The 142315-nt window shown below is 47.9% G+C and overlaps 4 protein-coding genes across 5 annotated transcripts; 3 read left to right on the top strand and 1 right to left on the bottom strand.

The window, feature by feature from the left end:
- Nucleotides 1-14796: 14796 nt before the first annotated feature.
- Nucleotides 14797-52938, bottom strand: UBASH3A (ubiquitin associated and SH3 domain containing A). 2 transcript variants are annotated; one of them, XM_061167528.1, is made up of 14 exons: nucleotides 52781-52938; nucleotides 50558-50611; nucleotides 46012-46198; nucleotides 43361-43559; nucleotides 38686-38855; nucleotides 37176-37384; nucleotides 30500-30626; nucleotides 26048-26147; nucleotides 24379-24501; nucleotides 23291-23383; nucleotides 20832-20976; nucleotides 20107-20213; nucleotides 17832-17938; nucleotides 14797-16390 (listed from the first exon to the last, which is right to left on the bottom strand). In XM_061167528.1, exons 1-14 carry the CDS (start codon nucleotides 52891-52893, stop codon nucleotides 16253-16255), a joined length of 1872 nt encoding a protein of 623 aa, XP_061023511.1. In that variant the 5' UTR covers nucleotides 52894-52938; the 3' UTR covers nucleotides 14797-16252. The 2 variants fall into 2 exon arrangements, with proteins under 2 accessions (XP_061023511.1, XP_061023512.1); XM_061167529.1 differs by lacking the exons at nucleotides 17832-17938; nucleotides 20107-20213.
- Nucleotides 52939-65681: 12743 nt separating this feature from the next.
- TMPRSS3 (transmembrane serine protease 3) lies at nucleotides 65682-88720 on the top strand. The gene is made up of 13 exons (XM_061167989.1): nucleotides 65682-65772; nucleotides 66225-66369; nucleotides 71520-71630; nucleotides 72475-72591; nucleotides 72970-73093; nucleotides 75811-75936; nucleotides 77303-77346; nucleotides 77924-78089; nucleotides 78791-78960; nucleotides 80869-80964; nucleotides 82042-82184; nucleotides 82824-82976; nucleotides 86054-88720. Exons 2-13 carry the CDS (start codon nucleotides 66276-66278, stop codon nucleotides 86069-86071), a joined length of 1362 nt encoding a protein of 453 aa, XP_061023972.1. The 5' UTR covers nucleotides 65682-65772; nucleotides 66225-66275; the 3' UTR covers nucleotides 86072-88720.
- A 23531-nt stretch (nucleotides 88721-112251) lies between these two features.
- TFF1 (trefoil factor 1) lies at nucleotides 112252-116717 on the top strand. The gene is made up of 3 exons (XM_061167990.1): nucleotides 112252-112368; nucleotides 115947-116090; nucleotides 116527-116717. The coding sequence occupies exons 1-3, from the start codon at nucleotides 112293-112295 to the stop codon at nucleotides 116538-116540; spliced, it is 234 nt and encodes a 77-aa protein (XP_061023973.1). The 5' UTR covers nucleotides 112252-112292; the 3' UTR covers nucleotides 116541-116717.
- Nucleotides 116718-130252: 13535 nt separating this feature from the next.
- On the top strand, nucleotides 130253-133550 carry TFF2 (trefoil factor 2). Its single transcript, XM_061167991.1, has 4 exons — nucleotides 130253-130407; nucleotides 131062-131211; nucleotides 132339-132485; nucleotides 133351-133550. Exons 1-4 carry the CDS (start codon nucleotides 130329-130331, stop codon nucleotides 133362-133364), a joined length of 390 nt encoding a protein of 129 aa, XP_061023974.1. The 5' UTR covers nucleotides 130253-130328; the 3' UTR covers nucleotides 133365-133550.
- Nucleotides 133551-142315: the final 8765 nt, after the last annotated feature.

The raw sequence follows: 142315 nt of genomic DNA on the forward strand, positions 1-142315 counted from the left end.
ACCAGAGATCAAGTTGCCAACATCCGATGTATCATTGAAAAAGCAAGAGAGTTCCAGAAAAACATCTATTTCTGCTTTATTGACTATGCCAAAGCCTTTGACTGTGTGGATCACAATAAACTGTGGAAAATTCTTCAAGAGATGGGAATACCAGACCACCTGACCTGCCTCTTGAGAATCCTGGATGCAGGTCAGGAAGCAACAGTTAGAACTTGACATGGAACAACAGACTGGTTCCAAATAGGAAAAGGAGTATGTCAAGGCTGTATATTGTCACCCTGCTTATTTAACTTATATGCAGAAAACATCGTGAGAAACGCTGGGCTGGAGAAAGCACAAGCTGGAATCAAGATTGCTGGAAGAAATACCAATAACCTCAGTTAGGCAGATGACACCACCCTTATGGCAGAAAGTGAAGAGGAGCTAAAGAGCTTCTTGATGAAAGTGAAAGAGGAGAGTGAAAAAGTTGGCTTAAAGCTCAATATTCAGAAAACTAAGATAATGGCATCCGGTCCTATCACTTCATGACAGATAGATGGGGAAACAGTGGAAACAGTGGCTGACTTTATTTTTCTGGACTCCAAAATCACTGCAGATGGTGATTGCAGCCATGAAATTAAAAGATGCTGACTCCTTGGAAGGAAAGTTATGACCAACCTAGACAGCATATTTAAAAGCAGAGATATTACTTTGTCAACAAAGGTCCCTCTAGTCAAGGCTATGGTTTTTTCCAGTGGTCATGTATGGATGTGAGAGTTGGACTATAAAGAAAGCTGAGCGCAGAAGAATTGATGCTTTTGAACTGTGGTGTTGGAGAAGACTCTTGAAAGTCCCTTGGACTGCAAAGAGATCCAACCAGTCCATCCTAAAGGAGATCAATCCTGGGTGTTCATTGGAAGGACTGATGTTGAAGCTGAAACTCCAATACTTTGGCCCCCTGATGTGAAGAGCTGACTCATTTGAAAAGACCCTGATGCTGGGAAAGATTGAGGGCAGGAGAAGAAGGGGACGACGGATGATGAGATGGTTGGATGGCATCATCGACTTGATGGACATGGGTTTGTTTGGACTCCGGGAGTTGGTGATGGACAGGGAGGCCTGGCATGCTTCGGTTCATGGGGGCTCAAAGAGTTGGACACAACTGAGCGACTGAACTGACTAAACATGGCTCAGAGTCATGGTGGTCAGGACAAAAGCAGATGTATCCCAAGCACCAGAATTCAGACACCAGCCTTGCAGCCAGCTGGCATCATTATCCCTGCATGTTACTTATTTTTTTTCACTGTATATCTCAAAGAGTTGCCTTGAGGATTGAATGAGATAGTGTAGGTAATATGGTTATGTACCATGATGAACAGTGATTACTGTAGACGTGTGATTAAGTCCACTTACATTCCTTTTATACACCAGTGATCCAGAACACATCTGCTGAATAAAATAAATTTATTTGAAAACAATATTCTAGAATTTAGATTATTTAAAGTATGTGAAACAGATTACACTAAATGACTGGATTGCATTGCCTTTTTCAAGTTTAATATAAATATATTTTTCGTGTCACAAAATTATGAACTTTGACAAATCACAAGCTATATTAAAGTCATAAAATGTATTATAAGTGGGCTATTTTAGGTTTATCACCACAATAAAACCAACTACTGAAATAAAATTATAAGCCATTTTACTCCAGGGATTCTTTTATTTGCTTTTCCCATGATAACTATTTGCAGAACAGGGACTGGGATCAAAATATTGCTGGGAGTATGACGCCAGCAGGAGTGGGGGATGGGTGGTGGACACAGCACAGGATGGGTAGTTCGTGTCTCATTCATATCCCATCACAGTGAGGAATACATGTGTCTGAGTAACTAAAGTGCAGACTATAGGGAGGTGTGTGCAAGTGGGGCTGGGGAGTAAGGGGTGGGTGGCGGCCAAGGGGTTATTGCTCTTGTATCAGACTCTTTGTGACCCCAGGGACTGTAGCCCGCCAGGCTCCTGTGTCCATGGGATTTCCCACACAAGAAGACAGGAGTGGGTTGCCATTTCCTTCTCCAGGGGGTCTTCCCAATCCAGGGATTGAACCCTAGGGTTCTGCTAGTAACTCTACTGTTCTGAAATGTTTAATATTAAAGTAGCCATTCCAGCTTTATTCTGAATAGGGCAAGCCTGGTATTTCTTTCTCTATTCCTCTACTTAGAATAAGTTTAAAAATACATACAAAAGATATTTCATGTATGTAGCATATAGTTAGGTCTTGAGTATCTATCTTGTTTATCTATGCTTTTTAATTGATGTGTGCAAGCATGCTAAGTCACTTCAATCGTGTCCAACTCATGGCGATCCCATGGACTGTAGCCCTCGAGGCCCCTCTCCTCATGGAATTCTCCAGGCAGGAATACTGGAGTGGGTTGCCATGCCCTCCTCCAGGGGATCTTCCTGGATCCCAGGAGGATTGAACTTGGTTTGCCTGCATCACAGGGAGATTCTTTACCATCTGAGCTACCAGGGAAGCCCCTTTAATTGGTATGTCTTTTTTTTTAAATATAATTTTATTTATTTATGACTGTCCTGGTCTTCATTGCTATGTGGGCCTTCTCTAGTTGCAGAGAGTGGGGCCTACTCTTTAGTTGCAGCTCAAGGGCTTCTCACTGTGGTGACTTCTCTTGTTGCAGAAATGGGCTCTAGGGCATGAGGGCTTCAACAGTTGCAGTTCCCAGGCTCTAAAGCACCGAGTTGTGGTGAAAGGACTTAGTTGCTCTGCAGCATGGGATCTTCCCAGACCAGGGATTGAACCTGTGTCTCCTGTATTGTCAGGCAGATTATTTACCACTGAGTCACCGAGGAAGCCCTGGTATGTTTGTTTTTTATTTTATTTATTTCTTTTGACCATGCCTTGTGGCTTGGGGGAATCTTAGTTCTCCAACCAGAGAATGAACCCAGACAACTTCAGTGAAAGTGCCCAGTGCTAACCACTGGACCACCAGGGAACTACATTAATTGGTATGTTTAGACTACTGATATTTATTGGTATTATTTATTGATATTTATTGGCATTATTGATATGGTTAGGTTTAAAGCCAACTTTTACTGCCTTCTCCCTCCTTTTTTGTCTTCTTTTGGATTATTTCTATGGTTCCTTTATCTCTTAAATTATTAGATATGAATTTTTCTCTTGTTTTTTAGCAATTGTTTTAGAGTCTATAGTACACATATTTAAATACTCACAGTCTGCCTTCAAGTGATAGTATACTAGTTCCTATGTTGTATAAGAATCCTACAATATAATCCTTCTATTCGTGTTTCCAGACTATTGGTGCCCTGTATTTTAATTCACCAGATATTACAAACCCTATCCTACATTGTTATTATTTTTGTCTCTCTATCCCATGGTCTCAAAAATAACAATAAGAATAAATATTATGTACTTATTCATCCAATTACCATGATAGATATTCTTTACTTTTTTTATATACATTCAGATTTCCATCTGGCATCATTTCCTTCTGATAAAGAATTTTCTTTATATTTTTTATTATGTGGTTTTGCTGGTGATAAATTTCTTTAGCTTTTTATATTTGAAAAAGTTTTTATTTCACTTTTTTTTTGATGCATGTTTTCAGTTGGTATAGAACTTTATGTTGACAGGTTTTTCCTTCAATACTTGTAGATGCTTGTCCACATTCCTCTTACTTGTATTATTTCAGACACAAAGTCTACAGTCATTCTTAAATTTGTGCCAGTGTATGTTTTGTATGATTTTACTGTTTCTGCTTTTAAGATTTCTATTTATTCCTGGTTCTGAACAATTTGATTATAATTTTTTTCATGTAATTTTTATTATATTTCTGTGTCTGGAGTTTGTTGAGATTCTGGGCTGTGGGTTTATATTTTTCACCAGACTTAGAAACGTTTCAGCCATTGCTTTTCAAAAATATTTTTTCCCCTTTCCCTTTCAAGGACTCCAGTTCTTCATGCACTAGCCCACTCAAGATTTTCTTATAATTTGCCAAAGTTCTATTTTGTTGTCAGTCATTTTTCTCCGTTTTTATTTGGCTGGTTTTTATTGTTATGTGGTCATATTTACCAATCTTTTCTTCTGCAATGTCTAATTGACCATAAATTCTACCCAGTGTGTTTTTAAGCCTCAGTTTTAAAATTGTGGTTTTCCTCTCAAGAAACTTGATTTAAGTAAGGGTGTCAGGGACTTCCCTGGTAGTCCAGTGGTTAAGAATCCGCCTTCTAGTGCAGTGGACATGGATCCTATCCTTGGTCAGGGTACTGGGATCCCACGTGCTGCAGAGGAACTAAGCCTGTGTGCCACAACTAGAGAGCCTGTGCCCCACAACTCCTGAGATCGTGTGCCACAACGAAGTCTCCCCTGATGCAATAATGAGCCCATGTGCCGCAACTTAAGACCTGAAACAGCCAAAGAAGTAAATGAGTGCACCGCTGAATGATTGAAGTGTGCCCTCCGCATATCCCTGTAGTTCTCTCTGTGCAACGTTCTTGTCTGGTACTGGTGAATTCCTGCTGCTTTGTCGCTACAAACCCTCACCCCATCTCATCTACTCAGGCAGCCTGCTGGGCTTACCTAGGCTCTCCCTCTGTGTACTGTGATCTGACCCTCTCTCCCCAGGCAGTAAGACAGGCAATTGTATGGCCTACCTTGTTTGTCTCTCTCTCCCAGAGTTCATTGTCCTCTGTTGCCTGGCATAAAAGATCTCAATAACCATTATGTTTTATATATATATGTATATATATATATATATATTTCCATTTCTGGCAGGAAGGAAAGCCAATCCCTCTAATTCCATCTTGACCAAAGGTTGAATTCCTGTCTAGTAGTTTTCGATTATATGTCTGACATTGTCAATTTGATACTGACCTCTAATTCCATCTTGACCAAAGGGTGAATTCCTGTCTAGTAGTTTTCGATTATATGTCTGGCATTGTCAATTTGATACTGAGCTCTGGGTTGTATTGTACTTCATTAAAGACTGTTGGAGTTTTTTTCTGTCTCACAGTTAAGATATTTGAAGACTGGCTTGATGTTTTTGTTTTATATTTGCTTGGAGCAGGTCTAAAGTGTCCTTTTACTCTGTTTTTGTCCCACTGCTAAGATGTGACTCATGCCATTTATCAGTTGTTTGCCTCTCAGCTCCTGCTCTACCAGGGGTTCTCCTTTGCTGCAGTAATGAAGCTTTAAGCCTGTCTCCTCTTCAGTGGGACTTCCCACGTGACTCAGATGGTAAAGAATCCACCTGCAATGCAAGACACCTGAGTTTGATCCCTGGGTTGGGAAGATCCCCTGGAGAAGGGAGTGGCTAACCACTCCAGTAGTCTTGCCTGGGGAAAAAAAAAAAAAAAAAAAAGGAGCCTGGCAGTCTTCAGTTCATGGGGTTGCAAAGAGTAGAACATGACTGAGTGACTAACACTTCTCTTCTTCCTCTTCAAAAAGCACAGTATTAAGTTTTGTCAGCAGAGGGTGCTGGAGGGAAATTTCAGGAGCAAAGAGCTTCTATTTCTGGTTCTGGCATGTTGTCTTTTTTTTTTTTTTTTTTAATGCTGAACAGAGTCGGATCACCACCTGGATATGGCCGTCCAGACATGGACACCAGGCTTCACACCACCCTGCTGGCAAGTGGACTTCCAATGTCCCATCCCTCTCTGCACACTGGCTCACCAGCTTTGGTCCATTTGCAACTGCAGAGTGTTTCCTGTTTCCATGGTTGCCGTGAACCAACTCTGGATTGCACAATCTAGCAAAGTTCTTTGCACCCAGTGACTTGCAAATACTGTCTCCAATGAGGTCTGAACCCCAGCCACAGGGAGGAAGCCCTCCTCCCACAGTTGTCCATTCTTGGATACTGCCCCTCAGCTTTAAGTTGTTTTTTTAGTATTCTCTTTCAATTTTTATACTTACTCCCCTGTTACAGTTCATAATTCTTTATGTTAAATGTTCTTGTTCAAATTATCGAGTGGTATCCTGATTTGCTGTTGTTGTTGTTGCTCACTTGCTAAGTTGTATCCGGTTCTTTGTGACCCCCACGGACCACAGCATGCCAGACTCCCCTGTCCTTCACTGTCTCTTAGAGTTGGCTCAATCTCATGTCCTTTGAGTCAGTAATGCTATTCAACCATCTCATCCTCTGTCACCCTCTTCTTCTCCTGCCCTCAGTCTTTCCCAGCATCAGGGCCTTTCCCAATGAGTCAGCTGTTCACACCAGGTGGCCAAAGTACTGGAGCTTTAGCTTTAGCACCAGTCTTTCCGATAAATATTCAGGTTGATTTCCTTTAGGATTGACTGGTTTGGTTTCCCTGCAGTCCAAGGGACTCTCAAGAGTCTTCTCCAGCACCACAATTCAATAGCATCAATTCTTCAGTGCTCAGCCTTCTTTATGGTCCAACTGTCACATCCACATATGACTACTGGAAAAACCATAACTTTGACTAAATGGACTTTGCTGGCAAAGTGATATCTCTGCTTTTTAATACACCACCTAGGTTTGTCACTAACATGTAAGTTTTTTTGGCCCCTACTGAATGTGTTACATATTCAGTGAGGATCTCTGCATGCTGACTGGTGGAACTTAAGTGTTTCATACACATGTAAAGCTCTGAGAAGTATTTTGCTTATGGTTCAGTGGTCATTCATCGCCTGACTTGGTGGAATTTCTCTCTACTCTTTCTCAGATGGGAATTCAGCCAGAGACTCAAGGGAACCTCCATGTAGTTTCTATACCTCTTTCTCTGTGTCTCCCTCCTTTTGTGTTCCTTGTCCTACCATTTCTATCGGCTTCATCTACAACTCAACTCTGGAAGATCTCTAAATTCTGTTTTTATTTCCCTCCCTGCATTCTGGTTTAGAAATTACTTCTAGGTAGAAAGCTGCAATGATATTAGGGCTCATTTCATTTTTTTTTTTCCTTTTCAATCATCACAGTCTCACACTGCCCTTGTCCAACATCTGAAAAAATTCTACTTCATATATTTTTGAGACCAGATTTCTAGTTGTTCATGGTGAGAAAGCAAGTCCCATAACAGTTACCTTTAGGACTCAGACACTTTTGAGGCAGACTCTGCATTTCCATAAGCTCCCAGGTGATGTCCATCCTACCACAATTTTGAGAAGCAAGATGTTAAATGGCTTATTCAGAGTTTTTTGCTTTTCCTCAAAGGCTGGTTGTGTTTCTCCACATTATGAGCTCCGAGACCTCCACTTTTTAATAATGATGATGTGAGCCAGGGTACAGTGTCTGCCCTTCTGTTAGCACCCAGACCAAGGAGAGCAAAATTTGCTCAAGGACCACTGAAGGCAGTAAAACATGTTTTTCAGAATCAGCTGCTAAAATAAGCTGGACTCTCCTTCCAGGAAGGGTTCTAGGGAAGAGCTTACCTATAGCTCATTCAGAGCACCTCTCTTTGGGGTTGGTTTTTTTTTTTTTTTTTTTGGCTTTTGTGCTATAGTTTCTTTGGAAATTGCAGTATTTGGCCTACTGCACTAATAGTTCCTCATCTTATTGTGAATGGAACAGCATACAAGATAATGAGTTATGAGTTGAAAAAGACACTTTTGGAAGGAAAAGGAGAAATCTGAGATTTCCACATAATTCATTTGGGGAATGATTTCTTCCAGGACATCTTTACTTCACTGAGAAGACTGTGTGTGTGTGTGTGTGTGTGTGTGTGTGTGTGTGTATGTATGTTTGGTTTCTAGCTTTTGGGGAGGCCGAAGTCTTAGAATAAAATGGTACCCAACAGCTGGAAATGGCATTTCCTTGGAACCAGACAGGAATGAGAAGTTAAGGATTCTGGGAATTTTCTGCAGACACTTGCAAAGACCTTTAGACACAGCTGGCTTCCTATTATCTTTTGTGATGGAGCAGCCTTGTAAAACCTACAAACTCTCAACTCTCTAAAAGTCAAGTTTAGTTGGTAGTTTGACGCCTCCCCTCCCAGAGTTCACCCAGCGTGTGGAGTATTTGGCTTTGTCTTGCCCCGGAGGAAGTGTGTCTGTTTCCTGTGTGGGGGAGGCAGCAGGTCGGGGCGGGGGGCGGTGGTGGAAGGAGGCAGCATCCAGTTGAACCGGGTGACTGGGTACAGGCAAGGGGAGGGGCTCCCTCCAGGCAGGGTGCAGGCGCCAGCGTCGCCAACAGGACTGGGAACCCAAAAGAGACAACCTTGGAGGGATCTTAGGAGCCAAATGTCTGTCCGGAGGCTAGCATTTCACTCTGAACCCCAGGCCCAGCTCTTCTGAGCCTTTCCTCCCAGCCCAGGGCCACAGTCTCTTCTGATCTGGCCCCTTCCTCCTGCCCCTCCCCACTTTGTGAAAGAGGCTGGTTTCCCTCTGCAGGAAGTGGGCACCGGCCTGACGCACGAAGAACCTCCCACTAAGCCGACAGAGCAGTGGTGGGCTCAGCCGGTTCACACTGGATCAAGAGAGTGGGTTTTGAAATTCTCAGGCACTTTGTAAATCAACTGTTAAAACACCGGTGGTGGCTCAGAATCAACCAAGGTGAGGAGGAGTATTTGCCGCAAGGAAATTAACAAACATCAGAGACGCTCCAGATCAGTCCTCCACCCCCACCACCCAGCGGTAAGAGAATGAGGCTTCCTCCAGAACAGAGTGGGGGACCTTGCCCCGTGTCACAGTGGTGAGCCCAGGGCGCACGGAGATTGTGTCTTCAGTCTCATGAGTAAAGGATAGAATTGGAGCTCACACCCAGGTCCCTTGAACCCCATGCATTTCCTCTGCTGGAGGAAATGTTTATACACAATGCTGGAGGTGATGTTTATACAGGTTGAGTAATTAACGTCTCCTTCATTATCGGAAACTATTTCAAGCAATTCTGTTAATCTTTGTGCATCCACACTCTCTGCTAGTCCTTGGGGCCTGGGGAGGGGGGAATGTAGGGAGGGATTGAGGAGAAGATTACTCTGATTTAGAATTGAGAGAGTCATTTCCTAGGCAGGTTGATAAGAAGTCTAGGGGTCCCCAAGGAGAGAGGTCTGGAATACTCAAGGAGGAAGAAAGGACAAACTTTTTACTTTTTCCCCCTCTACATTCTTTAGGATTACATAACAATAATGTATCCTCCCTGAGGACAGTCTTTGGATTAAACCTTCTGGCTAATTCTGTTATTTTAAAATGTAAATTATGGGAGTAGGTCTGGTGAGGCCTTTACAACCTCCAGACATTCTTTGGATTCATTAGAGAGTATATACCTCCATTGCTAACACTAGCAAGGGGGTACTCTTTCTACCCCCTTCTGATGTCTGTGTCAGAAGCTTTCTCTATCTCCTTTATACTTTAATAAAACTTTATTACACAAAAGCTCTGAGTGATCCAGCCTCATCTCTGGCCCTGGATTGATTTATTCTCCTCTGGTGTCTCTGCGTGATTCAGCAACAATCTTTCAGGATCATGCCCTGGTTCCAAGGACTCTACAGCCTTTGGGTGTTCATGGCAGACTTTCATATGGTATTGCTTTTATGTGGAATCTAAAAATGCGAGCAAATGAACTTACTTATAAAACAGAAACAGACTCAGGAAACAAGCTTATGTTTACTACAAGAAACAAGCTTATGTTTACTAGAGGGGAAAGACAGTGGAGAGGTATAAATCATGAAGTTGGGATTAACATACACATACTACTATATATAAGATAGGTAATCAACAAGGACACATTTTATAGCACAGGGAACTCAATGTTCTTTGGTAACCTGTGTGGGAAAAGAATCTGAAAAAGAATGGAGATATATATATATATATATATATATATATATATATCCTTTCAAGATCTAGTATTTGGTTGGAAGACTCAGTCAAACAGATTGAAAGACTAGAAGCAAGGCTGGGCTGTCACCAGGACTGCCCACCAGGACAGAAAGCTCTGGCCATTGGACAGAGCTTATCCACGCTCTTCTCGGACATCTGTCAGAGCAGCATATCCCTGCCACTCACACATCTGTTTACGGGCACCTCTAGGCCTCCTCTGTCCACTAATTCACAGAGCCTTGCACTTCATATCATCACAAGCTGCTTAGCTCAAGAAGGGTCCTATTCATTCTGACATCTGTCTCCACAGTAGCACGTGTACCCAGCAGGGGTTCTGCTGGCACACCTGTGTGGGTCCTGGGGAGCCTGAGTGCCTTGATATGTCATCACCCAGGACCAGGGTATTCAGCATCTCTGCCAAAGGAATGCATCAGTGGTTCTCAACCAGGGCTCTTTTGCTCCCAGGTATGTTTGGCAATGTCCAGAGACATTTTAGGGGCTTCCCTGGTGGCTCAGATGGTAAAAAGAATCTGCTTGCAATGCAGGAGGCCTGGGTTCAGTCCCTGGGTTGGGAAGGTCCCCAGGAGAAGAGAATGGCTACCCACTCCAGTATTTTTGCCTGGAGAATCTCATGGACAGAGAAGCCTGGCAGCTACAGTCCTTGAAGTTGCAAAAGAGTTGGACACGACTGAGCAACTAAGCTCACACAGACACACACACACAGACACACACACACTTTCTGGTTATTGTAATAGGGAGGAGGGGTGCTTCTGGCATCTCACTGGGTCTAGACCGAGGATGCTGTTGAATGTCCCTCAATGCGCATGGCACCCCCCCCCCCCACAGCCCATGACACCCCAGTGTCAATAGAGCCGAGATTGGGAAACCCTGGGCCATGTGAATGGAGCAGGTTGGCAGGTGCATCACTATCTCAGAGGTGACTGGGTGCCACTCTGTGCCCAGATCCTTGGCACCTGGTCACTACTGCACCCTCTGAAACAAGTGATGTCTATGCAAACAAGTGACAGCAAACAGCAGAGCAAGGCAGAGCATGGCTCAGGGCATGGGGGTCCCTGGGGTACAGATGGCAGAGGCTGGGAGGGTTGGACGGCAGGAGAGCTCCCAGGAGGAGGGGGCTGCAGGTAGGGAGGAGCAGATGACTTTTCCAGCTTGTACTTTTAAATTTTGTTTAAGGTGCCTTTTAAAGCAGATTTGAAAAATGTTTTAGTTGAATTTATCTCTTTTTCCTTTTACAGTTCCAGATTTCTGTGTCATGGTTTTACAAAGGCTTTCCTCCTACTCTGAGATACTTGAAAAATATTCTCACATGGTGTCTTCTAGTACTTCTACAATTTCACTTTTTACATTTAAATCTTTTTTTTTTTTTCCAGTGAGTGAGGGATTTTTGCAATGAGTGACCCCACCTTTCCTTTCCCCAGATGGTGACCCCATTGTCTTAACATCACTGACTTAACCATCCAATTACCCCCAGTCATCCCATCATCCAGTTTAACAAACATAAACCCCTGTATTCTATTTATACTTCTGCTCTCTCTGCCTGAAACCCAGCATGTCTACCACACTGTTTTAACTACAGTAGCTCTGTCGTGTGTTTATTCTCTCTTGGGGTTACTTCCCTTCCTTCCCCCATCGCTCTCTTTGGAATTTGTTCATTGTTCCTGGGATGTTTGTTTTTCAAATCCACTAATCTTTTGAGGGCAAAAGTCATTTTCACGATTTTCACTCAACTGGAATCCCTCTGTGTGTTCATTTAGGAGATAGCATCTTTGTGGATGTTGAATCTTCCTTTCCGCGTGGGAACTGTCCCGGCCTTCTTTGTGTCCCTCAGGGATAAGCTATGTTCACCAGTCCTGTGTAAGTGTATTCCTAAGGCATTTATGTTGTGCTGTCATGGCCATGCAAATAGGACATTTTCTGCCTTATAGCTCCTAAGGATGTGGCCATAAAGAAAAGCTATTTCCATCTGAATTCACCCTTGAACTCAGCCACATTGCTGAATTCTCTTCTTGGGGTGTGAGGATTTCAGTCTATTTCATGGGATTCCAGGCTTATGGTCCAGGCATCTGCAAATACTGACAATTGGCTTTCCATATGACAGTTGCCTGGAAGGAGCAGGGGCTCTGCATTTGTGTGGGTGGGAAGGATGTTTCTGTTCCCACTTCATCTTCCATGGCTCCTTGTGCTGATATGGATGGAGTGGGAGGAGAAGTCACGGCTGTTTGTAGACCTTTGTGAGCCCCTGAGACCAAGCAATAAAGGGCCTGGGAGAAGGTGAGAGCCCCAACTTGTCTCTGTGTAAAGAGGTTCTGGGAGCCCTGGCCGTGACCTAGGTGGTGCCTGGCCCGCCTCCAGGTGGCAGGTTGGCAAAGACACCAGAGGCTCATGAACTTGGGGGCTGAGAAGGGCAGTGTCCCACAGGCCCCTCCTCAAGCACTCATGCTCCCTTGAGGACTCTGGGAAATACATGGGGTGGGGGGAGAGGAGCTCAGGGTGTTGGCACAATGTCCCCAGACCTCATTCTTCCCCAGGACCAGGGTGAGGGGACCTTTGTGTGGCCTGGGTTCTTGCCTTTATTCCTTGAAAGAGCTGTGCACAGGGAGTCAGATTTTTGTGTTTGCTGTTTGAAAATAAGTCCAGCAAGAGTCAGAAGAGGTCAGGCATGAATCTGGATGCTTTAAATGGGGTCGGTTGGTGTGACATTTATTATCTTCCTTGTGCTGAGCTGTACACCTCTGGCTGGCCCAGCCCTTCAGAAACATCCATTCTTGGCATTTGTATCAGTGTTTTTCATGCTCTGTATTAGTGTCTTGGGGCTGCCTTGACAAAGTGCCATAGGCTGGGCAGCTCAAAAAATAGTTGCTAATTACAGTCTTACACTCTGGAGGCTGGGAATCCAAGGCTGAGGTGTGGGCAGGTCTGGTCCTCCTGAGGCCTCTCTCGGGCATATGGATGGCTGTCTGTTCCCTGTCTGTGGTTTTTCCAGTGCTCATGTATGGATGTGAGAGTTGGACTATAAAGAAATCTGAGTGCACAAGAATTGATGCTTTTGAACTGTCGTGTTGGAGAAGACTCTTGAGAGTCCCTTGGACTTCAAGGAGATCCTAAAGGGATCAGTCCTGGGTGTTCATTGGAGGGACTGATGCTGAAGCTGAAACTCCAATACTTTGGCCACCTCATGCGAAGAGCTGACTCATTGGAAAAGACCCTGATGCTGGGAAAGATTGAAGGCAGGAGGAGAAGGGGACAACAGAGGATGAGATGGTTGGAGGCATCACCGACTCAATGGACATGGGTTTGGGTGGACTCCGGGAGTTGGTGATGGACAGGGAGGCCTGACATGCTGCAGTTCATGGGGTTGCAAAGAGTTGGACACGACTGAGCAACTGAACTGAACTGTTCCCTGTGTTCTCACATGGTCATCCTGTGTGTGTCAGGGTCCTCATCTCCTCTTCTTATAAGGACACCCGTCATCTTGGGTTAGGGCCCACCCCAATGAGTGCGTCATTTCAGTTCAGTTCAGTTCAGTCTCTCAGTCATGTCCGACTCTTTGCGACCCCATGAATTACAGCACGCCAGGCCTCCCTGTCTATCACAAACTCCCTGAGTTTACTCAAACTCATGCCCATCAAGTCGGTGATGCCATCCAGCCACCTCATCCTCTGTCGTCCCCTTCTCCTCCTGCCCCCAATCCCTCCCAGCATCAGGGTCTTTTCCAAGGAGTCAACTCTTCGCATGAGGTGGCTAAAGTATTGGAGTTTCAGCTTCAGCATCAGTCCTTCCAATGAACACCCAGGACTGATCTCCTTTAGGATAGACTGGTTGTGTCTCCTTGCAGTCCAGGGACTCTCAAGAGTTTTCTCCAACACCATAGTTCAAAAGCATCAATTTTTCAGTGCTCAGCTTTCTTCACAGTCCAACTTTCACATCCATATTCTTTAAAGGCCTCTCCAAAAAAAAAAAAAAAAGCCCCATTCTGAAGTGTTAGGGTTAGGACTTCATCTTAACAAATTTTGGGAAGGGAAGACAGGAGTCAGCAACACAACTTGTAGCTGAAGCATCTCAAATTTGGCTCTAAAATAAGACTGGCTTCAGTGGAACGTGACGGGTCTTTCTTCTCAGAGAAATTTAGCGGGGTTTTTGCAGGGACTGGTGGCCCCAGAACCTGTGGCTCAGTGCTTCTCCATCACGGGTACGAGTTCAGGAACCCCGGCTCCTCTGCAACCCAGCCCTAGGCCAGCTCTTCCTCTGGTTTCAGCCTCCTCCCTTCTTCTGAGAAAGCTTGGCTGGGAAGAATCCCAGTCATCATGGCCCCAGGTTCATAGACAGTGTTCGCTGGGTCTGGGATGCGAGCAAACCACGCTGGAGGGTTCTTTTCCAGTTTTGTTCATGCCCATAGGTCAGGACATCAAAGAGATGATGTGGGGGGTGGGGAGGGGGTTGGAGGTGGGAGCTTGTGGGAACAAGATGTCTGTTTCCAGATGATGTCAGCAGGGGTCAGATGAGGCTTGTGAACCCCGAGGACCAGCAGGGTCAAAGGAAAGAAGAAAGTGCTCAGAAATATTTCTTTTTTTGGTTTCTTATTAGTTCATCAAAAATTTATGCCAGATAATGAAACGCTTCCAAAGGCACCTCCCTCCTTGCCCCTCTCCAGCATAGCTTTGTGCTCCAGCCGCACCTCGCCACCTCCCACTTGAGGGTCATTCTAGAAGTCAAGAATGATAGAAGAGGGCTTTTCTACCTTTGTTGCAGGAAGTCTTGTCAACCAACATTATAGGATATAAAGACAACTGTGTTTCTTGCATACTTGACCCCAAGCTCTGAGGTTCAGACCCATCTTGTTGTCCCATGTAGACCCCAACAGGTAGTCCAGCGAGGAGGAGGTGGTGGTCTGCCTCCTTCATCACTCAGGCTATGAGACCCAGAAGCCTCACCCCACAGAGGGTGAACCCAGACGTCTTGGGGACCACCCCAAAGAAGTGGCGACTATGTAAATCCTATGAGTTTGACTTATGACATTTTTATTCACCACCATGATTAGGAACGTCAGTTTGGCACTGGTGTATTCAGGAAAGAACAAAGGTATTGGGGTCGGGCAGCATGTCTCAGCATGACTGCGCCCTCCCTCTGAGCACTCTGAGGGCTATATCTTCTTCTTAGGCAAGGATGGGGTGAGAGGACACAGCTGGGTGCCCCCTCCATTGACTGCCTGGACCAGCTTGTTCGAAGTCAGAGCACCCTTGGATGCACCCTCCCTGGAGGCTTTGCTGTGCCTGGGTTGGGTGTCCTCTCTGGTTTCTCTCTCCTGATAATCAAGGCAGGACCCACCCCCTCCATTTACAAAGCCCGCCTCCCCGCTCCACTTGATCAAAATGGAGAAAAAGAGAAACGGAGTGAGCCCTGCACCAAGGGGATGTCACAAAGCCTTCCACCCTGGCCTCTGTATAAACAGCCCGACGTGTTTGGGAGGACTGGGGGTGATGGGCTGAAGGGTGGCCTCTGGGAGGACTGGGGGTGATGGGCTGAAAGGTGGCCCCTGAGAAGTGCATGCCTTGATCTCTGGGCCCCTGACTGTGTCACATGGTACAGTGAAGGGGACTTTGCTGGTGGAATTAAGTTAAGGGTCTTGAGATGGGGAGATATTCCTGATTATTGGGTGGGTTCGGTGTAATCTGAGGGTATTCACAAAAGGGAGATAGGAGAGTCAGCAGCAGAGGTGACATGACTGTGTAAGGGGAGGAGCAGGGGGATCTGAAGGGGGCACCACCGCTGCCTTTGAGGATGGAGGAAGGTGCCAGGGGCCAGGAGTGTGGGCACCTCTGAAGGCCAGAGAAACAGATAATCAGACTCTCCCTCAGGGCTGTGGAAGAAGAGCACTCCTCTGGCCCGTTTCAGAACTGCCGTCCTGCAGGGCTGCAACAGAATAAACGTGTGTGTGTGTTTCAGACTTGTGTCTCTAATCACCACCGTGGGCTTACTCGTTACAGCAGCAGCAGGTCACTGCTACCTGGTCTGTGGACACCAAGCTCGGTTCCTGGTTTTGATCTGGTAGGTGGTTTCCTTGCTCCATTTTTATTCAATATTTTACCTCCTTCAGCCTGTGTGGAAACAGCCCAAGAGTGTTTGAAACAGAAAAAGGAAATTGACGAAAACATATAAAGTGGAATTTTCCCTGGGGTGGGCTTGGGGTGGGTCTTTAACTCCTGGAACCAGAGTCATGGGTCCTCATCCCCTGCCAACTGGCACGGCCGATGCACAGGGTACAAGATGGCATCCCCACAGCCCAGCTCGCAGGGCGGCGGTTGGCAGATGGCCAACACTCTGGTGTCTGAAAGTGCGTTTTGTGCTTCTACGAATCACCTTGGGGAGACCAGCATCCCTTCAAGATAACAGTGTCTCACGGCCTCTGCGGAGTCCCTTCTCTCCAGTGTGAGTCATGCAAACACAGAACTGGCCTCAGTTGCCCTGGATCCAGTTCCTCCAGTTAAATGCGGAGTTGGAGCCATGAGTCAGCGTCTTCACGGGCGGGTTCACCAACTCCCATTTGCCTTCCTCTTTGTTTTCTTCGCAGAAGCACATACCCAGAGACGGGATCTGGAGCAGAGTTAAATCAGTTATTAATATTCCATACCTGGTCGATCGATTTTAGACTTGTTCTCAAGCCAGCAGCCTTAAAGCCTGGCGTGATACATCCATGCTGGCACTGTGACCCTGAACTTGGCACTGACATCCAACACAGCGGCCCCCAGGGGGACTCCCCGCCTCTTCCACGGCAGTGGGAAGTGTCTGCAGACCTCACTGTCTGTCATAACTGGGGTGCCATGGCATCTCAGGGTGAGGGAGGGCTGTATTTTTTCCTGGCAGTGCAGGGAGGGGCTCAGAGACCCAAGGGCTTTGCACAGCAAAGAGAGGTGCTGTCTGGGCCAGGCCAGGCCATGGGTCTGCTCTTCTGCAGCCCCCAGGCCACTCTGGGGCTCAGAGACACCTTGCTGCCCACATCTGTGGCAAACAAGCTGTGGCCAGCAATGATGCCGTGACCAGGTCAGGGACTTATCGCTCATCACAGGTGTTGTCTGCACTGCTGCACTCCCAGCCTCAAGGTTGTTGGTCAATCAACTGATTAACTTGCTGAAAAGGACAAGGGCAGAGGGCAAGTCTGTCCCTGAGTAGGTCTCTGGGGCAGGGAATGGGGAGGGCTGAGTCCTGAGTTTGCCTGCCTCCTTCATCTCGCCAATGCGGCTCGTCATCTCTGCTTTGCTGGGTGATGCTCCACAGGTTGGTCCACCTGTTATTCTTCTCTACACATCCAGGACCCACTTGATTTTTCAGTATGTGTTGAGGGCAGGAGGAGAAGGGGACGGCAGCTGATGAGATGGTTGTATGGCATCACCGACTCAATGGACAAGCATCTGAGCAAACTCCCAGAGATAGTGAAGGGCAGGGAAGCCTGGTGTGCTGCAGGCCATCGGGTCTAGAGAGTTCATGACTGAACAACAGATGACTCCGGCCCAGCACCAGGCACTCTGACAGCTTCGACAAGCTCCTATGTTTCATGGCTTGATGACTCCAAAGGCTAGAGGGAAGGGCTGCTTTCTGTCTGTCTGCAGCCTCCCCCCTCACCCACCCCATCCCCGGCGCAAGCCAGGCCAAAAACTGCTCTTTCTCTTCTTTCTTAATTAGCTCAACCGCCACACCTACCCTCTCCAAATGGACCGTGTGCTCGACTACTACAATGGTAAGGAATTATCATATGACCTGATTATAAAAGTCCTCTGTCTTGTTTTTTATATTAACTTGGCAGCAAATGGCCAAAGCTGCCATGATGATAAAGATGACAAACATCCTCTGACAATCCCTTGCCTCCAGCTACCCTCTGCACAAGAGCCGGTGGACACCTTCTCAGGGGACAAGGAGGGGGTCCCTGCTGCCCTGGGTTGTTCAGGACATTTGTCTCTGTTCTGAGAAGGGGATGTGGGGACCCACATCCTCAGGCTGCCTGCTTCCATGGCCCCAAGAGAAAAGAGGGGGCACTTACCTTTCTCACGAGCTGGGCGAAGTCCGCACAGTCCCGGGGCGGCAGCCCGAGCAGCGGGCGAGTGCAAGTGTCCAGCGCCGAGCCATGGCCCACGACCAGGATGACACCTGTTGTGGAAGGAAAGCACCCGGAGTCAGAGCAGGCACGGAGGATGCCCCTTATCAGACGGTGGCCCCAAAGTGGCCGGGTGGAATAAACTTGTGGTGCCCCGAGGCCTTGGCAACCCCGGATGGAGGTAGGTGTGGTTGGTAACAGGTTAACACTGGCAACTGGCCTCTGGTTTGTGTGTAAGGTCTTCTGAGCCCGTCACATCCTCACTCGGGGCCGGCGCAGACATACCTGCCCTCGAGCTTCAGGAATGGGACAGTGCCAAGCTCTGAGCTGTGTCGTCCAGGCCTGTGAACCTGAGCTTGATCAGCTGGTCATCACAATGGACCACGGAGGACTCTCACTTTATGGAAGGACCTCCAGAGTCCAGGGCAATGTGTACGGGCAGCCAAGGCTAGGATGATGCCAGGCTGGGGAGTTAGACCTGCTGCCGAGTCGGGAGACCCTGGGGCTGTACCCACTGCACCGCCTGAGGAGGAAACTGGAACCCAAGCTTCCTTGGAAAGTCCTGGCCCACAGAGTGGTCCATTCAGCTTGCCCTAACGTGACTGTAAGGACTTCCCAGGTGGCATACTGGTAAAGAACCCACCTGCAATGCAGGAGACACTAGAGGCGAGGGTTCAATCCCCGGGTCGGGAAGATCCCCTGGAGGAAGGCATGGCAGCCCACTGCAGTGTTCTTGCCTGGAGTATCCCACGGACAGAGGAGCCTGGCAGGCTACAGTCCATGGGGTTGCAACCACACCATGACTTTGAAGGCCACATCTCTTGCATTTCCTGCACTGCAGGCGGGCTCTTTACCACTGAGTCACAGGTGAAGCCCGTAACATTCCTGCTCTTCCAGACGTGTCCGCCCCTTTCCTCTAATAACATTCAAGTCCCTTGAGGGTAGATTATGCGTCTTCTTCACTGAATTTTCCCATGATGTTCTATTTGATGCCTGACACATGGCTGATGTTCACACTTGCTAACTTAAATCTTATAGGATTAGCTTTTCATGTTTCACCATGGACATTTTCACATATACCCCAAAGGCAGGTCTGATGAATCCCCTTGTTCTCATCAGGGAGCTCCAACAGTTGTTGATGTTCTGCCCATCTGGTATCATCTGTCTGTTACCTGACATCCTTCCCTGTGAGGTATTTTTATTTTATTTTTACTGAAGTATAGTTGATGTACAATATTATATAAGGCATACAATATAGTGATTTGCAATTTTAACAGCTACACTCCATTCATAGCTACTGTAAAATATTGGCTATTTTCCCCATGTTGTACAATAGATCCTTGTAGCTGATTTTATACCTAGCAGTTTGTATCTCTTACTCCCCTCTTCCATCTTCCCCCTCCCTACTTCCCTCTCCCCACTGGTTCATTCTCCCACCACTCATTCATTCCCTATATCTGTGCGTCTGCTTCTTTTTGTGTTATATTCACTAGTTTGTTGTATTTTTAGATTCCACATACAAGTGCAGTGTTTGTCTTTCTCTGTCTGACTTATTTCACTTACCATAATGCCCTCCAAGTCCATCCATGTTGTTACAAATGTCAAAATTTCATCCTTTTTATGGCTGAGTGGTATTCCATTGTACCTATGTACCACATCTCAATTTGTTGATTGGATGATGGACACTTAATGCATTTTTTAAAGTGTAGCCCAAATATCACGCTACTTTGTAGGATGTACCACAGTTTGCATCTCCAAATGAGGACTTCTCATTTTTACACAACTGCTATGCCATTACCCCACTAACTAAATTAACAGTGCTTCTTAATTATTTCCGTATTCAGCTTCCATATTTAAATTTCTCTAATAGACTCAGCCATCAACTTAAACAGATGTTTTGTTTGAATTGTCATTTAGACATGACCCAACATTTGGTAGTTCGGTTCTTAGCTTCTTCTTTTGCTTCCTGGGAAATGGGCATGGGTGGTCTGTGTTGACCCTACTATCCTGGGTCCCATCGGTTCCAGAACCGGGGGCCCCAGGGTGGGGTGGTGGTGGGGGGCGTGTGTCTCTGCAGAGGCAGTGGTGTAGCACTCTGGAGGTGGGCAAACTGGATGGTGGAGGTCGGGGCATGCCTAGGTTCAAAATCAGCCATTTCCAACTCAGAGGTGGGGGACCCCGACCCCCGGGGCTGTGGTACCAAGGTCGCTGGGGCACTTACCGTCCTGTGGGCAGGTGCTGAGGATCTGTTCCATGCTCACTGCACACCTGTGCACGTAATCATCATAGCCCTCGGCCGGCAGGAGAGAGGTGAGGGGGAAGGCCGGCCTGAAGGAGGAGAGAGGAGCTGCCATTCTGACCCATGTGTCAACAGAAGGAGCGAGATGGCTTTGCCTCTAGCTAGGGCTCATGGTCAGCAGTGAGCTTCCAGTTCTGTGCCCCAAACCAGCAAAGGGCTGGTGCTGGGGGCTACAGCCTGCATTGTCACTGAGCAACAGGCACAACGGAAGAGCCGGCGACGGGCGGTTCTCTGGCTGACAGATGCTAGCTGGTCTCCCTGACCCTCATCTCAGTGGGCCTGACCTGTAGGTTTCACGTCCAATCTTGTGGACTCAGTTAAGTTAGTACCCCTCACCCCCTGTATCTGACCACTCTGGATACCTGAGCAAACTCGGCTCCCCCTCCACCCCTAGAGGTGTCTGTCCCCCCGCCTGTCTGCAGTAAGGATAGTTTAAGGTCTGCAAGGATCACCCTATTCTTATATGAACTGCCCACCCCACCCCTCTCCTGGTTGAAAAATCCCCACTGGGCCTTGTATTTGGAGAGGAGTCCAATCTCTCTCCTTCTGCTATGCTCCACTGTGGTGGTCCCTCGTGAATAACACCTTCTTTATCATCTTTAACAAAAATGAGGAAGCCTAGTTGCAGACATGGTGAGGTGGCTCACCTGTAATCCAGGCTGACATTGAAATCCGCCTCCTTCATCTCTTCCAGGGTCATGAGGGTAGGGGTGGTTTTGCCGGCCTCCCACTTGGTCCATTCAAAGATGCCAGGTTCCACTCTTATCTTAACTTTTTTCTCCAGCTTTAACTCTGAATTCAACAGAACACAAGTGTTTATCATCTTCAGGGTTTATTTTGGCTTTCTGTAAATAAGTCTCTTCCAGGTCTAAATCAACCCTTTGGGGGGAAAAACGTGATTTTATTTCACTTGGTGAATATTGTCCTGTGATGACGCACAGTCATGCTAGTTCTCAGACAAAAGCCACAGCACAGTTGGAGGCAATAGGATGACCCTCTGTCCATCAGGAAGGACCAGAGTCTCCTGGGATCTGGAAGACACCAGCAGCCCCCCGGTGCTCGTCCTATCCTTGCATGGGCCCCACTGCACGTGGCAATGGGCTCATCCTCAGGTTAAGAAGGAGCGCACCCATGAGGACTTGGCCGGTCCACTGATCCTCGGAAAAGGCGAACAACCGTGGAGCCTGTCAGTCACACAGAAGCATCATCCTGGTAAACACTTAGCCCAGACCGAGCCAAAGCAGTGGGTGGATGGGAGTCACCTTCCAGAACATTCTAACTCTATCAACTCACCCTTCCCTAGGATTTTTTTTTTTTTTTAATGAGAAAGAAACAAAAAGCTCCACTTTCTATTGTAAATTAGAAAACTGGAAATGGAACTCATGATCTGTTTTGCCAAAAACAGTACATATTTTTGCTATAGAAAAACACATTCCATAAACTGACCTTTTTTTTTATACCTTCGTAACTCCTCCTCCAATGACATCCTTTCCACCACACCCCCACCCACACTGGCCAAGTTTATCCAGTCTGTCGTTCCCAGCAGTTGCAACCCTCTCCAAGCTCAGTGCCAACCTCTCGCTTCTCTGTGTCCAGCTAACGCTCCTTTCTCTGCAGCTTCCTCCCTCTTGTATCTGACTCCAGCCTTCCTATTGCCTCCCAGGATTTCAGTCCATGGAGCCCACTCTTTCCTTCGAATCCTTCACCTTCCCCAGCCTCTAACTCCCCGCTTTGGCAGTTTAAAATCTCAGCTCCGTCTCCTTGGCCCTCCCTTGTACAACCTCAGCATCTCTTGCCCTTTCCTGTTCCATCGTGTTCGCTTCTCAGACTTGTCCAGGGTGAGCCTGGCTCCTCCCTGCCCACACATGCCCCAACCTGGCTGATGGGTCTTGACATCAGGCCATGCCCACGGTCTCACATGGTCATCCTGTATGTCCCCATTTCCGTCCAAGTCCCCTTCCTGATTGGCATGTCCCAACTTCAGTGTCTCCTGCCTTATGCTCACCTGGTGACCTGACTTTCTATGTCTCTGAGAACATGGAGGCAAGCCCCCCTGCTCACTCCTGCCCCCATGTCCACACACTCTGCTCTTGGTCCCATCACTGCCATGCTCCTAGGGTGACCCAGGTCTCATGCCCTCTTCCCCATATGGGGTGGAGGTGGAACTGGGGTCTCCAGGGCAGCTGCCCCTCTGGCAGGGACTTGCTCCTTCCCATAGGTGGATACCCACTCGGAAGGGTCTGCTGCTGGCTTCCTGACACACAACAGGCTTTGACAGCGCTGGACAGCTCCCACGAGCCCCTCCCCTTGCTCCAGGGAGGCCTGCATTAGGCTTTTTTAAAAAAAAATGTATGTATTTTAATTGGAGGCTAATTACTTTACAATATTGTAGTGATTTTTGCCATACATTGACATGAATCATCCATGGGTGTACATGTGTTCCCCATCCTGAATCCCCTCCTCCCATGTCCCTCCCCATCCCATCCCTCAGGGTCATCCCAGTGCACCAGCCCTGAGCACCCTGTCTCATGCATTGAACCTGGACTGGTGATCTGTTTCATGTGTGATAATATACATGTTTCAATGCTATTCTCTCAGATTATCCCACCCTCGCCTTTTCCCACAGAGTCCAAAAGACTGTTCTATATATCTGTGTTTCTTTTGCTGTCTCGCATATAGGGTTATCGTTACCATCTTTCTAAATTCCACATATATGCGTTAATATACTGTATTGTTTTCCTTTCTGGCTTACTTCACTCTGTATAGTAGGCTCCAGTTTCATCCATCTCATTAGAACTGATTCAAATGTACTTTAGAAGGGACCAGAGCAGTTCCCAGTTCTCTGGGAAGAACCTCACCCTCAGGTTTTTTAAAAAACGCATGCATAAGTTGGTCAAAGGCAAATTAAAATCTTGACCTTCCAGAAATGCTAACAGGCTCAGTGCCTCCTCACAGTTCTCAGGGGCAGGTTCGCAACTGTCTTGTAAATTTAGACGGTCATTCACAGCCATCCACTCTCTTTGCACCTCTGCTCACTGCCCTCTCCCCCCATAGAAGAACCATGAGGTCACGGCCACGTGAGAAGGTCGCTGCAGTTCTCACTGACCTCCCAGGATATGTTTGGCCGTCTGCACACAGCGGAGGGCGGGGGAGCTGAAGACCGAGGTGATCCTGACGCCACTGTCCAGCAGAGCTTCTCCTGGAAAACAGCAGTGGGAAATGTGCCCTCTTCATCACTGCAGCTGCCCGAGGGGGCAACTCCGGGGGGCAGCTTACTACCTGTGGCAGGAGGGCTCTTATGTAGCTCCAAGATTCCCACCCCCAAGTGTATGCACCCCATACAATTGTGTGTGATGAGTGGGTGGAAACTGTGATTAAGGTCAGCTAGCATGTCCCCAGGGAGGAGCCTGTTTTAGTGTGTTCCTCCAGTTAACCAGTGCGTGACTTGGGAAGCCTGTGAACCTTCCCGATTCTAGATTTGAGTTTCTTAACTCATAGAATGCAGACCAGATGAGCTCAATGGCCTCTTCTCTTCCACAAGGTCAATCATGTGGAACCAGAACCTCAGACAAAACAAAAGCCCAAAGGGACAGGTTTTGAAATAAAGTCAAAGACAGGATGTATCTTTCAATTTTTAAAATGACATCCTTAGTGTATACAGTGGTCACTGATTTTTTTTTTTTTTCCTTTTCTTTCTTGTTCTTTTTATCTCTTTCATTCCTCCTGACTTCCCCACCAACCCATTCCTGGGTCAAGTCTCTGAGCTTCCACTTACTTGTTGTGTGATCTTGGGTTGCTATGTGATCTTGGGCAACATACTTAACCTCTCTGGCCCCCAGTTTCTTCATCAGCAGAGTGAGGATAATGCTATTACTGCCCTCAAAGCACATGGCAAGGGCTCAGTACAAGTGAGTGATAATCACTGCTATAATCATTGTTACTCTTCTCTTGGTTGTTGCTGTTTAATTGCTAAGTTGTGTCTGACTCTTACAACCCCATGGACTGTAGCCCGCCAGGTTCCTCTGTCCATGGGATTCTCCAGGCAAGAATGCTGGAGTGGGTTGCCATTTCCTTCTCTAAGGGATCTTCCCAATCCAGGGATTGAGCCCTTCATTTCCTGCCTTGGCAGGCAGATTCTTTACCACCGAGCCACCTGGGAAGCCCCATTCCTCCTAGGTTGAGCCTCAAACATACCTGCCATTCTGGACTGGAAAATTCCACAAGAAGATAATGGTGGATCATTTTCAAAGTCTTTGATACCGCGGCTCCGTTTGGGCAGGCTGCGAGGGAAGTTCAGGTCTGGCCGGTAGTATTTTCCTACAGCATAAATAAGCACCAGTTGTTCAATTCCATCAATTTGCTTCATACCCGTCCCACTAAATGCTTAATATCAAGAACCACATTTGAAGCACAGTAATTAAACTGTTGTCAACAGCATTTTTTCTTGAACGCACCCTGCGATGTAGATTGAATTTCAGGAGGAAATTCTACTCTACCCAGCACACATTTCCTCAAACTCAGAAAACCTGTGTTTCATCTGCAGGCACCACCAGACTGTCTTCATCCTCTGAACACCCCTCCCAAAGATACACTCGTGCAATTGCCCTGATTAAGAACAAGTATCTCCATGACTGACTTAGCTTAACTCAATAAGAATCTCAAATTGGCATTAATTAATTAGATGCAACTCAACCCATCTCCTTGGCTTTAAGGTGTCACATTGCCTGTGGGCCAGAATACAGATGGCAGGAGTGGGTCCTGCATTGTGTGTTGTTAGTCAATTGCTTCAGGCTGGAGAATTTCATGGACAGAGGAGCCTGGTGGGCTACAGTCCATGGGGTCGCAGAGAGTCCAACATGACTGAGTGACTTCATGTTCACTTTCACTTTTCAGGGGGGAGTGGACCTCAGAGGGATTCACTGGGACTGCCCCGCCCCCACCCCAATACATTCAGAGGCTCAGAGCACTTTGGTTCACCTTGAGTTTGACCTTGAACTCTACGCTTGGACGGTCTGGTGCACATCTTGGCACCACCAGTGACTAGTTGCGTGATTAGAGGCAGCTGACTGACTCCCCTTATCTATAAAACACGGGTGACGATATAGTTGTTTGAATGAGTCAGTAAGGAGATGCCTGGAGCCCAGGGCCTGGCTCAGAGTAAACAGTCAGTAGGGTTAGGCCTGATCTCATCCTCAGATTATCAGTGATCCCCACAGAGGACTCTGTAACACACCAAGCCCTCACATCCTCTCACATGTCCCCCAAACGTCCTGGCCACAACAGATTCTAGCAGCCAAACTCCTCTCCCAAGACCTGCTCTATGAATGTCATGTGACCGGTCAGTCACTTGTGCCTGAACACACCAGACCAGCCTTCCAACAGTTCACCAATCAGAGAGAGGTATGGCTGTTTTCCATGCCTTGTTTTTTTAGGTTCCATGAAAGGTTTTTTAGAAGCCGCCTCCCCAGAATTTCCATTGACAGAGACTTTGTTGGACCTGGAAGCCTTAAAGGCTTTTCTTAAATGCCAAAGTGTTAGCTGAGTCTGCATGGAAGGTGGTATTTGTTTTCCATTCAAAGAGAAGGCCCATCACTTTTATCATATTCTCAAGAGCATCTATGACTCCCCAGATGTGAACCTATTCTTTTGAGGTCTTCTGTCCTCACTGATGCTTCATCTGTGGTCACTTTGTGAGGGAGAGGGCAGAGCTCCAAAGAAGCCAAGGATCTGGGAGGAGGTTAGGTTCTGATGGGAATTCAGTCTGAGTAAAGAATGGTGCCCCAGGGCTCTGACTAAGAATATTGAGACGTGATCTGTGTTAGCTCTAATTCCTCCGTTTGGATCCTGCCAGGACTGTACTTACCATCGGGTGTTGTACACTGCTGCAGCCAGGACTTCCCAAAGATCTGGTCCACCCGCTCCCCATGGCGTACCACCAGGACACTTCTCCTCACTATCGTGGCCTGGGATGGGGGGAGGAGAGGCACCTGAGGTTTAACACTGCGTTCTGAGGCTTGTCCCCGGCCCCCACTCCAAGGCATCCCTCCTGTCCTTGTTCAACAGCTATGCTGTGCTGTACTCAGTTGCTTTAGTTGTGTCCGACTCTTTGCAACCCCGTGGATTGTAGCCTGCCGGGCTCCTCTGTCCATGGGATTCTCCAGGCAAGAATACTGGAGTGGATTGCCATGCCCTTCTCCAGGGGATCTTCCCAACCCAGGGATTGAACTCATGTCTGTTATACCTCCTGCATCGGCAGGGGGGTTCTTTACCACTAGTGCCACCTGGGAAGCCTGTTGAGCAGCTACAGCCTTTATAATGAAATGGGACTAAGAATCATCTGTAATTTCTTGCAGCCTTTAATGTTCTGGGCACTAGAGCACACACAGGAAATGCAGGGAAAGTGGAATGAATGGTCCACCTCTCAGCACATTGGTTTTCCACCGTCCCTACTCTTCTAAGTGCCTACCCTGGTCTTGGTCCCTTCAGGCTGAACTGGAATGAAACACCCTGCATGACCAACAAACAACAGACATTTGAGTCTCACAGTTCTGGGGCTGGAAGTGTCAGGTGTCCAAGGTCAGGCCCAGCGGTCGGGGGAGGGTCCTCACACCGTGGAGGCTGGGGGTGCTCTGGGATCTTGGTCCTAAGGTCACTGACCCTTCTCGTGAGGGCCCCACCCAAGTGGTCAAGCACCTTCCAAAGGCCCCACCTCCAAACGCCATCACACTAATCAACAGATTTCAATATAGGATTTTGGGAGGGGACACAGTCTTCATCCCTCCAGAGTGACTACTTAGGATATTGTCTACACCTATCTAAGTATAATAATATGCACATTATTACCACATGGCATAATATGTAACTGTAATCTATTCTATCATATATTAGAATATATAATTATATATAATCTATAGTGTATGAGTGTGTGTGTGTTCCTTGCTCAGTCATGTCTGACTCTTTGAGACTCCATGGACTGTAACCCTCCAGGTTCCTCTATCCATGGGATTCTCCAGGCAAGAATACTGGAGTGGGTAGCCTGTCCCTTCTCCAGGGTATCTTTCTGACTCAGGGATTGAACTTGGGTCTCCCACATTGCAGGCAGATTCTTTACCTTCTGAGCCACCAGGGAAACCATAATCTATAGTATTAACATAATAGTATAAAATATACATTACACGATATAATAGATGTATATATATGATACGTAGATAAGTACAGATCTTTTCTCAATTTGTGATGGGTTACCTTCCAATAAAACCATCATAAGTTGAAAATGTCCTAAGTCAGAAATGCAATTAATGCATCGAAACTGCTGAACATCTAGTTCAGCCCAGTCTACCTTAACCATGCTCAAACACCTACATTAGCTGACAGCTGGGCAAACTCATCTATCACAAAGCATATTCTATAATTGTGTTGAACATCTCCTGTGATTTGCTGGATACTGTACTGAAAGTGAAAAACGGAATGGCTGTCTAGGTGCAACACGGTTATCAGTGTATCAGTATTTCACCCTTGTGATCACAGGCTAATGGGGCTGCTGCTGCCACTGGCAAGCATCAGAGAGAGGACTGGACTGCAAATCACTAGTCTTGGAAAAGAGCAAAATTCAAGTATTTAAAATTCTACTGAAAGCATTTGCTTTTATATCGTAAAGTCAAAAGATTGTAAGTTGAACCTTTAAGTTGGGGACCCTCTGTATCTAATGTATCTATCTATGCATCTTCTATGTATCTAGTATCTGTCTATCTGTCTATCATTTATCCATCCATCCATCCTAGTCTCCTCTGTTGCTGACACTTGTCTTCTTCTGAAGGGCCCTCCAGGACCACCCAGGTGTTGGCATGTTAAAGATGGTTCTCTGCTTGGTGTCAGGGTTTTTGTTTAGCCCTGAGTAACCAGGGGAGAGGGGCTTCCCAGGTGGCGCTAGTGGTAAAGAACCCACCTGCCAATGCAGGAGATATAGAGAGACACGAGTTTGATCCCTGGGTTGGGAGGATCCCCTGGAGGAGGGCATAGCAACCCACATGGAGAATCCCAGGATAGAGGAAGCTGGCAGGCCACAGTTCATGGGGTCGCAAAGAGTCAAACATGACTGAGCGACTGAAGAGCAGTTCTGGAGCAGAATGGGAAATTCCACATCAGCACAGGCCTGTGGTCTCCTGTGACTTGCACCGTCGGCATCCGGAGCACCAGTGCCTGATTCTGGGACACAAGGTGTCATCCACAGGTGCTCCACTTAGGGGGTCTCACTGGGGCTGAGGACAAGCGTGGAAAGATGAGTCACAGATGGCAGAGGATGGGGGAGCAGAGCGGATGGTGCTGCCACAGGAGGTGGGCTGGGGGGACTCCACGGAGGACGCAGGACTTGGTCATGCCTAGAGTCAAGGTCACGGGGATGTTTGGGCTGAAATCACCGGGGATGTTAGAGCCCCCAGTTCAGGGGCTGAAAACAAGAGTAGCTCGTTCCCTTCCAGTTCTGAAGGCTCAAAATGAAGGTATCGCAGGGCCAGGTCCCCTCAGAGGCTCTAGGGGAGGGTCCTTCCTGCCTCTTTGAGCTCCTGGCAGCCCCAACATCCTTGGCATGTGGCCGCCTTGGTGTGTGGCTCCAGGTTCTGCCTCCCGGGCACATGGCTTCTCCCTGAGTGCTGTGTCTCCACTTCTACGCACATCACACCCCTGCTTTCGGTGATTCGGTTTAGAACCACAGGATAATCCAGAACAACCTCTCCACTGAGATCCTCATCTCAGCCCCACAGGCAGAGACACGTTTCCTTGTAACTTTCACAGGCGGCAGGAACTGAGACCTCACTTCTTTGGGGCTGTTGTTTAGCCCACTACATGATTGTTTTAGCACACCTGTGGCCAGTTTTCCTTTCTCACAGCATGGATGAAGTGGTCTCACACCAGGGGAGGGTTCCGTCCACAGGACTGGTGGTCAGGGTCTCACCCACTAAACACCAGCACATTCACACAGAGGCTGAGCCCAAGGCTGAGCTTTTCCACCTAGCTCCTCTCCTTGTTCAATCTGAAAAGAGGGGGCTCAGGCTCAGGGAGCCCCCAGCCCTGGTCCAGGCCAGTTCTCCCCCTCCCCAGTGAGACTGAGGCAGGCAAGGGGTGGCGCCCATCTGTGACTGCCTGGGGCTGGCAGGCCTCTGGCTCCCAGTCTGTGGCTCCGCTTCCCAGGTCGTTGTCCCCCTGAGGACCCGGCTAGAGGTCACCATGATGCCCTCACACTGTTTTGGTGTCCCCTGCCCTGTGTTCAACTCTTGTCTGACCTAGAGGCATCCTCTGGGATCTGGTGGGTTCTTGGGGCAGAAGTCAGCTGGCAGAGTTAGGGAGAGAGCATGGCAAACTGGGAGGGCTGGGTCTCTAGCCCGTCCCCACCACGTGTCCTGGCCCCATGAGTGAGCTTTGGTCACGAGCACCGAGCTTTGGACAAGAGCTGTATGTGGGCACTGTGGACCCTGTATGTGTCCTATGGACACTGGACAGATTCACAGCCATGTGTACGTGTGTATGTGTGTGTGTGTGTGTGTATGTGTATATGTGTGTATGTGTGTGTATGTGTATATGTGTATGTGTGTGTATGTGTATATGTGTGTATAGTGTGTATATGTGTATGTGTGTATGTGTATATGTGTATGTGTAGTGTGTGCGTATATGTATATATGTGTGTGTAGTGTGTACATGTGTATGTGTGTGTATATGTGTGTGTATGTGTATATGTGAGTGTGTGTATGTGTATATGTGTGTATGTGTATATGTGTGTGTAGTGTGTGTGTATATGTGTGTATGTGTATATGTGTGTGTATGTGTATATTTGTGTGTGTAGTGTGTGTGTGTATGTGTGTGTGTGTATATGTGAGTGTGTGTAGTGTGTGTGTATGTGTATATGTGTGTGTAGTGTGTGTGTATGTGTATATGTGTGTGTATGTGTATATTTGAGTGTGTAGTGTGTATGTGTATGTGTGTGTGTGTATATGTGAGTGTGTGTGTGTATTTGTATGTGTATATGTGTATGAGTATATGTGAGTATGTGTGTGTGTATAGTGTGTGTGTGTGTGTGTATATGTGTGTGTATATGTGAGTGTGTGTATGTGTATATGTGTATGTGTGTGTGGGTTACCCTCTTTCCCGGGGTGGATGGAGCAGAGGGACCCGGTAGCAGAAGGATGGGCCCTTTGCTGGTCCACCCGGGCCTGAGCTCCGGGAAGCAGTGTCTGAGTGAAAGCTGCTCCTGGGAGGCCGAGTCTCCCCGGAGCTGACCCAGGGCACGGCTGCGTGGCTTGTTTGACATCAAGGGCCCTGTCACCTGTAGGGACTGCAGGCTGCTGAGGCTCCTGGACGAGGATGGCGGGTTGGGCTCCCCGTTCCGTCTGCTGCTGGCCTCACCGTCCTTTCTGGAGCTCATGTCAGGGGCTACACTGAAGGTGTACGTCCTGTGGGAGAGGAAAGGGATGTCATGTCACGTGGACGCTGGGAGGTACCTGGTCGTCTCATGATTGAGAACGCAGGAGACCAGATGTGTGGGTGGGGCCAATTTGAGGGTGAAACAAAACAATGGTTCAGAACAGCTCTGTGCCCAAACGCATGGCATCTCCAGAGGAATGGTGGTGGTTTATCTCCATCACCACCTGTTATGGACTGAACTGTGTGTCCCCAAATGTCTAGTCATGACACTCAGGACTTCCAGTTGGGACTCTATCTGGAGGGAGGGCCTTTGAAGAGCAGATGAAGTTAAAATGAGGTCACCAGGGTGGGTGCTCATTCAACATGCCCAGGTCCTTCTGGGAAGAGATCAGGGCACACAGAGGAGACGACCATCTATGCACCCAGGAGAGAGGCCTTGGGAACTTGAGCTTGAACTTCCAGCCTCCAGGACTGTGAGAGAAGGGACACCTGTTTAAGCTGCCCCATCTGTGCTACCTTGTTACTGGGCAACCAGGGCATCATCCTCTTAGATTCACCTTCCGAAGGCATGAAGATGCTCATGGTGGGGATGCAGGGCTAAGGAAGCAGAACAGACACATTGGTGCCATGGAAACACACAGAAAAGGCACCCATGCACGAGTGGGCAGGTGGGCAAACACAGTACCCAAGCAGTTGCAGACAGAGTGGAGGCTGCTGCTTGTCCAGGGAATCAAGAAAGCTGCCCTGTGTGGGCAGTTGCTTGGGACCTCTGAGGACCACCAAGGGCAAAGATCACAGCACACAAGAGCTGTGAGAACTCCAGAAGGCCAGCGGGTGGTGATGCCGAAGTAGAGGACAGGGTAGGGGCCAGAGGAGGAGCGTGAAAGAGAAACTAAGAGCCAACGGTCATGGAAATCCTCCAACAACAAGAAATTGCCAGGTTCCCCCAGTGGAAACTCAGTTTATAAAGGGAAAGGTCATCTTTTTAAACTGTGTGTAAGAATGATCTGGGCTTGCCAGGTGGCGCTAATGGTAAAGAACCTGCCTGCTAAAGTAGGAGATGCAAGAGACATGGGTTTGGTCCCTGGGTCAGGAAGATCCCCTGGAGGAGGGCAGGGCAATCCACTCCAGTATTCTTGCCTTGGAAATCCCATGGACAGAGGACCCTGGCGGGCTACAGTCCATGGGGTCACACAGAGTCGGACAAGACTGAAGCGACTTAGCGTTCACACACACAAGAATGATCCACAGTCATCTCTTGGTTCCCTTTCTTACTGGACCTGAACCTGGGTCCTGGTAATTGTGAGGGGAGAACTAGTTATACTGTAATATAACTATAGTTGAGTATAACTATATAACTAGTTATACTAGTTACACTCATGGAGCCTGTAGGCTGCTTTATAGCATGTGGGCAAGTTTCAAACAGGGTCGAGCAAAAGACATAGACGTTCGGAGCAATGAAATGAATAGTAGCTGGAGAGGGAAACAGGATAAAAAGAAAGCTTGTGCTTGATTTTGTTTTTAAGATGACAGCATCTTTGTCTGCTGGTGGGAGCCATTGGGGAGGGTCTCATGAGGACAGGTGATGCTGGTACAATGCGCTTGGAGGATGCAGGATGCCCAGGAGGTGTGCAATAAAACACTACAAATGGGCACCCTCAGCTAGGAGTTGGGACCAAGCATCACAGTGTGACGAGGGGAGAAGGATGAGTGGCCCAGAGGCTGCAGGTGACCAGAGTGGGGGACATTCTCCCCAAGTTTACCTTTCATAGCGGACAGGAGTGAAGAATGCAGTAGGTGGCCCATGGACTAGATGAAAAAGTCAGACCAAAGCAACTGGTGAGAAGAGTGTCTGGGATTTATGGTGGGCGAGGAGGCAGACAGTCCTCTCACATGGGTGACCGGTGAGGGAGCACCATCTTTATTATTATTTACTTTCTGAAAAGCATTATCACCTTGCTCTTTAAATTGTAGCTTTGTTTATGATTTTAACATAGAGAAGGCTTACCATTTGAGCATTTAATAATCATTATTAAAGATGAAGGCTGCAGCCCAGGAGACAGCACCTCAGATAGCCCCGAGAGACTGCTCCAAAGAGGCAGTGCTGTACTTAGTCGTTCAGTGGTGCTGACTCTTTGTGACCCCATGGACTGCAGCATGCCAGGCTCCTCTGTCCATGGGATTCTTCAGGCAAGAATACTGGAGTGGGTTGCCATTTCCTCCTCCAGGGAATCTTACTGACTTAGGGATCGAACTTTTGCATCACGGGTGGCTTCTCACCGTCTGAGCCACTGGGGAAGCCCGAAAGATGGCTCTGTTACATCTCATTTAAGATATGTTCTATTGCTTCTCTGTTTTCAAACTCTACCCAGTCCAGAAATCAGAAATACCATCATTTAAACTGCCTTCTGTTTTTTTTTTGCTTCCTATTTAAAAATAATTTTCATTTTTTGTTTAACTCAACTTAGTGTGTGCTATACGATCATACAGAATACTTCCTATTTTATACCCATTTATTTTCCTATTTCTGATGCATCCATCAGATAGGAACCCCTAATATACCAGGTCTCCTGCTCTGCCATCTATTCTCTTTCCCTCATCAGTACCGTATTATAGATTTATAACATGCTTTTAATATCTGGTAAGGTAGATGTCTCTTCTCGTCACTTTTGTTTTCCAAAGTGTTCTCAGCTCTTCTCTCCTGTTTATTCCCCCAGATAAATTTTTCAAACATTCAGTGAAGTTCCAACAAATGACCCCATTGGGATTGCCCTAGAAGGTACTTCACTAAACCTGGAAATGACTCTGACAGGATTCATCTTGCTCCATCGTGAACCTGGTGTGTCCCTACTTATTCAGCCCATTTGTAAATGTTTTCCTTTCTCTCTGAGAGGCCCCAAGCCCTCCAGTTCTTGTAAGGCTGATGGCTCCCAGGCCTGCATCCCGAGACCCTTACCGGGTCCTGAGCTGGGAGTGGAGCCATTTCTTCTGCATCTCAGGGGCCCACGGGCTTGGTCAGCCGCCTTTCATCCTCACAACTACGCTCAGAGTTAAAGCATTTCTGAAGTTGTCTGCGAGTTGTACCTTCTCTTTCCATGTCTCTCCTGCCTCGAGCGGTAAATCCTACTAGATGGGTTCAGGTTGAATAGATTTACTTGGCGCATATTCTTACAGCATTTAGGGCTTTAGCTGGTGGTAAATAGACGAGAACATGATCCCTGTACTCGGATCATTGATGTTTCCCCCTTCAAGCGAACACACTCTCAGTATTTGCAGAGCCTCACATTGATACAGGAAACCCTGATTGGTTTCCCCTTCCTGAGGGCGAGGTGGGCCCCCCCCTCCCCCCCACACACACACCCTGCTTGTGGCCCACAGGGCAGGTAGTGAAGCTGCGTTATCTATAAATAACATCTGTGAAGCTTACAGTGAGAGAGAAAAATTGAATTTTTTTTTTTTGGCTAATCTGTCAAATGAAATACACCCTAGATTATGAAGGGGATCCTGGCAATGAGAAGAAAAAGGAAAGAATGTAGCAATTCGATATTTCTGTTTTTCTCTTAAACCTCAGAAACCTACTTAATGCTTAACTTACACCATAGAGATAGATGCATTTAAATGCCCCCTGACTTTTACCAGGGGTATAGCTGCCGTTTGTGGGTTGTGTGGACTGTGTCCCAGCGTGTCTTCCAGAGATTGCCAGAGTGAGGAACCACAGGCGAGGTGGCTTAAAGGACAGATATTTATTCTCACACAGTCTGGAGCTTGAGAGTCCAAGACCGAGGTGTGGTAAAGGCTGGTCCCCCCGAGGCCCGTCTCCTGGGCGTGTGCGTGGCCATCTTCTCCCTGTGTCCAAGTGTGATCGTCCTTCTCAGCGTGTGTTTGTGTCCTCATCTCTCACTCTTCATATAAGGACACCAGTCAGATGGATCAGGGCTCATCCTTGAGATCTCCTTCTACCTCAGTCACCTCTTTAAAGAACTTCCCTGGTGACTCAGACGGTAAAGCGTCTGCCTACAATGTGGGAGACCCGGGTTCGATCTCTGGGTCGGGAAGATCCCCTGGAGAAGGAAATGGCAACCCACTCCAGTAGTCTTGCCTGGAAAATCCCATGGACGGAGGAGCCTGGTAGGCTACAGTCCATGAGGTCAATAAGAGTCGGATACGACTGAGCGACTTCACTTTTTCACCACTTTAAAGACTCATCTCCAAATACAGTCACATTGTGAGGTGCTGGGGCTTAGGATGTCAACGTAAGAATTTGGGGGACCCAGTGCAGCCCATGACAACACCTTTATAACTTCTGAGCTACTTGCCACCAACTTGCTCTGTGGTTTTGGAAACTTACGGGTGTGTATTGCTTCCAGGTTGGGACTCTTATCCTGGCTCAGAGAGGATGTGTTCTCTGAGCTCTAATATTCCCAGCTCCTTGTTTGACGGTTATACTACATCCTCCTTCTCCGTGGAGGGCTGGAAACTGCTGTGATTCATGTATGAACTCCATCGTCATCACACAGGTGGCCTCTGATCTTTTTCTTCAAAGTAATGGGCAAAGTAATGGTCATTTTGTTGCCAAGTGAATCCAGAGACCCTGAATTATTGGCACAAGGACTGAATTATCATACTGAAGATGGGTCACTGGTGCAGGAAAATTTTTCCTGCTTGGATTGCATGTGCCAAATGTGAATTCTGCACTGACACTTTTCAAGATATTTATCCACTGTCTGAACAACAGTGTGTCTGCCCATAGCCAAGGTAGCCTTGGGACAATGTCACTGAACTGCAATTTCTTAATTTCTGCTTAAGCAATTAGCGATGTGTCCTGACATTCTGGGGCTGGTTTCTGATTAAAAAGCTCTGAATGTTTAATACAGTACACTTTTGGCTGTTTTAAAAGACATAGCCAGGACACCTGAGTCTGACAGCAGAGCTGGGTCTGCCTTTCTGAGCCATAATCACAGGCCACTGTTTGCCATGCATCTTCTTCCCCTGCATGAATGGGGCGCTTCCAAAACACAGTCGTCAGACACCCACAGCCCAGCTCAGCATTCAGTTTTCCCTTCTTTTGCTGTGATTCTTGTTAATAGTTATTCATTTCTACAAGAAACTTGCTTCTAGAAGGAGTAGTCCCAGAAATGTCCAGCCTAAAAGCTGGAATGGTTATTTTGGTGGCAGGTGACTGACAGATGAACTATAAGATGTAAAATGTAACAACCGCAAACTCATTTTCTATAGAGTCTTTGCAGCATAGTTCTAGCAACATCCAGCTTGCCAGTTGCCTGGTGCCAGTGAAGCTCTTTTGTCCTGAGCAAGGACTGGAGGACTTGCTAAAGGACAGGAGCCAGACGGAAGCCCGTCCCTCCTGGGCCTCAGATGGTCAGTTAGGGTGGAACCAGCATCTTCTGCCTGTTACTCCTTAAATGGGCTGACTGAACTGGTTCTACAAGGAACCAAGTGCTTCCTTAATTGCATGATGAATTGGCCCCTCCAGCTCCCTGGGCCCAAGTATTCTCACCTCTCAGAGAGGATGATGTAGCCAATTATCTCTGCAGTCCCTCGTGGTACCAACATGCTGTGATTTTGTTCTGGCTACTGGACCCATTGCCATAGCCACATCCAAAAAATTGTGCTTCTCTGGAATGACTGGTGTTCTTGTGCCTGGGATGACTGTGGTGGTTTTGTGGAAGTTGTGTCCCACTCCACGTTGGGTGTGGGAGGGCTTGGAGCCTGAGTCTTACAGCGTGCACGGTGGGCACAAAGCTTGGCCCCAGGCTTGTCTGACTGCTCTCCCTTTGACTCAACTTCCTTATATTTTTTTCTTTAAACTTAAAATTGATTATCTTTTTTAATTTTTTTAATTTATTTTTTGATTATCTTATATTTTGAAGAAGCAATGCATTTCTAAGTTTCAAAAATTTAAAAAATGATGCAGTTGTAGAGACCTAAAAAACCATTCTCCCAATTCCACCTTCAACCCTGCAGCATAGCACTGTTGGAAGTTTCTAGAGGTTTTCCCTTCCAGGGAACTTTTAGGCATAAATGTGTATTTAAATATATGTGAGTACAGATGATCATGTTTTAATTCATCTGTTCCCCACAATTAGTACTATCCTATGCACATTGTTCTGCAATTTACCTTGTATTTTTTTATATCAGTGCGTAAATACCGCCTTGTGATCATTTTTAAAAACCTCAAGTTTTTTATTGTATGGGCCTATCGAATTGATTTCAGTGGCTTATTTTTAATTTAATTATCTCTTCCACAGTACTTGCATGCTTCCAAAATTTATCAGGTTCGAAATAATAAAGTGTATTTTGTAGTCCTCTGGGGATTATGGTCTCAGAAAAGTTTTATAGAGTAATTGATGTCTAGTGAATGTTTTCAGCGGAAAGCCAAGAATTGGTCAAGACATTTATCAGATGCCTACAGGGATAATGCTGCCAGCATGGAGCAGGCCATTTTCACTGATGGTGGAATGATCTAGAAGCATACAAGCACTGGGAACACTGCTTCCAGACAGACACTGTCTGTGACTCCAGGAGAGACATGTGGGCTGCGGGGCGGGGGCGGCACTCACCTGTGTCTCACCCAGGTGTCACACTCGCTGGCTCGCTCCGTGTAATTCTCCGGCAAGAAGCCCCGGCAGCCCGTCCGCTGCGAGATCCCGATCACCCAGCCCTCGCTGGCTTCCTCCTGCTGTGTGGGGTCCACAAAGATGTAGTCCCCGGGGCTGAGCGTCAGCTCATCTACGTTCTGAGGTTTGTACTGGAACAGGACCCGCAGGGTCTGGAAAGGAGGTGGGAGTCTTCAGATTTCGAGTAAGGACGGGTTCTGTGTCTCCAGGACACACCCAAGCCTTCGGCTGATGACAGTGCAATGTGACCAAAGGATGCACAGACTTCTTGGGAGAGATTTAGAAATGGGTATTGGTATCTACCGGTCATGTCTCTGTCTCTCTTATCTATCTACCAAGGTATCTGTATTTCTGCTCCCTCAGTCACGTTCCCCGGTGAAGGAAATGGCAACCCACTCCAGTACTCTTTTCTGGAAAATCCCATGGATGGAGGAGCCTGGTAGTCTACAGTCCATGGGGTCTTGAAGAGTCCGACACGACTGAAGTGACTTAGCAGCAGCAGCAGCAGTCACGTCCCACTCTCTGTGACCCCATGGATGGTAGCCTGCCAGGGTCCTGCCAGGCTAGAAGGAAATCTAGCCATTTCCTTCTCCGGGGGATCTTCCTGACCCAGGGATCAAACCTGAATCTCCTGCATTGGCAGGCAATTCTTTACCATTAGTGCCACCCATCTATCATCTATATAACATCTATCAATCATCTATCATCTATATTTCTGTATCTATTATCTATCTATCCATCATCTACTAAACATCTACCTACCTGTGTATCCTCTATCAATTATCTGTCTATACCTATCTAATTATCTGTCTACCTACCTACCTACCTATCTCTGTTTACTTATTTCTTATGTGAAAAATCTCAAAGCATAACCAGATGTTACATCCACCCCCATTGGAGTGAGGTTATTTATAGCTTCTCTCATGTGAAGGAACACAGTGGGTTCATTTATACTTGTTCCATTGGTCTGAAAAGGAGTATAACAAAACCTTCTAAACCAATCAATTCCACGGGGAGGAAGTCCTGCACTGAGGCGTCACTGAATCACTAAACAAATTAATAAGCAACATAATGCATTCATAAATCTTTGCAACAGTCCATTTTTAATACCAGTCCCATGGGGAGGGAGTCCTGGACTGAGACTTCACTCAAGTCACTATTTAAACAAATTAATAACCAACATAATATATTCATAAATCTTTGCAACAGTCCACTTTTAATACCAGAAATGTTCCTTTTTTCCCCTCCAAATTTCTGGATGTCTGCAACTCATAAACAAAAGAACGTTAACTCCAAAATGCAGGCAACAAAATGATTTTCAAAAAGGGATTCAAATTCTTCCTTCTACAGAGATACCTCCAGCCAAAGGCTCTTGGGGTCAGGGCTCTGTCAGGCAGGCAGCAGCTCACCTGATCCCAGGGTGGGGGACCCAGTCCAGCCTGGGCTTACCCACCTGATAGTGTACGAAGCGCATGTCCCGGGAGTAGAGCGCGGCCGTCCACTGGCACCTGTGGCCGGGGTTGATGGCTCTGGCCAGCTGCTCCAGCGTCCTCTGGTGGTGAGGGTAGAACTTGTGGGCCAGGGTGAGATGCAGCTGCTTGGTACAAGGCTTCACTGAGCAGTCTGTGAAAGGAGGCACACGGGCACCTTGACCCAGATGGCCGCACTGCACGCCCAGGGCTCCCCGTCCAGGGCGATTATGCGACCAGGGTGGCGGTGCAAATGCCTTTACACAGGGTCCTCCTATCTCTGCCCATCCTCACCCCAGCCCTCTGTACCAGCGCTTTCCCGACGAGGCGAGGACTCGGCCCAGATGGGCCGCTGCATGGAGGTCAGTTTGTGAAGGAGATGGCTGGGAGCATGCACATCTGAGGAAGCAGATGTGCACATCTGAAGGTGAGCAGAGAGAGTAGAAAAACAGGTTTGGGGGATACGCTTGGGGAGGGGGGCGGTCTATCAATTTGCAAGCTAGTTGCTCCAACAGTTGATTCAAATCTCCCTTGTCCCCTGGGATGCACGTTACTCGGTGGCCTGGATGGGTGGGATCCCAGCCAGATCATGGTTTTTTTTTTTTTTTTCAGTTGCCAAGTCTCTAGAAGAAAACACCTCAGCACCTCTAATATCCGACTGGCTTTGTGAAGCAGGAAGACTTTGGAGAGGCCAGGCCCTGGCCTTTTTGAATGACCTCTATCCCCAGGGTCCCAGCTTGCCTGGTCCTCATTCCAGGGCCCTCAGGTCAGTGGGCGGTGGTGTCCCAGAAGCAGCCAGGATCTGATTTCAGCCAGGCCACAAAGCAGCTCTGTTCTGGGGAGGCAGTGATCAGTGGAACTGCATAGACTTGGGAATCAGATAGACCTGACTTTAGACTCATCTGCCCCATTTGGCAGGTGACCTTGGGGAGCGTCTTGGTCTGACTCAGCTTCAGTTTCGACAGCGACAACCTGAGGGTGAGGATTGCTGGGCTGTCCTGGGAAGCCAGCCTCTTAACCGTAAGGTCCCCCAGAGACTTGCAGTAGATATTAGTTGCGTGCTTGCTTCCATGCTCAGAGGCTTCAGGCGTGTCCAACTGTGTGAACCCTGTGGACTGTAGCCCTCCAGGCCCCTCTGTCCATGGGATTCTCCAGGCAAGAATACTGGAGTCGGTTGCCTTGCCCTCCTCCAGGGGATCTTCCCAACCCAGGGATCGAACCTGCATCTCTTAGCGACTCCTGCATTGGCAGGTGGGTTCTTAACCACTAGTGCCACCTGGGAAGCCCAGATATTAGTTACCCACAGGCAACGCTGAACCCCACACAAGGACCCATCCTCAACAGAGCAATGTCAATGACGCACTTCCTGGAGCCCAGACTTGGCGGCCCCACCAACGTCTTTATCCTCTGTCTGAGCTTTTGGTAGCAAAGGAGAAACCGCTGAGGTCTCCATGCCCCAAGCTGCGGGGGTTGAGGCGCCCAAAATAAGAGAGTGTGTGGGCGGCAGGGAAATTCCTTTTCTCAGGTGTTCCAACTGCAGTGGGGAGGGCTGTCTTGCCGGCGGTGAGTCAGCACGGCCTGGGAAGGGCCCGCCACGGTAGTCATCCGAGAGATCACCGAGTCACCGGCCTTCTGAATGGGCACTTGTGTATCTTCTCTCCATGGCCCACGCCCCAGAGGACTGTGCGCTGGGTAGGGACACACATGCCAGCAAGGCCCCCCGGAGCTGTGACTGACTCCTCCCGACCCAACAGGGTCAGGCCCAGGGCGGCGGCCATGGAGGGCAGGGCAGAACCAGCTCAGGGTTGGGTGATGGACAGGGGGTCAACACCAGCTCTCGCAGGACGTGGGGCCAGTCAGCAAGAGACCCAGGTGGAGCAGGAGAGGGCTGGACTCCAGGGCTGGCTGTAACACTAACTGGTTCGGGGACTTTGTCAGTTTCCTGGGCTGATGTCACAAATGACCACATACTGGGTGGCTTAAAACAATGGAGGTTTGTTCTCACGGTTCTGGAGCTGGAAATCCAAAACCAAGGCGTCGAGGGCCGCCCCCTCTGAAGGCTCTCGGGGAGGGTTCCTCCTTGCTTCCTCCAGCTCCTTGGCTCGTTGCCGCATCACTTCAGCGCCTGGCCTCTCCTCTGTGTCCCTGTGTTTTCTCGTCTCACAAGGACACTGGTCACTGGACTTAGGGCCTGTCCTACACTAGTGTGATCTCAACTACTTACATCTACCAAGACTCTATTTCCAAAGAAAGTCCTTTTCAGAGGTTCTGGGAGACGTGAATTCTAGGGGACACTTTTCAATTCACGATAGTGACCTCAGGAGGGTCACAGCCCTTCACGGCCCTTGGTCACCCCACTTTTAAAATGAGTGGCCATTGAGAGTCACTTTTGGTAGGGGGCAGAGGGTTGTGAAAGTAAGTGAGGCACTGGTTCTGTGTGAAGGCTAGCAGCTGACGCATTGCATCCTGACAAGAGCCACATCATCCTTTTAGAGACAAGGGGACTCCAGAGTCATCATCTGAACTCAGGTTTGCATAAAGGAGACCACTCCTCACAAATGGCAACTCACTCCAGTATTCTTGTCTAGAAAACCCCATGGACAGCGAAGCCTGGTGGGCTACAGTCCATGGGGTCGCAAAGAGTCAGACATGACTGAGCAACTGAGGACTCCTCAAAGACATGGATAAGTTTATAACTATCTGGAAAATATGATCTCAGACTCATCAAGCCAGGCTCCGGGTGGAAATCTGGGATGGATGAAACTATTCATGTGGCCAGGATCAAAGTTCATACCCGTCTTGCGGGCAGAGGGGGGTCCTCCCATCAGGGCCACATGATCTCTCCGAGTCTCAGACACAGCAAACTCAGCAGTGCCAAGCACCTCTGTGTTCTAGGACCACCAGGATGTTCCCGGACAGGTTGCACCGTTTGAAGGGTGGGCCCAGTCATTCGAAGAGAAAGACGAGTCAAGGGTCAGAGGACACGATTCAGGGTCACATCACCAACCAGGAATGAGGGAAAATTCACACCTGAGGTCAAGTCCAGAATGCTTCCCACTATACCCCAGCTGAAGCCCCACTCCCCAGACCAGGGCTGCTGGTTGAGAAAAGGGAATTTGGCTGATTCTCAAAGTGAGTCTAGGTATTGCACCTCTTCCCCATCCCCCTACCAAGAGGCCAAGGAGACTAGACTATGCTCATACCTAAAAAATTTAAAGAAATCAACTAGGACTTGTGTTTTATACATAGCCCTGGCCCCTTGAGGACAGGTGTCCCAGGTGGGATGTTGGGCTGGGGGAGGTACCCCAGCCTACAATCCCCATCGGCACAATGACCCCCCGGGGCCGTTTCCCAGCAGCTGAGTGTTTTGAAAAACCACATCAATGCGACAAGGCTTTTCTCACTTAGAAAAGAGCCCTCTGCTTGCTCAGAGTCTTTCCATTTGCTCACTTTTCTTAAAAATTAACTTTTTTTGGCATATCAGTTCAGTTCAGTTCAGTCGCTCAGTCGTGTCCGGCTCTTTGTGACTCCAAAGACTGCAGCACGCCAGGCTTCCCTGTCCTTCACCATCTCCCGAAGTTTGCTCAAACTCATGTCCACTGAGTCGGTGATGCCATCCAACCATCTCATCCTCTGTCGTCCCCTTCTCCTCCTGCCTTCAATCTTTCCCAGCATCAGGGTCTTTTCCAGTGAGTCAGCTCTTCGCATCAGGTGGCCAAAGTATTGGAGTTTCAGCTTCAGCATCAGTCCCTCCAATGAACACTCAGGACTGATCTCCTTTAGGATGGACTGGTTGGAAAGTCCAGAGTCAGTCAGTTATGCATATACATGTATCCGTCTTTTCAGCTTCTTTTCCCATATAGGTCATTACAGAGTATGGAGTAGAGTTCCCTGAGCTACGCTTGTTGTTTAGTTGCTCAGTCATGTCCACCTCTTGTAGTGACTCCACGGACTTTAGCACACCAGGCTCCTCTGCCCATAGGATTTCCTAGGCAAGAATACTGGAGTGGGTTGCCACTTCTACCTCCAGGGAATCTTCCCAACCTTGGGGTTGAGCCTGCATCTCCTGCACTGGCAGACAGATTCTTAACCACTGAGTCACATGGAAAGTCCCATACTGTACAGCAGGTTCTCACGGGTTACCTATTTTATATGGAGCAGTGTGTGTATGTCAATCCCCATCACCCGATTCATCCCTTCCCCTTCTCGGTAACCATACATTTGTTTTCTACATCTGTGACTCTATTTCTGCTTCGTAAATATGGTCATTTGTGCCTTTGTTTTTTTTTAAGAATCCACAGATCAGCGATATCATATGGTGTTTGTCTTTCTCTGTCTAACTTACTTTACTTAGGTTTCTGAAGGGCATTCTGGCATTTTATGGAGGTTCTAGGTAATTATTAAGCCTCAGGCTAAGGCTAAGTCGTAGCTGTTGGCCATAAAGGGCCAGGTGAGGGCAGAAGTGACCTGATGATGGGGCAGGCACCCCCGTGTCCCGCCACCAGACTAGCCCGCAGGCTGACCATCGCTGCACTGGGGAACAGCCTCACTCTTGCAGCCCTGGGCTCCACCCCTAGCATCCGAGCTCAGCCCCAGGCACAAAGGGACTCTTGTCTGTAAACCGGGGCTCTGCGTGCACCACCGCCCAGGGCTGCCTACCTGCCAAGATGGAGGCTTCTGTGGCGAACATCACAGCAAATTCCCGAATGACGTCTGCGGGGCTGTCGTCCACAAAGAAGCCCAGGTAGCTGATGGAAGAATGCAGAACCAGAGGCACAGCCGAGGGGAACGCGCCCAGGGTCCTGTCCCCGGCTCTCTTCAGTGCCTCGTATAGACACTCCACCTTCTGGTCCTCGCACTGAGGGACAGAGACAGGACGGTCACCTGTCACCTTAACTGATGAGAACCAGGCAGCCGTGGGAGCCTCCTTTCTGCTCACGACACTGTAACACAATTTACCTGGACCCGGGGTTTGGGATGATGGGTCTGTTCCGTAGCTGGTCCCCAGTTCCTTAGGCAATTCAGGTCAGCTCTTATTGGAATGGAATAGCCTCTAAATGCCCAGGCAGGAAACCCTGGGTCCCTTTAACTTCATCCTTCACTCTATCTTGAGTTGACCCAAGCCCCCCATATTGCATCCTGAGCCCCTCTCCCACTCCCGTGGTGCACAGATATGCTCAGCACTGCATTATTGGCTTCTGGGGGTTCCTGTAGCCTCCACTGAGATAGTCCTGGGGTGCACTGCTCAGAACTTAACCTACTGAGGAAGGTTGTAGCCTATTCCTTGGCTGTTGGCCTTCAGACTGGGCAACGGGCCTTGCACTTGGCCTGTGATTGAGCTGTCCTTGTCTACAAGGGTCTCCTCTGATGTGGTCTTGGCTTATAAGCTCCCTGTCAATCCCCACTGTCACCCACACACCCACTCTCTGACCACACAGCTCCTGGCTCAGTGAGGAAAACTCCATGAGGCTATGGGGGACCCACTCCAACACAGCAATGCCCATGGGGAGCTAGTTGATCCCTCCTCTCCCCAGCAGCAGGCTCCGCCTGGGTTTCCCATAGCCCTCCTTGCTCTCTGAGCTGTGAACCTTATCACTGTTGTTAACACGCACCCACAGCTCCCCAATAACCAGGAGCTCACTAAATTCACCCCTGCCATATCTTTGCAGCCCTCACAGGCCTGGAAGGCATGGGATATACCCACAGGGCACTCAACTCATAACCGCCAAATGGACGAACATTTCTTCACATGTATTTCTTGGTCTCAGTCATGTAACCTTGGAGCTTGGAGCCACGTTATACACAGAACTGTAGTTGACGCCACCATTTGGTGGCTGTATGTCCTTAGAATCAGACAAAGAGTGAATTCCTGTTACATTCTACTGCTGGAAAAGGACCCTCAGCCTCTAGGGCAGGGTAGGGGAAAGTGGGGCAGCTACCTTGGGAGAAGGGAACTGTGTGTGTGATGTGTGTATACGTGCACGTGTGCCCATGCCTCAATGGGCTGTGAGGAGGAGCTGGATCCCCAGGTCAGCTCCCTGGGGGTCATGATCAGGCACATCCATTTCTAAGGTCATGTTCAGAGCTGGCTTGGCTGCCACTCCTTTCCCTGATGAGCTCCCAGGACAAGCCACAATGGAACCTGAGGTCACAAATTCCAGCGATGTCCAAGCAGGGTGACCAACTCACCCAGCTTACCTGGGACTCTCCTGGATTCAACACCTGGGACTCCCTCCCCACCCCATGGCAAATGAGGGTGTTTATCAGGGACTCTGGGAAGCACTGCTTCTCCTGGGCATCTTCTGGAAACCGTCCTGCACAGGTTTGCAGCCCCCTTTCTGTGCAATGCAGAGGAGCCTGGATCAAAGGACTCCTTGGGCCCCAGTGGGACTCTGAGAGTTTGCTGACAGCAGAGCCAGGGTGGTGTGCCCTCGCTACATTTTTCTGGTCAAGAGCCCCAGTGGTGTTCTTCCCTCCTCTCATTTTCATGTCTCCCTCTTGTCCTTGAGCAGTCCAGGTCCTTCTTACCTTCCCAGGACACCTGTAGAACTGCCTCTCCGACCTCTTCTGAGTCAGAGAGCTGATCCCCAGGGCAGGAAGAAGTCCTGCATCTGTGACTGGCCAATCTGTTCACTAATTGATCCATCACAGGTTTGTGAAGCCCCCACTCAGGCTGAGACACTTGCTAGTCTCTTCGGGTACAATAAAATAGTAAGCGAAGCCTCCTCCCTCCCTTGAAGGTTTCAGTCCAGTGAGGGATGCCAAGTTGCATCAGACCCACTGCCTTGCAACAGGGAGAAAGCCACTAGATAGAGAAACGAAAGGAGGTGGGAGCACAGAGCGCAGCAAAGTTTCTAGCTGGGGAGATGTTGCTGTTTAGTCGTTGACTCTTTTACAACCCCATGGGCAGTAGCCCATCAGGCTCTTCTGTCCATGGGATTTTCTAGGCAAGAATACCAGAATGGGTTTCTATTTCCTTCTCCAGGGGATCTTCCCGATCCAGGGATCAAACCTGCATCTCCTACAATGCAGGTGAATTCTTTACCACTGAACCATCAGGGAAGCCTGCCTGGGGAGGTGGGGAAGACTTAAAAAGGGAGAGGATAAATGAGTTGGATTCTGAAGGATGAATAGGAGTTGACCAGATGAAGATGAGGAAGAAAGTAAAGGCTATCTCATGCAAACATCACTGTTGTGGACCACTCTATGAAAATAAACCCCTTAGTTTTGCCCCATCACCACCTAGTTATTACAGGAAATGACTCAGCTGCTATGTTAATGAGAATTAAATGTGCCTCAGGCCAACTCACCGTGAAGAAGTCACAGAGCGTTATGTGAGGAAAGACCTCATGGGCTCTGTTCTTGGCGCACTGCCGCCTGCTCTCTCTCCAGAAGTCTTGAAGCTTGTCCAGCAGGGGACCCGTGGGGCAGAGGAATAGGGCGTACTCCTGGGGGATGGGGTCATCCAGAGAAGGGTCATTGCAATGGCAGTGTAGCCTGCAAGAGAGGAAGGGATGCTGTCACCTGGCACTGTGGCCAAACGAGTCTTTCCCCAGGGAGGGCAGAGGGTAGTGCTGACGGTGACTCAGAACAACCGGCCATGTGTAGAGCTCCAGGGTGTCTGGGCCCAGGCAGAACTCACCGAGCACAGGGCTGAGTGTGATCGCAGAGGAGCTGGGCATCCACCCAGGTCTCTGTCTTGTGCTAAGTCACTTCAGTCGTGTCTGACTATGCAACCTCAAGGACTGTAGCCTGCCAGGCTCCTCTGTCCATGGGATGCTCCAGGCAAGAGTACTGGAGTGGGTTGCCATTTCCTTCTCCAGTGGATCTTCCTGACCCAGGCATAGAACCTGTGTCTCTTATGTCTCCTGCGTTGGCAGGCAGTTTCTTTACCCCTAGCACCACCTGGGAAACCAGGTCTCAGACCCTGGCTAGTCTGTCCCAGGCTAACAATCAAGACAAGGTGAGCAGGTGACCAAAATACTCAAACCCTGGTTTTCTAATGGTCTCTCTGGGTCAAATATCTCCTTAGGGTTGAAGTTTTCTGGGAAAAACTTGCATTTTAATTTTATCTCAGTCTTCAAATTAAGTATAAACATCAAAGCCCCAAAGACCTGGACAGAACTTAGGTAGCTACTCTATTTTCTTCCAGTTCAGAAAGTTATTTCTTTTTCTTTGGCTGCTGCGAGCCTTAGCTGCGGCACGTGGGGTCTTTGGATGCGGCGTGTAGGCATCAGCATTTGTGGCTCGTGGGCTCAGCTGCTTCTAGGCATGTGTGATCGTAGTTCGTGCACTCCATTGCAGGGTGGGTTCTTAACCACTGGGCCACCAGGGAAGTCCCAGAAAGTTACTTTAAATACTATGAAAGATGACATGCAGCCCCCAAGTCAGGTTCACCCTCACCAATAATAAAAAATGAATAAAACTGAGGCAACCACGAGATACCACTTTTCTCACTTGTAAAATTAACAGAATGCCTTTCAGAGGATTAAAGCTATGCTTCATTTTGTCAATAGTGCCCGGAGACTGAAGGATGAATTTCTACAATCTTTACATAAAGCAATTTGTCAAGATGTATCAAGAGCGTTAAAATACCCCTTCCATTTGAACTAATAAATCCTTTCCAGAAACTTATTCAAGGCGAAAAGTGTAGATAACACTGCATGTATAAAATACTTATTATACTATTATTTATAACAGGAAAGAAGGAAAAAACTACAAAAGTGATAATAACTTTATCATGTAGTCACTGGAAATTATAGATTTGGATAATTTTTGATGGCTCAGAAAAGTGCTTGTGATATAATATTAAATTTAGAAATCAGGGTACAACCACTCTAGAAGACATAAGATACACACAAATACCTTCTTCTTAACAATAAAAAAACCCCAAGGAGGAAGCTTTGCTCTCTTTATCATAGCTCACTTATCCGCTCTAGAAGAGGAAATCTCAACTCTTAATCTGCTTTGTTTTCTTATAGACATTTAGGTAACAGGTGCATAGATAGCACTTGTGTATATTATTTAAATCATAAGCTATTGTTCAAATTATACTACAACTCGCATTTTTTACTCAGCAATGTTTTTGTAATTTCTCCCTGTTGATACACATACATCTGATTAAGTATGTCAGAGTGAACCTTCTAAGGGCCATAAAACAGTTCATACTTCATCCATCCACGCCACTGATGGACAATTCAATTGTTTTCTTCTTTTAAAACTTCATAGCACTGTGATTAAGATCTTTTCACATTATTTTTTTTGGCTGCTCTCTGAGGGCGCGTGGGATCCTAGTTCGCTAACTAGGGATGGAACCTGCAAACACTGCATTGGAAGCAGAGTCTTAATCACCGGACCAACCACCAGGGAAGTCCCCTGAACATTCTTTTTAGGATCTTTGCGTTTCTCCAAGGAATGCACAAAGACATGAACTGCCAGGCAGCATCTATCCACATTTTCAGTGTTGATATTCATCCCAAATTGCAACCAGGAATGTGAGAGAGAGACCCCCTTCCCCTCATCCTCACCACCACTTGAAGCTGCCTTTTGTTGTTAACGGCATCCTAATTTGCACCCCCCTGATTACCAGTGACGTTGGGCCACTCTTGCAGAGTCCAGGGGACTCACGGTCTCCCTAATCCTTGGCAGGTCTGCCGGTGTGTCTGGCTGAGTCACTACCAGCAGGGACCAACCCCGACTTTCACAGCGGTACGTTCGTTTTTTAATTCCAATTTGGCCACTGACTTTAAAATAAACTCAAAATGGATTAAAGATCTAAATGTAAGACTAGAAACTGTAAAACTCCTGGAGGAAAACATAGGCAAAACACTCCCTGACGTAAATAATAGCAGGATCCTGTATGACCCACCTCCCAGAGCAAAGGAAATAAAAGCAAAAATAAACAAATGGGACCTAATTAAACTTAAAAGCTTTTGCACAATGAAGGAAACTATAAGCAAAGTGAAAAGACAACCTTCAGAATGGGAGAAAATAATAGCAAACAAAGCAACTGACAAAGAATTAATCTCAAAAATATACAATCAACTCCTGCAGCTCATTTCCAGAAAAATAAATGACCCAATCAAAAAATGGGCCAAAAAACTAAACAGACAGTTCTCCAAAGAAGACATACAGATGGCTAACAAACACATGAAAAGATGCTCAACATCACTCATTATCAGAGAAATGCAAATCAAAACCACAATGAGGTACCACCTCACCCTGGTCAGCATGGCTGCTATCGAAAAGTCTACAAACAATAAATGCTGGAGAGGGTGCGGAGAAAAGGGAACCCTCCTACACTGTTGGTGGGAATGCAAACTAGTACAGCCACTATGGAGAACAGTGTGGCGATTCCTTAAAAAACTGGAAATAGAACTGCCATATGACCCAGCAATCCCACTTCTGGGCATACACACTGAGGAAACCAGAACTGAAAGAGACACGTGTACCCCAATTTCATCGCAGCACTGTTTATAATAGCCAGGACATGGAAGCAACCTAGATGTCCCTTGGCAGACGAATGGATAAGGAAGCTGTGGTACATACACACAATGGAATATTACTCAGCTATTAAAAAGAATGCATTTGAATCAGTTCTAATGAGGTGGATGAAACTGGAGCCTATTACATAGATCGAAGTTAGAAAGAAAAACACCAATACAGTATATTAATGCATATATATGGAATTTAGAAAGATGGTAACAATGACCTTATATGTGAGACAGCAAAAGAGACACAGATGTAAAGAACAGACTTTTGGACTCTGTGGGAGAAGGCAAGGGTGGGATGATCTGAGAGACTAGCATTGAAACATGTATATTATCATTTGTGAAATAGATCACCAGTCCAGGTTCGATGCATGAGACAGGGTTGGCAAAGCTGATGCACTGGGATGACCCTGAGGGATGGGATGGGGAGGGAGGTGGGAGGACGGGTCAGGATGGGGAATACATGTACATCCGTGGCTGATTCATGTCAATGTATGGCAAAAACCACCACAAAATTATAAAATAATTAGCCTCCAATTAAGATAAATAAAAAAAGAAAAGAAATAGACAATTCAAATAAAATAAAATAAAGTCAGCCTAGTCCAGAGAGTCCTGGGTGTTTCCTTTTTTCCTCTACAGGGGTTGCATTTTTGCCCTTGGCCTAGAGTTTTTGGAGGAAGGGGTTCCTGCTGAGGACACGCTGAGCCCCTGGTGTTCACCATCCTGCTCTGGGGACGGCCCCCCAGCTAGTGGGACCTGGGGTTTCTGTTTGATTTTCTGCAGCTATTCCAGGGTGGAGCACGAGGGGACTTCCCACTGCGGGACAGAATGATGGCATCACGGCACATGAGGGCGGGCCCAAGTTTTAGAGAACAGGGTGTCCTCTTTGATTCCTGGGGCAGGAGAGCAAGGCTTGTAGCAGTGGGCGGCTGGCAGAGCCGCAGAGCCGGAGGCTGGCAGGGCTGCCTGGAACCCTGAGCTCCCTTGCACCTGGCACCCTTAAGGTGCAAAGTGCCAAGGCCTGGGGGCTTTCACCACCACCTGCCAGTTCTCCCTCCATCAGAGGTGGAGAGTGGCAACCTTGATTTCACATCAGCAAAAACGTCTCTTTCTTGTTTACTCAATAAACCACAAGAATGTTTTTCTTCATTGATAGTCACATTGGGATCAGATCAGAATTTTAAGAAATCTTAAGAAAGCGTTGTTCAAAGTTTTCTCTCCTTTGTTTTCCGTTCTAGCTGGGGGCTTTTTCCTGCTTTCCCTGGGCACCATGGGCTGCATGGAGGTGCCCGCCTGCCCAGGGGATCCTGGGGACCTCCCAGCTCCCCTGCAGAGACCCTACAACACCTGCAGGCCCCCCACTCACCAGTTTGACGCCTCCTCTGCCGTCTTCCTTCCAGTGGCTGCCAATGCCTTGAGCCTGCGGGAGGCAGAGCACAAGGAGTTCTCAGGATGCTAACTTTCATTCTTTGGAAAAGGCTGGGGTTGGGGGTGTGTCTCTACAACACACCGGACCTTCAGGAGGGACCCCAGGGGGCTGGATGCTGAGACCTCAGAGCGGGATACAGTGTCCAGGCCTCCACCTTCTGTTGCAGCATCACTGTGGGTTTGGAAACACAGACTGCTTGCATCTCTCCACTCCTACCCATGATCTCCCTTCCCTGGCCCCCACCCCCAGTCCCTGGCATGGAGACCAAGGGTTCGTGTCCTGAGGTTCACCCATGCCTGAATCCCACCTCCCTGACCCTCCCCCACGCACTCTCAGATCTTCAAGGCATCCGTGCAGGGCCATGTTCCTGGCTTGTACACGGGACTCCCTGACATTTCCCGAGGGGAAATGGCACAGGGTCATCCAGGCTTGGCCAAGGTGTGCTTCCTCCAGGAAGCCCTCCCTGAAGTGCTCAAGAGGGTGCCCGTGCAGCTCTCCTGTGCTTCCCCACCAGACACATGGTCACCTTGCCCTCATCTCAATGGACTTGTGCTGCCCGTCTGCCTGTCCAACCACCTGCGAGCTCCCTGGGCTTAGCCGTGTCTTACTCATCCTTGAAACTGGGATGTATGTACAGTGAATTGAGTGTAACCAAAGGGGCCTAAACTAGACAGAATGAAGTTTGATGAAGGCAGTTCATCTTCAAAGTTAGCCTGGATATCGCCAGGAACCTGAGATGGCCACTGCCCAGTGGGGCTATTTCAGAGGATGCTGGTGGGGCTGAGGCCACCTGGAGAGGTTAGCAGGAGACTTACCGGGGTGCTCCCACCCATGCCAGGGAGACATTTAAAACATGTTTCTCCACCTCCAACACATAGCGAATGTTTAAACTGGAAGGAATAGGGTTTATTTTGGTCACACCTTGCAGCACATGAGATCTTAGCTCCCCAACCAGGAATTGAACCCACACCCCTTGCATTGGAAGTATGATGCCTTAACCACTGGACCATCAGGTAAGTCCTTAAATTGGAAGGAATTTTCAGTATGCGTCCAACGGCAACTTCAGTCACATAATAAAGTGTGAATTTTACAGGCACCGGGACTGGGGTTCCAGCCCTGCCCCTCCACTAAACTTCCCTTTCTTTCTTCTATGTCCTCGTCTGCACCTGATGGACGGTGCCCAGGATGGTGTCCAGCCTACAGCATGCACCCGCACATGCCTGATCCTGTTCCTGTCTCACACGCCCCGGGTTTACTATGAATGCGATGTGAAAACAAAGTCTTGATTTGGGTTGGGGAGAAAAGGGGTCCAGCCTCAGTCATTCCACGCAGTTGGGCAGGGGTTTGTTGTCTGTTTAAGGCAAGTTTGACCCCTCCCACATCCACAGTCACCTGAGGGGACTTCTGATGTATTTTCCACGTGAATACAGGCGCGAAAAGGACCAGATCTAAGAACAACGTGGAAGCCGCCACCGCTGTCAGGGTCAAAGCTCGTCTTTCTGGGGGGATCCTCCCCTGCAGGAGGGCATGGCAACCCACTCCAGTATTCTTGCCTGGATAGTTCCATGGACAGAGGAGCCTGGCAGGCTATAGTCCATGGTGTTGTGACTAACACCTTCACCTTCCCTCTCTGGCGGGGATACTCAGGGTGGAGTCGTTTCTGTAAGGCCTTTCTCCTAAGATCACATCCTCCCTGCTCTGGGGGTTTCTTAACCATTTCAGTCCATTATCACACAGTCAAGATGCCTTACCCACAAGGGGTTTCTCTGCACATTTAGAAGTAACATTCCTGTGTATTTCAACAGGTCCCAGCATCAGAGACCGCCCCCGACCGACTTAGGGGCTTTCAAAACGAGTCTCAAAAGCCATCTGTGATTATTCAAACTGCCCACAGAGCGGGTACAGCTAGGCATCTCCAAACCCTGGTTCCAATTTCACAAACTTCAGGATCCCACCATTACCAGACAGCAGAGTTTGTCTTTAAAAGACAAAGCTCGTGTCTTTTATAAAAGCAGAAAAGGCCTCATTTTGAGATGAATCCTGGGCCTGCAGGGTGCACGCCTTGACAGGAAGTCAGGGCTCTGAGCCGCCCGCAGTTCTGTGGCCACAGCAGGGTCAGCTTGGGGTCCGGGGAGCCGGACCAGGCCGGGCGGTACTCACGCGGTGTGCGCCGGGAAGCCCATGCCCAGGAGGGGGTCCAGGAGGGAGGGGGTGCTGCGGCACTTGAGTTTGTTGAAGACCTTGGCATAGAGCTGGGTCTCTCCCGCTGCCATCGCTTCCTGCTACAGACTGAGGCGAGCAGATAAAGCTGAGAGGCTGAGGCTGAGAAGAAAACCTCAAGCCCTTTCTGATCTTTCTGACAAAGCTAATATCCTGTTTGCATGAGATACTGCTTTTCAGAGTTCTCTTTGCAGAGTATGGGTGCAGGGTCCACCAAGCCTCTTCCACAGTGGGGTTTGGGGTCAGGAGGTCATGGGATCGGCCTTGGTTCTGACTTGGGTTGCACTTGGGAGGAGTCTGCCTGGCATGGGTGGGGAGGGAGGCTCGGGGAAGAGAATCCGGGGTGGGGTTCTCTACTTGGTTGGCAGAACCGTGAGCCACCTGGATCTTAGTTTCCCTATCTGTAGAAGACATTAAACTACACTGTATCTGTTGTCCCTCATAGTTCTAAAATTTTTGGCTCTTTTAGTTGTTCATTGACTTCTTTTCTGTAAAAACTTTATAAAGTTTAACACGCATGCAGAAAAGCTGATGACTCCTACGTTACAGTTCCTTGCATTTTCCTAGTCAACTGACCTCCCCAATCCTCCAGGACCAGCAGTAAAACAGAGGTCCTCGACCCGGGAATTCTGGCCCCCCTTCCCTGGGACCACTGGTATTGTTGGGAGACATTTTGATTGTCACAACCAGATGAGGGGGTGTTTGCTAACGGTGCCTAGTCGGGGGAGGCCAGGAATGCTGCAGCCTACACGACAGCAAAGAAGGGTCCAGTGCCAAAGCTGAGATCCTCTGTTCTAAACATCATCAGAACCTTGGAAGCCCCCCGGGCCCCAGTGCCCCACCCCTAGCCTCCTCATTTTCTACCCCCTCTCCCACTAAAAGGTAGCTGTTGCTCTCACTTGTATATTCATTTTACTCATCTTTGAACCTGACAGAAACAGAACTGTATAGTATGTTCTCTTCCATGTCTGGTTCCTTTTGCCCAAAATCACGAGCATGAAATTTATCCATGTTGAGAGTAACCGTATTTCACTGTATTGCTGTATAGTGTACCATCAGATAAAGGCACCATGCTTTATTTCTCTAGTTCCCAGTTGATGTACATTTGGGTGCCTTTCAATTTTGCCGCTTCAGACATTCTTGGTATATTTCTTTGAGCACCCAATGCACGCATTTCTGTTAGGCACCTGTCTCAGGGTGGGACTGTGTGATCACAGGACATGTGCATGCTCCATCAGACACTGCCAAGCAATTTCACTCAGCAGTCGTACCAGCTCACTCCCTCGGCAGCAGCGGATTGAAACTCCTGCCCACACTTGATGTTATCAGTCATGCAGCCAATCTGGGGGTGTGCCGTGGCATCTCACTGTGGTTCTAAATTTGCATTTCCCCAGAGGGCGATGACATGAGCACCTTGAGATGGGTTATTGGCCATCTGGACTTCCTCTTAGGGGAAGGGCCTCTTCTAGCAGTCCACCATTTTTCAATTGGGTTGTTTGGGCTTTCTTATCCATTTGTGGAAACTCTGGAGAGGAATCTTTTGTTGGATGACTTCATTTATTATTTTATTTTTAATTAATTTTTAGTGTTTTATCATTTTTAAAAGATTTTTTATTCGAGTATCATTGTTTATAATGCTGTGTTTCTGTGGTACAGTAATCATCTATATGTGTAGGTACATCCCCTCTTTTTTGGATTTCCTTCCCACTTAGGTCAACACAGAGCAGTGAGTAGAGTTCCCTGAGCTGAGCAGTAGTTTCTCATCAGTCATCTATGGTATACATAGTAGTGTGTGCATGTATAAAGCACCTACTTCTGCTTCATTGACTATGCTAAAGTCTTTGACTCTGTGGATCACAACAAATTGTGAAAACTCTTAGAGAGATGGCAATACCAGACCACCTGACCAGCCTTCTAAGAAATCTGTATGCAAGTCAAGAAGCAACCGTTAGAACTGGACATGGAACAACAGACTGGTTCCAAATTGGGAAAGGAGTATGTCAAGGCTGTCTATTATCACCCTGCTTATTTAACTTGTATGCAGAGTACATGATGTGAAATGCTGGGCTGGATGAAGCACAAGCTGGAATCAAGATTGCCCGGAGAAATATCAATAACCTCAGATATGCAGATGACACCACCCTTATGGCAGAAAGTGATGAGGAACTAAAAAGCCTCTTATGAAAGTGAAAGAGGAGAGTTAAAAAGCTGGCTGAAAACTCAACATTCAAAAAACGAAGATCATGACATCTGGTCCCATCACTTCATGGTAAATAGATGGGGTACAGTGGAAACAGTGATAGACTTTATTTTCTTGGGCTCCAAATTCACTGCAGATGGTGACTGCAGCCAAGAAATTAAAAGACGCTTGCTTCTTGGAAGAAAAGCTATGGCCTACTTAGACAGCATATAAAAAGCAGAGACAATACTTTGCCAACTAAGCGGTGTCTAGTCAAAACTATGGTTTTTCCAGTAGTCATGTATGGGTGTGAGAGTTGGACCATAAAGAAGTCTGAGGCTAAAGAATTGATGCTTTTGAACTGTGGTGTTAGAGAAGTCTCTTGAGAGTCCCTTGGACTGCAAGGAGATCAAACCAGTCAATCCTAAAGGAAATCATCCCTGAATATTCATTGGAAGGACTGACGCTGAAGCTGAAGCTGAAGCTCCAATACTCTGGCCACCTGATGTGAAGAACCAGCTCATTAGAAAAGACCCTGATTCTGGGAAAGATTGAAGGCAGGAGGAGAAGGGGATAACAGGAGATGAGATGGTTGGATGGTATCACTGACTCAATGGACATGAGTTTGAGCAAACTTCAGGAGATGGTGAAGGACAGGGAAGCCTGGCGTGCTGCAGTCCATGGGGTCACAAAGAGTCAGACTCGACTGAGCAACTGAACTGAACTGAATAACTTTTTCTGGCCTTCCAGCTCAGTGGGTAAAGACTCCTACTGCAATGTGGGAGACGCAGGAGACTTAGGTTCGGTCCCTGGGTCAGGAAGATCCCCTGGTTGAGAGCATGGCAACTCACTCCAGTATTCTTGCCTGGAGAATCCCCATGGACAGAGGAGTCTGGCGGGCTACAGTCCATGGGGTCGCAAAGAGTGGGACATGACTGAAGTGACTGAGCACATGCAATAACTTCTTCCAAGCTGTGGTTTGCTTTTTAAACATCTCTTAGTAATGTCTTTGGGAGGAACAGCATTTAATTAATTTAGCAATCTTTTCTCTTATTGTTAGGATTTTCTACATCCTGTTGAATAAATCACTGTTAATACAACATGGATGTAGATAGTCTCCTATGTTTTCTTCTTGGCATTTTACCAAGCTTACAATTCATATTAAGCTCTACTATCCATTTAAGTTAATTTTATATATGGTGGGAGGTAGAAGTGAAAGTTCATTTATTTCCCCACGTTTTTCTTCATTGAAAGGAGGATCCTTTGCCCAGTGAATTGCAGTAGAATGTTTATTGTAAGTCAGTTGATTGAATAAGTATCAGCCTGTTTCTGACTCTATTATGCTTTATTATTTGATTTGTTCAATTTTGTGTCCACATTACACTATTTTAATTACTGTAGTATTGAACCCTCTGATATTGTCTCCTCCTTCAAGATTGTCTTGCTGCTCTACACCCTTTGATTTTTCATATAAATTTAAAAGTCAAGTTGCTGTAGTGAGCCATTGGAAGGTGCAGAAAGTTCTCAAAAAAGAGGCCAATGTAATTCATAAAGTGTTAGTCACTCAATCTTGTCTAGTGCTTTGTGACCCCATGGACTGTAGCCTGCCAGGCTCCTCTGTCCATGAGATTCTCCAGGCAAGAACACTGGAGTGGGTTGCCATTCCCTTCTCCAGGGGATCTTCCTGACCCAAGGATCGAACCTGGGTCTCCCACGTTGGCAGGCAAGCTTTTTACAGTCTAAGCCTCCAGGGAAGCTGATGTAATTCATAGGGAAGAGGATAATGCTTTCAACAAATAGTGCTGTAAACTGCATTTCAGTATGGAGAAAGTATGTATGAATCTCAACACTTTCTTCACATCATGTCCCCAAATTAACTCAAAATGTATGATGGACCTAAATGTAAAAGCTAAAACTGTGGAACTTCTAAAAGAAAAAAGAAATCTTTGCTATGTTGGAGATTGCCAAGTTTTCTTAGTACATAAAAAGCATGAATCTTACAAGCAGAAAATTGATAAATTTGGCTTCAAAATGGAAAACATTTACTCTTTAAAAGACATCATAAGGAAAATAAAAAGGCGATGCACAGACAGGGATAGGATATCATCATACACATGCCTGACAAAGGACTTAAATTCAGAATATAATATAATATAATATAATATAATATAATTGTATATGTATTTTGTATACTGTAATTGTATACTGTGGGTATAGTAGTGTTAGTCATTCAGTCGTGTCCCACTCTTTGCAATCCCATGAGCTGTAGCCTGCCAGGTTCCTCTGTCCATGGGATTCTCCAGGCAAGGATACTGGAGTGGGTTGCCATTCATTTCTCCAGGGGGTCTTCCCAACCCAGGAACCAAACCTGGGTCTCCAGCATTGCAGGCAGATTCTTTATCATCAAGTCACCAGGGAAGCCCAAAAATGAAAGTGTTAGTCGCTCAGTTGTGTCCCACTCTTCGTATATATATATATATATATATATATATATACATATATATATATATATATATATATATACTTTTATCAATAATAAGAAAACAAAAAAATCCAGTTTAGAAACAGGCAAAAGATCTAAATGAACACTTAACAAAAGAAGATACAGAAATGGCTATTGAGGATGCGAAAGCTATTCAATATCATTAGTCATCAGGGAAATGAAAATTAAAACCACAATGTGATGCCGAATACACTTACTGTGCAGTGCTTAGTCGCTCAGTCACGTCTGACTCTTTGCATCCCTACAGACTGTAGGCTGCCAGGCTCCTCTGTCCATGGTGATTTTCCAGGCAAGAATACTGGAGTGGGTTGCCACGCCCTCCTCCAAGGGATCTTCCCAACCCAGGGATTGAACCCGTCTCCCACATTGCAGGCAGATTCTTTACAATCTGAGGGAAGCCCAAATACACCTACTAGAAGAGCTAAATTTGAAAAGACAGACAGTACCAAGTTTTGGCAAGGCTGTGGAATAATTGGAACTCTCATATGGTGTTGGTGGGAATGCAAAATTGTCCAACATTTTGACATTTGAGTTTCTTGAGTTAAACATACATTTGCTATATGACCAAGTCATTCCTAGCAATCTTCCAGGGAGAAATAAAGATGCGTGTCCACTAAAACTTGTACCTGGACCTCCGTGATGGCTTTATTCATAGGAGACCCAAACCGGAAAAAATTCACATGTCCATCAACTAGTGAATGGATACACAAATTATGGTGTGCTCAATCAATGGGATGACATTTATCTATAATAAGGAACACACTGTAGATTCATGCAATATCATGGATGAATTTAAAAGAACATTATGTTGGCTAAAAAAAAGCCAGAGACAAAATCATGCTATATGATTTTATTTAAATGAAATCCTAAAAATGATAAAACTAATCTATAGAAACAGAAAGTAGATTAAGTGGTTGACCAAAACTAGTGTATCTAGGGGCTTTGCAGGGTAATGGAAATATTCTATTTCCCGATTTGGTGATGACTATATAGGCACATAGATCTGAACTAAACACTTAGAATGACTGAACTAACACTTAGGATGAATGCATTTTATAGTGCGTAAACTAAACCTCAATAAAATTGATTTTAAAAAAGGAAAGAAAAGGAATCCAAAGGACAATAAAAAGCAGTGTGCCAATTTCCACCAAAAAAACAAAAAACAAATCCTGCTGGGATTTTGTTTGAGATTTTGCTGACTCTGTATATCAATTTCAACAATACTGAGTCTTTCATTCTATAAATATGATATATCTGTCTATTTAATTTCTCTTAGTAATGCTTTGCAGTTGTCAGGGCTTTATACTTCTGTCATTAGGTTCATTCCTCCATGTTGCTTGTTTTTGGTACTGTTGTTTAAAAATAATTTCTACTTACATTTGTTTGTTGCCTGTGTATAAAAACATGATTGATTTATGTGTACTGACATCACATCCAGTAATCTGACAGAAGTCACATTAATTCTAATATTTTGTAGATTCTCTTGAATTTTATATGTACACAATTATGTAATCCTCAAATAAGGACTGTTTCCCCCTCACTTTTTAGTATTTATAAACTTCATTTATTTAATATTTATGAACTTTATTTCCTCTTTTTGCCATATTGTCTGGCAAAGACCTCCATAAAAGTGACTTTTTGGTAGGCAGTCTTTATCAAATAAAAGAAATTCCTTTTCACTCCTGGTTTACTGGAGTGTGTTAAAATGTCATTAATAGATATTAAATTTTATCTTATGCTTTTTCTGCATCTATTATGGTGATCATATTGTTTTCCTTCTTTATTCGATAATTATACCAATTGACTTTTTTAAAAACTGACAAATTAAAATAATTTTATTAATCCATTTAAAAATAACAAAAATAAACCATTATATGTTAATGTAAATATCATATTTTGGTGACAGAAAACTATATTTTACAAAACAAAAAAATTACTAATAAGATTGGCATGTTTTACATTTTTGCAAATCTCTTTAGTATCCAACTTAACATTAGAAGACACCTGAATTCTCACTTCTGCTTCTGCATTCAAATCAACATCAATATTTGTTGTTCTGGTTGAAGTATATGAAGAAAACCTGGCCTTAGAGAGTTTGATACCAATGGACTCTTGAATGTTAAATGGATCTTATTTTCCAAAGAGAAAACCTCCTTGGCCATAATATGTTACCCTTTTTATATATTGGTGTGCATGCTCAGTTGTGTCCGACTGTTTGTGGCCCCATGGACTAGCCTGCCAGGCTCCTCTTTCCATGGGATTCTTCCAGCAAGAATACTGGAGTGGCTTGCCATTTCCTCCTCCAGGGAATCTTCCTGACCCAGGGATCAAACCCATTTCTCTTATGCCTCCTATATCAGCACGCAGGTTCTCTAACACTAGCACCACCTGGCTTGCTGGAATCAATTTGTTAATGCTTTGCTTAAAATTTTTGCACCAATAATTGTAAGTTAGCGTGGCCAGTTGTTTTCTTGTGATTTCCTTGTCAGGTTTTGTCAGTAGAGTGATCAACTCATTCTGATTGACCTGTGAATTTCTTGGTCTTAGCATGAAAAATTCCCATCCTTGGAAATCCCCTCGGTCCCAGGAAATGAGGGCTCAGTTGGTCACCCTAAGGGTCAGTGTTATTCTGCTCTCATAAATAAGTTGGTAGGTGCTATCGATTTCCAAGTTCTTGAGTTTTTGTAAGGTTGATATAGTTTCTTTCTTAAATTACTTGAAAAAATTTATCAGCGAAGTCATCAGAGCCTTCACCTCTTTTGGGTGAAGTGGCTCAGATGGTAAAGTATCTGCCTGCAATGCAAGGGACCTGAGTTCAATCCCTGGGTGGGGAAGATCCCCTGGAGAGGGGCATGGCCACCTACTCCAATATTCTTGCCTGGAGAATCCCCATAAACAGAGGAGCCTGGTGGGTTGCAGTCCATGGGGTTGCAAAGATTCGAACACAGCTGAGTGACTAACGCTTTCACTTTCACTTTAAACTGTAGATTTAATTTATTTAAATGGTATAGGACTAGTCTTATTCTGTTTTCTCAAATTGTTTTTCAAGGAATTTGACCATCTTATGTGAGCTGCCAAAGTTCCAGGCACTTCCAATTGTTACATAATTTCTGTGTACAGATTGTTGATCTTAAGAAAATACAAGTCAGTTATTTTACCAGCAAAAATGGGTTCATTTGAGAACAACAAAGAATTGCAATTTGGGACAAGCAAATCAAAGTAAAAATCATGGACAAGTCCAGTAAATAAAGGAAAGGAACATTACTTTATAGCTAAAAAAGAGGAGGTTGGGAGGGCTTATTTTGAACTAAGTCCATTGGAGAAAAGTGAGAGTTCAAGGTGATGATGGTTTCTCATTGGCTGAGTTACCGAGTTGGTCAATTCCTTGAAGAAGGTGCAGTGTGCATCTTTTCCTGCTGGGGCCTCATTACTGGTAATTCTTTCCTCTTGATGATTCTTCTGTTGGGGTCTGTTATTGATAGTTCGTCCTGAAATTGGCATTTCTACCTGTATGTCTGCGAGAGCTCCCCCTTCTGGCCTCTCAATTCCATTTCAGTGAGGTTTCCCTCTTAATTTTCACATTTTGCGATATCGATTCAATTACTCTTAGATATCTGATTATTATCGATGCACTGTAAATTATATCTTTTTGAAATTTCATGTTCTGATTCTGTTGCTCAGAGATCAAAATACTATTGGTTTCACATTATTTTATATTTAAATTATATTCACCAGTCTTGCTTGAATAATTTGTTAATTCCAATAGTTTATCTTTAGAATTTTAAAGGTATTCTATGTGCAGAATAGTTTTGTCTATTAATGAATAATAGCTTTATTTCTTTTTATTAGCCAGTACATATTTTCTTTTAAAAATTCTCCATCCCTTGCTTACTTCTTTTCTTCTCTCTTTCAAAACTTCCTCCCATTATTCCTTTCTTTTTTCTTCTCTTCTTTCATCTTTTTTCCTTATTCTTTCTTCTTCCTCCTTCCCTCTCCCTCTTCCTCCTTCTGGTTTTATTGCCCTGGCTCGTATATGAAATATTGAATACATATAATATATGTCTATATATAGTGAATCTCCTTATATTGTTTTCCATCTCAGGGGAAAAGGCTTTCATATTTCACCTTTAATTATGAAATGTGAGAATTATATTTTAAAGTATTATCTTCTTCCCTTGAGGACATCAAAAGACAAAATCACTTCAAAATAAAATGAATTGCAAATCTTACATTTGAACATCTGAAAAGAGACAAAGCTTGCTACCCAAATGGAAAAAGGCAGTTTTGGATTCTGAAATACAGCTTCTACTCAAACACATTTTTCTCTTCTAAGAGTGAACCACTTTTGGAGCAATGATGATTATAACACTAAAATATATATCTTTTAAATTTTTTAAAAAAACTTACTTCCGTATACCAGGAAATGCCTTATCGAGGTTAACTCACTTTTCTTAGAATGAAAAGCTATCTTCAAAGGCCAGCCGTGGGAAGACTGAGCTTCCTGACTGATGGTCTCTACTGTGACTGACCCCTCCCTTCACTCACTAAAGGAATCAACAGACCACACCTGTAACTCAGGCTGTCTGCAGGTGGTTCCCACAGCTTCACAGAGACTGGGGGGAGCCCTCGGGGGAGGATGGCCCTTCTCACACCTCCAAACCAAGACTTCTGAAGACATCGGCTTGGTAAATACCAGATGCCAGCCCTAGGTATGCTGATTTCTGTTTTCTTAACATTTATCGTGAGCTTGATGGAATTGAATTGTAAGTTACCTTTCTGAAAGGCTACTTCATGGTGGTAGAAGTCCAGCTACCTCCATGGGCTCTTTTCCTAATACCCCCTTGGTGAATTGTCTCAATCTTTGACCTCATTTGACACATGTGCCAACATGTGAACACATGTTAATACGACCTTGTGATTGCTTTTGTTTCCTGCATGTCTACTCAGTATTGTTCATCCACCTTAGTTTATAATCACCTCGTATACATGGAGCCCCATCATACACTCATCATTGTGCTGGACACCCAAAAGTACATTCTGGACTCTGTCCTCCAAGGATTGAACTACACTTGGGAGCAGTGCCCACGACATCTGGGTAAAAGGGTAAAAGCAAAGGAAGGATGAGGTTCTAAGTTTCCTGTCGTTGTCTTTAAGAGCAAATATTCCTTCAAGGAGGCTTCCCTGGTGGCTCAGATGGTGAAGAATCTGCCTGCAATTTGGGAGACCTGGGTTTGGTCGCAGGGTCAGGAAGATCCCCTGGTGAAGGGAATGCAACTCACTCCAGTATTCTTGCCTGGAGAATTCCATGGACAGAGGAGACTAGTGGGCTACAGTCCATGGGGTTGCACAGAGTCAGACATGACTGACTGACTAACACTTTCACTTCTCATTTCATTTCTTCAGGGACGGGAGATGATAGTTAAGAAAGAATGAAAGTGAGCCACAACTATGAGCCTGTACTTTGAAGCCTGAGAACTGCAACTTTTGAGCCCACATGCCACAACTACTGAAGCCCAAGCCACTGCAACAAGAACCCCACACACCGCAACGAAGAATAACCTCCACTCGCCACAGCTAGAGAAAAGAACTGTGTGGCAACGAAGACCCAGTACAGCCACAAATAAATGCATAAATAAATAAACATGATATTAAAAAGATCAACCCCAAATCCAGCCTTGATCTCCACCTGCACCATCAGCACCTGGTCGTGGCTGCAGGGACCCAGGTTTTCAGTAGCCTCCTCCTGGCTCTCTACACCCACTCCTGACCCTACACACATGGGTAGATCCCCACCTGACCCTGCTCAGCTCCTCCAGCCTATCCCTCACACAGACGCCAAACCAGAGTCCTTCCAGGGGCCCAAGCCCTTACCTGCCTATTAGCCTCTCCAGGCACAGAGGCCCTGAGTTTCTCCAGCACCACTAGCTCACTCCCTCCACTGGGCCTTTGGCATTGATGCTCCCGTGCTTGGAGCCCCTCCCCTCTTTGCTGGGATCTGAGACTGTTACTGCAGTGCTTGCTCCTGGACAGACATCTCCTCAAGCAACACAATACAAAGAAGGTATAAGGGGCTAAAAACAACTGCATGCATGCACAATGGGGACAAATTCTGGACAAGATACAAAAAATACAAGACCAAAACAAAACCACCCAACTGCCACTTCTGAAGAGCTGGGAGCAAAAGCAGGGTACTGCCCATGCCCCCTGCCCTCAACATGACCAAAGGGGTGGGCAAACAACCTAAGCCACCCCTCCGGCCTGACCACTGGACCCACTCCCACCTTCAACCTGTATAAGGAACCTGCTCAAGCCTCCTCAAGGAGCAATCAAGAGAAACTTCCTTGTTCTTGCTCCTTCCTGGGGCCACAGGAGCTCCTATAAAGCCTTGCCTGAATTTCTCATCTGGCCTCTTATCTATTTCTATTGATTAGGGAGGTCAAGAATCCTGGTCAGTATCGAGCTCATAAGACCCACTTCATCACGTCATCAAGGGCCCTGCTAAAATGTCACTTCTTCCTGGAGGCCTTCTTCTACCACTGTGTCCCACGATTCTCTAAGCCTCTCCCAGCCTCATCTCTTCCCAGTATTTGTCTTCACCTGAAACCACAGGTGAGTCCTTTGACCTCTTTGCCATCTGCTCTGCGTCTAGATGGCTGGCCCATGGCAGATGGCCTGTGAATATTTGCTAAATCAATGAATGCCTGATTTCCATCTAGCTCACATTCTCCCCAGCCTTCCAAAGGGGCTCCGAGTTCCCGGCCCACAGCAGCAGGGCTCTTTGCTCTGCTGGTTACACATAGTGGAGCTGTATTGTATGCAGGGGCCTCTTGGGAGGCAGAGGCCCCTGCAGAACAGAGCCAGAAAGTGTCTCTGCACAGTGCTGAGCGCAGGTCCCTCGTCTTTTGTCTGCAGAGTGGCTGCAAGTCTAAACCTAGACTCAGGCATGCAGGGGGCTAGAAATACCCACCAAAGCATCTCCCTGCCCCCTGGGTGAGCTTGCTCAGCATCGGGCAGGACCTTTCAGTTCTTTTAAATAAAAGGGGTGCCTGTGACCCAAAGCCTCTAGGATGAAAAGTGTCTGAAAAGGTTGCTCACTTACTAATTAAAGGCGAGCCACACTTTCCCCTCCTGGTCTCTGCAGTCAACCCCCAGTGGCTACCTGATAGTCGCTGCCAGGTAGGGTTACACAGAGGCCCGCGATCTTGCCATTTGCTGCGATGATTGAGTCGACAAGGCTGAGTGACTCGGTGGAAATATTTCCCGGTTGGACTAAGCTGTTGGCGGCCTGCTTACCATCACACTTGCATTTATAATGAAAAAGGAAGCTATTTCTGCTTTGAAAGATGGCGGCTCCAGAAATGGTGAGTGAAGTGGGTGGGTGGAGAGAAGATGATTCTAAAAGTTGACTTCTCAACATTTCTCAGTGGAAACCTCCCAACAATGACCTGTTGGGAAGGGACTCCCTTACCTATGTTCCCTGTTTCAGAAAGCATTTTGCTGTTGATTCTTATGTTTGTTCTAAAGTTGGGCTGTGGAATTTGCCATAAGCTGATGGCAAGCAGCATGTATCAGCAAGCATCAAAATAAAAAATGTTGAGTGTGAATTGATTAGTTTCTAAGATACACTTTGAAGCTACTCTTGCAATGGAAATGAAATAAACATTTTTAACGTTTTTACCTCTTGCTTAGATTTTCTCATAACTTCAAGAAATGGCACAAAGATAGAGTTTAAGAGGCTTAGTAGTTCCCTTTTGAATTTCAAATGTTATAAGTAAACAGAAAATAAAAATGTGTGATCTATATATCCATGTTTATATGACTGTTGGAATGTTCTAGGTTTTAGCTCTTTGAAGAAGCAGCTTCCTGGGGAACTCATGCCTGAGTCCTGGGAGAGTAAGCTGGAATTTAGTTGGGAACATTAGGCCCCTTCCTTGCCCCCTCCATCCCTCTTTGAGTTACTGGAAGTGACTTCCAAAGGCTTCTCACCTGTCCAGCATCACGACAAGTAGAATTCCCTTGGGGGGGACAGAGCCCCAGTGTAGCTCTGGTACAAGTCCTTGGTCAGTACCCAGCCACTCCTTCCTTTGCGAGGGAAGGGGGGGACTGGGCACCCAGAGGCCCAGGATCCTCCCATCCTTAATTAGGTCAAGCCTGTGTGAGCCAGGAAAGGGTTGTGTTTATGGGAGGCTCCAAATACTGGGGATGACCGTCCCTTCCCTGGTGCTGTCTGCATTTTAGCACGGACATAATGTAAGTATCAAAACTTATGATTACGGTACGTGTTATCACCTGTGCAGGCCAAAGGTGAAGTTTATGAGGGATGAAAGAGGGGAGGAAAGTGTCTGAAAGTAATTTATCTTCTGAAAAATAATGGCACACTGACTTCGAAACGGTAAACCAGCATATCTCTAAGGACGTGCTATTCAATTGAGCTGAAAATTGGTTGAGCAAACTGGGAAAATCATGTTTGGAAGAGTTATGTTCATAGTTTTTCGCTCTCTCTAGACACTTCTCTGTTATCTGCTGGGGCTCAGGAAAAAAAAAAAAAAGATGCATTCTCCTTGGACAAATAGTTTTGATTTATCGGGACCAAATGCATTTTATGTGGATTGTCAGATTTCAAAGATTTCTCTCGACAAAGATTCTTTTGATGTGAATACTCTAAATAGAGAAGCAAGCACTCTCTGTTCTTTCCCGAGAAGGAGGTGGAGGTGGAGGTGGAGCCCAGCCTCCGAGGTCCTGAAATAGTCACGATGGGGGAGAACGACCCGCCTGCAGCTGAAGCCCCCTTCTCCTTCAGATCGCTTTTCGGCCTTGACGATTTGAAAATAAGTCCTGTTGCACCAGGTAAGTGGGGCCAGGTGTAATGTCTGCCCCCACCTAACTCCCCAGATACAGATAATCCATGTGGTTGAAGGTCCCCTGTAGAAATACCTCCCCAGGAGTCCTCACATTCACAGGCCGCTTCCTTGGGTTTGCAGAATCCCAGAGGGAAGGGGCTTTAAAAAGGCCATCACTTTGTTCAGGCCTCTTTGAACTCCCTGGAGACAAGTGGTATTTTTTTTCTGGATGGAAGTTTTCAGAAATTGAGGCTCCAATTTCTCCTGGGGAGTTAGGGGTCAGATCCTGGCCAGGAAATCTCTGAGCTCTCCAGGAAGTTCTGACGGTCAGTGGTCACCAGCCCCTCCAGAAAATTTAAAATAAGCTGGATCCCTTGAAGGTATTGGATGCCTAGATTAAAATTCATCAGCAGGTGACAGAGTTGCTTCTAGCAACTAAAGGAAGGGAAGTTGGTTTTGTAAGCGGGTCATAAACGCTTGGAGAAACGGCGGGCTCTTTAATGCCTGGTTAGGATCCTTTTGGCAAGAACATATCAGAACTTGTCACAGGAAGCTGCGGCTCCTGGTCCTAGACGTGGTCAAGAAGACTGAATTGGGGGACACTTGGGGGCTCTGCTGAGGTTCCAGAAAGCATGGTGTGGGGAGTTGTCACATGATTCCTTTTAAACCACTTGGACAATTGATGTGAACGAATGAGAGGTGGGAGAAGAGGGTGAAGTAAGGGAAAAGATACACAATTTACAAACACTTTTCAAAAATTAGCATCAGTGCAAATGAAAGAAAAAAGTGCCCTGCAATTACCTGACCACCAACACTTAGCTGGGTTTTATATCTTATTTATTTTCTCTGTGTCCTTGTCTATAAATACATGTTCATCTACAGTGCAGAGAGAGACATGTATTTTTCCATGTATTTTCTTGGTTTTATAAACATGCCGCCCCCCTTTTTTAAAATAGGATTACAACTTTGCATCAAGTAGATGTATAATCTACGTGGCCATTTGGCATCATTTGACATATAATTGTTGCTAATACTTTATAATATATATCATATGAATACCAATAGCAGTATACATATTCTTTTCTGCTAATTTTTGAAAATTTCTCCATGATTAATTCCTAGTTTCAGGAAAGAGTAAAAACTTTTAAAACCTTTTCTTTTTTAAATAAGCCAATGCATTGTTCATGATAGAAATTTAGAAAATATAGTTAATCAAAAAGATTTTTTGAAATGACCCACAATTTTATACTTTTACTCAGAGATAGTGCTATAGCATTTTATAGGTTTTCTTGCCTTTTTCCTATCCTATCAACATATCTGTATTTCTCTTTGAAAGTGACATATAAAGGGAGAACCCAGAGATATTTTGGGTTTGGTTCCAGACCATTTAATTCACCAATTAAGCAAATACTGTAATTGAGTCATATTAATTTTTTGATTTCCCATACATGTAAAAGTCAAACTTATTCTATAGTGTAGTCCATTCACTGTGCAAGAGCATTATGTATGACAACAATGCACATAATACCTAGTTAAAAATTGAGTTGTAACTTAATTAAACAGTTAACTTATTTCTAAATAATGTCAGCCATTATCTGACTATACAGTGTAGCTACAAACCTTCAGTTTATGAAAACTGCAATATTGGCTGGCAAAGAGTAATAAGATGAGGTCTGCGTATGCTATTTGTACAATTTTGAAGCTTTTTTGAAACTTAAAAATATCATGTTCATCTTTCTATGGCATTAAGAAATTAGTAACCTTTTAGGGTTGTCAAACAATGGCTCCTGGGCCAAATCTGGCCCACCATCTGTTTTTATAAATTAAGTTTTATTGGCACACAGACATCCATTTATTCACATTTTGTCTGGCTTCTGTCGTGTATAGCTATAGAGTTGAGTAATAGTGACAGGGACCAATATGGCCCATGAAGTTGAAAATATTTATATTGGGTCCTTTACAAAAAAGTTTGCCGAGTCCTCTTCTTTATCATTTTAAGCATTTCTATACCATTTGCTATTTCACCAGCTCCTTTTTGGGGGGCACTTAGGCTATTTTCATGTATCCATGTATCAATATTATCAAGGTCATTCCTTTAAGTGTACTTGTTTGTAGAGTTTTGTGTATATCTCTGATGACTTTTTAGAATAAATTCCTAGAAGTGAAATTAATAGGTCAAATATTCTATCCATTTTTTAGCTTTTTGATGTGAAGTGAAAGTCACTCAGTCATGTCTGACTTTTTGTGACCCCACGAACTATACAGTCCATGGAATTCTCCAGGCCAGAATACTGGAGTGGGTAGCCTTTCCCTTCTCCAGGGGATCTTCCCAATCCAGGGATTGAACCCAGGCTGGCCACATTGCAGGTGGATTCTTTACCAGCTGAGCCACCAGGAAAGCCCAAGAATACTGGAGTGGGTAGCCTATTCCTTCTCCAGGGGGTCTGTGCATTGCTGGCAGATTCTTTACCAATACATATTTCCAGTTTGACTTTCAAAAAGTTTACACAAATTATACTCCTGTTGACTGTTAAGTGGAGACCTATTTCTTTTCCCTTGGACTTCAGCCGGAGTAATGCTAATAATAATACACTGCAAAGTTGATACACAATTATGTCTAATTGCTTTTTTCTTTTTCTATTTCTGAAGAGATTGAGGGTTCTTTTGTGCTTGTTTATCATTTGCATTCCTTCTTTGGAGAGATATTATGCCTTTTGCTTTTTATTCCAAGCTTGTCCTCAAAGACAGAGCAAGGAGGGAGGGGTGGGGCCAGGAGGGGGCCACAGGGCATGAGGCTGAGGAGCTGGAAAGGGGCAAAGGTAAGCTGATACAGAGGTTCTAACTGAAGGAGAATCTTTGGATCTACAGGGGCTTCCTTGATAGCTCAGTTGGTAAAGAATCTGCCTGCAATATAGGAGACCCGGTTCGATTCCTGGGTTTGGAAGATCTGCTAGAGAAGGGGAAAAGCTACCCATTCCGGTAATCTGGCCTTGAGAACTAGTCCATGGGATCACAAAGAGTCGGACAGGACTGAGCAACTTTCACTTTCACTGGGGCTTCCCTGATGGCTTAGTTGGTAAAGAATCCGCCTGCAATGCAGGAGACCCTCATCTGATTCCTGGGTCAGGAAGATCCCCTGGGGAAGGGATAGGCTACCCACTCCAGTATTCTTGGGCTTCCCTTGTGGCTCAGCTGGTAAAGAATCCACCTGCAATGTGGCCAGCCTGGGTTCGATCCCTGGGTTGGCAAGATCCCTGGAGAAGGGAAAGGCTACCCACTCCAGTATTCTGACCTGGAGAAGTCCATGGGGTTGCAAAGAGTCAGACACGACTGAATGACTTGCACTTGGATCTACAGTTAAGGCTCACTTCCTAAATCTCACTCTTAGCTACAGAACATTTAGAAGGATGAGCGGCCATCCAGGGCTCATGCTGAGTTGTAAGTGAGACTGGAGAGTGGGCATCTCAGTGGGGAGACTGACTAGTTTGGGGCAAGCTTCCTGGGGCAGGGAAGGTAGAAGGGAGGAGTCTGCTTTGCTAACAGTGAATTGGTTATCCTGGAATGAACTGGTCTCTGACCCTGAGATAAAACCACCTTCATTATCCTGAAACCATCCATCCGTCCATCCATCTGCCCATCCCTCCCTCTCTTCCTCCCTCCATTCAATCTACTAACATGTATTGAGGACTGCAGTGTGGCCACTGCTGTTCTGGGTGCTGAGAGTGCAGCCTGGACCAAGCCACCTGCTCCTCCATCCAAGGCTAAACAAGGATCATGCCAGTGGTCCCTCCACCCTGCTCTGTACCCTTGGCACTAAGCCTAGTGTGCTTCTCTTGTCTCCTCATTCTTTTTTCTCCCCACCCGCCCCCTGCCCTTTTCTTCTTTACACTTTTCTCCTTTCCTATTATTTCATCACCCCCTTCTCATTTTTGTTTCCCAATTCTCTTCCGTTTTGGACAACTTGGAATGCTATTGATCATTTTACAACCACAGTCTTTATTGTCAGAGGGGTCTTCCTGTGTGGCTCAGATGGTAAAGAATTTTCAATGCAGGAGATGTGAGTTTGATCCCTGGGTTGGGAAGATCCCCTGGAGAAGGGAATGGCTACCCACTCCAATATTCTTACCTGGAGAATCCCATGGACAGAGGAGCCTGGTGGGCTACAGTCCTTGAGGTCACAGACAGTTGGACAGGACTGAGCAACAAACACTTTCACTTTCTTCATTTCAAGTTGTGGGTTTCCAGGCACAGGCAGGGGAACTCTCCAAGATATGATCTGGAATGAAGGCCATCAGTGTCTGCACCCAGGACTGGTGGAGAATGACCTGCATGCTGTCTGGTGACCGTCTCAAAAGTCCCAGCTCTTCCTCTCCTGAGAATACCCTGTTTGGGTTTTCCATGTTGCCCTCTTCTGTAGGAAAACACCCTTGGAAGTGGGGTCCTACCTCCCCTCTGTATTAGTTTCCTAGGGCCACCAACACCACAGACTCCATGGCTTAAAACAGCAGAAATCTATCACCTCCCCATCTTGAGGTTAGAAGTCTAAAACCAAGGTGATGACAGGGCATTGCTCCCTCTAACACCTGCAGGGAAATCCTTCCTTGCCTCTTAGATTCTGGAGGTTGCTGATAATCCTGCCTTTCTTGGCTTATAGATGAGTCACCCCAGTCTCTGCTTTCATCTTCACATGGTGTTCTGCCCGTGTCTTTTCACATTATCTTCCCTCTTCGCGTATTGGTCTATGTCTGAATTTCCCCTGTTTGTAAGGATGCCAATCATTTTAGATTAAAGCCCACATTGATGACCTTGTTTTAATTTGATCATCTCTGTAAAGACTCTATTTCCAAATAAGATGATATTCTGAGTTATGAGGGTTTGAACATAAACATGTCAACATGTCAGGTGGACACAGTTAAACCCATCACATCATCCCCAAATGGAGGATGAACAGAACTGGGCTGGTGTCAGGGAGCGTCGGGCTCAAATTTTAGAGAACGTGCTCCTGATAGGCGATCACTTCTCTGAGTCAGCTTTCTTTGGCTGGAACATTCTCTGCATTGAGGACAGGGGGAGGAATAGCTAAATTTTGTTTTCTTTCATTCAAATTTGTGGTTCCATGGCCTTTTGCTCTTTCCTCCCCCACTTTTTGGTTTCTAGATGCCGATGCAGTGGCTGCCCAGATCCTGTCTCTGCTGCCATTGAAGTTCTTTCCCATCATCGTCATTGGGATAATTGCGTTGATATTAGCGCTGGCCATCGGTTTGGGCAGTGAGTACCATCCATTATTTAGTAGCTTCTCAAATACTTGTTAAGCATTTAGACTCTCACAAGGTTCTCTTTCCTCCCAGGGCCACTGCCCAGCCTTAATTACTGAGGCAAACACTCTCTGGGTTTGCTGATTTGAGCTTTATTTGCCTGCAGGACTCTGGAGGGCCCCAGTCAGAGCCTTTGGCCACGCTGAAGGCTTTGTCACCAAGGAGCCTGCCTTGTTAGATGTGTCCAAAGGCAGCTGATGAAACCAAACCCACAGGCAGGAGGGGGTGGAGCCGGTGGAGAAGACAAGGAGGCCATTCATGCCAGGCCAAGTCAGGTTTCAAATAAGGTGCAAGTGGCTTTTGAGAAAGTGAATCACTTGAATGGTCTCTGATAGGGAACAACTTCTCATTTACTCCTCAAATAAGGAGCTCTCAGATCAGTTTCACTCTCCACATGCTCGCCATTGGGGTCCACAGTTCCCTCATTTCTCACCCATGGTCAGAGATGACAGGAGGTAGACTGGAGGCTGGGGTCCTCACTCAGGGCTTCTTGCTCAACTGGCTCAGCCAGTCAGCCGCGGCCATGCACTTTCTCAGTTGACCTTGAGTCTCCAGGTCTAAATTCATCTTGAGTTGTGGCTTGAGGCCACTTAGGGAGACAGAGTGGGGTGCAGCTGCCCCACCCTCTGGAATCCAGAATAGAAACTGGGCTGAGAGGAGCAGGTTGCTGGCAGCGCTGAAGTTTCGGTGCAGCTTCTGTGACTCTGGAGCAAGTTCAAGGCTGCATGGCAGGTGCATGGTTGTCTGTGGGGCGCACTGAAGCAGCCCTTCCTTGACACCCCCTCTCGTTTCCTCAGTCCACTTTGACTGCTCCGGGAAGTACAAGTGCCGGTCGACTTTTAAGTGTATTGAGCTGACGGCTCGATGTGACGGGGTGTCAGACTGCAGAGACTGGGAGGATGAATACCGATGTGGTAAAGTCACGCCTTTTCACTGCAAAAGCGGGAGGATGTCAGTAAAACTCGGCCTTGACCTTCCTCATCTGTGAAATGGGTCCAAGGCAATGCCATTGTCAAGACCTGGGACCCAACAGACATTCACCCCAGGAGACTCTGGGCTGGGTGTTAAGGGAGGGCTTATACAGACCTTAAATTAAGTTGGGGGGACTCCATAAGCAATTGGAAGAGATTCAGGTCCAGATGATAAAAACTGTGGCTGCCCTGTGGGAGTGGGATGCTGGTCAGGGGGAGGTCAGACTCAGCACAGGAGGGTCTGGGCTGGCTTCAGAGGAACTCTGCCAGGTCTCAGGGCCCTGCGGGCACTAATGACCTGTCTTCCTGTGTGCCGGCCAGTCCGTGTGAGTGGTCGGAACGCCGTGCTCCAGGTGTTCACGGCTGCCACCTGGAGGACCGTGTGCGCCGAGGACTGGAAGAGTCATCATGCAACTGTCGCCTGCGCCCAGCTGGGGTTTCCAAGGTAATTCAGAGTGTCCAGCGGTAGGCAGGACGCAAGCAGTGATCACGATGAGGGCAGACAGCTGCTGTTTATCTGGGCACCCACAGGGCGCCTTGACATCCTCATGGCAACCTCACAATGTCTGACATCACAAACCAAGGTCCCAACACACTAAGGGATGTGGCATGTTTGGGCGCATCTCAGGCCAGGACCCTAGATGCAAACATTCAGTAAAGAGCTTCAGAGCTGAAGATCGAACCCCCGGTTCCTCTGACCACAGTTGCAGGGGAGCTTCCAGCCACCACCCTGCTTGGTCCCACTTCCCACGAAACCCCAGAGAGTCAAGTTTGAGAAGTCAGTGATTTAATGAAAGTCTAATCATTTAAAGCAGTTGTTTAGCACTAAATTGGAAAAAGAACTCTTGCAGTAAAATCTCTGCATTTTAGTACTCTGTGTTGCCTATGTGACTTTTTGCACAGGGGCGACATATTTTTGCCCTGATGCAGCCCCTCCCCTCTCCTGGCTTCTTCCTTCAGACCCCCAAGCAGCTGCCCAGGACATTTCTCTTGCTCCCCTTTTGCTCCGGATTCTCAGAGTTCAAAGTATGCCGGCTCTGAGTGCTCACACTACCCACAGAACGTGAGCATCCCTGTTTGTACCCAAGGAAATGGGCATCAAAACCTCAGTGCTCTGGACCCAGGGACCCTGGACTTGCAAAATGTGAAGTATCATATTCTTAGCTTCTTCCTCCAAAGCTGGTGAAACCTGCCCTCCAGCCTGTATCCCTGAGACCCGCCTCCTCTTCTCCAGCAATGACCTGAATTCAGGAATCAGCTGCACTTCTAGGCCGATGACAACAGCAAATCACTCCCACAATTGCCTTCAGAAGTGATGTAGGCTCAACTCCTTATAGACTTGGAGGAAGCTCTCAGAGCACACACACACATACATACACACACACTGCAAACACACCATGCAGTTCTTACTCACACACTACACACACACCACACACACACTGCAAACACACCATACTCACACACTACACACCATACACATACCACATCACGCAACACCATATCTCACATACACATACCAATTACACAGACACACACGCAAGCCCCACCACCACGGCTCACACCTGAAAGCTTCCCTTGGACATTTCTGCTCCCTGGTAGGTGGTTTCTTGGCCTCACTAGGGGGCGTCCTTTCCTCTTCCCTTCTGCTTCCCTGCCTCTCCCTCCTGGAATACTTCCCCTTCTGGAATCCTTGACCTCCTCCCCATCAAGCTGAAGGGCCCAGTGACTCCCCTCCCCGGATCCAACCCCTCCTGGCAGCCCCCGTTCCTTTGCTCACCCCTCCCTATCTGCCAGGATGGTCATTCCCTATTCCCTCTCAGGGTAAGTCCAGTGGAAGCAAGTTTCCAGGCTATCCCCTCAACAGTGTCCATTTTTCTTCCGTCTAAACTTGCTCTCTGCTTCCCTATCTCTTGCTCCAGTTCTAAGGTTTATTCTGTATCTGTTCTTGTTTGTTCTACTTCTCTCTCAAAAGCCCTCCTTTGATCCCTGAGCACTATAGCATACCGTGTCAGAGGTCTGTGATAAAAAGAAAAGATGGACTGACAACTCAGATTGCCTGGGTCCAAACCCCAGTGCACATGCAGCCCTGTCGTGTGACTGGGCCTCAAAATCAAGGCTAATAATAGTACCCACATTAGAGGGTCGCTGTGAGGTTCAAGTGTCTCAGTGCTTCAAAGCCAGCCTGGACCCCAGGGATACACCGTAAGACTGCGGTCATGGCTATCATTGCCACTGAGACTTTGAGGATTTGTGGGACTCCAGTAGCAGCCCTTGGGATGCCTTTGCATCATCCCCACTGCCCCGCCTGCAGCCCAGCCCACCTACACTGGGACCTCCATCTCAGTGACAACTGGCTCTTTCACCTGGTGCCTGCCATATCAGCGGGTTGAACAATACCTGGGGAGGATGGGAGGGTCAGTGCCACGGCCTTGATTACATTTTCCTCCAAACCAAACCCGGCTGGACTTTGTATCCCATGCCTGCCACCGGCCCCGCCCCTCTGCATTTGCAGTGACCTGATGAGATCCTGTGTGATAAGTTGGTACGTTCAAGAGTGAAGCAAGTCAGAGACTTTGTCTTTTGCTTGTTCCACGTCCTGCTATGTCATAACTCTTCCAACACCTGATCTGAAAAAAATTATGTCCTCTTCATCATTCTCTACTGGCCCTTCAAACACAGGCTTGTCCTGGAGCCCCCCAAAGCGCTGTGTCTCCTGCTCATCTCTCTGTAACAGGAGCCCCATCCGCTCTGGGCAGCCTGGGAAAATCTTCCATTCCCACCTGGGTTTCTCAGCATCCCCATTTTGGTGCCCACCTGAAAACACCCACTGGACTTCTATGTTCTGTCCCCCCTGGGACTTGTTTTAGGCAGTATCAAGGTGGAGGTCCACCTAGCTACATCAGGAAGTAGTCCTCTCTCCCACGTGCCTGGAGCTGGGAGTGGGTGAATGGACTTCAGGGAGGGGGCTGTCCCAGACTCTTCCAGGTCTGAAAGGCCTTGCTAGGTTGGCAGAAGGAAGCCACTGATGGTTTGGGAGCACAGCAGGACCTTCCTTCCCCCCACACAGTGTGATACCTGTGACACTTTGACTTGAGCCCAGGTTGATTTGGGGGCGCAGAGTGAATTTCTCAGGTCCGGTCTGCATGTCCAATGTGCTTGCAGCTACGTGAGTTCAGACACCCTCAGAGTGGACTTGCTCGAAGAGCAGTTTCGAGAGGACTTCGTGTCCATCAATCACCTCTTGCCAGATGACAAAGTGACCGCTTTACACCACTCGGTGTACGTGAGGTAAGTGGCCAGGTGGTGCCGGGTCCCCTCTGCCTAGTCATGCCCTGAGTTTGACGATGAGGTTGTGTCCTCCAAGTGCAAGTTGAGGGCTTGGCCAGTTTGGTTAGATAGGGTGGACACACGAGACTGGGGGACAGGAACTTAACCCCAAACCAGGCAGATACAGCCCAGCAGAGAAACGGAGGAAGGATGATGAAGTGGCCACCTGATGCAGGGAAGTGTGGTACTGGCTGGGCACATAGTGGGCGCTGCAGATGTGTTTGGGGAAAAGAAGGGAGGGAAGGAAGGAGGGAAAAATATTAGAAAGAAAGGAATTAAGAAAGAAACTTAACTTTCTTTATTTACAAAGTACTTTAATGTTCACCATTTGTATTACATGTTTCCCCAAATAACTTATCAGTCAGTCCATCAGTCAGTTGCTCAGTCGTGTCTGACTCCTTGCGACCCCATGGAGTGCAGCCTGCCAGGTTCCTTTGTCCATGGGATTTCCCAGGCTAGAATACTGAGGAGGGTAGCCATTTCCTCCTCCAGGAGATCTTCTAAGGAAAGTGAAATGAGGTATCCGTAAATGACAGGTGCCTGAAGCTTAGAGGGGTCACCTGCCTGATGCAAGGAAGTACAACAGGCTTTCTGAACTCACATTTTATACTCTTCCTGACTTCTTGGACCAAACCCCAAGAGAAGTATATCCTCTGCTCCAGGAAACAATAGTCTTCAGCCTACCATCATGGAGTTGACAATTGCCCCCCTGGACCCACATGCAGTTTGCAGGGACAGTTCATCTCTTGGGTCCTAAAACCCTGGACTGGTGACATTTGCTTTTTCTTGCATGATTGAATGACAGGACTGGGCTCTAGAGGCAGGAATTTACAGAGGGCTCGCAGGGTGGGTTTTTCTGTCTGACATGTGTGTGTCCCAGGCTGCAAGGGCTTGGTGCCAGGGGAGCCCGTCATGCCATCTGATGGACATTCTGTGTCTCACAGGGGCCAGTGAAGGACATGGGAGTAAAATGGACAAACAAATGATACCAGTATATGTTTATCTAATATAGCTCATTATTTGTCTCTTATCGTTAGCTATACAAAGCCTAGAAATACTCAGCAGTAGTCACACATATACCACACTTCACTTGGTCACCGGTTGTTAATGATTTGGTTTTTTTTAATAGACTAAAAATTGAAGTCTGTATTCAAGAGCCAGGGAATAGAGTTTATTTATTTATTTTTTTTAGCCCAAGATTTAAGTTAAAAAAAAAAAAAAAAAGTGGTTCCCAGGCCTCGGGTGTGTGAGTGCTAAGATGCTTCAGTGATACCTGACTCTTTGAGGCCTGGGGTGTTTCATTAAACACACTCTTTTTCCACTTTAGGGAGGGATGTACCTCGGGCCATGTGATTACCTTGAAGTGCTCAGGTGAGAGCTGCAGGACTGCGGAGAGAAACAGTTGGAAGCCCTGGCTCATAGGCTCCTGTCCCCTCTGCTTGGACCACTCTGCCATCACGCCCTTCCTCCTGGGTGCTAGGTGGGAGCTCTGTGACCCCACCTGCCAGGTCAGGGGAGTCAACCTGGAGAGACTTCTCAGCAGCAGACAGGACCACAGTGCACAGAGTTCTGTCATTCCATGGTGGCTGCAACAGCCAGACTCCCGTTTCCCCTCCCCCCACCAGAAAAGTGGGCACAGCCTGCTCTGTCCACCCCCCTCAGCCCTAGCCTGGGCAGGACCCTCTTGTTCCTGGCAGGGGGTTCTTTTTGCAGGGGCTGGAGCTGAAGAAGTCAGCCCCTGCATTTATGAGGCTCCCCAGCTCCCAGAGCACTGTCACTATCCTGGGGACATGAGTGTCATGGGGAGGTCGATACTAGCTCCTAGCTCTTTGCTCTAATGGGCTGTGCCCACTGCACCTCACAGCACCCTGCCCATCCCCTGTCTCAGGCGACTTGCCCGCACCCTTCCCCCGAGGCACCCGCCCCACCGCTCCCTCTCCCTCTGCAGCCTGCGGTCTGAGGATTGGCTCCAGCCCCCGCATCGTGGGTGGAAACACATCTTCGCTGGCACAGTGGCCCTGGCAGGCCAGCCTGCAGTTCCAGGGCTACCACTTGTGTGGAGGGTCCGTCATTACCCCCCTGTGGGTTGTCACCGCTGCCCACTGTGTTTATGAGTGAGTTCTCCTGACCTCCTGGTGGGGGGGGGGCATCCTCATCTCCCACTGACCCCTGTCCAGTACAAGCCATGTGGGGACAAGGCTGATTTGGGTGGTCAGCAGCAAGACAGGTCAAGAAAGCATGAAAACAGACCAGATCGTCACAAGGTAATGTCCACAGACCCTCCTCACTGTGGATCCAGCTCCATCAGCTGGGTGGCATTGGTGACCCCAGGATCATTTTAAGGACCTTCAGCTCTTACAGAAAAGATAGAAAAAGGGGAAGGAAACTCTCATGTATAGGAAACCCAGCAATGCAAATCCCCTAGACCTCCTTGTAGCTCATTCCCATGGGCCATGTTGTGACTGAGAGAGAGAGGGACGGTGCAGGGTGGGCAGGGGTCTCCCCAGAGCAATCTCTGTTAGGGGGTTTGGTGTGGAAGAAAACCACAGAAAATACTTCCAAACACAGTAGCAAGTGTCTGCATTATTTCCACCTGCCTCTATTTCAATTTCTGATGGAGAATGGGCCATTATGGAAAGGTGAGCTCATTTCTCAAATGCCCAGAGGTGCAGAGATCAAGGCCTGTCTAGGGGACACATGGGTGGATCTGCACTTCTGCAGGGCTTGTGGGGACATCTCCTGCCATCTCCTTAGCACTGGCTCTCAGGAGACTTGTGATCTGTGGGTGAAAGTGCTTGGGTCTCTCTCATTTCAGTCTCTATCTCCCCAAGTCCTGGACCATCCAGGTGGGCCTTGTTTCCCTGCTAGACAGTCCAGCCCCCTCCCATCTGGTGGAAAAAATCATCTACCACAGCAAGTACAAGCCAAAGAGACTGGGCAATGACATCGCCCTCATGAAGCTGGCCGGGCCTGTCACTTTCAATGGTACGTCCAGGGATCTGTCATTTTCCTGCTATCGTTTGTTTCAGGAGAATTTGTATTGCTTGTTGAAGCATGTTGATGAAGGCTGCCTTACAATTTCCAGTAGGTAATTCCAATATCTGATTCATTTCAGTGTTAATTGTTCTCAGCTGATTGTCTCTTTGCATTAAAGTTGTGATTTTCCTGGTTCTTGGTATGATGAGAAATTTTCAATCACGTCCTGGACATTTGGGCCACCGTGTTAGGAGACAGACATCTTCAGTTTTAGCAGATGGTCATCCTGTTCAAGTGTGCTGTGCAGGTCTTGGTCTACTTTTATGGATTGTGGTTCTGATGACTATTTGACTTCAGAGTCTTTGTGGTTCTAGTTTGGCCAACTTGGTTTGCCTGGAGCCACTGAGGTCTCACTTGAGCTACTTTCTTTCACTTAGTGCATCTTGGAGATTAAAGGGGTTTCCCCAGACCAGGACACCTGGTACGTGTGGGTGGTAGAAGGGGGGTCATAGGCCCCTGGGGACGAAGAGCTTTTCCTTGTTTGGTGCTTATTCTGGTGAGGTACTCTGCCAGTGCTACCCACGTGCCTGGGATCTTGACATTGGCTGAGGCAGAGAGGGCCTTCCAGCTGGCCAGCTGGCTGGGGTGGGATCTTCTCTGTGGCCCTTTCTTTATAAGCTGGAAGATACTGGGCATCTCCAATTCCTGGAAATTCTCAGAAATAACCTCTCACAACCAGCTGCTGAGTTCAGCTCTGTTTACTCATGGAAATGTCAAGTCCTAATGATTGGAGGTTTCAAAAACACCAGAAAAGTCACCCAGGACAGAATTCTCCAGCATCTTGCTGTTGTGACAAAGTACATGAGCCTCCGCCTAAATCAGTAAAAGCCCCCCTTCACCTTCCCAAGAACTAGAGCAGCTTGGAGATGAGGTAGAGGATAACAAACAGCCCTTGTTAGAGCAGAAACTTGGCTCAGAACCAATGGCAGGTTGGAGCTGGTAGAGTCATCAGCGTGTTTATCACACAGCACACGGAATTCTCTATGCGTCACACTCTGAGACAAATATTTCTAGAAAAACAAAGAGAAATTGTAATGGTGGTGTTCCTTTGCTAAAATGATTAATGACCCTTGGTTATAAAAAAAAGTGAGGTGCCAACACTTGCACTTTGATAAAACTGAAAATGAGTGCCCTTGTCTTTTCTCTACCTTTCCATTTTTGTCCTACCTGGAAAGCTTAGGTCATATCTCAGAATGTAGTCATGTAAAGGCCCTGTGACAGTTTCTGGTGGAGGGCTTATGTGATACAGCTCACATGGACAGGCAGGCTCATTGCCTCCAGATGTGTCAGGAGGGACGGGAAGATTCATGGAGTGATGTTCCATAAAGCAGTGTGCCCACAGTCTAGACCAGGAGTGGGAAGACTAGGGCCCGTGGGTTGAACTGGACCTTTTGCCTCCTTTTAAATAAAGTTTTATAGGCACACGGACCACCCTGTTTACCACTGCCTGCGGCTGCTTTCATGCTTCAGTGGCAGAGGTGAGGGTTGAAATGGAGATCACGTGGCTTACAAAGCCTAAAATATATACTGTTTTCCTCTCTACAGAAAATATGTTGACCTCTGGTCAGACTCACTCACGTTGCCATGGTCTACAGTTGACCTGTGGACTAGACTCACCCATGTTGCCTTGGTCTTGGGTTGAGTTGACCTCTGGTCTAGACTCACTCTTGTTGCCGTGGTCTGGGGTTGTTTTAGGGCTCTGGTGGGGGAGAGGTCCCCAGTCTGAGCAAATGGCCAAGGGCCTGGCCTTTCTCTAGGAGACACCCCCACCCCCAGCCCCAAGAGGCAGACGCTGAGTGCTGGCTTTCTCAGATGGCAGCTTCCATGGCCTCAGCTCTCTTGTTTCTCTCCAAACAGAGATGACCCAACCAGTCTGTTTGCCTAACTCTGAAGAGAACTTTCCTGATGGAAAATTGTGCTGGACATCAGGCTGGGGGGCCACAGAGGATGGAGGTCAGTGGTCTAAGATCAAGATTCTGCGTCCAGTGTGCCCAGAACCAAGAGGCCCGGGTGCCTGCTCCCCTCTGGTGTCCCAGTGTAATGTCCCCTGACATGTCATGGTCGGGGGGGAGCACAAACCCTCAGCTGGACGCTGAGACCCGAGAGGATTGAGAGGCGGGGTGTGCCCTGCGGTGAGCCCATAAGACGTGAAGATTGCAGTTTACAAACAGGTGGAGTTAGAGGGGGTCCATCCTCGGGGTGAGGGGGCGAGGCTGAACCACTGCAGATATGTTGTTACTTTCTAGTTGCTGCTGAAACACATGACCCCAGATTTAGAGGCTTAAAGCAGCACTCGTGGACCACCTCACAGTCATGGCCATCGGAAGTTGTAAATCAATGTGTCTGGGTTGGAGCTTCCATCCTCCCCGAGGCTCTGGGGGCAGATCTGTGCCCCTCTTTCCAGCCTCTGGGGCCCCCACATCTCTTGCTCCTGCTCCTCCTCCCCCTTCACAGTCAGCAGCACAGTGTCCCCCAGTCTCTCCCCTCTGACCTCTGCTTCTTCCATCATCACATCTCCTTCTCTAGCCCTTTGAAGGACCCTTGGGATGACATTTAAGGTCCACCACCAAGGTGTCCCCGTCTCAAGGTCTTATCACATCCACAAAGGCCCTTCTGCCATGGAAGATGGCAGGGTCCCAGGTTCCGACGGTTGGGGCCTGGAGGACACGTTTCTGCTGACCACCCCCAGGCTCTACCCCAAGGCTGTGTGTGGGACGTTCACAAGCCTCAGTTTCCTTCTGTCACCTGGGTTCAGGGAACTAAATGGGCTGGTGTAGGTCGAGGGCTTGGTCTAGATAGGACCCTGGGGGAGGGGTGCCTGCTGACTGTGGTTGCCCCCTCCTTTCACACTGGTGACCTTAGGGAAATGAGTGGCCCTGGGATGAAGCAGGGTCTCCCCCAGCCCACTCACTAGGGGACAGAGCTCTAAGGCTGTCTACCTTCAGGCTGCCCCACCCCTAGGCAGTCATCTGAGCTCCCGGTGGGGCCCCCTCACTGCACAGACCCCCCCATCCCCTTGCTCTGACCCAGGTGACGCCTCCCCGGTCCTCAACCACGCAGCCGTTCCTCTCATCTCCAACAAGGTCTGCAACCACAGGGATGTGTACGGTGGCATCATCTCCCCATCCATGCTCTGCGCTGGCTACTTGAAAGGCGGTGTGGACAGCTGCCAGGTAGGGGCACCCAGTGACGTCTGGGGGCCACGCCGCGGGCAAGGTGACCCAGCCCTCAGGACAGACTACAGTCAGCACGTCCCTATGACCGACTGAAAAGCAAATTTACAGGGCGTGGGAAGAAGTTTGCTCAAGATATCGCTCCCTTTCCTGTCTGGCCGGGCCCGTGTTTACTCAGCGCTCCCCTCTGCCTGGGTGCTGGGCGGAGGTGGCGGGGAGGGTCTCAGAGTTTCCAGGGGGTCCAAAGGGGCAGAGGGCAGGGGAAACCAGTGGATCTAGCCTGCACATCCACAGTGGACAAGACTCCACCACTGCCTGGTTCAGCTGAAGCCCCTGGCCAGGCAGACCTTCCCTCTGAAAGCACCCCTCTGCTCCCCACGCTGCCTTGACTTGGTGGGTTCAGGATGCTGAGCCCTGGCAGGGAGACAGCTGGAGGGGGACCATCCCCGAAGGATGAGGACCCCACCCTCAGGAGGGCAAATCAGTTCCAGAAGGGCAGTGGTGAGGTGGTGGATGCAGGACCATCCATGTGCTGTATTTTGTGATACAGTGAAGCAGGGTCCTGTCACCAGGACAGGGGACACATGGTGGCAATGTCTGTTCCGTGCCCTTGTCCTTTGCTCTTTCCCTGCCTTCCAGGGAGACAGCGGGGGTCCCCTGGTGTGTCAGGAGCAGAGGGTGTGGAAGCTGGTGGGAGCCACCAGCTTTGGCATCGGCTGTGCCGAGGTGAACAAGCCTGGAGTCTACACGCGCATCACTTCCTTCCTGGACTGGATTCACGAGCAGATGGAGGTGGGTGCAGTCCCCATGCCCTGTGCAGCTCACTTAGATGCCTGTCATTCTAGCTCTAGCATCCTTTCTGTGGGCCCCCAGCCCTGCTATCCGAAGCCAGGAAGTGACTAATTAGGTATTAATTTGTCAAGCAGTGACTTTGTGCTCCTGGGTATGACCTAGGCATGGCTAACCCCACAAGCAAGGCCCTGGCAGGGTGGGCCTGGCGGGCTGGACACACACAGGGCGAGTGTGGCTGGGACATGGAGGACCATGTACTTCTGCCAACTGGGGGAAGAGGAGGAGCAACTGAGGACCAGCCCTGGGGGTGGAGACCAGTCAGGTGGGCATGTGAAGGCATGGAGACAGGTGGGAGTGGTCTGGACTGGAAGCCCTCAATGCCCACTGGGGAGTTTGACTTTGGGGGAACCGGGATGGGATGGAGCGTCTGGAATCAGGAGGGGCCTGGGTAGCTCTGTGCCTTGGGGGCCTCCCTGCGGTGGGAGTGGGAGGATGCAGACGGATCAGTGAGGTTGGCCTGGCAGGAACAGGGTGGGCAGGAAGAGCCCTGGAGATGGTGGGAGGAAGAACAGAGCATCCAGGGACAGAAAGTGCCCAGCTGACTCCAGGTCCTACCACGATGGCTTAGCGAACATGGGGTGACACCCTCCCCAGGAGCAGGAACCTCAACAGCCTGCCCTTCCACCCTGTGGACATGCAGCAAATGTTTACCTACTCGATCACCAGGCTGAGCCCCATGTCAGGCCTTGGACCACTTTTAAAGAACTTTGGTTTTTGGTTTTGCTGAGGTTTTTTTGTTGTTGTTGGTTGAGGGTAAATATACGCAATGTGAAGCTGATGATCCTAAAGTGCAAATCTGGCAGCATTCAGCCCATTCAGGATGTTGTGTTGCTGCTGCCTGACCTGTACCCAAAACATTTTCATTTCCTGGAAATGAGACTCCATGAAGCAGTCACTCTGTGTTGCCAGGACCCTGTCCTCTGGCGGCCAGTAATCTACTTTCTGTCCTGGGGGATCAAGACCTTTTAAAATGGTCCCTGATAGCTCAGTGGGTAATCAATCCTCCTGCAATGCAGGAGACCCTGGTTCAATTCCTGGGTCAGGAAGATCCCCTGGAGAAGGGAAAGGCTCCCCACTCCAGTATTCTGACCTGGAGAATTCCATGGACTGTATAGTCCATGGGATCTCAAACAGTCAGACATGATTGAGTGACTTTCACTTTCATTCCATTTAAAGCAGCTGGCTAAAACGGGCACCAAACTGCTCAATTGCCTTGATGTCAATTTCCACTCCTTCTTCCTTGAATATTTGCCTTAAATCAGGAGGGCAGGGCTGAGGCACTGGGACTGGGCCTGGTTAGAATTCCAGCCCTGCTGTTGTGTAGCTGTGTGCTATCAGCCCACTGCAGGGTGAGACAGCAAACAGGCTGCAGGGGAGCTGCTGGGGCACTTTGGCTGTTAGCTGGCTGCCTGGCCCAGGGCTGAGGGCTGTGCAGTGCTGTTCAGCACAAAATTCAGCCCAAACCCATCACTCCCTCAGAAAACAGATGTTTGAAAGAGCAGCCTCCTCACTGCAGTGGCCGCAGACAGCCTGTGAACAGGACTAAAGGGGTTGAGAGCCTCGTGGGGGGTGGGGGAGGAGGGACCTCTGGGTGGGGAGGGGGAGGGTCACGTGGGCAGAGAGCCATGTGGACAAGGGTGGGGTGGAGGACTCTTCCCGTTCACCCCGGGAGCCTCATAGGTGCACCCCCACGAGGGTGCTTGCAGCGTCAGTGGGTCTGGATGATGAGGCTTGTCGCAGGGGCAGGTTGAAGAAGCCTGGCTCAGTCCTGAGCTGGGCGGAGTGCAGTTCAGGCGCAGGGTTCCCAAATCACTGTGGGAGCTTCTGAAGGGAGGTGCCCTCATATCTCAGCCTGTGTCCCCCCTGCTGTTGGGCCCTGGGACCATCCCCCTATTAGAGGTGATGGGACCCTCGTAAGCCCCCACCCAGGATAACAAGGGGCAGAGTCTGAGTCTGACCAGCTCTGCGAGCCCAGCCCCACACCCACCGCACAGCCCAGTGACGAGTTCCAACCTGGGGTGCGGAGCACCGCCCTCAGCTGCTTGCTAGCACTGAGGGTCCCAGGACCTGTTCCAGAGGTTCTCATCAGCCGTCCGGCGGTTCAGATGCGGGAGGCTCCAGGGTGTGCTGGGGGAAGTGGGAAGAAAGGGCTAGAAAGGGCTCCCCTTCCGCCCAGAGCTGGAGGAGCAGGCTCTTCTGGGCAGGTGGACAGCTCCCCTGAGGCCTGGGGAGCACATCAACCAGGGCTGCCCCCGCCCCTGAAGGCCTCTGTGAGTCACATTCCCTGAAATGTCTCAGGGGACAACCCAGAAGAGGCTTCCCTCCACGAGAGGTTTCCAGCAGGCCTGCCTTTTTAGTTGTTTCTTCTGAGCATCTACAGGAGGGCCTTCCGGTAGCTCACACACCTCGAGGGGAATCAGCCCATTTTTTTCTCTGATGCTAAAGGTTACTGCATCATTTTTGATCCAGTAGTCTTCTCTCCCTACTGGGAGCTTGAATCACCGTTACAACTCAGAACAGGACACAGGAACACTGATGCTAAGAACTGGAAACTGTGGAAAAGTCTCAGGTTGGTGATGGAGAAAGCTGGGTGTGGCTGGTAGGAGGCACACAGGGCAGGGAAACTATTTCACACTTACCTGGGGTCCACATGGAACAGAGACCAATTTTATCCCCATTAATTGTGAACTGCTGATGCCCTCCTCAGGGCAAAATGCTGGTACTCACTTGATCTTGGGCTTCCCCAGTGGCTCAAGCAGTAAAGAATCCTCTGCAATGCAGGAGACACAAGGAGATGTGTGTTCAACCTGTGGATGGGGACGATCCCCTGGAGGAGGAAATGGTAACCCACTGTGGTATTTTTGCCTGGGAAATCCCATGGACCCTGGCAGGCCACAGTCCATGAGGTCAAAAAGAGTCAGACACGACTGGGCAAGCATTCACCTCACGCTTTATCTTAATATAGGAGAGATGACTTGACATGATGAAAAAGGTAATACGTATGTTTTCATTTCCAGAGGGACCTGAAAACTTGACAGGTGAGAGGCAAGTGACCACCATGAGTTCCTGCCAAGATGGAGACAATCCCATCCTTCCGTGGATTCTAACAGCAGAGCCAAATGAAGGAGCATCTTCTCATCCCTCCACATCTAGAACAGATTTCTTCTATCATCTCTGACAAGCCAGAGGGGCATCAGAATAAAATGATCCTGAACCTCCTTTTTCTGATCTTCCCAAGAACAGGAGCAGGAACACCTCCAAAGCGCTACCTTTTCCCACTTTTCCATCTGGTTTCCTCCCTCACAAAGCCCTTCAGCAAAGATATGCAGTCAGGACCTACAGACGTGCAGTCAGTGTAGACACAGATGTTCACACATTTTATCCAGGTACCAGAACAAAACCGATTTTTTTCTACCAGGATCTCCTTTAACACACGGGAAATTATAGGTGATTTTAGTTTTGTAGTCTTTGGTACTCGTTGTTTCATTGTCTCTTGCTTCCAAAGGACATAGAATTTCTTAGCAAGTTCATCACTCGGAGTTTATTGAATGAATCTTGATTGCTCATGTAAGCTTGATTCAAGAGGCTTAATTCATTTGATCTGTTGGAACAGATTTATTGGGAGATTGGAATCATGTCCTATTACATCAGAGTAGTCAGAAGCAGAGCAAGAAAAGAAAGGAATAAGTCAGGACCACCTAACTCCCACACAATGTTACCGAAGGCCAACTAGGCAGTCTCATGTCATTAAGACACTAGGGCTTCTCTACCTCTCCACATGGGCCTGTTAAATCTCCCGCACAGCTGCAGGTTAGAGGCTCCTCCTGGTACCCACCCATCCCCTGAAGTCCCCATAGCACACGCATAACAGAGGAAGATTCCTTGGTAAGTAATCATTGTCCAGTGGTGCTTTATCACAAGTGACTTTATTAGAATATGAATCTGTGGTTTTGCTCTGAGGCAACAGTGGGAAAGGTGGGTGAGTTTCAAAGAGATCAGAGATAGGTTCAGGTGCCTGGGGAAGGGCCAGCTCCAGGGAGCCTCCTGAGCCACGTGTTAGAGGGGGTGGAGGAAGACATGGAGGGGGAGTTCAGGGCAAATTACTAGGACACACTTCACTGTATCAGAGTTCCTGCACAGATCTCTCTACATGTCAGAAAGTGACAAGACCATTTTTGAGTATTTCTGCCCAGCTCTCTTTGAAAGCAATGGTAGCTCACAAAAGCATCTTGAGAAGGATCAACAAAGTTGGAGGTATCACACTCCTGATATCAGATACAAAGTTTCAGTCCTCAAAACAGTATGGTACTGGCATGAAAATATATGTCAATGGAACAGAATAGAGAGCCCCGAAGTAAACCTGCATTTATATAGGCAATTAATCTACAAAAGGAGGCAAGAATACACAATGGGGGAATGGACAATCTCTTCAGCTAATGCAAAAGAATGAAAGTGTCCTACTTTCACACCATACACAAAAATAAGCTCAACAGGGCTTAAAGACATAAACGTAACCTGAAACTACAAAATTTGTAGAAGAAAACAAGGGCAGTAAATTCTTTGAAATTAGTATTAGCATCATTTTTTTAACCTGTCTCCTCAGGCAAGGGCAAGAAAAGCAAAAATAAATCTTACTAAAAAGCATTTTGCACAGCTAAGGAAAGCATCAATAAAATGAAAAGGCTGCCTACTGAATGGGAGAAGGTACTTGCAAATGATATAACCAATAGAGGCTTAATATCCAAAATATACAAAGAACTCATACAACTCAATAGCAAAAAAATGCAAACAATCCAATTTTTAAAATGAGCAGAGGATCTGAACAGACATTTTTTCCAAAGAAGACATACTGATGGTTGACAAACACATGAAAAGCTGTTCAATGTCAATAATCACCAGGAAAATGCAAATTAAAACTACAATGAGTTATTACCTCACTCTTCTCAGAAGGGCTGTTATCAAAAAGGACACAAATAGCAAATGTTAGTGAGAATGTGGAATCCTTGTGCACTATTGGTAAGAATGTTAAGTTGGTGCTGCCACTATGAAAAACAGTCTGGAGGTTCCTCAAAAAACTAAAAATAGAGCTACTATTTGATCTAGCAATTCCACTTCTGGATATATGTCTGAAAAAAAAACAAAACAAAAGCACTACTCAGAAAAGATACATGCACCCCAGTGTTGATGGCAGCCTTGTTTATAATAGCCAAGATACGGAAGTGTCCATCAGCAGATAAATGAATAAAGAAGATGGGGCATACACGTACAATGGAACATTATTCAGCCATAAAAAAAAAAAATGGAATGTTGCCATTTGTGACAAGGTGGATGGATCTTGAGACTATCATGCTAAATGAAATAAATTAGACAAAGACAAATACAAAAAAAAAATAAAGGAAATATTTCACTTACACGTGAAATCTAAAAACAAAGCAAACGAACAAACAGAAAAAGACTATTATATACAGAGGACACCTGGGTGGTCGACGGAGGGGAAGAGGTTGAGGGTTGGGTGAAATGGGTGAAAGAGATTAAAGGGGACAAACTTCAGTTATAAAGTAAATAAGCCACAGGGATGTAATACACAGCACATATATATAGTCAAAAATACAGTAATATGTTGGTATGGGGACAGATGGTAACTAGACCTACCCCAGTGATTGTTTAGTTACTTAATAACGTATTTAAATGCTGAATCACTATGTTGTACACCTGAAACTAATGTAATATTGTATATCTGCTATACTTCAATAAAAAACAATGTTTATAGGAAAAAAGAAAGAAAAATCATCAAGTTCTTCATATTTCAACCTATAATGGCATCGTGGCGCTTGATCATTTCTTGGTCTAAACCCATGTATCTCCATTAAAATTCGTTGCTGTTGTTCAGTCACTAAGCCATATCCAGCTCTTTGCGTCCCCATAGACTGCAGCATGTCAGGCTTCCCTGTCCTTCACTGTCTCCTGGAGTTTGTCAGGTTTACGTCCATTGAGTTGGTGATACGATCCAACTCTCTCATCCTCTGCCACCTCTAGTGCCGCCTGGGAAGCTGTGTCATTAAAATCACCCTGTTAGAAGTTAAATAGTACTCCAATAAAAAAAAAAAATAAAAGAGAGCAGTGGTAACTCAAGTATTGAAGATCCAAGTTGTGAAAAGATGAAAGATTTCATATGTGATCATCTCAGAGTCACCAGAAATGTACTCCAAGCCTGTTGTGGTTTCTTTCTGCTATTTTGTTGGGAAATACTTGCTGGCTTACATCTTGCAAAAGGTCTTGGGTAACGCTAAGGGCAGGCAGTTCCTTGGCAGGTCCTGGCCCCATTCTAAGCCTGTTTCATGTGCTGACTTGTTTCATGGTTACACCAACCATGGTTACAGGGGTGCTCCAGGTCCCATTTTGCAGGTGAGGAATCCAAGCTGTGAAACAGACAGTATTTTCCCAGGACCACACATGGGGCCAATGGCGCACATCACACTAGCTTGAAGTAAAGCATGCTTTGGCATCTGAGTCCAAAGGGAACTTTGCACCACCCGTTTGAACCCATTTGAAACATAGTTCAGTTCAGTTCAGTTCAGTTGCTCAGTCGTGTCCGACTCTTCGCGACCCCATGGACTGCAGCACACCAGGCTTCCCTGTCCATCACCAGCTCCCGGACCTTGCCCAAACTCATGTCCATCGAGTCGGTGATGCCATCCAACCATCTCATCCTCTGTCATCTCATTCTCCTCCTGCCTTCAATCTTTCCCAGCATCAGGGTCTTTTGCAATGAGTCAGTTCCAAAGTATTGGAGTTTCAGCTTCAGTTGAGACGTAATAGTGATTCAAAATCATAACCAACTTCTCTGTTACCTAGAAATGTTTAGTCCCAATGGAGATATTTGCTGGCTTGAGGTTTATGGGTGGAGCTGTTTGCCATCTTGTTCTTTTTTCCCGTGGAAAGAGCTTAGCACTTGCTTCATGCCTGACAGCCATCCAGAGCAGGAGCCAGGAGAGAAGCCTGGGCTCTCCTAACCTAAGCCCGACCACAGCCAGAAGAACACTTCATAGATGGGGAGGGCTGTCTTTCCTGGTGACTCAGATCTGAAGAAGCAGCTGTGGGACATTCAGGTCCTGAGTGGATGAGGGAGCCCCTGATCCCAAATGTCCAGGACAGTACCCCAGAAATGGTTCCTCTCTCAGTCTTTCTTTCTCCCTCTCTTTTATTACCTTAGTATTTAATATGGCTATGGCAGCACTAGTGGTAAAGAATCCACCTGCCAATGCAGGTGATGCAAGAGACACAGCCTCCATCCCTGGGTCGGAAAGATCCCCTAGAGGAGGAAGTGACAACCCACTCCAGTATTCTTCCCTGGAGAATCCCATGGACAGAGGAGCCTGGCGGGCTACAGTCCAAGGGATTGCAAAGAGTTGGACACAACTGAGTGACTTAAGAGCACCCTTGAGAATTGCAGAAAACCTAATGATATGATAGAAAGCTTGCAAACAGTATTTAAAAAGTGGTTAACAGCGTGAATACTCTAGTTGGTCACACAAGCTGTCAGTTGCCTCCCTCTCCTAAATAGGAGGGCTCCTGTCAGGAACCGAGGAAACTGCTGGAGCCAATTTCGTCCTCTCCTCTCCTGGAGAGACCCCCTGGGTTGTGCAGAAAGCTTCCAGGAAGGTCTACCTGTGCTTTCCCCAGCCTGTCACCCTGTCCCACAGCCCGGCCCAGGAGCCACCGCTGGTGGGAGAAGCTCAAGGTGTAGGAGCAGCTGGACAGGTCTCAGTGTACAAAGGCTCCTCGGCAAGAATGTCCCCAAAGCACGACAGTGAGACTGGGGCAGGTGTGTAGCAGCCAAGCTCTGACTTAATGGCAGATGCCTTTTGCAACAGCCCAGCCTCCAGCACACAGATGTGCCAGTGATGACCAAGAAGGATCAAGTTTCTGCTACGAAATCTTAAACAGCATTGGCTTCCGATCAATTAATTAATACTAATTTACTCATCTGGCCATGTTTCCCCCTCATTGCGGGAAAGAAAGCCTGGCTGGCCTGCTGTGTCTCGGTGAGGCGGGACACAAGGTCCTCTGTGCCTGGCCCAGCCCCACACCGAGAACCATGGGGCTGGCTGGCTGTCTGTCTGCCTGGGAGCAGCTTCTGGAGACTCACTGTCTTCTGGTTCATGTGCCTCTTCTGAGTTCCTAAATGGTCTGAGTTTTCCTCAAAGCTTGTGGACCTGTAGAGAGAGGTCATCCTTCAGGGGTCCTGTAGCACTCTGTGTGTGGGTGTACATATGTGTGTGTGTGTGCATGCACACACACATAGATGGAAGCATATTTATATGGCAACAAACTGCAACAAGGGAGTTTGTTTCTGAGCCTGCCTCTCATCTAGGCTGAAGCTCCTGAGTTCAGGCTATGTTTTCTTCACCTGCACATCTCAGCATCCAGCCCAGGACCCAGAAACTGCTCAAGGACACCAGTGGAGGACTGAGTGATGACCATGAAATAAACACACCATCTCTATGGACTCTGCCTGAATGCCACTGTGTGAAAAACCAGTACATATATATACGGAAGTAGGTGAAAATTCACCTAATAATTACATTCATAATGGAAAATTATGACTCTTTAGAAAACCATCCATATCTCTCCCCTTAAAAGTACACAGTAACTACCCGTTGTGTGAGGACTGAGTCCTGATACATTACGCTGTATCTTGGTGTGCCGTAGCATGATCATAATTCTGTAAAAAATTATGACTCCACGTCTAGTTCACAGAAAAACTATCAAGCCATGAAAAATGGCAAAATAGAGGATTTATTCTAAGAATGAAAAGAAACAATAGTGGTGCTCTTTAAAATCCATCCACTAAGCACTGATGTCGTGTTTTCAGAGTTGGAGAAATGGACTTGAGATTTCTTTTTTTTCTATCAGGATCTTTTTACTGTTTTTCCTCTTTCTTTCCTTTTCATCTTAGGTGCAAACTAGAAGTGCCCACTGGCCCTGGCTTCCTTGCTGGGGTCAGAGCAGCGGGGCAGGATCTCAGGAAGAGCTGGGGTCTGCTGTGCCCCCCCACCCTGCGTTCCCTTGTGCCTTGCCCTCTGCTGACCCCCCTCTCTCGGGAGCGGCTGCAGACCTACGTCTGCAGGATTCCTCCTGCTCTCTCCTCAGGCTGGGGGGTGGCCCAGGCGGGAGGCCCCCAGGTTGGTACATTATATATAATGGGTAACATCACTGGTTCCCAACACAGTGTCTGAACTTGGCGCTCATTTCCCGCAGCCCCAGAAGACAAGGCCAGGAAGGGGAAGGGACGGAGCTGGGGGCTGTCCTGGGGTCCAGATACTGCTGGTTTATCACACCCGCCCTCAGAGAGCCTCCTGTAAAGGAAACCTGGGTGCTTCCCAGGCCTGACCACCAGGTGGGGCCCTGGGGAGTGCGGACACTCTCTTCCACTCTGTTGATTACTGGAAAACTCCAGACTCTCTCCCAGACCCCAGAGAGGAGCTTGCTGGGCCTGTGACCAGGGAGCCACATCTCACCTTCCTCCTGGCTTGTGAGAGGGCGGCCAGGCCAGAGCTGCTCCCCGCCCCCACCCCTGGGGTGCAGGGGTCCGTCAGAGTCAGCCAAGAGGGATGCTGGGAGATGGCAGGGCCCAGGGGTCACTCCAGGGTCTGCACCCTCTTCATCCAGGGCTTGAGTCAGGCCTTCGGCCATGACAGTGTGAGGACACCCCCACAGCCCCCAGCTTTCCTGAGGCTGAGGGAAGGGTTCCCCCGTGGGCCCTTGTCGGGGGGATGCTGGGGGGCCTTATCTACCGGGGCAGTCACTTGCGTGAGGCTGGGTGGAGCGCTGGTGTTTCCGTTTACTTTCCCATGGCCAACCACACAGAGGGTTTGCTGACAAAAATAACTCTGACAATGATTTTTTAGTTATGTTTGGTTTGATGAAGCCGCAGAACCATGATTTCTGAAATATTCTTTTTAAAGGGTTGTTTTTTTTTTTTTTAATGTGGTGAAAGTTGCTCAGTCATTTCCGACTCTTTGTGACCCCATGGCCTATAGAGTCCATGGAATTCTCCAGGCCAGAATACTGGAGTGGGTAGCCTTTCCCTTCTCCAGGGGATCGTCCCAACCCAGGGATTGAACCCAGGTCTCCCGCATTGCAGGTGGATTCTTCACCAGCTGAGCCACCAGGGAAGCCCCCCCCTTTTTTTTTAAATGTGGACCATTTAAAGTGTTTATTGAATTTGTTACAATGTTGCTTCTGTTTTGGGTTTTGATTTTTTGGCCTAGAGGCATGTAGGAGTTTAGCTCTCCAACCAGGGATGGAACCCCATCCCCTGCATTGGAAAGAAAAATCTTACTCACTGGACCTCCAGGGAAGTCCCTCCCAGAAATATTCTTATCAGGCTAATATTTTCTAACTGAAATCTTGATTGAGATCATTGCAGCATCATGTGCAAGCATGAGGAATAAGGCGGAGAGGGGTCTCTTGTGAATGTGGCCCCGTTTTTCTTCATGATGACATTTTACAAACCTATAGGACACTATCTCAGGCAGGATGTGGACAGTGACAAAGTGTGTTGACTGTATTTGGATGTGTCCAGTCTTCCTTATACTCCTGTGCGTGTGTTTGTATGTGGTATGTGTTCTGTGTGTCTCTGTGTATGTGTGGTATGTATAACATGGAATCCTATCCCAACGCCACAGGGATGACCAAGTTCATCTCTGGAACTGACTGAGCCCCATTGTAACCACTGCCTATACCCCCCGATCCTTAACAACCAGCTTCCTGACCTCAAATTAGGCAAAACTGTCCACCCTGGTAATCACTCCCTGACACCCTAACTGATCACATAATGCCACCCATCTAGCAGGAATTTTCTTTGAGTTGAGGCTATAAAAGTTGGCTACTAACCCACGAAAGGGGTTGGCTCTGTCTGATCTAGCAGGTGGTCGATCTGCTGTGTTTGCAGCGCCCTCATTATCTCTGCTTTTTGCTCTTAATAAACTCACTCCCTCTGTGTCTAGAAATTCTTTTCCAATCCACACTTGAATTGCCACAACATATGTGTGTGTGCACGTGGTGTGTCTGCTTATGTGTGTATGTATCTATGTATCTGTGGTTTGTGTATGTGTGTGTGGTGTGTCTACGTGTGTATGTATGTGTGTGTTTGTATATGTGAGTGTTTGTGGTTTGTATATGTATGTGTGATGTGTCTGTTTATGTGTGTTTTTATGCACATGTATGTGTACGTGGAGTGAGTGTGTGTGTTTGGTGGTGTGTGCATGCAGGCTGCGTCTGTGTCTGTATATGTGGTGTGTATCCGTATGTCTGTGAGCTGTGTGCACTTAGCTCTGTTCACTGTAGGACCTGTGTGGGTCTGTGTACCCAGCACCACAGTGCAGACACGGAACAGTTTCAAGGCTGCAAGGATCCCCCCTCTGTCCTTTTTAAAACCCCACCTGTTAATAATTCCCTCACGAATCTACCACCCTCACCTCCAACCCCAGACCTATTCTTTAATCTCTGGCAACCACTAATCTGTTCTTCGTTTCTAAAATACAGTCATTTCCCAATGTCCCATAAAGGAAGCAGACAGTTTCCATTTCTCTCAGATAGATGCCCAGAAGTGCGCTTGCTGGGGGAATCCCCCAGTCACATAACTAGATTTTTAGAAAACTGCTGCCCTCTTTCTCAGAGCAACTCCAGCTTTTGACAAGCCCAGAAGTGCACAAGAGTTCTGGTTTTCTGAATCTCTGTCAGCATTTGCTATTGTGATTGTGTTTTATCAGAGCCATTCTGATAGGTGTGTGGCAGTATTTCATTGTGGAGTTAACTTGCATTTCCCAGAGGGCTGATGTTCAACACCTTTTCAGGTGATCATTTGCCATCTGTGCATCCTCTTGGTGGAATGTCTGTTCCCGTTTTGCCTGTTTTCTAATTGGATTGTTTCCCCGCTGCTGAGTCTCGAGAGTTCTTTATACCTTCTAGATACAAGTCCTTTGTTTGGTGTGTAGCTTGCAAATATTTCTCCTCTGTTTGTAGCTTGTCTTTTCATTCTCCTCTTACAAACATCCAGAGAGCAAAAGTTTTAAATTTGGGGAGTGGGTTACACAGTTCATTTATCACAATTTTTATGTGTCTTGTTCATGGTACGAAGTTAAACAGCTTCTTGCCTAGTTCTTGGTCCCAAAGATTTTCACTTATTTTCTTCCAAAAGATTTATAGGTTTATGTTTTACATTTGATTCTATGCTGTATTTTGAGTAAATTTTTTGCATAAGATGTGGATTTAATTCATAGTTCACTTTTCCCCCTCTGTGGATGTCCATTTGCCCAGCACCATTAGTTGAGAAGGTTGCCTTTCCTTCACTGAATTGCTTTTACTCCTTTGTCAAAAATCATTTGGGCATATTTGTGTGGGTCTATTTCTGGGTCCCCTGTCCTGTTCTATTCATCTATCCCTCTGTTTCGATTACAGCCACTAGATAGAAAGCCACATTATCAGATAGAATGATAGATTGTTTTAGCTATTCAAGGGCTTGTGCTTTTCCATATAAATTTTAAAGTAAGTTTCTCTATGTCTCTAATGCCTTACTGGGATTTTGATAGGAATTGCATAAACCTATAGATTAATTTGGAGAGCACTGCCATCTTGACTATGTTGAGTTTTCCAACATATCTATTAGATTTTCTTTGATTTCTTTCATCAGAATGTTGTCATTTCTAGCATTCAGTTCTTCAATGTGTTTTGTTAAATGTATACCTAAGTGTTCCTTTTTTTAAGTGGTTATAATAGTATCACGTTAATTTTAGTTTGTGCATGTTAACTGAGAGTTAGACCATAAAGAAGGCTGAGAGCTGAAGAACTGATGCTTTCTAATAGTGGTGCTGGAGAAGACTCTTGAGAGTATCTTGGACTGCAAGGAGATCAAACCAATCAATCCTAAAGGAAATCAACCCTTAATATTCATTGGAAGGACTGATGCTGAAGCTCCAATACTTTGGCCACTTGATGCAAAAAGCCAACTCATTGGAAAAGATTTTGAAGGCAAGGAAGATTGAGGGCAGGAGGAGAAGGGGATGACAGAGGATGAGATGGTTGGATGTCATTACTGGCTCAATGGACTTGAGTTTGAGCAAGCTCTGGGAGATGGTGAAGGACAGGGAAACCTGACGTGCTGCAGTCCATGGGGTTTTCAAAGAGCTGGACACTATTTAGTGATTGAACAACTGAGAGATACAGAAATACCTTTGATCTTTGCATACGGATCCTGAATCCTATTACTTCATTAAACTTTTTAAAAATTATTCCTAAGAGTTTGGTTTTAGTTTCCTTGGGATTTTATACATATAATCATACCATCTACAAATGGTTTTATTTCTTCCCTTCTCATCTGTGTTCCTTTTATTTCTTTTTCTTCCCTTATTTCAGTGGCTAGAAGATCTAGGACATATTAAATAGTAGTGATAAGAGCAGATAGCCTTGCTTTGCTACCAGTCTTAGGGGGAAAGCATCAGTCTTTATCAAGTTTGACCTCAGCTCTAGGTGTAGATTCCATTTTCCAAGCTGAGGCAATACCCCACTATTTTGAACTTGCTGGAAGGTTTTGTTATGAATGACTGTCAGACTTTGTCAATTTTTTTTCCATGTTAGTTGATATGATTACGTGGTTTTTCTTCTTTACCTTAACACTGACGATTTCCTTATGTTGAACCAGCCCTGCATACCTGGAATAAACCCTATTTGGCCACAGTATACAATTCTCTTTTCTATATTGTTGAATTAAGTTTGCTAATATTTTGTCGGGGAATTTCGCATCTAAACTCAAAGGAGACGCTGGTTTCTAGTTTCCTTTCGTGTGTGTGTTATCATTGTCTGGTTTTGGTATCAGGGTGATACTGGCCTCATAAAATGAGCTGGGAAATGTTTATCCTTTTTCTATTTTCTGGAAGAGATCATGTAAGATTGTGTTAATTATTCTTTTAAAACTGGGTGGAAATTTTTTTTTCAGAGATTTTACATTATAAATTACAATTATTTGATGTTTATAAAGATGTTCAGATTTTCTAGTGGCTTCCCAGGTGGCTCAGATGGTAAAGCGTCTGCCTGCAATGAGGGAGACCTGGGTTCGCCCCCTGGGTCAGGAAGATCCCCTGAAGAAGGAAATGGCAACCCTCTCCAGTACTCTTGCCTGGAAAATTCCATGGACGGAGGAGCCTGGTAGGCTACAGTCCACTGGGTCGCAAAAAGTCGGACACGACTGAGCAACTTCACTTTCTTTCTTTCTTTACAGATTTTCTAGTCCATCTTCACTGAATTTTGGTTGTTCATAGTTTTTGAAGAATTAATCCATTTCTTCCATGTTGTCAAATTTATAAGCGTAAAATTCTTCACAGAATTCCCTTATTATCTTTTAGATGTCTGCAGAGTCTGTAGTGATATCCCTTGTTTCATTTCTGATGTTACTTGTGGCTTTCTGCTTTTAATTTTTGTCAGTTTTGTTATAGGTTTGTCAACTTTACTTATTTTTCTGAAGAACTAGCTTCTGATCTCATTGGTTTTTTTCTATTGTTTTCCTATTTTTCAATTTCTTTGATTTCTGCTCTTGTTTTTCTTGTTTTCTTCCTTCTCATTGCTTTGGATTTATTTGGCTCTCATTTTTTTCTAATTTTTTGAGATAGAAACTTAATTTTTTGGAAATTCCCTGGCAGGTCAGTGGTTAGGACTCTGGTTGGGGAACTAAGATCCTACAAGTTACACGGTCAAAAAAAATTTTTTAATATGTTAAAAAAAGAAAATTTTTTGATTTAAAAACTTTTCTCATTTCTAGTGTATTAATAAGTCTATGCAATGAATTTCCCTCTCAGCACTGCTTTAGCAGGTGGCACTAGTGGTAAGGGACCTGCCTGCCAATGCAGGAGACCTAAGAGACACGGGTTCAAACTCTGGATCAGGAAGATCTCCTGGAGAAGGAAATGACAATCCACTCCAGTATTCTTGCCTGGGAAATTCCATGAACAGAGGAGCCTGGTGGGCTACAATCCACGGGTCACAAAGAGTTGGACACAACTGAGCAACTGAACACACACATGTAAATTTTGATATATTGTGTTCACTTTACTCAGCTCTATGTACTTTTAAATTTCATTTGAAACTTATTTTTTAACCTGTGAATTATTTAGACATGTGTTCTCCCATGTATGTTAGTCACCTCGTTGTGTCTGACTCTCTGTGAATTCATGGACTGTAGCCCACCAGGCTCCTTTGTCCATAGGATTTCCCTGGCAAGAATACTGGAGTGGGTTGACATTTCCTCCTCCAGGAGAATCTTCCCAATCCAGGGATCGAACCTGCGCCTCTTATGTTTCCTGCATTGACAGGTGGGTTCTTTACCACTAGAGCCACTTTAGAGATGATCAAATCTAGAACCTTGGTCTAGTAAATGAATCTCTCCCCCCTGGTCAATCGTAACTGATCACTAAACCACGAGATAATCTTGGGCTTGTGAAAGAGTGTCGCAGAAGTAGCTTCAGGGGCAGTAACTGCCATCCTAGGGCAGCTCTACTTAAGGGTAATTTACAGGTAGTCCTTCTTATCCTTTTCTTTACTGTTTTTGTTGCTCAGTCATTCATGTCCGACTCCTTGCATCTCCATGGACAGCAGCACATCAGGCTTCCCTGTCCTTCACCATCTCCCAGAGTTTGCTCAAACTCATGTCCACTGAGTCAGGGATGCCACCCAACCATCTTATCCTCTGTCATCCCCTTCTCCTCCTGTCTTCAATCTTTCCCAGCATCAGGGTCTTTTCCAATCCGTTGGCTTTTTGCATCCGGTGGCCGAAGTATTGGAGCTTCAGCTTCAGCATCAGTCCTTTCAAAGAATATTCAGAGTTGATTTCCTTCAGGATTGACTGGTTTGATCTCCATGCTCTCCAAGGGACTCTCAAGAGTCTTCTCCACCACCACAGTTCGAAGGTATCAATTCTTCGGCGCTCAGTCTTTTATATTGTCCAGCTCTCACATCCATACATGACTACTGGAAAAACCATAGCTTTGACTATACGGACCTTTTTTTTGGCAAAGTAACATCTCTACTTTTTAATATGCTGCTAGGTTTGCTGAAGTGAAGACAGTTCTTCACCAGTCTCAGCCAGATGGCCAGTCCTCATGCCTGAAATAACAACCACACAGCTTTGTCTGGGGTAGACAGGGATTGAAATCAACCAAAGGATCATATCAAAGAGCTCCATCTGGGAGTCTGGGGGATGGGATGCAGGAAGGAACAGGGTGGACCACAGGAGCAGGAGTCATTGGGCTGGACCAGTCAGCGCTCTTGGTCAGGAGAGGAGCAAAACTGAGGCCCAAAAAGGCGAGACTCCAACCAGGGCCTGCTGGCAGGAAAAAGAAACAGAATCGGCATCACTCAGAGGGGCTGGCCCAGTGTTCACTGTGGGGACTAAGGTGCAGATCAGGGGATGTATGTACTGTGCCTGCACTTAGCCTAGGCTCCCTGGAACCAAGCTGAGGAAGTGGCAGATGAATTCGGATGTACTCGCTGGGAGGCACAGACCTAGCTGGTGCCAAGACAAGTGTGGAAGATTTACTGCAGCTTGGGAGAGTCAGGGAGGCTGGAAAGGGTGGCTTGGGGGTGAGGAATTAGGTACTGGGCTCCCTGACTTAGAGGCCATGTTTAGGACATCATTGGTTTTTGGAGCCTTGGTCATTGAAAGAGATTGCTGTGTCTTGGGACCACCTCCCTGAACAGGAAGGGTGGTGAGGGCTATTGCTGGGCTCAGAGGCTGTGGGGGGAGACCCGGGGGGTGATGGGGCAGGGAGGGGAGGGGAATTGTGTAGAGGCCTCTGGGGTTTGCCAGGTGGGTCTAGGACTCCGGCGGCAGGCATGGGCAGCTTTGCACAGCGGGATTGCTAAAATCTCAGAGAGTATAGGCAGTTCACACCAACCCCAGAGTTGTGTTCAACTTTAGGGAAGGTGGGGGCCAGTGGGGTCAGTGGGGCATGGACTGTGGGTAGCGCCCCCAATGTCAAATACCTGCTCCTAGACTCAGTCACTGACTCACTGATGAGTAGGGAGGCATGGAAACTCCCCTCTTTCTCTCTTTTTGGGGAGGGCAAAATCATTACACTTTATTTTTTAAATATAGTATTTTTCAATCATAAAAGTTAATTATGCTCGTTGCAGAAACAGCTCAATGACCAGGAAGGCAGAATCCAAGGAAAGCAGTGGAACTCATCCTTTCACAGTGACACCCACTGGCGCAGCTTATTTTTTCTCCTTTTTTTCTACTGAGTTGTTGTAAAGCTTTGTGATCTCATTCTTTCTGATTTAACGCCGCAGGATGAAAATTCTGTATATGATTACAGATTCCATGATTACTAATTTCCAAATTCAGGAAATCAACCCTGAATATTGATTGGAAGGACTGATGCTGAGGATGAAGCTCCAGTACTTTGGCCACCTGATGTGAACAGCTGACTCATCAGAAAAGACCCCAATGCTAGAAAAGACTGAGGGCCAAAGGAGAAGGGGGTGACAGAGGAGGAGATGGTTGAATGGCATCATCGACTCAATGGACGTGAATTTAAGCAAACTCCAGGAGATAGTAGAGGACACAGGAGCCTGGCGTGCTGCAGTCCACGGGGTCACAAAAAGTCGGACATGGCTGAGCACACCCCATAGTGATGGTCGCGTGATATTTTACCATGCAGCTGTAGCCAACACATGTTAGTGATTTCTCTATTGCTGGTAACTTGGGTTGTTTACAATTTTCAATTACTACTAAGCTTTCCTTTGATGAACATCTTCATGCAAAACGATTTTTCTTTGGGGAAAAAATCGATTTTTCTATGCTTAGAATTCTTTCTTCAGGGCATCCCCAAAGTAGATTTATTGAGTCAGAGAGTGTGCGCTTTCTCAGATTCTCAGTACAAAGCACCGTGTTGATTTCCACAGAGGTGATGCTGTATTTCCACTTATTATGGATATAAGTGTTTATTCCACCTGAACGTCATTCACCAGCATTGAATCTTCTGATTAAAAAAATAAAATCTGACCATTTGATTGGTTTGAATATTATTATTGTTGCTTCAAATTATTTCTGTGATTGTTAATAATTTTTCTCACTTTTCCTGTAATTTTGGGGCATTTGCATTATTGTCTTCTAAGAATTTTGTGTTAATATTCTTTGCTTCTTTAACTGTGGGAGGATTCCAGGATTTTAACATTGTTTTGTATAAGAGCTTTAAGTCTCATAAGTTTCTAAACCTTTCTCTATCACATGTCCTATAAACATTTTACATTTTACAATGTTTTTATACCCAAAGTTCAAGACATTTTACACAGTCAAATTTGCTCTCTACCTATGTTTTTATATACATTTAGATCATGTCTCTTATTGTTATAAGGCTTAGAAACCCCTAAACTGTCCAGAATGTGCTGAATATTTACTATCATTTTCTGTCATTTTCATTAAACGTAGCTGCTACAGTACCTGCTTTGCTTGCTGGTCAAGAAGTCTAAGTGGGTTGTCTTAACTTCCTTCCCATTTCATGTTCTGTTATGACTGCCGTCACTCCAGATGGATGTGGTTATTTCCCCGGTGCATGCGTATGTGCTCAGTCATTTCCATTGTGTCCACCTCTTTGTGACCCCCATGGACTGTTGCCCGCCAGGCCTCTGTACATGGGATTCTCCAGGGCAAGAATACTGGAGTGGGTTGTGATGCCCTTCTCCAGGGGAATCTTCCTGACACAGGGATTGAAACCAAGTCTCCTGCGTCTCCTGCATTGCAGGAGGATTCTTTACCACTGATCCACCAGGGAAGCCCATTTCTCTTAGTAGGACTTCCCAAAGGTGTCATATATCTGTGCTTGCCATGAATATTTCACAAGCCATTGAAACTTCTTGGCCCAGTGGCAAGGCATCTTGAATTACAGCCTGGACCAACTGCTGCAGAACTCTCTCTGACTCTGAACTCCACTAAGAACTGAAAAATTGTTGGTGACCTGGAAAATAAGCCAGAACAATATGTCCAACGTCATGTATATTACCTCAAAACCCCATGAGTATTTTGAGGGAGTGAGTGGTACAAAGTGCAGAAATATATCTTTTTCTTTCCATAGAATTGCCCCAGATCTCCTAAACACCTCACTCATAGTCCCTGAAACTTTCCTATCTTTGCTGCAAGTGTGTTTTAACAAGGCCTCTAACTTCCCATTTTCCAAATGTAATCAACATAGCATCATGCCATCAATGTAATCTTCAATGTAATGGGCCAGCAGGATGTTTAGCATAATGTTCAAGTTCCCTCTGAATGTGTTAGTTATACCAGAGATTAGGGGACTTGGCATAACCCAAGCTCACACAGCAGAAGTATATTGCTGCTCCTACCATGCAAAGGCAGTGTACTTCTGATTATCTTTTCTGAAGAAATGGGGGGAAATCAAACATTTTCTAGATGATCAGCAGCTGTGTGTCAAATATCAGGGTATTTGCTCCAGGAACAACATCATGTACAGAACCTCAACAACAAATTGTCACACTTGGTTAAACTTATGATACTCTACAAAGGGCACTTGATAAATGTCACTCTGTGGGCCAGATTCTGCCTGAGGCCTGTTTTTATACAACTTGCAAACTGAGAATGATTTCTACATGCTTTAAGGGTAATGAAAATAAAACAAAGAACATACGAACAACTATACTCCAATAAAAATTAATTTAAAAAAAGAACATGTGACAGAGACCAAATGTGGCCCACCAAACCTCAACTAGAGCTTCCCTTGTGGGTCAGCTGGTAAAGAATCGACCTACAATGAGGGAGACCTGGGCTTGATCCGTGGGTTGGGAAGATCCCCTGGAGAAGGAAAAGGCCAGCCACTCCAGTATTCTGGCCTGGAGAACTCCATGGACTGTATAGTCCATGGGGTCACTAAAAGTCAGACTCAACTGAGCAACTTTCACTTTCAAGCCTCAAATATTCACTGGCTGGCCCTTTACAAAGAGTGTGTGCTCTGTAGTCATTCTTCATAACTCACCTGCCTTGAGCACTGGCCAAACAGATGAGCTCAAAGGGCATGTGCAGTGACCATTCCTGAATTTTTCATGTCCTTGATAATGGCATTGATTTCAATAATTCTTTCCTGGACTGTGATAGTGGTTTTGATTCCCTGTCTTGGTGAGAGAGACCTTGGCTATAATCAGTCAGATCAGTCACTCAATCATGTCTGACTCTTTGTGACCCCATGAATCGCAGCACGCCAGGCCTCCCTGTACGTCACCAACTCCTGGAGTTTACTCAAATTCATGCCCATCGAGTCGGTGGTGCCATCCAGCCATCTCATCCTCTGTTGTCCCCTTCTCCTCCTGCACCTAATCCCTCCCAGCATCAGGGTCTTTTCCAATGAGTCAACTCTTCGCATCAGGTGGCCAAAGTACCGGAGTTTCAGCTCCAGCATCAGTCCTTCCAATGAACACCCAGGACTGATCTCCTTTAGGATGGATGGGTTGGATCTCCTCGCAGTCCAAGGGACTCTCAGGAGTCTTCTCCAACACCACAGTTCAAAAGCATCAATTTTTCAGCACTCAGCTTTCTTCACCGTCCAACTGTCACATCCATACATAACCCCTGGAAAAGCCATAGCCTTGACCAGACGGGCTTTGTTGGCAAAGTAATGTCTCTGCTTTTTAATATGCTATCTAGGTTGGTCATAACTTTCCTTCCAAGGAGTAGGCGTCTTTTAGTTTCATGGCTGCAGTCACCATCCGCAGTGATTTTGGAGCCCCAAAAAATAAAGTCTGACACTGTTTCCACTGTCTCCCCATCTATTTCCCATGAGGTGAAACTAAGATGCTATGATCTTAGTTTTCTGAATGTTGAGCTTTAAGCCAACTTTTTCACTCTCCTCTTTCACTTTCATCAAGAGGCTTTTTAGTTCCTCTTCACTCTCTGGCATAACGGTGTTGTCATCTGCATATCTGAGGTTATTGATATTTCTCCCAGCAATCTTGATTCCAGCTTGTGCTTCTTCTACTCCAGCGTTTCTCATGATGTACTCTGCATATACTGCAGAGTACACTCTGCAATAAGCAGAGTGACAATATACAGCCTCAACGTACTCGTACTCCTTTTCCTGTTTGGAACCAGTCTGTTGTTCCATGTCCAGTTCTAACTGTTGCTTCCTGACCTGCATACAGGTTTCTCAAGAGGCAGGTCAGGTGGTCTGGTATGCCCATCTCTTTCAGAATTTTCCACAGTTTGTTGTGATCCACACAGTCAAAGGCTTTGGCATAGTCAATAAAGCAGAAATAGATGTGTTTCTGGAACTCTCTTGCTTTTTTGATGATCCAGCGGATATTGGAAATTTGATCTCTGGTTCCTCTGCCTTTTCTAAAACCAGCTTGAACATCTGGAAGTTCTTGGTTCACGTATTGCTGAAGCCTGGCTTGGAGAATTTTGAGCATTACTTTACTAGTGTGTGAGATGAGTGCAATTGTGCGGTAGTTTGAGCCTTCTTTAGGATTGCCTTTCTTAGGGATTGGAATGAAAACTGACCTTTTCCAGTCCTGTGGCCACTGCTGAGTTTTCCAAATTTGCTGGCATATTAAGTGCAACACTTTCACAGTATCATCTTTCAGGATTTGAAATAGCTCAACTGGAATTCCATCACATCCACTAGCTTTGTTTGTAGTGATGCTTTCTAAGGCCCATTTGACTTCACATTCCAAGATGTCTGGCTCTAGGTGAGTGATCACACCATCGTGATTATCTGGGTCATGAAGATCTTTTTTGTACAGTTCTTCTGTGTATTCTTGCCACCTCTTCTTAATATCTTCTGCTTCTGTTAGGTCCATACTATTTCTGTCCTTTATTGAGCCCATCTTTGCATGAAATGTTCCCTTGATATCTCTAACTTTCTTGAAGAGATCTCTAGTCTCCCATTCTGTTGTTTTCCTCTATTTCTTTGCATTGATCACTGAGGAAGGCTTTCTTATCTCTCCTGGCTATTCTTTGGAACTCTGCATTCAAATGGGAATATCTTTCCTTTTCTCCTTTGCTTTTCACTTCCCTTCTTTTCACAGCTATTTGTAAGGCCTCCTCAGACAACCATTTTGCCTTTTTTGCATTTCTTTTCCATGGGGATGGTCTTGATCCCTGTCTCCTGTACAATGTCATGAACCTCCATCCATAGTTCATTAGGCTCTCTATCAGATCTAGTCCCTTAAATCTATTTCTCACTTCCACTGTATAGTCATAAGGGATTTGATTTAGGTCATACCTGAATGGCATAATGGTTTTCTCCACTTTCTTCAGTTTAAGTCTAAATTTGGCAGTACAGTGTTCATGATCTGAGCCACAGTCAGCTCCTGGCCTTGTTTTTGCTGACTGTATAGAGCTTCTCCATCTTTGGCTGCAAAGAATATAATCAATCTGATTTCAGTGTTGACCATCTGGTGATGTCCATTTGTAGAGTCTTCTCTTGTGTTGTTGGAAGAGAGTGTTTGCTATGACCAGTGCATTCTCTTGGCAAAACTCTATTAGCTTTTACCCTGCTTCATTCTGTACTCCAAGGACAAATTTTCCTGTTACTTCAGGTGTTTCTTGACTTCCTACTTTTGCATTCCAGTCCCCTATAATGTGAAGGACATCTTTTATAATACCCCTCTCCAAAAATCAGAGATGCAAGGTACATACTAAATGTATCAATTCTGGGCCTGAGGAGATCCCCAAGGATGCCCGTGTCACCTTGCTGGACCCACAATGAGACAGACTTGGGCCAAGGCCTCAACCAGCACCTGAAATCCACTGGCTCCATCTTTGGTGAACCACGTGATGTTTGGGCTCTGAGGATTGGTGTGAGTTCAGACCTAATATTTAATGACCTTCAGAAAGTCTTATTTTTCCTTCTCCAGTACATAGTCACCCTGATTATATTAGTTGTTGAGACTGCTGTAATAAAGCACCACAAACTGAATTTAAAACAGAAGCTTATTGTCTCTCAGTTCTAGAGGCCAGAAGTCTGAGATGAAGGTGTCACTGGGGTTGGCTCCTTTTGTGAGGGTGACTGTTGTTCCTGGCTCTCCCCCAGCTTCTATCAACCTCAGGCATTCCCTAGGCTATAAATGGTATTAACTGTCTATGTCTTTACATCACCTTCCTTCTGCGTATATCTGTGTCTAAATGTTCTCTTTTTATAAGAACATAGCCATAAAGGATTATGTTGTTGTTTAGTCACTCAGTCATGTCCGACTCCTTGCAACCCACCCCTATGGACTGCAGCACGTCAGGCTTCCTTGTCCTTCACTATCTCTCTGAGTTCACTCAAACTCATGTCCATTGAGTCAGTGATGCCATCCAACTATCTCATCCTCTATTGCCCTCTTCTCTTCCTGCCCTCAATCCTTCCCGGTATCAGGGTCTTTTCCAATGATTCAGCTCTTCCCATCAGATGGCCAAAGTACTAGAGCTTCAGCTTCAGTGTCAGTCCTTCCAACGAATATTCAGGGTTGATTTCCTTTAGGATTGACTCATTTTATCTCTTTGCTGTCCAAGGAACTCTCAAGAGTCTTCTCCAGTAATGTAGTTCAAAAGTGTCAGTTCTCACTTGGCCTTCTTTATTGTCCAAATCTCATATCCAAATGACTACTGGAAAAACCATAGCTTTGACTATACAGACCTATGTTGGAAAAGTGATGCCTCTGCTTTTTGTCTAATGAGTTTATCTCAACTTGATAACCTGCAAATCAATTCCAAATACATTTATGGGTACTAGGGGTTAGGACTGCAGCATCTTTTGAGGGGACACAATTTATCTCTAGCAAACGAGCCCTTGTGGATGGCTCAGATCACTCTGAGGAAGGCTCAGGACTTGCATCTGTGGCCTTACTGTGAGGCTCTTCCTTAAGGGGACCTGGCCTTTATTCTTGTTGAGAGACTCTGGATCCAACATCAACTCTGGACTACAAAGGCTCGAGGAGCCATGGGTCTTGTGAAGGATGCTGGTGTCTCCTCAGGGCAATTATGAACACCTGAGTGACAGGTGTATGCAAAATATTGCAGTACTGCATCAGCAGGAGCCTGGGGAGGATGGTTGAGGGTGGAGTTGAGGGATGTTGGACCCCTGGGTGGTTGAGAAGGGTTCACACCATAGGTCCATCCAATAGTGAAACCTCCCTGAGCCTGGCACCCCTGCACCTGCTTCATCACTGACCTTCCCACAGCCAACGTGCCTGTGCAGTGCCTGGAACTTGTAGAAGGCAGATTTGACCCCATGAAGCCTGGGGGGCAGGGGAGCATGTCTGCTGAGATCCCAGGGTGGGATTCTGCTAACCCAAGACCACCTTGAGTAGCAAGGTTGCCATATTTGGGGGGTGGAGGGTAGGACTCCAGTATTTCTGCTGCATGAATTCTTGGCCACTTTTCACCCAGGACTTGGTTAACCACTAGCAGGATGGTCATAGACTGGTTCCAAATTGGGAAAGGAGTACATCAAGGCTGTATATTGTCACCCAGTTTGTTTGACTAATATGCGGAGTGCACCATGTATAATGCCGGGCTGGATGAAGAATAAACTGGAATCAAGATTGCTGGGAGAAATATCAATAACCTCAGATATGCAGATAACACTAACCTTATGGCAGAAAGTGAAGAAGAACTAAAGAGTTTCTTGATGAAAGTGAAATAGTTGGCTTAAAATTCAACCTTCAAAATATGAAGATCATGGAATCCAGTCCCATCATTTCATGGCAAATAGATGGGGAAACAATGGAAACAGTGAGAGACCTTATTTTCTTGGGCTCCAAAATTGCTGCAGATGGTGACTGCAGCCAAGAAATTAAAAGGCATTTGCTCCTTGGAAGAAAAGTTATGACCAACCTAGACAGCATATTAAAAAGAATAGACATTACTTTGCTGACAAAGGTCTGTCTAGTCAAAGCTATGGTTTTTCCAGTGATCATGTATGGACGTGAGAGTTGGATTATAAAGAAAACTGAGCACCAAAGAATTGATGCTTTCCAATTGTGGTGCTAAAGAAGACTTTTGAGAGTTCCTTGGACAGCAGGAAGATCCAACCAGTCAATTCTAAAGGAAATCAGTCCTGAATATTCATTGGAAGGACTGATGCTGAAGCTGAAACTCCAATACTTCAGCCACTTAATGCGAAGAGCTGACTCATTGGAAAAGACCCTGGTGCTGGGAAAGATTGAAGGCAGGAGGAGAAGGGGACGACAGAGGATGAGATGGCTGGATGACATCATCAACTCAGTGGACATGAGTTTGAGCGAACTCCAGGAGTTGGTGATGGACAGGGAAGCCTGGTGTGCTGCCGTCCATGGGTTGCAAAGAATCAGACACAACTGAGCAACTGAACTGAGCTGAGAATAGTCACAGCCTCTCATGTGCTTGGTCAGCACATCTCTCCCAAATCTTGGGGAGTGTTATGATGCCAGTCCTCTGAGAGTGGCACCTCATCCTCTATGGTCCAACACCCCACACACTGTCCTTCCAGAGTCCTGCTGATGCCACTCTGCAACTCTCCTGGACACAGGCTGTGCCTCTGTCTGAGCTATGAGACATCACAACCTCATGCACCTGGAAGTGATGCAGAGATGTGGAGATGATCCCATCCTGTGGCTGCATCCCGTGTGAGCTGGGGATGGGGGTGGGGGGCAATGGTCAGTGGAAGTGTTTATGGAGAGGAAAGATGCTCAGTCTCAGATGGGGGTAGAAGGAACACCTCTGCTGGGGGAAAGGGTCAGGGCGTTTGCTCAGGATCCCAAATTGTCATTCTCATCTTTCTGCCCAAGCATCCCAATCCCATGTTTAGAGTTTAACTCTTTGCTCTCCAGTGTCAAGGCTTTGGTGTAAGGAAGCGGGAAATGATGGACATCTAATTGGTGCGGCAAACCCAGGATCTGGGCTGGACCTGAGCCCCACCCTCACTGCCCTGCCACTCTGGGGGCTTAGCCAGGAAAACCTTTCCACTGTCCCATTCCCAGGAAGACACTCTCAGTCCTCCATTTCTTCTTTCCTTCTTGAATGTTGTGTAGCTCTTGGAAGAAACCAACTGACCCCCATCTTTACCACTTGACTGTTACCAGGGAAATGAGATGCCCCCCCCCCACTCACACTCCCCTCAGGTCTCCTGCCTTACCTTCACGCCACAGCACCTTTGATGGGTTTGTGAGCTGTGCCCAGAGACCTGCCCAGGGAGCCAAACTTGGGTCTCATTTTCAGGATCTGCTAAAAAAGAGAGTCACTGTTGGTAGCAATTTCTGTATCAATAAGCTGGCCTGTCACTCCAAATGCAGGAAGTTAAAGGAAAATTAGATGGACAGTGCTGGCTTCTCTTTGGGGTTTGTGAAGCCCTCTGCCAGAGGAGTGAGGACAGGGATCAGTTTTGGGGGGCTGGAGAAGACCACTGTGTGGAGAACACTGCCCACTGGGGCTGTAGGTGGACCTGGGATCACGGCCCATCCAGAGTGACTGTGCTGACTTCCTCCCAAGGACCCGTGTCCTGCTGGCTCCACCACAGTGGCCAGAAGCCAGAGGACCTGAGGGCAGGACACAGCCAATGCAGCGTCACCCTCCAGGGGCTCAGAGAGCTGATGGCATGAGCAGACAGAGGACTCCCAGCTCTCCCAACTCAGACACTGACCCTTGAACAGAACCAGTGTGGCTCTGGGATGGGGGGGACAGGGTGAGGAGATGGGACAAGTCAGGCCAAGTCACACCACAGGCAGTGGGGATAGGGGAGGGGGCCTGGAGATGGAGAACTTTATCCCCAAAGCAGGAAGGTCTGCTGGGCATGCAAAACCAGGGGCATCCTCCACCCCAGAACCCTAGCACGAGAGGATGGCAGGTTAGATCAAGCACCAGCTCCCTCGGGGTCCATCTACTTTATTTTCCAGTAAGAAAAGTGAAACCCAAGAGGACTTAAACTATTTATACAAGATGACATAACCCCTTAGCGGACCAACACTCTATTCAGTGCATTGCCTTCTTCAACAAGTGGTCATTAAAAAAAAAATAGAACCATAAATTATCCTATGATTCTGCGATCTTACGTTAGCCTTGTCTTCTAGGAGTCTTGGAGTCGTTGCTGCAAGTCTGGGACGGCCTGAGAGTGACAAGGGCTCTGCCAGCCGTGCCACCTACACGAGGTCAAAGTCATGCACGCACAAGGAGTGAGCAACAAGCACCCATGAATCCTGCACATGGCGCCTCTCCTGGAGACCCGGATTTGGGATTGGGACCCAGGGGGTGGGCTGGGGGTGAGCCTGACGCAGAGCGTGGCTGCCCTGGTTCTAACTCTGCTCCCTTCTCCTGGAGACCCGGTCTTGGGATTGGGACCCAGGGGGGTGGGCTGGGGGTGAGCCTGACACAGAGCGTGGCTGCCCTGGTTCTGACTCTGCTCCCTTCTCCTGGAGACCCGGTCTTGGGATTGGGACCCAGGGGGGTGGGCTGGGGGTGAGCCTGACTCAGAACGTGGCTGCCCTGGTTCTGACTCCACTCCCCTCCCAGAGGGACCCCCCAAGGCAAACTTAACAGGTCACCCAAGAAAAATCAGTCTCACTCCAAAGCTTGACTGTTTCCCCAGAGCCTAATCTTTCAATGAAGAGAAAACATTTCTCCTATATTTATTCATTCATTCATTCCTCAACAGATATTTATTGAATAAGGCACCGCAGGTGCTGGGTCCACCTGAGCCCACCAAGCAGGTGAAGCCCCCCGTGTCATGGGCCTTCTGCTCTGCTGGAGGGCTGGGAGAGGGTCGATAAGTAACAAGGCCAGGGCGCAAGCAAGTCTCTGTGTCCCTTAGAAGGTAGTGAGAGCTGCAGGGCAGGAAGGGCCAGAGCTGGGGAGGGACCTGGGACACGGGGCTAGAGGAGACCCTTTGGGACCGGAGTCAAGGGGGCCGCACCTGGAGGACCCGAGCAAGGGAGCCCCTCCCAGATGCGGGTCTCCTGCTTAAGGGAGCGCCCGATACGTCATCAGTGTCACGTCAGCTCTTGTACACACAACCTCGCTGTGAAAAGGACTCCATTGTAAAGGAAAGAATAAAGCAAAAAAAATTTATTAATTAGTTTTTAAGATTTGTTGCTGCTTAGTCTCTAAGTCCTGTCCAACTTTGGCAACTCCATGGACTGTATAGCCTGCCAGGCTCCTCTGTCCACAGGATTTCCCAGGTGAAAACACTGGAGTGGGTTACCATTTCTTCCTCCAGGGGATCTTCCCAACCCAGGGAGGGATCGAACTTGCGTCTCCTGCATTGGCAGGCATATTCTTTACCACTGAGCCACCAGAGAAGCCCAATTTTTACGATAAATCATCTTAAATAATTTTGAAGAAAAACAAGGTAATTTATCCTTAATTAATTAAGATAAATAAGTAAAAATGCCCCTACAATGCCACAGTGTAAGTAGGAGGTTGAACATATGTGATTTTCAATGTGGATGCCAGCAGGAAGGTGCCGCTCAGGACAAGGCCAGGTCAAAGAGCCTATGGGTGTTTTGCGCATGCAAAACAGTTTCCCAGGAGGAAAGCCTGACACGACAAACAAATGGGGAAAAGAAGTTTGAAGTCCAGCTCCTAGTATTTTCTGCTCTTCTTGTCCGGGCACGGCGGTTCCATGAGACGTGAATCCTGAAAATCGTTGAAAACAGCTGCATGCCCACTTGGAAAGGACCTCACCATGCCGGCGGGCCTCACCTGTCCGCTGTCCTTCCCCTGTGCCTGGCATCGCATGGCATCTCTCACTGTGAATCACCCTCAAATGAGTGTGCTGTTGACTTAGTGGAACCAAGTGGGGGAAGCCCATGGCCACTGCTGACCCTGTGCCCGGTGTGGTGTGGGTGTCTCTCTCTGAATCACCCTCCAATGAGTATGTTGTTTGCTTAGCAGGAGGGTCTCTGAACAGCTCAGGCGCTGGAAGAGGTCATGACCAGGGAGACTCCCACAGGATAAGAAAGGAACTTTCTGAATCTCCAATCCTTCAACCACGATGACCGCAAGATAAGGCATTTTTCTCTATCAGCAAACCTGTCAGTTTGGCTTGGCCGCGTTTGGGAAACACCTTCTAATCAGTGGCGATTACTTGGAATGAAAGGTTTCGGGGCCCTCCTTAGGCAAACGTTATCTGGCCCTCTGTAGAAAGCAAACAGAGCCTACGGTATAAGATCGAGGGCCAGGACCCACTCTCATCCTGGATTGCGGGCCCCTCTGGAAAAAGCAGGAAGGTCACGGCCGCTATGGAGCCCAAGGTGATCTACGTGGTGGTGCTGGTTTTCGCGCTGGCCCTCGGCAGCCTGGCGCAGAGCGAGACTGGTAAGACAGCCCCTTGCTGCTCCTCAATGGGCACCCTGGGCAGAGGCCCACCTCTGGGGGGAGTCAGGGCTTCATAACATACTTTTGAGCCAAGTGCTGTCTTGTGCCAGGAGCTGTTCTAGGCCCTGGAGAGATTTTGGATGGCAGAATACATAGAGGACAGCGGGAGGGTAGAGGGGTCCGTGGAAGCGTTGGGAACTGCAGTAAGAAAGTAATGATGACTGTCTTCAGTTGTTCAGTCGCTCAGTCTTATCCAGCTTCTTGCGACCCCATGGACTGCAGCACGCCAGGCTCCTCTGTCCTCCACTGTTTCCTATAGTAGCGGTAGTGTTAGTCACTCAGTCGTGTCTGACTCTTTGCGATACCACGGACTGTAGTCTGCCAGGCTCCACTATCAATGGGACTCTCCAGGCAGAAATACTGGAGTGGATTGCCATTCCCTTCTCCAGAGGATCTTCCCAACCCAGGGATCAACCCCAGGTCTCCTGTATTGAAGGCAGATTCTTGACCATTTGAGCTACAGGGAAGACCTCCTGAGGTTTGCTCAAATTCATGTTCGTTGAGTCGGTGACACCATCTAACCATTGAACTGGCATCTCCTGCATTGGCAGGCGAATTCTTTACCACTGAGCCACCAGGAAAGCCCTGTCTTCAGAACTGCTGCTAGAACATCCTACTGCTTTTTAAGTATCACATTTCAAAGAGCTGTCTTTAAGGTCGGGAATAAGAACAGCTCTTCCAAATGTCCAAGCCAAACTCTGCCCCCTGGGGCTGGACCCACTCACGGTCCCACACAAACGTCCGAGAGCCTGTTCCGAGGGTCTCCGTCCCTGGGAACCCCTCTGACAGGTGCCGTGGGCCCCTGGGCCCCCTGCTCCGTGGAACCCAGACCCTGTCCCACTGGAGTGTGTGTCCTGTCAGTGCCTCGTCCATGGGCAACACCAAGTGAGGGACTTAAGGCGGGAGGTCCCACTGCCTCCTCTCAATGTGTCTGTCTCAAATCTTTTCTCTGCACAACAGGGTCAGTCTTCAGCTTTAGAGGGTTGTCAAAAAATTAAGTGGTATTTGGGAAAAGCTACAAAGTGCCATATAAACATTATTTATTACTGGTAGATATATTTTTAAATGGAGGGGGCAGGAGAAGAATTTTCCAAAATTTTTGAAATGAGGATTCCCATAGAGGTTTGAAGGGAGGTAAAGGACAGTTCCCATGTGTCTCTGGGCTCCTTCCAAGGACCTCACGACTCAGGAACAAAGGATCAGGTGTGGGGGTTCTGGGGAGGAGGCCCCACAGTCTAAGGTAAGGAGCAGGGAGCAGGCTGGACCTGAAAGGAGGTATGACCTGCTGTGAGGATGGAAGAGGCAGTCTGTGCCTGGCCGTCTGCACCCACCAGCCCATCTGCATCTTCCCTGCCAACCTAGTGCCTAGCTCTGCCCACTGCACAGCCTGGCTCCAGGAGGCTGTGCAGCCCAGCCGTGTTCCCCACCCTCCCGGCTGCTGCTGGCCACCCACTGGCCCTGCCCTGGGGCCCACGGCTCAGCCTTTCTCTGTGGATCTCACAGGTCAGCCATCCTATGACAATGGAAAACTCCATCCAATTGTAGTGTAGCTGCTGCTGCTGCTCCTAAGTCGCTTCAGTCGTGTCCGACTCTGTGCGACTCCCAGAGACAGCAGCCCACCAGGCTCCCCTGTCCCTGGGATTCTCCAGGCAAGAACACTGGAGTGGGTTGCCATTTCCTTCTCCAATGCATGAAAGTGAGAAGTGAAAGTGAAGTCGCTCAGTCGTGTCAGACTCCTAGTGACCCCATGGACTGCAGCCCACCAGGCTCCTCCATCCATGGGGTCTTCCAGGCAAGAGTACTGGAGTGGGGTGCCAGTGTAAGTGTAGACTTGGATGGAAATAATTTCTGTCTAATCCTATTATGCAGCAGAAAATGGTGGGCAAGGGAGACTTCTGTGGACAGAACCCTTGGAGACCTTCAGTTCCTACTTAGGATAGCAGCTGGTGCGGCGGGGGCGGTGGGGGATCAGGTTACCCAGCCAAGTAGCCCCCTCCCCCTGAACTAGGGAGAGAAAGGGCATGAGGATTGTGGTCCCAGCTCTGCATACACAGCCCGTCTTGACCTTTCCCACCGCCTTGCCTAGTGGAGTGGGTGATAACCACCTCTGCTCTATGTCAAGACAGAAGCCCTACAAAGATCAGGTTGTGTGATGGGCTCTGATTTGGGACTCTCAGCTGGACTCTATGCGGGACAAATGTGGCCTCCTGCCCCTCAGTCTAGGGGAGGCCCTGCATCTACCTGTCTTTAACCGGATTGTCTTTTAGAACGAGCGCGATGCCCTGGGTCCAAGCCAGCCCATGACAACATCTGCTCTTGACCTCGGTCCTGCCCTCCTCTCTGACTCTCTCCCCTCTTCTGTCAGGGCTCCTTCCCTCCCCGTCTCTTTATCACCCACGCTCCTAACGCCTCGTTGCACATCCCTCTAGCTCCAGGGACAGACTGTTGTCTGGGAGTGGATGGAGCACCTGCACAGCCAGGCCTCTCTCTGGAACCTGGCTGATGGCCCTCATCCATGGGCACCCCGAGACCAGGTGCAGAGAGGAGCCCCCCATTCTCCATTCCCACCCCCAAGAGACAGAAGGGGCTTCAGACTCTTCTGCCCCTGTCTCAATCTGTCCACCACCAGATCTGAGCAGCGCTCCTTCTCAGAGCCCCAAGTCCAGACCCCACAGGCCTTGCATCTAGATCACGTGGGCACTTCTTGCTGCCCATCTCCCCTGCATGTTCTTTGCCTTGAGTCAATGACCTCACGTACCTGGCTAGAGCTTCTGAAGATAGCTGCTTCTTTGCTCTAGAGCTCTAGAGCTGCAATCAACCACTCCCAGCCCTCAGCCTGCCTTCCCTGCACCGCCCCACCTGCCCCCCCTCCCCTTACCTGGAACACACCTTGCTCTCTCTCTTCGCCACCTTTGAACACTCTGCTCTCTCTCCTTGGAATACCCATTGCCTTGGTCTTACCTGGTCAACCTCCTCCAACAGGAAGCCCTCTTAACTTTGTTCAGTCTATAGTCAATCACCCCTGCTGGGCTTGCCCTGTGGCTGGTTGCAGTATGCTGTTTTGTATGTTTACTTGGCTTCCTCCTCCATCAGACTGTTAGCTTCTCTATTTTCAATTACTGGGTCCCTGTTACCCAGCACGGGGCCTGGCGTGAACTTGATCTTTGAGAGGATAAAAAAATTCCTGTCTGTGTCCCGTGCTAGCTCCAGTTTCTAGCACCCACAAACAGTGTTCAACAGATATTTACTCATCTAGTGACTAAAGTTTAATAATTGTTCATTGACATTAATGAGCAAATGGGTACATTGCCTGGGTAGGTGCAAAGTCTATGAATCCTGGACACCTTGCATTTTTCCTGAGTTTCAGTGTTTCTGCGCCAGTAAGTGAGCTGGGTCTCCATGGGCTGCTTGTTTGATGGCTGATTTAACTGGGGAAGGAGGCAAAGTGGAGGGTGGGTCATAACAGGGAAGGCGTCAGCTCATGACTTACTTTCACCTCCTGGCCCATATCCTTTCAGAGACATGTCAGGTGGAACCCCATCAAAGACAGAATTGCGGTTACGACGGCATCACAGCGAAGGACTGCGAATATAAAGGCTGCTGCTTTGACAACACAGTCCGTGGAGTCCCGTGGTGCTTCCATTCTGTGCCCGTGGAGGAAGGTAGGGCCTTGTCAACCCCACAGAGTCAGAATACACAGGACCACGGGGCCCTAATTCAAGTTGCCAGCTGTGTCTTTACCCAGAGTCATGGCCTCGGGGTGACTAGGAAGATGTAGTTTTGCCTAAATCAGTGTGAATCCAGGGCTGGGGGATGGAAAGAGCTGGAAGACCTGTTTGGTGGGGCACCCTGTTTTTCCTGGCTTTTCTTCACATGTCTAACCATAGATCTGTGAAGAGTTGTCCTTGGTCATGCTTCATTGCTCACTTCGGGTTGGGGCTTGGAAAGAATGACAATTACAGTACAAAGACCATCCTTGTTTTCTAAAGAATTTTCCCAGTGAGATTTTTAAGTAAATTCTCTGTGATTATTTGAAAGTGAAAGAAAATACTTATTCTCATGAATGCATCTCTTCTCTTGGACACTTCACCCTTGCAGAGTGCGAGTTTTAGATGCTTTTCCTGTGGAAATGGCATTGGGGTGAGAAGAACATCTGCCTGGTACCAGGGGCTCAGCTCCATCGCTGGCCGGATGTCTTGGGGTCCTATGAACCTGAACTCCCCGCCTGGATTGACTGCTCAGATTCTTTGTATTTCAAATTAGCCTAAAAATTAAAAGAGATGAATGTTCCTCTCTGCTTGCACTTCTTATAAAAAATGTAAACAATTTTCCCTTCTTTGAAAGAGAAATGCAATACTTGTGCCTCTGGGTTCTCGCTGTGGATTACACATTAACTCAGGCTATCTTGGGCCAGATGAGACCATGACTTGTAACATTGTTAGGTTGTCTTGGTGGATGTCAGCCACTGGGGTCCGTGCACCAGGCCATCAGGTTAAAAAGCCTCAGAGAATCAACGTGAGCCCATGCCCTTGTCAAATCATGAAAACAGGCTTCAATGCTATCACATTCTTTACATATTCATTGTGGTAACAAAAATTGCCTTGCAATTTCTTCACTTCCCTCACACGGAAACTGACTTAGGAGATAAAACCCACAGCAAAGTGTCTGAACGTGCTCATAATAAAAACAATTGCAGAGGGCAGCATGAGTTGACCCCTTGAGGAAGCTCCCCCACCCACCTGGCTCCCCAAACTTGAAATCCGAGTTGGAAAATAGGACAAAAGGGAAGGGTCGAGAGCCCCCAGTGACCCCTCGTCACCGACACAAGGAAGACGGAAGGGAGCCAATCAGACCTGCCTGGACCTGAGCAGACGCCCCCACCCAGGCGGGCAGTGCTGCCTGAGTAGCCTCTGGTGCCCCCAGCCCCACTTGCTCAGTGGGAACAAGAAAAACACCCCCCACCCCCCATCTACCCTGGGCAGCCAGCCCTGCTCCAGGGAGCTCAGTCCAGCCAGCCCCGCTCCTGGACACCTCCTCCCCTCCCAGGTGCCTGACCCTGGGGTCCCTGGGGCCCTGGGAGCACTCTGGCCCTCCAGAGCCAGCTGGTTCCCAGGAGTAGGGGACAGTGCTGTTGGCGTGACCAGTTGTTTCCAAATTTACCAGAAGATCTGTCACCCACCCTCAGCCCTGGCCACCAGGGCAAGCAAGCACAGATGTTCCAGGGGCCAGGAGATACACTGCACATGTGAAACAGCCAAGGTGGGGCCCCGACACACGCACACAGCAGCAGACGTGTGCCTGCACTAGCACATGTGCCGTGAGGATCACTGTAGCCTTCCTTCACTGAAGAACATGCAGAAACATGTGGGCTTGTTTTCTTTTCAATCTGTAGCATCTCTGCTCTTTTTCAACTTCCTTGCCTGCTAGTGAGAGGTAAAAACCAACTACGCAGTTAGCCCCTTTGGAAATGCGGTGTGTGATTGTAAATTATGCAGCTTCTGTAGGTAATACTGTGGTCCCTGGGGGTAAGTAGCCAGTCTCCTGCTCCTCTCCCTCCCCTACTTTCCTGCCCCTCTTTAGAGTTGGGTGGAAGATGGGGAGTGGACCAAGCACCCACAGCTGTGGAGTGAGGGAATCTTTTGGGTTTCCATTGGCCAGTCTGGGACCTCGTCGGAGCCTTCTTGAAGCCCAGCTGGTCCACCCCCTGCTCCTTGTTCTCCTCATATTCCCCAGCCCCTGAGAGAGGGGCTTTCTGCCAGGACACAGCAGGCCCATTTCCCTGTGACTACCATTCATTATTTCCCTCTTTCTTCCCTGACCCCACCCTATAAAGAATGATGGAAAGACTCACTTTCCCAACCTTTCTGTCAGTTAGAAGCAGGTCTCCTTTCTGGCCCATGAAGCAGAGGGGGCATCTACCTAAAGACTCTGGGGAAAAGCTTTACCCCTTGGTGAGAGAAGAGCTCCCTCTGGCTGTCCTGGATGGACTCTGCAGCCTGTCTTTGGATGCTGTGTAGTATGAGGGTGTGATGCAATGCTTCAGGCAGCCATTCTGTGATAATGAGGAACAGTCACAGCACTGGAAACTTCTTATCCCTGAAATGTTGACTTGGCCCCAGCATCACCCATCCCCAGACTTCATGTTAAGTACATCTGAATATTCTTATGGATTAAACCAATGCTGGTTGAGTATTCTCTTCCTTGTCAGTGTTTTACCAAAGCCTGTGTCTTCCCTGTACCTTAAAGCAGTGAGCCTTCATCCCAGATACCATGGATGGGACAAATTCTCACCCAAGGTAAATGTCCTCACCCAGCCCTTCAGCCTGGGCTCTTCATCTATTAAAGGAATGTGGGCAATCCACTCTCTCCAGCACATCTAGTGTTTCAGTAACTTTTCATTGAACCATCCACCTGTCTCAGGCTCTCATGAGGAACCTCAGGCTCAGAATCAGGAGTGATCAGGAGCAAAGGGAGGTGCGTGTGAGGCGAAGTAAAAGACATTTCTTTAGTTTTCAAAGCAAACTCCACTACAAATGTCATCTCACTCTCATCTTCATCCCCGTTTTGTAAGCTGAGAAACATTTAATAATTCGCCCAAGTGAGCAGACACACAGATCAGACTGGCACATCAGATTCTTGTGAACTGGAGAGCCTCCTGAATCCAAGTTTTACTAATTTCAAAGATGCAATCAAAAGAAAGCCAAGAATGGGGCCTGGGACATGACCTGGGCACACTCCTCCTTTCCCCAGGCATAGCACCGTGTGGGTGACACCACTTTCCAGGGGGCCGTGATGCACAGATTGGGGGTCCTTGACCCTAAGTACTCCTGCAGTCAGGGTTTCCAGCAGGAAAGTGCCTTCCTTCTGGCATATACACCAGACTGTGGAGCAGCGGCCAGGTGATAGGAGGCCAGGTGGGTCTCCTGCTTTCCTTCAGTTGCTCTGGACTCCTGCTCAGTGAGGAAGTGCATGGACGGAGGGCCAGTGCCTTCAACCACCACCCCCGCCCACTCCCACCATGTACACAGAAAAAATCTGAGATCTGTGAGCCACGATGGCTGGACCACCTCCTCTAGCATCCACCTGCATGGATGTGTAATCTCGAGGCTCTATCATCTGGACACCAAGCCTCTCGGGCTCACCAGTGTGAGGAAGATAGAGTGGGGGACTCTTGCAGAGGCACCCCCACATGGCCCAGCCCCACGCTCAGGCAGGAAAGAGGATTCCACTTGGCTCCTGCCACACTGTCCTCCCCAAGAAGCACAAAATGCATAAGAATTCTGACCGTGGAGGCAGCTGAGAGCAGGCACCCAGATAGCACATTGGGCAGACCTGTCAGAATAGACGCAGGGTGCTCTGGGAAACCAGGTGTCCTGAGAAGGTGATCAAGCCCGTGCCCACCTGCACTGTCCAGACTCTGCTGTCCGGGGGGTCCCAGTGGGTCCCAGTGTTCAGTGAGGCAGTGGAGGGAGGGAGGCAGGACCTGAGCTGTCATGTTTCCTGTGTTCACAGCCAGGATGGGGGAGACGAGGGAGGAGGTGGGGGGCAGAAGAGGGTGAGGTCCCACGGGAGTAAAATATCTTCTCACCATTGTAAAGGATTATAGAGAAGTGACCACAACCCACAGGTCCCTCCCATCACGGTCCCCCATCCTCTGCCTCTCCCATCATGCACCCACCTGCACCGCCCGCCCCATTAAGGTGATTGGCTGGTCCCAGGGAGGGATGTCTGGGTTTCTCGGGAGCCTGGGCCACTGCCCCACCCCACACCTTGCTGCAGCCAGGAGTCCACGGCCATGGAAGCAGAGCTGACGGCAGGTCAATGGGCGCCTTTTCACGGCCAATGTGGAGGCCTTGAAGCATCCGGGGGTGGTGGGAAAAGTGCAGGCTGCTTGATAAAGTGCCTGAATGAAAACAGCCCTGCTGATAAGGCACGAGGAGCCTCTAACAGTTTGGGGACCTTCTCACATGCACGCACACACACATATGCGTACACACACAGGGACACAGAAACACACAGCTCTGAAAGGGTCTGTGCGCCTCCCACCCCCAACCTTGGACACCAGCTGGGGATGAGCTCTCTTGCCCCTCAAACCCACCGGATTTCTGCCAGAAGAGGGAAGGCCACCTTACTGTTTTCTACATCTGAACACGTCCCTTGTTAGTGGGAAGTTTTATGTTTTCTCTTTGTTTTTCGAGATAGGCCTTCAACTCGAGAACAGTACAATGGAGTGATGTGTCTGTGTAGTTTTCTTGGCTTTTGCACATGTGGAAACTCTGAGGCTAACTGGCCGGTTAGCACGGCTGAGTGACATCCTACGTGCTGCCCTTTCCCTCCATCCTGGAAGCTGCCAACTCGGGGAACTTTCTAGAACTTTCCATGTCCTTGAAGAGCTTCGGCATTACACAGAGAACAGAAGAGGGAGGAAGGAGACAGAGGTGGCCAGGAGGATAAAAGGGGGAATCAAAAGGAGAGAAACAGATCCAGCCAGTAATCAGTTCCCTGAGTGTTCTCCACAGCCCGGAACACAAAAAAAAGATTCACTGAGTTGGGTGGAGAAGAAAAGGGGATGGGGGGGGAGATAGAGGCAACCTGGTGGAGGAAAAGGAGAGTCAAAAGGGGGAGAGAGCACCCAGGCCAGTGATCTCGCTCCCAAGTGAAAATGGGTACTGAAGGTTGGGTTCTTAAAGGTACAAAGTTGATAACAAATACCAAAAAGCAAAGATGAAAAATCTTGAGTAGAGGTTAGATTCTCAAAAATACAATATTACACACACACACAAGAAACAAAAAACAAAAACAAAAAATAAACAAACAAGCAAAAAAAAAAAGGTCACAGAAATTATAAAATATATATATATATATGAAGTTTGCTTTAAAAACACAGTCTTTTTTTTTGCAAGGTAATAGTAGGTTATAAAAATGGAAATTAAAGGAGTAGTGGGGACTTAAAAATTTTTAAAACTTGTTTTTTTTTTAATTTTTTAAATTTAAAAAATGATAATAGTAAAAATATATCTTTTTCTGGAGCTGTTGCGGACAGTGTGGGGTCAGTTCATTTTCAGATAGTTCCTTGGTCTGGTTTGTACTTCTCAAGGTCTATAGGCCCTTTCTATGTAGTCGGTGCTAACTACAGGGTTTTAATCTATCGCTTCCAAAGCGGTTCCCCCTGTTTGTTTTAGCTTCTGTTTGCTGGTCTCTTCAGTGTCTAATTTGTGACACTGTGACACAAGGAGCAGGGTGGTGGTCGCTTTTTTTTTAGGCTCACTTGTTCAGTCCTACTTTGGGGAGGGAAAGTGAAGTCGCCCAGTCATGTCCGACTCTTTGCAACCCCATGGACTGTAGCCTACCAGGCTCCTCCCTCCATGGGATTCTCCAGGCAAGAATACTGGAGTGGGTTGCCATTGGTGATGTCTTAGGTTAGGGCTTTTCGCTGGATCGCAGTATAGCTTTTCCATAGTCTGGGTTGCTATCTCAAGCTAGTTCCCTCAGATTGCCCTCAGGGCATTCAGGCCCGGTCCTTACCCTAAGCAGTGCAGCCCGCTCCTCCCTGTCCCTCCGCTGCTTGCTAGTGGGAGATGCGAGCGTCTGGGCTGCTGCTCTGCTGGGAGTTGCTGTTGGGCACGTAATCTGTGGGTTTTAATTATTTATTTATTTTTCCTCCTGGTTATTTTGCCTTCTGAGATTCCAAGGCTCACCACAGACCCGCTGGAGAGAGTATTTCCTGGTGTTTGGAAACTTCTCTCTTTTTTAAGACTCCCTTCCCAGGATGAATCTCAATCCCTACCTCTCTCTTGTCTCTTTATCTTTTATATTTTGTCCTACCTCCTTTCAAAGACAATGGGCTGCCTTTCTGGGTGCCTGATGTCCTCCGCCAGCATTCAGAAGTTGTTCTGTGGAATTTGCTCGGCGTTCAAATGTTCTTTCGATGAATTTGTGGGGGAGAAAGTGGTCTCCCCGTCCTATTCCTCCACCATATTAGGACCGCCCTCCTTGAAGAGCTTTGGATGAAAGTTTAGGAAGTGTCTCATGGGAGAGATTTATGTTTGGGGGAGGGGGAAGTTGGGGGTCTTCTGGCGGACAACTGGGGTGGGAGGGGGTCATCTATGTCAGTAGAATGGGTGACAGTGTATAACCCAGGAGCCCATGAGAGCACAGCCTGAGGGGCCTGGCAGGGAAGGCGGGGGTGCAAGTCCTCACCCCCGGGACTGGCTCTGTCCCCACCCTGGGATTCCAGTAACACCTGAAGCCATGTGACACCCCCTCCCCATCCCTCATCAGCTCGTGTTAGTGTCCTCATCAGCTTGGCTGCCAAGCAAAACACCACAGATGGGGTGGCATAAACAAACAGCAGACATTATTCTCAAAGTTCTAGAGACTGGAGATGCAAGGTCAAGGTGTGGGCAGCGTTGATTTCTCCTGAGGGCTTCCTCCTTGTCATGTAGATGGCCGTCTTCACTCTTTGTCACCTGTGAGTCTGGGTCCCAATCTCCTCCTCGTTCTAGATGGACACCAGTCCTATTGGACCAAGGTCCACCCCACTGGCTTCATTTTAACTTAATTACCTTTCAAAGACTCCATCTCCAAATAAGATCACATTATGAGGTCCTGGGGTAACCCCAGGACCTAATGGACTTCCAAACGTGATTTTAGGGGAGATAATTCAACCTAGAAGAGTTGGTGTCTCTTGCAACCAAGGAATCCCAGTCAGCACAGATCACCAAAGGGCAGGGATCATGACTGTTTGCTCTTGGCACTAGCCATTTCTGCTCCAGGTGGTAAGAAAACAAAAGGACTACATGAGCCTGATAACGTGTCAAGTACAGACAGTGAGCAAACCCAGAGACAGTGAGGTGTGGGTGACATGCATATGATGTGTTGTTGTTGTTCAGTCATTAAGTTGTGTCCTACTCTCTGCGACCCTGTGGACTGTAACTTGCCAGGCTCCTCTGTCCATGTGGTTTCCCAGGCAAGAATCCTGGAGCGGGTTGCCATTTCCTTCTCCAGGGGAACTTACCCACTCAGGGCTTGAACCTGCATCTCCTGCAGGCAGATTCTTTACCACTGAACCACCAGGGTGACCACAAATGACATAGGATGTACAGTGTGTTAAGAACAGTGAGGGAGTGGGTTACATGTGGCATGTGTTACATGACAAAGAGGATGCAACAGGAAGAATGTTGTCACAGGTGGGAGGGGACCCAGCCCATCAGAAGCCGACCACTCATCTCCAGGCTGACTGCTCCACCATCCCTGATCAAGCTCCCACAGGTGACACTTGCGCTGGTCCAATTCAGGCCCCATGTGTCACCCCAGAAACACAGACTAACATCATGGCTGCTCTGTGGGTCACTGTGGGTGCAGCTGGGCCAACACTGCTTGCCCAGAGTCTCTCCAATAGAGCCTGAGTGTGGTGGCCCTGCCCGTGTCCTGGCCCCTTGCTCAGACCCCAGTTCTGGTTCTTGTCACCATGTACTGATGGGAAGTCCAAGAGAGGAGCAGGACATCTCAGGACTCGGGATCCAGTCTTCCCACCCACTTGCACCCCATGCAAAGTGCAAACCTGCCACCTCTGCCCCTCACTTTTCGCCACATGCTGGAGACCGATTTACTAAAACGTATGGCTCAAACACCATAACTGGATCTGCGAGCCTTCCCACTCTGCGGCTGGCTGTGTGCATGGAAGTTATCACTGCCGCCAGATGATTGCCCTCGCAACAACAGGCTACTGTTCATAATATGTTGAACTAAGGCTCAGACCAGGAACCAACTGCTGAGGCCAAGTTGCGGCTTCAGATCCTATTTGTAGGGTCACTGGGAAGGGTCCTGTTAGCTTAAGGAAACTCCCTCTCCTTTCTTTGTGTGTGTGGGTAGGGACAGCTTGTGGAAATACTCAGAGCTTGTGAGCCCGATAGGGATAATCACCCAAGAAGAGACACGTCCCAGGCCAATCCCAGCACACGGACTTAATGCAAGGGATCAAACAGTCACTGGTTTAAACGTTCGAGAGGGCACATCATAGATATACATAGAAAAAATAAATAGTATAATTTTAAAGGTATTTCTTAATTGTTCTCAGCTCTTAACATTGCCCCGAGCTGGACATTTTGGGGTTAGCAAACCGATTAAATTAGGAAAAACCAGACATACTCACATATATATGTAGCATATATATGTGGTAAAGTGAGGTTTGAAAGTGTTATTCACTCAGTCGTGTCCGGCTCTTTGCGGCCTCAAGGGCTGTAGCCTGCCAGGCTCCTCAGTCTATGGGAATTCTCCGGGCAAAAATATTAGAGTGGGCTGTCAGTCCCTTCTCCAGGGAATCTTCCCAACCCTGGGATCAAGCCTGGGTCTCCTGCATTGTAGGCAGATTCTTTACCATCTGAGCCACCAGGAAAGCTTAGTAAACCTGTAAGTCGGGAACCTCTATGCTGAAGGCAAATATTGGTGGGACTTTCTGCATTTAATTTGATCTAGTACATCAGTGCGGCAAACTCAGAAGGGATGAGGGTTCACCTTATTTGGAGTTAATGGCTTCATGGGTGCTGGCAGAGGACAGGAGACTCTTGGCTCAGAGATAAAGACCTCACCACACTGCAGAGCAATGTGTAGCAATGTGTAGCAATGTAAGCAACAGCACATTTGGTTCCCTGTCCCCACATCCTCCAGGAGTGACACAGATGAGCTCAGATGGACGTCAGCACACACGGAGTCGCATCACAGGGGAGGAAGCCTGACCTTTCCTGGAGCTCAAATGGAACTAGTGGCAAAGAACCTGGCTGCTAATGCAGGAGACACAAGAGACACAGGTTCTATCCCTGGATCGGAAAGACCCCCTAGAGAAGGAAATGGAAACCCACTCCAGTATTCTTGCCTGGAAAATTCCATGGGCAGTGGAATCTGGCGGACTTACAGTCCATGGGGCTGCAGAGTTGGACATGACTGAGCAAGTGAGCACATATGTATGCAAGCTTGCCTGCCCACTGCTCCAGAGGGAGGTACCTTATAAATGTTCCAAGGTTGTTGCCACACCAACATCCTTGCAAAGACAGCCTGGAAGAAACGACAGTTTGGATCACTCCCCTATTCATCTCACTGGGGAGGGGGTGGTTTCCACCCAAGGCTACAAGGATGGTGGGGCCCATGACACTTGACACTGGAAAGATGGGCCGATAGCTGCTTACCAGTCACATACTGCTCACCCCAGGAGGGGAGGCCATCCCGCCAGGCTGGGCCACGCGGGGGTTGCATAAGAAACAGGGTGAACAGCGGGGGCTGCAGGAGGAGCCGTGTGGCATCAAAAGGGTGGGGTGCCCACTCATTCCTGCAGGACGATGTGATTGGCTTGTTTGAGTAAGTCTGCAGGCTGGCAGGGAAGTAAAATCCGCTACTCGGGGACAAGCAGGAACTGTGCCCGGCCCCTTGATAAGAAGGTTGCTTGGCTAAGGGGCCCTCTCTGTGGGAGCCAAGTAGGGCAGAGAACTCGTGGTTAGGCCACTCGAGGCCTCTCAGTTTCACCAGATGTCAGGGCAGCACTTAACATTCAATTATAATCTTAGGTCCTGTATCATCGGGACAGTTAGTGCCTCATTCACAACACGTGGAAACATGAGAGACTCATAGGGGATTGTCTCCCGGCAACCAGAATACTGAACATACCATTTTCACAACAGAAGGGGGAAAAAAACACTAAGGCACATTTCTGTAACATTTCATTTATAAAATAAAATATGATTATTTCTCTCCACTTTAAAAAATTTATCTCTAGAGTTGTAATAAAGTACAGGAATAAACTTTTTTTTTTTCTTAAAAGACCAGAGAGTAAATATTTTAGGTTCCTGGGCCATACAGTCTCTGCCACAGGTAATCAACTCTGCAATTGCAGCTAGAAAGTGGCCACAGACAATGTGTGAATGAATGGGTATGACTGTGTTTTAATAGAGTTTTAGTTAAACACAGGCAGTGAGCTCATGGGTCATCATTTGCCAACGCCTACTGTATTATTTTTTTCCTTAATACGTGGTAACCTAAATTATTTACGTATTTTTAAGTTTTAATACTACCCAGCTCCCACTCAGATACAAAAGGTATACCAAAAAGACATTTTGAAAGAGTGTAAATCTTGGCTAAAGTCCTTCAAAGTAGTACAAGGAGGAATTCCATTGCACGATATATTGAAAAATGCTGATGTTTATATCCATCCATTTATACCCCCAAATATAATTCATCAAAGTCTCTAATTTCACTCCCTCCCAAACTCAGTACCAAATGCTCAATAGTTGGTTTATTTATTTCTTTCTCCTCCCAACTTTGGCCACTTTGTTTTAAGTAAATAAATTAAGTCTTGGGCTTTGGCAGTGTCTGTGACTTACCCACTCTATTGATCAGCAGATCCAAACTCCAGAAAATTGGAATGGTGGGGAGAGAAATTGCAGAAACACTGAATATGCAAATGTTGGTAATAAAATTTTTCTTTTTCTCCCAATGACAGTGTAAAAGTGAGATGTTATCTTAGTCAGCATTCTAGTGAGGGTTTACCAGGCATATGAGACACTGGAGATCATTTAATATACCCTCATTCCAGCTCTTGTTTCGCAGATGAGAAAACTAGTCCAGAGAGGAGAAGAGGCTTGCCTTATTTATTTGCATATACCCAGGTCTAAGTTTTATTTTAAGAATTTCAGGAGGAAATTTGGGTGGTCCGTGATATTAGCTGGTGGATTCCTGCTCCTCATCTCCCGGGTGCATTTCCCTCACTAAGTAGGTCTAGTTTGTGCAGATGCTGGCTTAGGTTCTGGGGTTTCAAAATGAAAGAGGCATAGGTCCAATTCTGTATGTCACCCTACACTTTCTGTGTGTTTGGGAAAACTAATTTTCCATATAGACTATAAAATGGGGCTGATCTTTTTAACTCTTCCTTTGTATCGTTGTAAGTATTAAATGAGATGTAGCATGTGAAATCATCAGAATACCACCTGGCACAAAATTAACCTGCCGGTTCAGCTATTACCTTCAATACAATGAATAAAGAAGCCAGAGAAGTAATACTCCATTTAAAATGAAGATGTGACTGTGTGGTGAATCTAGTGAGCTTGGGGGAGGGGTGAAGGGCACTTGCCTTCTCTCAGGGGAAGGAGGCCTTCCTGGATGGAGTGGCTTCTGAGTCTAGAGCTGAAGGATGGACAGGAGTTAGGAAGGCAAAGAGAAGAGGAAGAGTTTTGCAGAGAGACAGTGACATGCAGGCAAAGGGTCAGAGGTCAGGCTGTGCCAATAGGGCTAGATACTTACATTAGGAAGGAGACCTGACAAGAGAAGAGGGTGGGGGGTATGTGGGGTCCAGTTCATAAAGGGTCCTGCTTTTCATGTTCAGGAAACTCTTGTTTGGGCTTTACCCTTCAGGCTGGAAGGTGTGAGGGGGCGGCCAAGGAGTGACATATACTGACTGTCACTTTATAAAGCTGATCAAGGCAGCATACTTATGTCTGCATGGGGACAAAGCTCTGGCTGAGCCATTAGTTAGTAGACAGTTGTACCAACCAAAGAGATATCAGGAGACTAGACTGGGTTGCAAACACAAATGCTGATAGAGACCAACAGCTGCCATAGTTGAATAAATCCAGCCAGGTGGTCAGTGGCTACAGCAGACAGCAGAACTCATGCCCTGCATCAAGAGACCACCGCAGCTTCAGACTCCACACTTCTGGATTCCTTGGAGATAGTTTGTTACAAGTTACAGCTTCCTACAGCCTTTGTCTGTCCAAAATATTTAAAAAAATTTTTATATTGGGTATGTTTTGTTCAATTCGGCTATGACTCTAGAGCCACTCTAAATATGTGTGTGTGTGTGTGTGTGTGTGTGTACATTTTTAAAAAGTATTTTGCCTTTATTTTTGAAGGAAATTTTCCATGAGTATAGAATTCTGACTTGACAAGGTTTTCTCTTTTAGCGCTTAAATATTTTATTGCCTTCCATATTGCATTGTTTCAGATGAGAGATCACTTGTAATTCTTAACATGCTCCCCTGAGGGTGGTGTGCCTTCGGTTGCTGTAAAACTTTTTTCTTTTTCTTCTTGTTTGTTTGACTTAGTTGCAGAATGCGAGATCTTCTTTTAAGATGCATCTTCAAGGAGCCTCGGTGACACTGTGGCTTAAGGTCAGCGTCCAGGCCCCAGCCTGAGCCCATGTGATGGGAGCACACTCACCCAACACAGCTTAGAGGTTTTTCTGTGCACACAGGTCCACACTCAGGTGGGTGCTGCTCACACTGTAGACACTGCATCTATCGTAATGACTTCCGCACAGGTGGAAGTAGCTTGTCTTTAAGAAAATGTGCCCTTTTCTAAAAGCAAAAACTCCATGTGGACGGATGGTGCCCTGGGTGGGAGCCTGAGCAGCTCCACCTAAGACGGAGGCAGAAGGAGCTTCCCAGGGAGGATGCAGGACAGAGACCAAGGGACTGATGAGCCGTCTCTTTGGCATGGATCAGCCGGTTTCAGCAGGAATCCTGGAAGGGCCTGGATGGGACATTGGGAAATTGGGCCAAGAGGGAAGAAGCAGAGAGGAAAGTGGGGCTGAGAACCTGGAAGAGGAGAGAAGACTCAGAGTCCCGTGTCCTGGTGGTGCTGAATGGTGACAGACACACAGGAGGGAAAAGGTGACTTTTTCAGTTTGATAACACAGAGCCCCAGGCCAGGGGGATAGGCAGGAGTCCAATCTGTAGGCTGGAGCTGGCAGAAGCCCTGAGCATGCAGGTCTGCTCTCCAGACTTGAAGACCCAGAGTTCCAGACTCCATGCATCTTCGGGTTCCTGACTGCTCGAGCCATGCTTGACAGATTGGTGGTTCCCAGAAGTGCCCCCGAGTTGGGGGATTCATGAGCGTCCTTGACCTCACCCTATCTCTCCTCTGCTCCCATGGGGTGCCTTCCCCCCATTTCTCTTTTGTCTCTTTGGGTCCCATTTTCAGACCCCTTCCCCTGGAGCATCTTATGTTGGGCACAGGCTGGTTCACAGGTGCCATCTTTCAGAAAACAGACAATTCTCATGGAAGAAAAGAAACGGTGGCAGCAATGGTCAAGAACCTGCCTGCCCAAGCTGGAGACTTAAGAGACAGGTTTGATCCCTGGGTTGGGGAGATCCCCTGGAGGAGGACATGGCAACCCACTCCAGTATTCTTGCCTGGAGAATCCCATGGATAGAGGAGCCTGGTGAGCTACAGTCCGTAAGGTTGCAAAGAATCAGACATGACTGAAGTGACTTAGCACGCATACAGGCTTTGCTGAAATGAACTTGTCACTTTTACACTCATCCGAGGCTGTTCATTTTACCCTGTCAGCCTCATCTCCATGGAGATCCATCCCTTCCCCAAGACAGAGACAAGGAGATACAGACCAGGGACCAGGAGCCCTGGAGGGGGGTCTCCTGCCATCCTCCTGTTCCTGGAGAAGGGGTCTGCTCTGTCTGCAGCTGGCTCATTTTCCCTGGTAGCCTTGGACCCAGGACTTTAAAATTCCTGTGCTGTTAGCTACATGCTCTATCAGGAGAAATCCCTAACTTCTCCCTTCCTGGGTGGAACTCTGTCAGTGCCCAGCGCCACACGTGCACGTGTGCTATCTTCCACGTCGGCATCCTGGCATGACCTGGCTCCCTGCCTGGGGCAGGGGGGTAGCCTGGCTGTGCTTGCGGAGAGCCGGTGCCCTGCTCTGTCACCCCTACCCCCCACCCCCTGCTGGCCAAGCTATCGCAACTCGTTTTCCTAACAAAGGGCTCAAATCGTTGGTGCCCCAGGCAGGCAGACAGGTTATCTTGCTTGCTGAGCAAACAGAGAGACGCTTATAAACACCCCTGGCAGCGGGGAGTGTGCGCTCTTCTGGTGGCCCTGGTGTGCGGAGGAACGTGGACATGGGACCCCGAGGCATCTGGCTCCTCGCTGCGCTTCTCCTGCTGGGTGTGTGCGCCCTGGCAGGGGCCCAGAAACCAGGTAAGCGGAGGTTCAGGTCCCTGAGGGGAAGAGGAGCATCTGAGCCAGCGAGCCTGGGAGCCTTCTAGAACCCAGAGGGTGGGGGTGGCGGGGTGCGAGGTCCTTGCCTCCTGCCTCCTGGGGAGGGGTGGGGGGGTGTTCATTTGTATTAGTTTCCCTGGAAGAGAAAAGGTGGATGATGGGGAAGCAGGTGGGAAGGTGTCCTAGGACTAGGGATGCCGGCCATGCAGCCGGCTCCTACATGCATCCACCCGCTTCCCGCCATTCAGGGAGGACAGTGGGGGAGGAGGGTGAGATGTCCCAGGAAGACCCCCTTCGGGGTCAGTCAGAACAGCCTTGGGTGAGAGTGGGCCAGCTCGTGGAGGGGCTGGATGGGAGTCCCACCCAGGTCTCCCAGGGGGTCCCACTTGCTCACTTTCATCCTGACCTTGGCTTGAGTCCATCTGTTCATGCTCTTGCTAGAAGGATTTATTTTTAAACTAATAAAACACTTTCAGCCAAGCCCTGTCAGTTCCTCTGAAGGACGCCGTGTGGTTCAAACATGAGCGAGATAAGACGGCCTTTACAGGGCAGGAGCGGAGCTGATGGAGCATCCTGGATGTGCTGGCGGGCGGGGGCGCGTATGGGGGCTGGCTGACCTGGGCTTCTCTGCAGATGCCTGCCAGTGCTCGCGCCGGGAACCCAAGAACAGGGTGAACTGCGGCTTCCCAGGCATCAGCGGTGATGAGTGCTTCTCCAGAGGATGCTGCTTCGACTCCAGCGTCGTCGGGGTCCCCTGGTGTTTCAATCCCCTCCCGAAGCAAGGTAACGGGCAAGGTCCCCTCCTGAGCCCTGGCCAGCAGCCCAGGACCCGGCTTCCCCAGGCTCCCTAACCCCCCAGGCCAGCCCAAAGGGAAGAGAAAACGCTCTCTGCCCGCTGTGTCCACATTAGATCCCGAGAGTGAGCCACTTGTCCTTTTAGGGAGACTTCAGGGGATCCGGCTGCTTGACTGTATTTGAAGGGAGAGCGAGTCTCAGGACCTGCTTGGTCAGGCTGTGGCTCCTGAACCAGCTTCTAAGGGACATGAAGGCATTAAAATCAGGATGTTATTAACATAACTGCGAACAGACCCCAAATGTTAAGAAATTAAGTTAAGGCTTCTAGAGTCACCTTTTGAGAGTGAGTTTTGTATCTGTGCATATTATCAACTTAAAAAGTCACCTGTTTCAAGGCAGGCACACAAAGAGTTCTGTCTGCAAAGCAGACCCATTTGTGTGGAACTCAGTGCCCTGGGTCCCGTCCACACCCCTCAAGGAAGCCGGTCGGAGGCTCCCGGGCTCTGGGGGAAACGGAACTGACGGCAGGTAGTTGGTTTGTCTATCGCCAGGGCTCATCCAGTAGTGGAAGGATCCTTGGGTGTCAGTTCTCTGTGTATTAGTCACTCAGTCATGTCCAACTCTTTGCAACCCCATGGACTGTAGCCCACCAGGCTCCTCTGTCCTTGAGATCCTTCAGGCAAGAATACTGGAATGGGTTGCCATTCCCTTCTCCAGGGGATCTTCCTGGCCCAGGGATCAATCTCAGGTCTCCTGGATTGCAGGCAGATTCTTTACCACTTAGCCACCAGGGAAGCCACTCAATTATTGGTCAAATGCTTTATAACTTTAAAGGGTCCTCCCAGGATGTAGTGTGGGCAACTTCATTTTATAGAGCCATGTCAAGTCCAGGGAGGTGAAGCAACTTTCCCTCTGACTTTGGGCATCAGGAAGAAGGGGTGGCCACCCGCCGGTGCCCACATTTAGTCCAGGGGTGACAGTCCCAGGAGCCCCTGGTGCTATCCCGAACCTGTGAGCCCAAGGTGCTCCCCTAGCAGGATGGGATGGATGTGTCTGGCTAACCAACCAGCCTAACCGCATCCCCTTGTTGTCCCCAAACCTGGTGTGCCCTGCAGAGTTAGAGGAGTGTGTCATGGAGGTCTCGGCCCGCAAGGACTGCGGCTACCCCGGCATCAGTCCTGAGGAGTGTGAGTCCCGGAAGTGCTGCTTCTCCGACACCATCCGCCACGTGCCCTGGTGCTTCTTCCCCATCTCCACGCAAGGTAACATTGGGTCCCCAGACACAGACAATCCTCAGGGGCAGTGGGAGCCGGGGTAGGGGAGGTCCTCGGCTGGCCAGGATGCCCGATGCCAGGCCCCCAGACCCCAGGGGTGGCCAGTTCAGGAAAAACTACTCCTGTGGGAGCTCGCCGTTATTGTGAACCATCTCAGAAGTCAGTTCGAGAATGTTCTCAACAATGACAGCTTTTTTAAAAAAATAAATAAACCAAGCCCTTGGGTCTTCCCACTGTGCCTTTTGCGATGGTTGTATAATGCATCTCACCCTCAGCCGTGGCCCCAGGTCCCAGCACAGTTGGCTGGTGTCACTATTTTGGGTGCTTCCGAATGCCCTGCCCTACACTGGGCACCGTGGGTAGGACCCAGAGCAAAGCAGTTGTGGTCTCTTCTCTTGCGGACCCTGATGCTGTCTCCCGTAAGCACGGGTGACAGGTCCTGCCCCAATGCCAGTCCCGGGGGGGCCAGCTCCTTCCTGCTACCTCCTTAGTTACAGCGCTTCCCTGACCCTGAATTTGACAAGGATAGACCAGATGTTTCCAAAAGATGGGAAGAATGCATCAATCCTTTAAGGAAATCGGGATGTTCCAAAGAGCATGGCTTTTTCTTTAAGAAGTTTCCAAGTGATTTTTTGAGTGACCTATGGGTCTACTTGGAAAACTACCAGTTATCTGAGGAGAATGGACCCCCAGAGGGCATCTGGCCCCAGGGGGCTGTGTCCCCGCAGGCAACTTCTTCTCCAGCAGGAATGGCTGGACTGAGCGCTGTAGTCCTGAAAACCCACAGAGCCTCTTAGGCCGGGTTCCAGGCTTCCTGGCGCTCTTACCAACTGTCTTGTGTTTACATTTCTAGACTGTCATTATTAAGAGGCAGTGGCTTCAGAGAACCCTCCAGGCTCCTTGGATGCTCCAAAACAGAAGAATACTCACCATCTTACTGTTTCAGATTTTACGTTTCCCCAATTCCTGGGTTTTCGTCATCTGCTTTTTATCCCTTTCAATGGCTTCACATATGATTTCTTCAAATAAAGAAAGTCCTTAAAATCTGCTAAATTCCGTGTTGGCTTCATTGACACAGAGGTGGCCAGAGCTTGTGAGCATGTGTGTTTGAGAGAGAAAGTTATTAAGAGTACATATACGCGTTGTGTGTAACTTTAATATTCTTTTATCTGCTATAAGAGCAAGAATTCTTCTAATAGGTTCAGGCTACTCTGACAGTGAAAAAGTATTTTATGTAAGGAACTTTGGAATCCATGATCCCTTTAAAACTCTCATACTCAATCACTGTATAAAAATTCAAAGACTTTACCCATAGAAACTGGCTTCTCTGGTGGCTCAGTGGTAAAGAATCCACCTGCAATGCAGGGGACACAGGTTCAATCCCTGAGTCGGAAATGGCAACCCACTGCAGTGTTCTTGCCTGGAGAATTCCATGGACAGAGGAGCCTGGCGGGCCACAGTCCATGGGGTCGCAAGAGTCGGACATGACTTAGCAACTAAACCACCACTACCACATCTGTAAATGCATGTTAGAAATTACATGCTACTCTTGGAGTAGCATTACAAAATTGCTTTTACAAATGCATCACTGAGTGCTTGCTTTTGAAATTCATGCAATTCACCCTAACATCGCTTCCAAAAGTGAGTGGGGGACTTGGGTTCCTGTGCATTCTCCCCTCGGGCTGGGAGTGAGCGGCCGCAACACTGTGCTGTAATTTGAAAGCTGTTCTAAAGAGGACGTTTGAAACTTTCATCAAGGCTTCTATGCGGCCTTTGGGAAAGTCGTGGCATGAAAGATATTTTGGGCACCTTGGTGAAGGGGTCCTGACATTCTTCAGCTCAGCGGTGGGGGTGCAACATGGGTGGCCCCAGGCCAGACTCTCTCTGGCCTGCCCCTCCTAGCTACCTCCTCCCCCAGCCTTGGCCCACAGTCACCCCAGAAACCCAGGGTCTCCCCTGTGTGATACTGGCTTTGCACAGCAAGGCGGAAATTCTAGAGTGTTTTTTCCAGGTAGAGGCTTGGCTCCACATCCCCTCTCGGGACTCCGATTTTGAGAAAAGGGCCCCGTTTGGCCTTAGGTCACTGTCGCGTCTTTATCTTGCTAAGACGCACACATAAGTCCCATAAAACAATGGCTCTGGCTGGAACGCGGGGTCTGAAACACTCAAGACAAGCGGCTCAGTGGTTGTGAATTGATTTGCCACCAGGTGCCGTGTCTTCTCAATCTGTCCTCGCATGCAGTTTACGAGTCCCTGAGTCAACCTCCCCACCTCCCCACCGCAGAGCCAAGTCAAACCCTACCGTTGACGTATTGGGGAAAAGGTTTGACACACGAATTGTTCGTACCCGCACTCCCGGACCCGGAATTGGGTGTTTCTGTTCCTGGTGCCAGGCCGTCTGGGGATCAGGATCTGGTGGAGCCTCTGGTCTCAGGCTCCTGTTCCCGGGCTGGTGCACGTGTGTTAGTCCCTCAGTCGTGTCTGACTCTTTTCCACCCGTGAACTGCGGCCCACCAGGCTCCTCTGTCCGTGGGATTTCCCAGGCAAGAATACTGGAGTGGGTTGCCATGCCCTCCTCCAGAGGATCTTCCCGACCCAGGGATCGAACCTGGATCTCCAGCATTACAGGCAGATTCTTTACCGTCTAAGCCACCAGGGAAGCAGGTACAGGCGCCCTGATTCTTTCGCAGGAATCCTCTTCTCACGCCCCACCCGCAACCCCATCTCTTCTCACAGATTCTTTCTGACCTACTGCCACCCTCATTTCCCAAACGACTCCTCATGGCCCTTCTGATAGCTGAGTGCAGATTTTTAAGCAATTTCAGTGGCATTCTCTGGGCTTGGGGGTTCTTAGGCCGTTTTAATCTGTGTGACATATATCTATGACTCCTCTTGCTCCAACACCATTGACCACAGAGAACTGCCTGGAATCTCAGTGAGGTTCGGACCAGCCCCCGATCTCCTTCTGTAAGTGGCCCACAGGCCCGGGGGAGGGAGGTACCCTTGTTGTCCCTGGAGCAGCAGCTGGAGACATTCAAGGCTCCCTCATCCTTCACCCCGCCATCAGACAACCAACCTTTCGTTCTCCTCTGTTGTGCCTTCCTCCCTCCCTCTCCCCCTCTGCTCCCTCCAGAGGCACTCACTGCCCAGCTGGGCTCAGCTGGGAGGCTGCTGATGGTGCAGAAGGGCGGGCTGCGTGCAGAGGGTCTGGTGGGGGATGGGACTCACTCCCACTGTCCTGGTCTCCGGGCTCTGGGGGTTCATCCAGGTCCTTGGCCGCCTGGTTCAGGGGATGAAGGTGCCTTGAGAGGCGGTCACAGGGGACCAGGGGAGAGGGGGCCAGTCAGGTCCTGGGAGAGGGACAAAAGGAGATGTCACAGAGCTTGTCACAGTGACCTTGGGGAGGCTGTCTTATCACTGAGGTTTTCATGTGTCCTGTTTGTCATTCGTGAGTGATGATTGCTTGTCCCCAGCAAGGTCGTGGTGGGGATTAGAAATAACGTGTGTGAGCTGCCTGGTACAGAGCCGCTCCCAGTAAATGCAGCTCCTCCCAGGACCATCTGCTCCTCCTGTCCTGACACCTAGCAGGCCCCTCGGTGGCCTCAGATCTAACAGTCCTTCCCCTCGCACTGCAGAGCAGCACAACCGAGTCCAGAGCGACCGTGCATCCTCAGAACGTGTATTTATGTGTTACGCTCATTACACGCTCACTGTATACTGACCTTACATACAGTGGATTCCATTATTCAAGGGAGTTCTCTTCCATGAAATCTTTGGCCCCAAATTAGCAAATCGTGAACAATCAGGCCTCTTGGCCAGTTTCATCAACTGATCAGTGCGTGACCTTGCTTGATGTGTGTTTCTGTGTGAAGACACCTTAGTAGCATAAGTATGGCACTCACGAGGAAGCCAGGAGACAGCGGGAACCCTGAGTTGAGTGGGCTATGGTGGATCCTGGCTCCCTGGTCACAGAAGGCCATGCGGGTGACCGGATCTGGTGTGGCGAGTGGGGGTGAGCCCTGAGTGGCTGCTTCAGGAGGATGGAAACGAGGTGACTGGTGATCGAAGATTTGAGGTTATGTACCAGCTGGTGTCAAAAATCTGCCCTCTGATGATTTCCCGGAACCACTATGTTTTGAAGCAAAATGCTAAGCAATTCTGGACAAGATTCTGGAGGGAAGGCTGTGATGGACATTACAAAATGAGCATTTTCAGGGACCCTGTCATTTTCACTTGTATTTGCCTCTCTCTCCTTTTCTCTCTCTCTTTTTTTTTTTTTCACAATGGTGAAAGATATTTGTCAGTTTTCACAATCAATAGTCAGACAAAAAATAAAAGATAATTAAAGTTGCAAAAGGAAACTAAAATAAAGACAACCGATTTAATGTGTGTTGTTGTCTCACTAACACTGATCTCACCCCAGAGCCCCAAAACTCACACTTGTAGGAGGCTCCTCTGACGCTCATGCTTTCTCCGGAGGACATAGCTCAGTCTCTTGCACTTGGGACATGAGACAGCACTCCCACTGTGCTCCGGTCATGGGAAAAGCAAAATCACCAGCTACAAGCACAAAAATATGAAAAACAAGGATGTGAAAAGGCCCTGAAAGGTCCCTGGTTTATAGGGTGAGCTGAAACCAGTGGGGGACTCTCAGGGTCTCCCTGCCGTGCGCAGGCTCACAGAGCTGATGGCCGTAAAAGCCGGGCAGCATTGACCCTGGGGCTACACACAAGTTACAGCGAGCCGGTGAATCTGCAGACAGAGAACCTGCGAATCACGAGGATCGACTGTGTGTTCATAATAGTGGTTATATATTCATTATATACATATATATTTTGGAGATGGGATTCACACTCATAAACACCCCTAGATGCTGCTTTGGGGTTCAGGGGGCCAGCCTCTCTGCTGACAACCCCTTCTCCCTGCTTCTGCCTAAAGAAAAAGGAGGAGAGTCCACAGTCCAACCTGACCTCCACGGTGATCACCATGGTGACCTCCTCAGTGCCCTCCACAGGGCATCATGGAATTAGGAGGCTGCAGTAAGTTTACATACCAGATCTCCAATATTCATGTGTTGGCTCAGTGTAAAGAACCTGCCTGCCAATGCGAGAGATGCGAGTTCAATCTCTGGGTCAGGAAGATCCCCTGAAGAAGGAAATGGCAACCCACTCCAGTATTCTTGCCTGGAGAATCCCATGGACAGAGGAGCCTAGTGGGCTACAGTCCATGGGGTTGCAAAAGAGTCGGACATGACTTAGCGACTAAACAACAACATATATTAATATGAATGTATTGCACTTATGTTCTATAACAGCTTGTGTATCAAGGCTGCTTCCTAGCCGTGTGACCTTGGGCAAGTGACTTAGGTGGTTGGTACCTAGTTTTACTCACGTGCAATCTGGGAGGTATTAATAGCACCTTTTTCGGTGGGCTTGTGAGGATTCTATGAGTTAAACCCTGAGATGTGGTTAGACCAGTGCAGGGCACAAGGTGAGTGCTTCATGAAAGTGACTACTAGTTACTGTTGGATTCACATGAACCAGCCCCCACAGTCCAGGCCCCATTACCTGGGCGGGGGGCAGAAGGGATCTCCCTTGTCTCAGGGCCAGGGCATCAACCCCCCCCAAGGTCCCCCCTGCTGATACAGGAAGGCTAATCCCTGCCAGATCCCCTCCCTGGGGAGACTTCTGTGGCTTTGGCTAAAGTGGTGGTCCAGGCGGGCAGCTGCCCCCACCGCAGGCTGCACCCCAACTGCTGGACCCCCGGGAACACCCTGAGGGTCTGCCTGCTGGCAGCTTTCCTGTGAAATTAGTTCAATTCAGTTCAGTCACTCAGTCATGTCCGACTCTTTGCGACCCCATGAACCGCAGCACGCCAGGCCTCCCTGTCCATCACCAGCTCCCAGAGTTTACTCAGACTCATGTCCATTGAGTTGGTGATGCCATCCAACCATCTCATCCTCTGTCTTGAAATGAGAGGAGGCTTCATTTTCCCTCTCGCTACACTTGGTGGGGATCCTGGCAAGGATGCTGGGCCTCGGGGCCCCACGGCCTTGAGAAAGCAACCTCGTCTTCCGTGCTGACACACGGTGTCCTCTGCAACCCGCGAGGCTACTGCTTCAGGGCCACACACACAGAGTGAAGGGTGCTTCTGGGGTCTGTGCCCCTCAGCACCATCTGGGCGGTGAGCAGCGCCCCTCCCCCTGGCTGGGGGCTTGTCCATCCAGCCACAGGGAGGTGACCCTGTGTCTCCAGCCAGCTCAGCCAGGCAGACTCAGGGCTGTGCCCTCACGGATTACTGCTCTCCCAGCCTGGTTCCCAGTGGCCGTTCCCACTGGTCAAGCCCCTCCCCTTCAGCCCCCAGCCCTTCCGTTTACACAGCCCCAAGGCTTGTCCCTGCCCCAAGGCTTGTCTGCATCTGTGTGAAGAGTTGTAAGGTGTTCTGGGACACTGCTGGGAGCTTCCTGGGCCCCACTGCAGCCCAGATAGACGGCGACCCAAGGAGTTGTTTCACTCCACGGTCCCAGGGCTGGATCCCTGCTCCAAGCCAGCCAGTCCTCCCTGGCAGCTCAGATGCAAATCCAGGAGTCAGATGCCTGGGCTAATACTGCTCTGGCGCTGGGGGACTGTATTTCTAGAAGGTCCCATGGCTGGCAACTTCTATATTTCCTGGGATCCAAAGAGAGCTCAGCAAGGAGATTAAACCAGTCAGTCCTAAAGGAAATCAACCCTGAATATTCATTGGATGAACTGATGCTGAAGCTGAAGTTCCAACACTTTGACCACCTGATGCGAAGATCTGACTCATTGGAGAAGACTCTAATGCTGGGAAAGATTTGAGGGCAGGAGGAGAAGGGCACAACAGAGGATGATGATTGGATGGCATCACTGACTCAATGGACATAAGTTTGAGCAAGCTCTGGGAGATGGTGAAGGACAGGGGAGCCTGGCGCGCTGCAGTCCATGGAGTCGCAAAGAGTCAGACAGGAATTAGCAATTGAACAACAGCAAAAGAGAGCTCAGAACTTAATGAAGGTTCGACCTTAATTTAGCACAGTCAGAAATGAGGCTTCAAGGAAGGAAGGGTCGTCCTGTTTTTCTCACTTATGACACAAGGTGAATGAACAGGGGTTTCCCCATGAAGAACCTTCCAGGGCCAGGATGCTCACAGGGCTGCCTGTCCTCCAGTGCCCTCTGCTGGCCACTCTGGGAACAGACGTTCCTACCTTCAGGTGGCAGGATTTGGCATCTGACAGTACTCTCAGCTTCCTGATGGAGGATCCGCAGGTGGAGCATTGGTAAAGAATCCACCTGCCAATGCAGAAGAGGCAGGAGACACGGGTTTGATCCTTAGATCAGGAAGAGCCCCCAGAAGAGAAAATGGCAACTCACACCAGGATTCTTGCCTGGGAAATCCCATGGACAGAGTCCCTGATTGGCTGCAGTCCATGGGGTCACAAAGAGTTGAACACGACTGCGCAGCTAACACACACACATCAATAAATTCAGCCAAAAAATTTAAAAATTTAAAAAATTTAAAGAATAAATAATTCAGTCTGATTTGACTTTACAAGTTTAGCAACTTACAATATTTATTAAGGTAGCCTTGTGGGTTACAGAGGACATCATGCGTCAGCATGGAAGACGAGGCTGCTTTCTCAAGGCCGTGGGGCCCCGAGGCCCAGCATCCTTGCCAGGATCCCCACCAAGTGTAGCGAGAGGGAAAATGAAGTCTCCTCTCATTTCAAGACAGAGGATGAGATGGTTGGATGGCATCACCAACTCAATGGACATGAGTCTGAGTAAACTCTGGGAGCTGGTGATGGACAGGGAGGCCTGGCGTGCTGCGGTTCATGGGGTCGCAAAGAGTCGGACACGACTGAGTGACTGAACTGAATTGAACTAATTTCACAGGAAAGCTGCCAGCAGGCAGACCCTCAGGGTGTTCCCGGGGGTCCAGCAGTTGGGGTGCAGCCTGCGGTGGGGGCAGCTGCCCGCCTGGACCACCACTTTAGCCAAAGCCACAGAAGTCTCCCCAGGGAGGGGACCTGGCAGGGATTAGCCTTCCTGTATCAGCAGGGGGGACCTTGGGGGGCTGATGCCCTGGCCCTGAGACAAGGGAGATCCCTTCTGCCCACCCAGGGCCTGGACTGGGGGGGTCGGTTCATGTAAATCCAACAGTAACTAGTAGTCAATTTCATGAAGCACTCACCATGTGCCCCGTACTGGTCTAACCACATCTCAGGGTTTAACTCATAGAATCCTCACAACAAGCCCACCGAAAAAGGTGCTATTAATACCTCCCAGATTGCACGTGAGTAAAACTAGGTACCAACCACCTAAGTCACTTGCCCAAGGTCACATGGCTAGGAAGCAGCCTTGATACACCAGCTGTTATAGAACATAAGTGCAATACATTCATATTAATATATGTTGTTGTTTAGTCGCTAAGTCATGTCCGACTCTTTTGCAACCCCATGGACTGTAGCCCACTAGGCTCCTCTGTCCATGGGATTCTCCAGGCAAGAATACTGGAGTGGGTTGCCATTCCCTTATCCAGGAGATCTTCCTGACCCAGGGATTGAACCCAGGTCTCCCACATGGCAGGTAGATTCTTCACTATCTGAGCCTCAGGGAAGCCCCAGATTTGTTGACGTGGGTTCACAAAGCTGAGATGCCACATTTAATGCTGCAGTCTAGGAAGTTAAGGACTCTTGCTGGTTTGAAGATGGTCATCTTCTGGCTGTGCCTTCATAGGGCCTTTCCTAGGTGTGTTACATGCAGAGAGAGACAGAGGCAGAGAGAGTGGGAAAGACAGAATTATAAGGCCTACTCCCGTCAAGTAAGGCCCTACCCTGATGACCTCATTTAAGTTTAATTCCTTCCTTAAAGGCTCCAGCTCTGAACACAGTCACCTTAAGGGTTAAGGCTTCAATATGGGAATTTGGGGACAGACTTCAGTTCACTGTTTCCACATCAGTAATATTGCTAATGGCTATACCTTGAGGTTGTTGTTTTTTAAATTACTCTCTGTTGCTATTGTTCAGCCATTGTGTCTGACTTTTTTGGACCCCATGGACTGTAGCCCGCCAGGCTCCTCTGTCCATGGGATTCTCCAGGCAAGAGTACTGCAGTGGGTTGCCAGTTCTTCCTCCAGGGCATCTTCCCAACCCAGGGATTGAACCCATGTCTCCTGCCTTGGCAGGCAGATCCTTTACTACAGAGCCACAAGGGAAGCCCACAATTCAATACAATAAAATTAGTCTATTTAAATGAATCCATTCAGTGAGTTTTTTTTTTTTTTTTTTTTTTTTTTTTTTGTAATTTCATTTATTTATTTTTGGCAATGCTGGGTCTTTGTTAATTTGTGCAGGCTTTCTCTAGTTGAGGCAAACAGGGGCTGCTTTGTTGTGGCTCACGGGCTTCTCATTGTGGTGGCTTCTCTTGTTGTGGAACACAGATTCTAGGCATGCAGGCTGCAGTAGTTTCAGCATGTGGGCTCAGCAGTTGTCACTCGTGGGCTCTAGTGCATGGGCTCTGTAGTTGTGGTGCATGGGCTCAGCTGTTCCACAGCATGTGGAATCTTCCCCAGCCAGGGATTGAACCCATGTGCCCTGCATTGGCAGGTGGATTCTTATCCACTATGCCACCAGGGAAGTCCCATGGGATACATGAGTCTTTTTGTATTATGGTTTTCTCAGGGTATATGCCCAGTAGTGGGATTTCTATGTCAAAGGTAGTTTTATTCCTAGTTTTTAATGGAATCTCCATACTGTTCTCCATAGTGGTTATATCAAATTTACATTCCCACTAACAGTG

The sequence above is a fragment of the Dama dama genome, chromosome 19, assembly GCF_033118175.1.
Source record: "Dama dama isolate Ldn47 chromosome 19, ASM3311817v1, whole genome shotgun sequence".
In the NCBI taxonomy this organism is placed as follows: domain Eukaryota; kingdom Metazoa; phylum Chordata; class Mammalia; order Artiodactyla; family Cervidae; genus Dama; species Dama dama.

What these genes read in the sequence shown, in the direction of transcription:
- UBASH3A (XM_061167528.1), bottom strand. Translation starts at nt 52,893, where the DNA reads ATGGCAGCGGGAGAGACCCAGCTCTATGCCAAGGTCTTCAACAAACTC. An exon ending in AGAAGCCTCCATCTTGGCAG is followed by an intron (nt 38,856 to 43,360) that starts GTAGGCAGCCCT and finishes CTCCTTTCACAG; the next exon opens with ACTGCTCAGTGAAGCCTTGT. An exon ending in TGCGCTTCGTACACTATCAG is followed by an intron (nt 37,385 to 38,685) that starts GTGGGTAAGCCC and finishes CCTCCTTTCCAG; the next exon opens with ACCCTGCGGGTCCTGTTCCA.
- TMPRSS3 (XM_061167989.1), top strand. Translation starts at nt 66,276, where the DNA reads ATGGGGGAGAACGACCCGCCTGCAGCTGAAGCCCCCTTCTCCTTCAGA. An exon ending in GCCCAGCTGGGGTTTCCAAG is followed by an intron (nt 73,094 to 75,810) that starts GTAATTCAGAGT and finishes ATGTGCTTGCAG; the next exon opens with CTACGTGAGTTCAGACACCC. An exon ending in GCGGTGTGGACAGCTGCCAG is followed by an intron (nt 82,185 to 82,823) that starts GTAGGGGCACCC and finishes CCTGCCTTCCAG; the next exon opens with GGAGACAGCGGGGGTCCCCT.
- TFF1 (XM_061167990.1), top strand. Translation starts at nt 112,293, where the DNA reads ATGGAGCCCAAGGTGATCTACGTGGTGGTGCTGGTTTTCGCGCTGGCC. An exon ending in CCTGGCGCAGAGCGAGACTG is followed by an intron (nt 112,369 to 115,946) that starts GTAAGACAGCCC and finishes ATATCCTTTCAG; the next exon opens with AGACATGTCAGGTGGAACCC.
- TFF2 (XM_061167991.1), top strand. Translation starts at nt 130,329, where the DNA reads ATGGGACCCCGAGGCATCTGGCTCCTCGCTGCGCTTCTCCTGCTGGGT. An exon ending in GGCAGGGGCCCAGAAACCAG is followed by an intron (nt 130,408 to 131,061) that starts GTAAGCGGAGGT and finishes GCTTCTCTGCAG; the next exon opens with ATGCCTGCCAGTGCTCGCGC. An exon ending in CAATCCCCTCCCGAAGCAAG is followed by an intron (nt 131,212 to 132,338) that starts GTAACGGGCAAG and finishes TGTGCCCTGCAG; the next exon opens with AGTTAGAGGAGTGTGTCATG.